General features: G+C 43.7%; 2 protein-coding genes and 6 non-coding genes across 15 annotated transcripts in view; all 8 read left to right on the plus strand.

Moving 5' to 3' along the window:
• The first annotated feature begins 6,865 nt into the window (after positions 1-6,865).
• LOC116876133 lies at positions 6,866-7,029 on the plus strand. The gene has a single exon (XR_004384351.1). It is a non-coding gene; the product is annotated as a U1 spliceosomal RNA (small nuclear RNA).
• A 7,507-nt stretch (positions 7,030-14,536) lies between these two features.
• Positions 14,537-14,700, plus strand: LOC116876134. Its single transcript, XR_004384352.1, has one exon. It is a non-coding gene; the product is annotated as a U1 spliceosomal RNA (small nuclear RNA).
• A 4,259-nt stretch (positions 14,701-18,959) lies between these two features.
• On the plus strand, positions 18,960-114,632 carry TEX14 (testis expressed 14, intercellular bridge forming factor). Of its 2 annotated transcripts, XM_032871933.1 has the most exons (33): positions 18,960-18,980; positions 22,165-22,301; positions 52,773-52,887; positions 56,020-56,185; positions 56,630-56,766; positions 60,329-60,410; positions 61,482-61,612; positions 62,760-62,873; positions 63,879-64,002; positions 67,329-67,507; positions 72,253-72,404; positions 73,735-73,925; positions 74,682-74,832; positions 76,242-77,158; positions 80,918-81,024; positions 83,344-83,469; positions 83,670-83,758; positions 84,841-85,122; positions 85,971-86,071; positions 87,869-87,988; positions 89,666-89,732; positions 92,189-92,270; positions 98,698-98,760; positions 99,259-99,386; positions 100,214-100,419; positions 102,102-102,198; positions 103,613-103,687; positions 105,966-106,043; positions 106,772-106,871; positions 110,646-110,738; positions 112,636-112,745; positions 113,932-113,983; positions 114,439-114,632. In XM_032871933.1, coding segments are annotated over exons 1-33 (4,611 nt in total). In that variant the 5' UTR covers positions 18,960-18,978; the 3' UTR covers positions 114,476-114,632. The 2 variants fall into 2 exon arrangements, with proteins under 2 accessions (XP_032727824.1, XP_032727825.1); XM_032871934.1 differs by lacking the exon at positions 98,698-98,760.
• LOC116876135 lies at positions 19,047-19,210 on the plus strand. Its single transcript, XR_004384353.1, has one exon. It is a non-coding gene; the product is annotated as a U1 spliceosomal RNA (small nuclear RNA).
• LOC116876116 lies at positions 26,645-26,863 on the plus strand. Its single transcript, XR_004384336.1, has one exon. It is a non-coding gene; the product is annotated as a small nucleolar RNA U3 (small nucleolar RNA).
• On the plus strand, positions 38,413-38,627 carry LOC116876117. Its single transcript, XR_004384337.1, has one exon. It is a non-coding gene; the product is annotated as a small nucleolar RNA U3 (small nucleolar RNA).
• Positions 52,197-52,411, plus strand: LOC116876115. The gene has a single exon (XR_004384335.1). It is a non-coding gene; the product is annotated as a small nucleolar RNA U3 (small nucleolar RNA).
• Positions 114,633-124,951: 10,319 nt separating the features above from the next.
• The window catches only part of SEPTIN4 (septin 4), a 23,485-nt gene continuing 5,858 nt past the window's right edge, over positions 124,952-142,578 (plus strand). Inside the window, exons 1-4 of one of the 7 annotated variants that reach the window (XM_032871943.1) lie at positions 124,952-126,618; positions 127,270-127,314; positions 128,894-128,901; positions 142,235-142,528. In XM_032871943.1, coding sequence (XP_032727834.1) covers positions 125,028-126,618; positions 127,270-127,314; positions 128,894-128,901; positions 142,235-142,528 — 1,938 coding nt within the window. In that variant the 5' untranslated portion in view covers positions 124,952-125,027. Of the gene's footprint in view, positions 126,619-127,269; positions 127,315-128,893; positions 128,902-137,186; positions 137,311-139,875; positions 140,092-140,815; positions 140,877-142,234 lie in introns of those variants that run through there. The other 6 variants (XM_032871949.1, XM_032871945.1, XM_032871944.1 and 3 more) reach the window with 6 other exon arrangements.

Below are 142,578 nucleotides of genomic sequence, written 5' to 3' on the forward strand. Positions count from 1 at the left end.
CAGGAGCCCCTCCAACTCAGCCTATCTTAAACCTAACTCAGGGTCACCTTGGTGGGTCAGTTGGTTAAGCATCTGCCTTCGGCTCCAGTCATGATCCCAGGGTCCTGGGGTGGGGCCTGCATCAGGCTCCCTGCTCAGTGGGGGGTCTGCTTCTCCCTCTGCCCTCCCTTTCTCTCTCTCTCTCTCTCTCTCTCAAATAAATAAAATCTTTAAAAATATTTTTTAAACCTAACTCATTATCTTCTTTAGCCCACTCCCCAAACCTTGTCCTCTTCCTGCATTCCCTACCTCCATAACCTGAATATCCATCTTTTCCATGTGCACAGACAAGAAACCTAGGAATCATTCTCAACACCTTCCCTTTTCACTCCCCATGTTTAATGCATACACAAATCCTATCAGTTTTCTCTTTAACATATCTTGATTCTGTTCATGCCTTCACCTCTAGGCCAAGCTCCCATCATTTTGTTTGTAGGTACTCAAGACCATTTTAGCTGGTCTCTCTGCATCTTGTCTTCTTCTCCCCTCTAGTCTGTTCTCCCATGCTGCAGCCAGAATGTTCTTTCTACAGTACAGTTCTATATTTCAGCTCATGTCACTTTTTATTTTACTCTTAGGATACAGACCAAATTTCTTAGTAAGACTCAAGTTTCCCTTTTAAGGCTCTCACGGCACCAAATGCCTCTGTGTGATCTTTTACTTAGCATATGTCTCCCTGACCAGATTGAAAACTTCAGTAGAGCAGGACCACGTGGATTTTATTCCAGGTGTTTTTCTGGACCCCTAGCCCAATGTATGGCTTTAGTGGGTACTCAGTAAATATTTATTAAAAGAATGGATGATTAGGGGCGCCTGATGGCTCAGTGGGTTAAAGCCTCTGCCTTCGGCTCAGGTCATGATCTCAGGGTCCTGGGATCCAGCCCCACATTGGGCTCTCTGCTCAGCAGGGAGCCTGCTTCCTCCTTTCTCTCTGCTTGCCTCTCTACCTGCTTATGATCTCTGTCAAATAAATAAATATTAAAAAAAAAGAATGTATGATTAGATGATTGACCTGCGCCTCTCTCCCTATATTTTTCTATTTTGTACTTTTAATCTGTATACTTTAAAAATATAAATTTATAGGAAATATATACTTGTAGAAAACAAATAGAGAAAATATAAAGAAGGAAACAAAACTGGTTCATAAATTTTCTATTTAGCTCAGATAATAATGTTAACATTTTGGTTTATTTTAATCCTTCTACAAGTTCATATAATGTATTTATCTTACATATTTGTGGTCAAATTGTGAAGAAATTTGTTTACCTTTTGTTTTTCACTTAATAATTTGTCAAAAGCTTTCTCCCATGTAATTACAAATTATTTGAAAATTAAAATTAATGGTTGCATACATTCTGTCCTGAAGCCCATCTTTCTAATCTGGCCTATAACTGTATAGTTGAATTATTTCCACTTTTGTTTTGCTTTTGCTGTGATGAAATAATTCTCTCTCTCTCTCGAAGTACATTTCTTCAAGTAAAATTCCTGGGTCAGAGAGTATACATTTTCATTTTGAATCATACTGCCAAATATTTATACCACTTATACTCCTACTAACAGCATATAAGGGCTAGTTTTCCCATCTCCATCCCAACACTGGCCTTCAGAGTCTTCAAATGTTTTTTTATTTTTCCGTTGTTATTGAGGTATAATTGACTTCAACTGGTAATTATGTTTTATTACTAAGAGAGGTTAAATTTTTTTTCATATGGTTTTCTTGGGCAAATGTATCTTATTGAAACTATCCCATTTAGATCCTTTGCCCACTTTTAATTTGTAAAAATGGTAAAATACACATAAAAAACCATCTCACCCATTTTTAAGCGTACAGTTCAGTAGTGTTAATCATCTTCACAATGTTGTGCAGCTGATCTCCAGAACTTTTTTATCTTGCAAACTTTGTCTTGAAACTGTGTGCCCATTAAATAGCAGCTCCTCATTTCCCCTTCCCTCAGCCGCTGGCAATCACCATTCTACTCTGTTTCTATGAGTCTGACTACTCTTGATACCTTACAGAAGTGGAATCATGTAGTATTTGTCTTTTTGTGACTGGTTTATTTCACTTAACATAATGTCCCGAAGGCGTATCCATGTTGTAGCATGTGTCAGTTTCCTCCCTTTTTAGATCTGAATAATATTCAATGGTGTGTATGTACCACATTTTGTTTATCCATACATCTGTGTATGGACACTTGGGTTACTTCCACCTCTTGGGTATTGTGAATAATGGTGCTATAAACATCTGTACATTCTTTCCCACTTTATACCTGAGGTACTTTAGGGGCGCCTGTGTGGCTCAGTTGGTTAAGCATCTGCCTTCGGCTCAGGTCTTGATCCCGGGGTCCTAGGATTGAGCTCTGTGTTAGGCTCCCTGCTCAGCTAAGCAGGGAGCCTGCTTCTCTCCACCCCACTGCCCCCACCCCTGGTCTTGTATGTGCTCTCTCGCTCTCTCTCTGTCTGAAATATATAAAATCATATATATATATATATATATATATATATATATACACATATATATATACACATATATATATATATATATATGTAACAGAGGTACTTTAATTTAAAAAAATATATTTGTAGGGGCACCTGGGTGGCTCATTCAGTTAAGCATCTTCCTTTGGCTCAGTCATGATTCCAGGGTCCTGGGATCGAGCCACACATCCAACTCCATGTTCAGCAGAAAGCCTGCTTCTCCCTCTCTCCCTCTGCTGCTCCCCCTGCTTGTGTTCTCTGTCAAATAAATAAATAAAATCTTAAAAAAATAAAATATATATTTTTAACAGGTCTATGGTTTTTTTTATTATCAGAAACAACAACTAATATTTAGTTGTGCTTAGTATAGGCCAAGTATTCTACTCAGCTTTGACATCAGAACCCATGCTTTTATTCCATATGCTGCCTATCCTCTCTGATACGCATATTGTATTATACGGGGTTATTTGTATACTGCCTAATCTATATATTGCAAATATCTTCCCATTCTGTCATTTGTATTTAAACTTTGAGGTTTTCTATTTTGTTAATGTTTGTTGTATGCAAATGTAGTCAAAGTTTGTACTTAATTCTGACTTTGGTAACAGGCTTAGAAAGTCTTTTCTTGGGCGCCTGGGTGGCTCAGTGGGTTAAGCCGCTTCCTTTGGCTCAGGTTATGATCTCAGGGTCCTCGGATCGAGTCCCGCATGGGGCTCTCTGCTCAGCAGAGAGCCTGCTTCCCTCTCTCTCTGCCTGCCTCTCTGTCTACTTGTGATCTCTCTCTGTCAAATAAATAAATAAAATCTTAAAAAAAAAAAAAAAAAGTCTTTGGAGGTGCCCAGCTGGCTCAGTTGAAAGAACATGTAACACTTGATCCCAAAGTCATGAGTTTGAGCCCCTTGGGTGTAGAGATTACTTAACTAAATAAAAAAAAAAGACTTTTCTTCAAAATTATAAACATAATAAACTGGATTTTTCTACATACGGTTTATCATTTAATTTGGATATTTTAACTTTTTTTTTTTAAGATAAAGTAGGAGAAAGAAAGTAATATTTTCCTTTTCAGTGGTAGCCAATTTTCTATGCACTCTATATGAGTTAATCAATCTTTGTCCCCACCTATGTGAAATGCCTACTTCTATCATACTTTTATGTACTTAAGTTCTATATTCCTGGCATAAAACCTATTTAGTTATTTTGTATGTTATTTTAATATCCTACTAGATTCAGTTCATAAAGTTGTTATTGTAGTTGACATTTTTGTTCATGGGATTAATCTGTGAGGCTATTACATCTACATTGTCTGGTTTTGGCAATAATTTTTCAGCCTTTGTAAGATAAACTAAAAAGCTTCTTCACTTTTTCTGTGTTAACTTATGTTATTATTTAACAAACATGTATTTCCTTATATTTTTCTAATCAAAGAAATGTGGCTTTCCTCAGAGGATACTAAGGTTTGCAAGGCTCCTGTGAGGATTATAGCACTAATGTCTTCCTTAACCAGTGTGGGCTATAAGAAAGTGAGGGAAAGTCACCTTTTTGCCCTAAGGCAGACTGTCTCAGATTAATGTTTTAATAAGTAGACCAGTAATAATTAAGTTCTTGTGAAATATTGGAACTAGCCTTGTGAAGAGTATGGGTGGTTTAAGACCTATGTGTTTCTTGTTTAAGAAAGTACTGCTGGGGGCCACCTGGGTGGCTCAGTCGTTAAGCATCTGTCTTTGGCTCAGGTCATGATTCCAGGGTTCTGGGATCAAGCTCGGCATGGGGCTCCCTGCTCAGGGGAAACCTGCGTCTCCCTCTCCCACTCCCCCTGCTGGTGTTCCCTCTCTTGCTGTATCTTTCTCTGTCAAATAAATAAATAAAATGTTGAAAGAAAGAACAAACAAACTAAGGAACTGCTGGGGGTGCCTGGGTGGCTCAGTTGGCTAACCTTCTTTGACTCAGGTCATGATCCTAGAATACTGGGATTGAGTTCCCCATCGCATTGGGCTCCTCGATCTGCAGGGAGCCTGCTTCTCCCTCTACCGCTCCCTGCTGCTTGTGTGTGCGCGCTCTCTCTCTCTCTCTCTCTCTTTCTCTCTCTCTCTCTCTCATGCTCTCTCTCTAATAAATAAATTTTAAAAAGAAATAAAGCACTGCTAGTCACAAATCTGAGAATGGTAGTTTGAATTTTAAGAGTTCTTTTGATGGTAACTGTAGTCTAGTTCATAGACATTTCACTTTTCCCTTATGTGAGTGGTTCCTGGCCGATTTCAAGGTATCTTTAATTTTACAGTATAAAATGTAGATATTTTGTGTATGGATTAGACCATATATACATATATATGTTTATGTATGTATATGGATATGTATGCATATATATTATATAGTAGTTCTTTGGGGAGAAAAATCTGTAAAAATCAAACTGGTTGCTGTCAGATGGTCAGATTTGAAGAATAGTTGCAACTCACATCACAAGAGTCCCCTCTCCCCTCTGCCCCAATATTTTTTTCTCTCCATCTCTCTTCATCTGTTCTCCAATAAGATTTTTAAAAACAGAGGCGCCTGGGTGGCTCAGTTGTTAAGTGTCTGCTTTTGGCTCAGGTCTTTTTTTTTTTCTTACTATACTTTTTTTTCCCCAGATTTTGTTTATTTGTCAGAGAGAGAGAGAGCACGCACACAAACGGGGGAGCAGCAGGCAAAGGGAGAGCAGGCTCCCTGCTGAGCAAAGAGCCTGATGTGGGACTCAGTCCCAGAAAAGTGGGACCGTTACCTGAGCCAAAGGCAGTTGCTTAACTGAATGAGCCCCCTGGGTGTCCCTTGGCTCGGGTCTTGATCCCGGGGTTCTGGAATCGAGCCCCACATCAGGCTCCCTGCTCAGCGGAGAACCTGCTTATGTTTACTCTCTCACTGTGTCTCTTTATGTCAAATAAAAAAATAAAATAAAAGAATTTTAAAAACAGCATTATCTTAAAGATATAAAACTCTGAAAAAAAATGATATGAAATTCTAATTTGTTTTGGTAGAGAACACCAGACAGGTCCTGTAAAATAAAAAGATTTGGGAAATAAGGTGATTCTGGTGTGATCTTGGAGAGACAATTGAAGAACTATTGGAACTTGGAAACTCCAATTTTAATTTACAGTGAAGGAAGGATAGGATTAAGACTAGTAATAACGTATGTGAATATGGAATACTGGATTATTGAGCATTGCCTGATACTGAATTTGCTCTTTTTGAAGAATCTAATATGAGGCAAGGAGGGCTTGGCACTTTCTTGTAGGAAGGAGTCTCCAGTAGTCTTGTTCTGGATTTCAGAGACAGCCATGAAAAAGAAATGGATGACAGCTTCAAGTGTAGAACATGGGGGAGTTGGCTTGGGGGGAGGGGCGGGGTTAAGGATACTTAGAAACACGATTTATTGATGCCTGGGAAGGGAGACATTCTGGTCAATCAGACAGTTTCCAGTTGTGAGGACCATCGTCACACTCCAGCTCTGCAAACCCGTGGGACTTTCCCCAAACGTCTATATAGGAAGGGGGCGCTTCATGAGCCTTCCCCTAGTTAGCTCGCCTCAAAATTAGAACTAGTGTTTATACAACAGCTTTTTTTTTTAAAGATTTTATTTATTTATTTGACAGAGATCACAGTAGACAGAGGCAGGCAGAGAGAGAGAGAGAGAGAGAAGCAGGCTCCCTGCTGAGCAGAGAGCCCATGCAGGACTCGATCCCAGAACCCTGAGATCATGACCTGAGCCGAAGGCAGCGGCTTAACCCACTGAGCCACCCAGGCGCCCCTATACAACAGCTTTTTCAAATAAGGGTGGTGATTTGCTGTATATTTGAAAGAGAACATATTTTGTACTTGTGCTTGAATGCTTGAACAACCTATTCTTAGCAATACATGCCCTGGATTTTCGTATGTAGTTTTGCCAAATTTAATCTTTTTAGACTTGATCTTTCAATTACGTGGCTTGCTGAACTGCACCAGACATCAGTGACATCATTAGCTCCCACACCTTGTTAGGAACTGATTTATGTCGTTTATCTTTAAATTGTAGCGTGTCTTTTCCTTTAAATTTCATTCAAACAGCACCAGTAGCTAGGGAATAGGAAGGGCTTAAATGAGATCAGCAAAAAGGGTGTGGAATATGTAAATAATCCCGGTGACTGCTGGTCGTGATTATACCGGGCATATATTTTATAGATTTTGGCAACATCCGGATGTACAAAATATTGCTAATTAGTAACTATGACTTGGAGACTCTCTATTTCAGAGGAACGGGGTCAATAGGATCCATGAGAAAAGTGATCCTATCTTTAAAGTAACTTGAATCTGAGGGTGAGGTGCCAGGCAACATTCCCAACTCATACTTACCTGGCAGGGGAGATACCATGATCACGAAGGTGGTTTTCCCAGGGCGAGGCTTATCCATTGCACTCCGGATGTGCTGACCCCTGCGATTTCCCCAAATGTGGGAAACTCGACTGCATAATTTGTGGTAGTGGGGGACTGCGTTCGCGCTTTCCCCTGGTGTATGTTGTATAAAGAAAAGAGTTTTTGTGGTACATTGAGTGAAAGCACTTTTACCTTTTTCTGGTGTTTTTTTATTTTTAAGTGATTAAGTACTTATGAGTGTCTTTTCCACAGTTGGCCGTCTTTTTTTGGTGTTAGCAGTAGCTACTTCTAATGAGATATTATTTTGCATATTTATGATATCAAGAAAGCTAGTCGGTTATACATTACCACTAAATGTTGTTTAGAGTATGTAAATGGGATCTTGGTGGACATTGTGCATACATTTGTCATTGCACTGTAGGTGTACCAACCACCGTGATTTCCTCCAATATGGAAAACTGGAGTGCATGATTTTTGGTAGAGGGGGACTGAGTTTGCACTCCACTGATAACCTTCTACTTTGAAAAGACGATTTGCTTTTAGTTCATCAGTATGGCTTTCTATAATCATTCTATTATCTATGATAGTATAACGATGTGTTATGACCATTATTCCTTGTGTGGCTGTTCACTTGGTACCAGTTGTTTAGCCAAATGTAGTGTACTCTTGTGCCCACCACTGGAGGGCTCACTTTGCGCCACCTTAAGCTATCTGCGTCTGTTTTTGCACTTGATTGTTCCCTAGGTATATACTGTAAAAGAATAGGAAGAAGAGATTTCAGGGAAAGTTTGAGCACCTAGAAATGCACATAGGGCAGAGTTTGATAGAGGTGGTAAATAATATAAGGGACTGTCTTCACTTTGTTGATTAAGAGTGTGAAAGACATTACTTTGAAGAGGGCTGGGTGTTTATTATTTACCTCTTATACTTAACTGAGTAGTTAACAATTTCAGAGGGGTTTCTTTTCAGGTATGTCTCGAGCTGTATCCTTAGATTTCCCCCAAATGAGGAACTGGGCTATAGTGTAATCTCTGCTAGTGAAAGTATTTCATGTTTTCTCCTTACCTTGGTTTTTATCCCCTAATAATTTTATTAAAGTAATGTTATGCATGTGAAAAGCATCATACAGAAAGATCCAACCTGCATAACACTCCCCTGATCCACCCTTTCTCATCCTGCTCATTCCTTTCCCCAGAGCACTACTTTTTTTTTTTTTTTAAGTAAGCTGTAGGGGGTGCCTGGGTGGCTCAATGGGTTAAGCCGCTGCCTTCAGCTCAGGTCTTGAACTCAGGGTCCTGGGATTGAGCCCCATCGGGCTCTCTGCTCATCAGGGAGCCTGCTTCCTCTTCTCTCTCTGCCTGCCTCTGTGCCTACTTGTGATCTTTGTCTGTCAAATAAATAAAATCTTAAAAAAAAAAATAAAATAAAAAGTAAGTTGTAGGCCCAACATGGGTATTGAACTCACAACCCCAGATCAGAAGACTGGCTTGCTCTACCTACTGAGCCAGCGAGGTGACCCCCTGAATACTACTTGTAAAACTTGTTTAGCTGTTTTGTTATGGAACCTAAACTGGATCACTGACAGAAGAACCAAACGGCACTCGGAAATCTCGGAGTATAGGAGATTTATTTGACACTGGCGGGTTCAGAGGAGAGTGATCTCCAGAAGTCTGAACCCTGAGCACGAAGCAGGTAATTTAGATCCTTCTACTTCTGCATATTTTACTCTTGGCGCACGTGGGAAGTGGGACAGGGGAGGACCCCAGATTGGTGCGCGGGAAGCAGGGCAGAGAGAAGAGCCCGGGGCAGGGGCTGGGAACCCTTTGCTGGCTTGGGGGGCCATCATAAGACACAGATTTTGGGGTGCCTGGGTGGCTCAGTGGGTTAAATAAAGCCTCTGCCTTCGGCTCAGGTCATGACCCCAGGACACTGGGATCCAGCCCTACATCCAGGCTCTCTGCTCAACGGGGAGCCTGCTTCCCCCTCTGTCTCTGCCTTTCTCTCTGCCTACTTGTGATCTCTGTCAAATAAGTAAATAAAATTAAATTAAAAAAGAAAAGAAAAAAATTTTTTAAAAAGACACAGATTTTCCTTATCAATTTCATCATACTTGCCTCAATAAATAATGTTTGTGCTCGGGTTTATACTGAGGATTTGGCTGATATTCTCTACCCCAGTACCTTCCTTTCTCTATCCTTTTATTACATTTATGGAACAATTTTCTGTTCTTCACTCAGTTCCCTTGGTTATTTTATTTGAAGATTTACTTATTTATTTATTTGAGAGAGAGAGCATTTGCATTTGCACACGTATGGGGGGAGGAGCAGAGGGAGAAAAACTCAGACTCCCTACTGAACACAGGGCTCCAACCCATGACCCTAAGCCAAGGTTATGACCTGAGACAAAACAGGATTGAACCACCCAGGTGCCCCCCCTTGATAATTTTAAATCACATTTCTTTATTACTTGTTAGCTCTTCAGTTGGAAGGATAAGGATATTAGCAAGGCTTTGGGGCTTTGAAAGAAAATGTTGGGATTTTGCTCCTTACATCTATTGTTGTAGACTGTAGAGTGATAGAAGAAAATACAGGAAGAAATGGGAGTGGTAGAAAATGTGAAGTATTTGCCACTTGTAAGTCGTATTTTATTCTCTTATTCATTCTTTTATTCTTTTATTTATTCAGGTATAATTGACGTACAATATTAGATAAGTTTCAGGTGTACAACAGTAATTGGACATTTGTATACATGTGAAAAAGTCACCACAATAAATCAAGTTACCATCTGTGACCTTACAAAGTTAATATAATACTAACATTCCCGTATAATATAGATTCCCCATACTGTACATTACATCCCCCTGTCTTATTTATTTTATACTGGAAGTTTGTGCTTCTTAATCTCCTTCATCCATTACATCCCTTGCCTACCTCCCCTCTGACAACCAACCATCAGTCTGTTCTATTGGTGAATCTAAGTTTTGTTTTGTTGCAGATTCTACATATAAGTGAAATCATGTGGAATTTGTCTTTCTTTGACCTAAAAATTTCATTTTCTAAGTGTTTGTTTGCTGGTACATAGAAATACAATTGAGCTTTGGGGCGCCTGGGTGGCTCAGTGGTTAAGCAGCTGCCTTTGGCTCCAGTCATGATCCCAGGGTCCTGGAATCAAGCCCCATATTGGTCTCCTTGCTCAACAGAGAGCCTGCTTCTCCCTCTCCCCGGCAAGTGCGCTTTCTCTCAAATAAATAAATAAATAAAATCTTTAATTAAAAAAAAAGAAATCTAGTTGATTTTTATGTATTAATCTTGTATCCTGTGACTTTGCTAAATTCCATTATGGGGTGTAGTAGGATTTGTGGGGGGTGGTAAATGCTTTAGGATTTTCTACATAAACTGTGTCATATGTGAATAAAAACGTTTTTCTTTCTTTCTCTCCAAACTAAGGCTTTTTATTTTCCTTGGCTTAAGCTCTAGCTAAGAACCTCCAGTACACTGTTGGATAAAAGTGGGTAAAGTAGTCATTCTTGATTTGTTCTTTATCTGGAAGGAAGATATTTTTACCATGAAGTATATTAGCTATAGGATTTTCATAGATGTTATTTATGAAACTGATGATAGTATTTCTTAAAAATCATAAATGGGTGCTGAATTTTGTTAACTACTTTTTCTACAACTACTTCTTTATCGGTGGCTATGATCAAGCCGTGCATCAGGCTCTCTGCTCAGCAGAATATTTATGTTTCTCTTATACAAACATTATGCACAAGAAAGCATTGTCATTGAATGTCATTCGTTTTCCTTTAATTTTGTTTTTTCTCGGGGTGCCTGGGTGGCTCGGCCAAAGGCCTCTGCTTTTGGCTTGGGTCGTGATCTCAGGGTCCTAGGATTGAGTGCCACATCAGGCTCTCTGCTCAACAGGGAGCCTGCTCCCCCCGTGCCCCTCTACCCCTGCCTGCTGCTCTGCCTGCTTGTGATCTTTCTTTCTGTCAAATAAATAAATAAAATCTTTAAACTTGTTTTTTGTTTTTTCTCCCTTTATTTTTTTTTTCCTCTCTGTTTAATTTTACCTTTTTTCACTTGGTTACTTTCTGCTCAGTTAGGAATTGCTAATTCTTCCCACACCTTCCAATATCCTATTGTTTTCTACAAAGAAAGTCATACCAGATATTCTTTCTGGTGATCTTTTTACTTTTATTTTTCTCCTATGTAAATCCATCACTTTTTTTTTAAGTTTATTTATTTAAGTAATCTCTACACCCAATATGAAGCTTGAACTCATAACCCCGAGATCAAGACTTGTATGCTGTACCAGTTGAGCCAGCCAGGTGCCTCTATACCCATCACTCTTCCAGCCTACTACTGCAGAGGTAGGATGTGTATGTCATAGTTTAAATGAGAATCAAATTCTGTGTTGGAGTTAAATTTTCCTTCATCATGTCAGATATCACTTTATTGGCTTCTACTCTCCAAAAGTTTTTGAGAAGGCTTTCTGATTCCTGATCTTTTTAATGTGACGTATGTGACTAATCTTTAATTGTCTTGGAAAAGCTGAAGAATCATCTTTGTTTCTTTTATTCTATAATTTCCTAATGACGTGTCTTAGTGTGTCTTATAGTCATTCATTTTATGGAGTGCTTGACAAGGGCTCTTTCTTTTTTTTTTTTTTTAATTTAAAAAAAATTTTAAATAAACATATAATGTATTATTAGCCCCAGGGATACAGGTCTGTGAATCGCCAGGTTTACACACTTTACAGCACTTACCATAGCACATACCCTCCCCAATGTCCAAAACCCCACCACCCTCTCCCTACCCCCTTCCCCCTGGCCCCCCTCAGTTTGTTTTGTGACATTAAAAGTCTCTTATGGTTTGTCTCCCTCCCAATCCCATCTTGTTTCATTTATTTTTTTTTAAGATTTTATTTATTTATTTGACAGACAGAAATCACAAGTAGACAGAGAGAGAGAGGAGGAAGCAGGCTTCCTGCTGAGCAGAGAGCCCGATGCGGGGCTCGATCCCAGGACCCTGAGATCATGACCTGAGCTGAAGGCAGAGGCTTTAACCCACTGAGCCACCCAGGCGCCCCTGTTTCATTTATTCTTTACCTACCTCCCAAACCCCCCACATTGCATCTCCACTTCCTCATATCAGGGAGATCATATGATAGCTGTCTTTTTCTGACTGACTGACTTCGCTAAGCATAATACCCTCTAGTTCCATCCACGTCGTTGCAAATGGCAAGATTTCATTTCTTTTGATGGCTGCATAGTATTCCATTGTATATATATACCACATCTTCTTTATCCACTCATCTGTTGATGAACATCTAGGTTCTTTCCATAGTTTGGCTATTCTGGACATTGCTTCTGTAAACATTCAGGTGCACGTGCCCGACAAGGGCTCTTTCAACCAGCAAACTTTCATGCTGAGAAATTCTCTTGTATTATTTCATTGGTGATTTCTCCTCCTTGGTTTTTAATTTTCTGAGACTTTCCGTATTTGTAAATTTAGAACCCCTACCATGGTCAATTTAAAAAAAATCTTTTGTTTTCCTTCTATTCATATTTTTTGCTCAATGCATATATTCAGTTTTTTAGTTTTAGAATCATATATTTTTTCTTATTTTCTTATTTCTTTTTTAATTTTTTTCTTATTTTTTATTTTTTAAGTTTTTTTCTTATTTTCCATTTGTGTAGCTTCTTATACTTATTTTTCAGATGCAAGGTCTTTTAGCTCTCGGAAGATTTTAATGATAGTGTTTATTTTTGTTTTTAGTTTTCTTCCTGTTATATAATCGTTTTCCTCCAAGTTGTCTTTTCGTTGGTTGGTTTAGCCACTAGCTTTCATTTTGGAGGTTTTTGTCGGACATCTGGTCATCCTTGGTAGTTCAGTGTTCCTTGATTATTTATAGGTATTCAATATGCCATCTCTGCCTATCACCCAGAATTTACTGTAGTGAGAAACTGAAGCAACCTATGTGTCCAGCAACAGGGCAATGATTATATAAATAATGGGCCGTTCATAAAGTGGACTGTCATGCAGAATTTTTAAATTATATTAACAAGTGGATTGGAAGCTCTGAGGGCCAAGGTGAGGTGTTCAACGTTTGTTTGCCTGCAGAATAATCTGCATAGTAGTCTTTCTGAAAGCCCGTGCCTGACATCTTTGGGACTTTGTTTTATGGTGATCATATTCTTCAGAGGAAACTTCTAGTATCCTAGAGTAAAGGCTTGGTTGCCACGGTCCTGGAAACCAAATGGAATATGAGAAGGAGGTCTCAGCATTCAGCCTATGTAATGTATATGTACATTTTCTTTTCAGTAAATGTTTTAAGTTTTCATCTGAACTTTTCCAGAGAGCTCCAGGGATGCAGAATTTAAAATTTAAAAAGTATTTTTAAAATACTTTTAAAAACGTTTCCTATGGCCAGAGACGCCTTTTTTTTTTTTTAAAGATTTTATTTATTTATTTATTTGACAGAGAGAGAGAAATCACAAGTAGGTAGAGAGGCAGGTGGGCGGGGGGCGGGGGAGAGCTGGCTCCCTGCTGAGCCAAGAGCCCAATGCGGGCCTCCATCCCAGGTCCCCTAGATCATGACCTGAGCCAAAGGCAGAGCCTCAACCAACTGAGCTACCCAGGTGCCCCTTCCTATATATTTTTAATGAGAGAATAAATTAGTTGGTAAAATAATATATGCGATAATTTTATGTTGTGTTGTTTTGACTATTTTCAAAGAAACAGGAAAAAACCCTGCTGTAGAGGCCCACAGTCTAGTGGGTGAGGTAACTAAATGCCAGGCAGAGAGAAAAGTAAGGCAGCAATATAGGCTGCAATGTAGACTGCTCTCAAGGAAAGCACTCCATCCTTGTGGGGTAGGTGTAATTAGCAGACCATGGGTAGGGAGGGGTAAGAGACAAAGTCTGGGTCCTGAGCTGGGTGGAGGTCTGTTTGAATAGTTCTTCCCCATTCTGTAGAAACTGAGGAAGAGATTCAGAGGCTAGAAGCTTATCTAGAGTCGAGCAGTGTGTTCACTGAATGGCAGTCAAGATCATGGATTCCAAAACCCTTGCTCTGCAATACACCGTGCTAACATGTAGCCAGGACAGTTTCTCCTGGACACCCTTTTTCCTCTATCTCCTGGAATAGGAGGGAATGGTGCCGAGCGGGTGTGGAGCATTAGTATCTCTGGAGAGACTGAAGCTAAGCTGGCCCGCGGTTAAAAGCTCACTTTGCTGAAGAGTACTTCACACAGGGAGATCTGAAGACCTTCGGCTGCCCCAAAAGTTGAGAGGGATGGATTTCTTTCAGGAAAATTAGGTTTGGGCAAGTGGGAGGAGGAACTAGTCTGCAAAGCCAGCCGCAAGGGGTCGCAGCTGCCAGCTCTGCCCTGCCGAACACGCGTGACGTTATGCCGGGAGGTGGAGTATGTAGATTCAAGACTCAGCGCCTTTTGAAACTGTGTTTTTCTGGAAAGCTGTGCATGATTATCTGCTGTTCCCAATACCAAGATACATAGCACGAAAATCTGGTGTTGAGTGTCCCTGTTTGTAGATAAAGGCCAGTTAGAGTTGTTTCAGGAGTGACCCCAACCTTTGAGTGGTGTGCACAGCACCGGGTATTGCTGTGGCCGCTATCAACTCATACTTACCTGGCAGGGGAGATACCATGATCACGAAGGTGGTTTTCCCAGGGCGAGGCTTATCCATTGCACTCCGGATGTGCTGACCCCTGCGATTTCCCCAAATGTGGGAAACTCGACTGCATAATTTGTGGTAGTGGGGGACTGCGTTCGCGCTCTCCCCTGTATGACTGTTTCTAAAAATAGGTTTTGCGTTTTGTATTTTGGAACGAAGTTCTATTTAACAAGGTCTGAGGAAGGGGCACATGGGTGGCTCTGTAGATTAAGCCTCTGCCTTCAGCTCGGGTCCTAGGATCAAGTCCCACAGAGGAACCTGCTTCCCCCTCTCTCTCTGCCTACTTTTCTGCCTACTTCTGATCTGTGTCAAATAAATAAAATACTTTATTTTAAAAAAAGAAAGGGGTCAGAGGAAGGAGTGCGTTTCCCGTGGAGTTGAACGCGAGGTGTGGGATTCCGTCTGATTCCGCCTTGAGGCTCCATCATTATGACCTGATCTGAAGGTAGTTGTTAAGCTAACTAAGCCACCTTGGTACCCACCAAGTAGCTTTTTCCTCTCTTGCGGAGGATTGATTACCTGATTACCTGTTTTTTAAGTGGGTTGATAAAAGTATAAATGGTCTTTCACTCTTTTTATTGGAAGTTGAGATAAGGAAACTTTATTATACTGTCTGCTATCATTTTTTTTTTTTCTTATCACTTTAAACGTTAGTACTCGGTTTATGTTTTGTCAGCCAGGAAGGCCTTGTTTTGTTAATTTCGGTAAATTCACCTGCTCCATCTTCTGGAATGACTGGTTTTTCTTCACTAGTCAGAGATTGCATTATTTCAACATTGAACTTTCTCTTGTGAAGCTACCTGGTGTCCAAGCAAACCACCACTGAATTCAAGATTGATTTAAACAATTAGGTACTGAAGACAAGGTGCCTAAAGAAAGCACTTTTTTTTTTTTTTTTAAAGATTTTATTTTATTTATTTGACAGAGAGAGATCACAGTAGACAGAGGCAGGCAGAGAGAGAGAGAGAGAGGGAAGCAGGCTCCCCACTGAGCAGAGAGCCCGATGCGGGACTCGATCTCAGGATCCTGAGATCATGACCTGAGCCGAAGGCAGCGGCTTAACCCACTGAGCCACCCAGGCGTCCCAAGAAAGCACTTTTAAAATCAAAGAAAAAAGGTGAATTTTTTGCCAGATGAAAATGTCATAGGGGCGCATGGGTGGCTCATTTGGTGAAGGGTCTGCTTTTGGCTCAGGTCATGATCCCAGGGTCCTGGGATGGAGCCCAGAGTCCAGGAAGTCTGCTTCTCCATGCTCGTCCTCTCTCTCACATGCACACGCGCTCTCTCAAAATCTTAAAATGTCATATAGGGTGCTTGGCTGGCTCAGCAGCAGGGTATGCAACTCTTGATCTCAGGTTCATGAGTTCAGAGCTCCATGTTGGAATTAGAGTTTACTTTTTTAAAGTCACATATAGAGGCGCCTGGTTGGCTCAGTGGGTTAAAGCCTCTGCCTTTGGCGTGGGTCAGGATCCTAGGGTCCTGGGATCGAGCCCCGCATAGGGCTCTCTGCTTGGCCGGGAGCCTGCTTCCTCATCTATCTCTGCCTGCCTCTCTGCCTACTTGTGATCTCTGTCTGTCAAATAAATAAATAAAATCTTAAAAAAAAAAAGTCATATATAGGAGTGCCTGGGTGGCTCAGTGGGTTAAGCCTCTGCCTTCTGCTCAGGTCATGATCCCAGGGTCAAGAGACGAGCCCCACATGGGGCTCTCTGCTCAGCGGAAAACCTGCTTTCCCCTCTATTTGCTTCTCTGCCTACTTGTGATCTCTCTGTGTCAAATAAATAAAGTCTTTAAAAATAAATAACTTAAAAATAGGTATCATGTCACCTCTACCCCCCCCACAATAATTTAAGGTACTTCTTAAGATGACTGTAAAATAACAGGGAAAAACTACTAAAAATTACCCCAAGAAGGATGCCTGGCAGGCTCAGTTGGTAGAGCATTCGACTCTTGATCTCGGGTTCATGAGTTTGAGCTGCATGCTGCCATAGAGTTTACTTAAAAACATTTTTTTTAAATTGAATAAATAAAAATAACCCCAAGAAATCATCAATTACTTACAAAGATATATTGACAAGGCTTTTCATATATATGAACAGTGGCAGTAAACTAGAAACAACAGAATATTGATTGTACAGTTATCTGTGACTCAATGTATATAGCAAAAGGAGTGGAAAACATAAAGCAGCATGTGAAGTATCATCCTATTAAAATTTTTATTCATATTGAAATTACCATATTTAATATGAAAGTGTTAATAGTGGTAATTTTATAGCAGGATTTGGGTTTAATGTTTTAAAAATACTTTTCTGTCTTTTCCGAATTATCTGTAAGGGACATTTATCACTATTGTAATAATTTAAAATACCCTCAAAATTTTTACTTTTTTTTTTCCCCCAAGATTGTATTTTTTGAGAGAGATAGGGAGAGAGAGAAAAAGCAGAGCAGAGGGGAAGAGGGAGAAGAAGAAGCAGACTCTCCGCTGAGCAGGGAGCCAAACAGGCAACTCAGTCCCGGGATCCTGGGATCACAACCAGAGCCCCGGGCAGACAGTTAACTGACTGAGCCTGCTTCTCCCTCTCCCAGTCCCCTTGCTTGCATTCCCTCTCTAGCTGTGTCTCTCTCTGTCAAATAAATTTTTAAAATCTTAAAAAAAAAAAAAAAATCACATGTTCTGGGTGCCTGGCTGGCTCAGTTGGTAGAGCATGAAACTGTGATGTCGGGGTTGTGAGTTCAAGCCCCATGTTGTGCTCAGAGATAACTTTTGAAAAATTGTATGTACTGGGGCACCTGGGTGGCTCAGTGGGTTAAAGCCTCTGCCTTCAGCTCAGGTCAGGATCCCAGCATCCCGGGATAGAGCCCCACATCCGGCTCTTTGCTCCTCACGGAGCCTGCTTCCTCCTCTCTCTCTGCCTGCCTATCTACCTACTTGTGATCTCTGTCTGTCAAATAAATAAAATCTTAAAAAAAAAATCATATGTACTAAAAGGGAAATATCACTGAAGGGTATCAGAATATGCCACCCCAAAACATGCCACTTTGGCATAAAGATTCCTTTGAGCCAAGAGCACTAGAAAAACAGCAGATATAAGGGTAGGTCCTAATCTACCCTTTCCTTCCTGAGATTAGGAGATAAAATTCCCATGTAAAAGATGCCCTCCCTATACCAAAGGAAAAGAAATGTTCCCAGAGAAGGGAAGTCAAACCCGAGAGAATTTTGTACACACCTTGATAAAAAGAATTCATGTTTATGTAACCCCCCCATGTTACTTTTCCACAATTGCCTCAAAATTTAAAAAAAAGCGGGGTGGTGGGGGAGAAAACACTATTGTCTCTCTTTGTTCAACCTAATATGAAAGCATTTAGTTTTGCCATCTCTTTGGGTTTTCATTTCTTTTTAAGAGCTTCTGCGTTAGGTAAATTTAAAACTGTAAATTTATGTTAAAATTTTTATGCTTTTACCTGTTAAACTGTCGATACCAGTTAAATTCCCATGCCCAGCCGGAGATGCTAACAGAGCAGAGGTAAAGTTTTGCCTCTACAGGATCAAAGCCTTTGATACACAGTTTCTGTAAACACCGTTCTTTTGCCTAGGGCACCTATCCAGAAAGGGCAGAAAAGGCGGGGGTGGGAGGTGGGAGACACAAAACAACAACAACAAAACTCTGTTTCTGTTGTCTAAAAGGAAGGGAGGGCCACTCGGTTTGTTACCAAATCCAGGTCCGATGCTGCTTCCCTTTGCGCGGAAAACTTCAAACTCAAATCTTGGGGAAGCCGGCTTTGACTTCCCAACTACACCAGGCACCTGTCATGGAGCATGGCTTGGTGGGGGTGAGGGACTTGAGGCTGCATTTCACCTGCTTTCTCTTATTCCATCCTCACAGAAACCTTGGGAGGTAGTCAGGCGGTATTACTGCTTTACAACTTAGGGAAATAGAGGCTGAGGGTATGACCCAGAGAGGAACAGTGATTCAGACCAGCGTAATTTATTTGGTGTTGCCCTCCGCGGACCGCAGGCCACCGCCTTCCAAACTGCCCTGCCCTGCAGCGCAGATTTCAGACCGGTAACAAATACGCGCCGGAACTTTTACGTACGCCCGAGAAGGTAGAGAATTTTAAAACCTCCCAGCCACAACTGTCGGTGACTGTCTCTTAAATTGTTGCAAAGCCTAATAACCAGAACGAATTTATCCGTTTCTCCAACAAGCAAAGTGACGTCAGAGTGACAAGGGACAAGAGGCGGGCATATGGAGATGAAGAGCGCGGTGACTGCGTGTTCGAGCTTATTCTTCACGGGGCAGAATTTCCACTACATATCCACTGGTGTACGTTGGTCATGTCCTGTGAATAACCTTGCAGTTTGGAACCGAAGGTCTAAAGAACTTGGAATGTAATTGACCATAACTGTTTGGTGTGTTGCAGACCAGGGTGGAGAGTCAGGCACCGCCTTCAATTCATACTTACCTGGCAGGGGAGATACCATGATCACGAAGGTGGTTTTCCCAGGGCGAGGCTCATTCATTGCACTCCGGATGTGCTGACCCCTGCGATTTCCCCAAATGTGGGAAACTCGACTGCATAATTTGTGGTAGTGGGGGACTGCGTTCGCGCTTTCCCCTGGTGAATGTTTCTTAAAAACAGTGTAGCTTTGTGTGTGACGACGTTGGGTTTGAGAGTTGGTGTAGGATATTTATGCTAGTTACATGTTTCGTTTTTGGTTTTTTTTGCCTGCGCTTTTGGCTTTTTTTTGTTTGTTTGTTTGTTTGTTTGTTTGTAGGCTTTAAAGCTAAGTTTCTCAGAAAAGAAAAAATTCTTTCTGCAAGTATTGATTGTGAATCTTGGTAACATTTTAAGGTCCACTATTCTTTAGAGACCGGTCTTTTAGGATAAGTTGGGGTATTTTTTGTTTGTTTTAAGGATTTTATTTACTTGATGGTAAGAGACAGCGGAAAGCTGCAACACGGAAGCAGGCTTCCTGCCAGGCTGGGACCCCCATGTTGGGCTTGATCCCAGGATCCTGGGATCATGAGCCGAGCGGAAGGCAGGTGGTCAACGACTGAGCCACCCTGGTGCCCCCACTTAGGATAAGTTCTGATAGCTACCAGGGGAAAAAAAGAAAGATTAGAAATACTAAGGGAGTGAGCGTTAGTGTGTAAATAATGAGCACAATTCACGCTTCAGTCCTCAAGGGATGTGTGTATTCTGGAGCTTTAGAAAAAAATAATCCTATGCCACTGAAGTGGGTCTCAAGGTTTTATCTGAACTTTTTTCCCCCCAAGATTTAATTTGAGAGAGAGCGTGCACAAGCGGGGCGGGGGACGGGGGGGATGAGGTAAAAGCAGACACCCCACTGAGCAGGGAGCCTACATGGGGCTTGATCCCAGGACCCTAAGATCAGGACCTGAGCTAAATAAAGGCAGACACTTAACCTGCTGAGCCACCCAGGTGCCCCATTATTTGAACTTTCCATACCAAGAATATTGTTATGTATTTGTGCAATGTAAATAAAAATAAAGAGATCAGGAACCATTAAGATAGCTATTATTAAGGGAAAAAACAGGGGCGCCTAAGTGGTACAGTGGGTTGAGGGTCCACTCTTGGTTTCACCTCGGGTCATGATCTCAAGTCATGGGATCTAACCTTGAGATTCTCTCTCCCTCTCCCTCTGCCCCTTCTGCCAGTTCTCTCTCTCTCACACAAATAAATAAATAAATCTCTTAAAAAAAAAAAAAGGAAAAGGAAAAGCAGGAAATAACAACTGTTGGTGAGGATCTGGAAAAACTGGAACCCTTGTACACTAGTGGTGAGAATGCAAACGGTTTAGCCAGTATAGAAAAGAGTATAGCAGTTCCTCAAAAAATTAAACATAGAATTACCAAGTGAGGGATGCATGGGTGGCTCAGTCGGTTAAGCATCCAAATCTTGGTTTCGGCTCAGATCATGATCTCAGGGTTGTGAGATCAAGCCCCACATTAGGCTCTGCACTGGGCTTGGGAGTGTGCAAGAAGAATTATCATGTGATCCACTAATCCTTTTTGGGTATATACCCAAAAGAATTGAAAACAGGGATTTGAAAAGATACTGTACCCTAAAATGTCCATAGCAGTGTTATTTATAATAGTCAGAGGTAGAATCAACCCAGGTGTCATTGATGGATAAACAGATAAGCAAAACGTGGTATATACATACAGTGGAATATTATTCATCCTTATAAAGGAGAGAAACTCTGACACGAGCTTCCTGGCTGTTGAAGACCCACCAAATGTGTTAGCCTTCTTGGCTTTTTCTTGCTCTTCACTTTTTTCAAACCCTCTGTGTCTCTCCATGTAATACTTAGTTATGACCGATATGCATGTTTGTTGATTCATGTGGATGGGACTTCCCTCTCTTATCCCCTGTCTGTGGAGCACCAACATAGTACCTCACGTCTGCCTGGCTATATACCAGCATTGTGATTGCAGGGATCCAATTTTAGGCGTCTTACATAGTACCTGTCGCGTTTGAGGACACATGGCGGGTATTCTACAAACACTTGATTGTATGATAGTCAGGTATGTATGCCACATGTGGAAAGTTAAAATTTCTCTGCATGGATTTTACTGTGCATACCAACAGCTAACAACTACACAGGGCTTGGTGCCAGGCACAGTTCTAAACACTTTACACATACTAGCTCATTGAAGTCTCTCAGCAGCCCTCTGGTTATTATTATCTCCAGTTTTATGTATGAAGAAATTGAGGCCTATCAAGGTTAAATAATTTCTCCAAGGTCACAGTTAAGGAGGTGACAGGGCCAAGACTAGAGTCTGAACTGTGAACCTAACCCACTACATTATCCTCTCTACAGCCCCACATAGTGACTGCATTTATGTACTAACCTTTCAAAGTTAATAGGCTCCTAGTTTTCTTAATGATAAACATATTTCTAATTTTACTTCCCAGTAGCCACCACTTTTTAGTCCTAGGAATTAGTGCTAAATATATTCAGTTTTTCAATTTACCAGTAATATTGAGAATAAACATTAATCTTGTAGAGTTTTGGGTGCCTGGGGGGCTCAGTTGGTAAAGTGTCTGCTTGGTTCGGGTCATGGTCTCAGGGTCCTGGGATCAAGTCCCTCATTGGGCTCCCTGCTCAGCAGGGAGTCTGTTTCTCCCTCTCCCTCTGCCTTTCTGCCCCAGTCATGCTCTCTCTCTCAAACAAATAAATAAAATCTTTTTTTAAAAGATTTTATTTATTTATTTGACAGAGATCACAAGTAGGCAGAGAGGCAGGCTCCCTGCCGAGCAGAGAGCCCAATGTGGGGCTCAATCCTAGGACCCTGGGATCATGACCTGAGCCAAAGGCAGAGGCTTTAACCCACTGAGCCACCGAGGTGCCCCAATAAATAAAATCTTTTTTAAAAATCTTGTAGTTTCAGTAACTGTTCCCCTAATCATGTTCATTATAAATGAAAGTAGACAAGAAGGGAAATGAATGTAAAAGAATCTAGGTTGCTTCATTGCATTTCTGTACTTGATCTTAGCCAGAAGGCCTGACTGAGTTAAAATAAGCATGTTGTTTTCTTTTGAAACAGGATGTCTCGGGCTGTTCATCTTCCAGTTCCCTGTCCCGTTCAGCTTGGTTCCTTAAGAAATGACTCCTTGGAAGCTCAACTTCATGAATATGTCAAACAAGGGAACTATATGAAAGTGAAGAAGATTCTTAAGAAAGGTAAGCACTGTGTTAAAATTGCAGATGCAACTTGATTCACATTTCTGAATAGTTTCGGAAGGAAAATCAGGTACTTGATAAAGCTATGAGTTCTTGGGGAAATTGAAAGTTAAATTTGAGATGAAATTTTCCCTATAAGGGCAGTTACATTGCTCAGTAGAGGTCTTAAATTGTTGTTTGGAGACTGTTTTGTTTTGTGCTAGGGAACCATAAGGTCTTCCAACTGTTAGACTCCAGATTTCTCCTCAGGCCCCAGACATCCACTTTTAATTCTGCCTAATTCCCTTTTCTCCTTTAATCAGTTTTCTGAAGCCTGTGGTAGAGTGACTAGAGCAGCTTTCATAGCTCTCCCCTTCTTTGCTCCTCCCAGGAACTTGGTGCTTTAGTTTCCAGGGTTTTTTTTATAGCAAATGTAGCTCAGGCAATCTCCAAAAGAACAAACACTAAACCATACATGGACAAAACCTCTGCTGGTGTTTGGCCCTTGATCTACAGATTCAGACCTGTTTTCGTTTTGTTGTTGTTGTTTGAGTGACCAGAAGTCCTGCTGAATTCCCTGTCTCCCTTCTTAGTATAAAGAGAGGTTTATGAAACTTCTCTCCGCTGTTTGTGAAACAGGGTGACCTAATTTCACTGAAGTGTTTCTCCATTTACTTCATAAGCACTCCTGAGGACTTCCAGAAAGGTAACTCCAATTTTTGCAGGATCCAACTATCCCACAAAATAATTCATTCAGAAAGTTCTCAAATGTTTCCATGTATCCCCCCTAGAGTCTATGAATGAAGTAGCTGATAGTGAGGTCAGTAATTTATTTGAAAGGTCCTGTTGGTTTTTTTCCCCTCAAAATTTTGCATTTTATTCCTTAACACATTCATGTGCATGTTAATATGAAAATAGATGTTCAGAGGGTGCCTGGGTGGCTCAATCAGTTAAGCATCTGCCTTTGGGCCCAGTCGTGATCCCAGGGTCCTGGGATTGAGCCCTACATTGGGTTCCCTGCTCAGCGGGGAGTCTGCTTCTCCCTCTTCCTCTCCCTCTGTGTATGTGTAAGCTTTCTCTCTTTCAGACAACAAATAAACAAACAAAAATAGATGTTCAGCTTAGGTATGCTGTGACTTCTATTGTCTTGTATCCACACTCTCCATTGTGAAAAGCAGAGTATTAGAATATTTATATCTTAGACATCTGAACATTCTGCATCTTCAAATTCTTGCCATTAAGCTACAGCAGGTGATGGGGTTGACATGTGTAACTGGATATGAAGCAGGATTTCAACTGTGTCTGGGAATTTCATCTAAAGCTTCCGAGTGGAGAGCAAGGGGTGACAAGGTGAAAAGTTCCCCGACAGTCTAAACCAGAGCTTCTTAGGAGATGGCCAAAATGGTCCTGGGACCTTTAACTCCATCATCCACCTCAGGCCTATCTAGGAGAAGGCAATGGGGTAGTGGTGGGAGTGTCAGTGGAAACGATTCTCTAAAAGACATTTCACAGGAATAGAAAGCTGTGGCTTTTCCCCTCCTTCCCAGCTTCAAACCAAATAAGAGGTCCTTCAGGTGAACGTCATGGAGAGAATTGTAGAACTTGCAAGCAGGATAGTTGGGAGTCTGTGTCTCAGCCTGCTGAACAGTAGGAATGTCAGCCCTTGCCAGCTGCCACCAAGGTGGTGTGAAGAGAACCTGGCATGTTACCTGGAATTTAAAGGTCAGGAGGACCGCCATCTGCCTCCTTCCTAATAGCAACTCTTGATGACTGGGTAAACATGAGAGACCAGCAGTTGGATTAGCTACACACTTCCACCACTTAGTGGGGTAAGTAGACTCTATAGAGGGTAGCTGAATCATCTAAAGGACTTCACACTATGAAGGCAGGAAGAATCCCAACAGAGGCTGGAGAAACAGCAAGAAGTCAGCAGGAAAGGGCACTGGCCACATTAGGGTACTGTGAAGTGGAGTGGAGTTACCTGAAGGGTCCACTAACCCCTCCCACGGAAGAGCAGGCACTAGGAAGAGGCCGAAAGCTACAAAGAGGATCAGCTATGTTTGAAGGCCTTGACCCTTGTCATCTTATTGGTCTTCCCCCTCCAGCTCTAGAGTTGCCAGAAACAGCCTCGAAATCAGAGGAGTGGAAGAGCAAGGAAGAGGTTTTGATTTCAACAGGACTGGACAATTTATTACCTGAAATGAGACTGTGCTTGAAGGCCTCAGAGTGACTTAAAGACTATGGAATCTGCCTGAGATACCTCTCCGGAGAGGGAAAAGGAGATCCAACCAAAAGAGCATACTTGACTTGAGGGCAGTAAAGGGGGGAAAAAATGTTTCCTGATTGTATCCTACTTAGTTCAGTTATATAGATTATATGAGTTCTAAAACCCAAAATATGAGTTCCTGAGTTCTAGAAACCTCAACCCAGATTTTATTCATTTTTAATTACATGTATATTAATTGACCCGTGAGGTTAGAACACCAAGCTCAGGGGCACATGGGTGGCTCAGTTGGTTAGGCATCTGCCTTTGGCTCAGATCATGATCCAGGGTCCTAGGATTGAGCCCTGTGTCATGCTCCCTGCCTAGCAGGAGGCCTGCTTCTCCCTCTAACTGCTCCTCCGCCTGCTTGTGCACGCGCTCTCTCTCAAATAAATAAATAAAATCTTAAAGAAAAAAAGAAAAAGAACAACACCAAGGACAGATGTGTGGCCTATGCCTTCCAGGAGTATAACCCAGTACAAGCAGCAGACAAAAGTAATTAAAGTACTGAGAAGTACAGGAGGCAAAGAAGTACCTACATCTCAGCCTCCTTGTCTGGGGAGTACTCAAGGGAAAAGTCTTACAGGAAGCTATATTTAGGCCAGGACCTTAACAAAGAAAAAGAGTTGAGTTGGGGGTGCCTGGCTGGCTCAGTCAGTGAAGCATGTGATTCTTGATTTCAGGTTGTGAGTTCAAACCTCACATTGGGTGTAGAGAGTACTTAAAAAATAAAATCTTTAAAAAAACTGAATGTGCTGGAGTGATCCACATGCAGTTGGAGAGTGTGCTCTTAAGAGGTCATCATATGGCATGGATGGTGAGGGGTTCCTAGAAACGCTGGAGGAATGGACAATGGAAAAGTGTTAGATATGGAAGGGTCCAGACCAGAGACAAGCTCTTGGATGAAAGTGATTGGAAGGCACTTTATAACTTCAATATATAAGAAAATGGGGATACGTCTCAGACCTGGGCAGATTGCCCAAACACTGTCCCTTTCTGACAGAATTTAAGTACAGAGCATCTGACTGTCTCTGAGGAGATTGTGTTAGAAGTGGTTAGATGAGATGAATCTCATGCTTTTTAGTCATGTACTATGAAGCCCTGAAAAATGTGGTTGGTTCAGAAAACCACATGTCTAGATGGCACTGTGCTTCCTGGCATCCTAGAAGATGTGGGGGAGAAGTATTTTTACAAGTTTAATGATAAAAATTACACACTTCATATATAAGGTACATGTGTTCTTTGAGGAGAAACTGGGATTAACTTTTGCCACAGATAAACAGGTAGACTGCTTCTGAGGTTTACAAGCCAGAAAGGTGAAACATTCAGGACTGAACTTTAAGTGATAATGTATTTAGTGCTTTATTAGAGAAATTAATTTGATTGGAGACTAGACCTCCTGAGGAAGACCACTTTGTCTTACGAGAAAGAATCCGGATTTGATTTGGTACCAGACATACCTAGGTTTGTCCAGCTGTATGACCTTATAGCCTGCATCTGTAAGAACGAGGAAGTAATGACACCCTTCTTCAGTTGTTTAGAGGATGAAATGAAACAACGGATCAAAATGTTATCAAGTAGGTATTCAATAAATCGTCGTGGTTATGATTATTATGTGGTATTAGAAGTGTACACCAGTTCTTACCTCTCTCTTTGCCTCCTCCTTCCGCCTCTCTCTCAAGGCAAAGGGAACTGGTCTTTTCAAGTCAGCGGACTTTTGTAGCAAGCGAGAGACAGTCCGATGCTGACCTGTGGCGTCAACATTTTTTTAGCCTACAGTGGGGCAGTGCCACCCGACCGAGACCCAGGTCGTGCCGGGCGTCGTGGGCGGGGCAATACTGATCCCTCCGGGTTGGAGTCAGAGGCATACAGCGTGTGATTGGCTGCTAGGAAGCCGCATGCTAATTAGATTTGTTACTGATTTAAGTGTTGCTGGAAGATTTACAGGCGAAAAAATGGTGTTTTAAACTTTGCTATTTGACCGAATTGTCATGAAATATAAAATAAGATGCGTGAGTTGGCAGATGAGTTGACAAAAATATCACCATGCGTATAAAGTGTGCGGATGCCTCTGACTTACCGAGGCCGTGTGTTTGAAAGTAAGACTATACTTTCAGGGATCATTTCTATAGTTTGTTACTAGAGGAGTTTCTCTGAATGTGTGGGGTACACATAAACCACGAGGAGGAGACATAGTACCCTTTTCTGAGCGTGAAGGTGACTTTGGGTGTTGTTTCGTTTGCAATTGCCCTTTGTTATTGATGATCGTTCTGCCTTTCTTTTTGGGAAGGTGAGAGGGAAAGGGTACCGTCTGAGTGGTTTGTTTCCATTTCTTTATGTATAAAGGTAGTGGTTTTGCATCTTTGTTGTTTTCAGCTGACTATTTTTTAGGTGTTTTTACACATATTTTTTTGGTGATTATCGGCTGGTAGTTCAGTTGTAGTTTTTTTTTTTTAAGTTTCATTTATTTATTTCACAGACGGATAAAGAGAGAAAGCGGTGGGTAGAGTGGCAGAGAGATAGGGAGACTTGCTGCTCATTGACCAGAGCGTCCATGCGGGGCACGGTCTCAGGACCCTATGGTCAAGATCTGAGCGGAAGGCAGCCGTCCAACTAACTGAGTCATCCAGGTACCTCTATTTTTTTTTTTTTTTGGAAGAGATTTTGTCAAAGAGAGAGGCAGGCTCCCTGCTGGACAAGGAGACCGATGCGTCGTCCCAGGACGCTCCTATCATGACAGGAGCTGAAGGCAGTAGCTTAACCCACTGAGCCTTGCAAGAGTCCCGGTTTAAGTTTTTTTCCTTTTTCTTTCTTTCTTTCTTTTTTTTCTTTTTTTTCTTTTTTTTTTTTTTTTTACAGACTTTATTTATTTGACAGAGCAAGATCACAAGCAGGCAGGGAGGCAGGCAGAGAGAGGAGGGGGGAAGCAGGCTCCCTGCTGAGCAGAGAGCCCATGTGGGGCTGGATCCCAGGACCCTGGGATCATGACCTGAGCCAATGCAGAGGCTTATTTAACCCACTGAGCCACCCAGGCATCCCCCGGTTTAAGTTTCTTTAAAGAATTTCCTTCTTTATAAAGGAAGTTAGCAGGTACTGAGTTCTCAAGCATTGTTTTTCTGAGTTTTAGCGGTATTTGTTTCTGGTCGTGTGTGGGAATGTTTTATGTGTGGAAATTTGTTTTTCAAGATGGGGTTTTTGTCCTTTTGAAGTTTGCTTTTAGAGAGAGTGAGAGCGCTAGAGGAAGGAGACAATCTTAGTTAATTATTTAGGCTCCAGGCCCAGAGTGATGGAGTTCTAGTAAGTCAACCCCAGCCGGAAACAAGAGCCCCACGATTATTCGCTGAGCCACCCAGGTGTTTCTATTAATTGTATTTTATATATAAATTGTTTCTCTCCGGCTTTGCTGCAGTCATGTCTTTCTAGAACTTTCTTTAGTTAGATATTGGACCTCCTAAATTAATCCTTGGAGTTCTCCCTTTTTTTTTTTTTTTTTTTAATTTCTCATCAGTTTGTATTATTGGTCGGGGCTATTTACTTTTTATTGTGAAATTTTCTATTGAATTTTAATTTTTGGTTGTGAATATATAAATTTTTAAGTTTTTTGTAAAAGTTTTGCTGTAATTGACATAAACATTATATTAGTTGTACAACATGATTCCATGTTTGTATGTATTGCAAAATGATAACCACAATGTCTAGTTAACATGTCACTGTACGTATAGAATTTTTTGTCTGTGTGATGATCCTAAAGCACGTTTAAGATATACTCTTAGTGACTTTCAAATATTCAAATAGTGCAGTATTATTAACTATACTGGTTTGTACAGGGACGCATGGTTTGGCTTAGTTGGTGAAGCGTTTGCCTTCCCCTCAGGTTCTGTCCGGGATCAAGTCCCACCTCAGGCTCCCCGCCCAGTGGGGAGTCTGCTTGAAACTAAGCAAGCCCCTTGCGGGAACAGGTGGGAGTCTTTTTATACCCTGCCTGAGGCTTCTCTTTTTGTTTTGTTTTTTCTTTTTTGTTTTTGTTTCCTGAAAAAACTCTAATGCTCTTACTGGGGAGTACATGCGTGGTCATTTAAGGGCCCGTTATCAGTATTTTCCAGTGCTTAGAGCCTATGAAGTTATGTGGTTCATAAATCATTCACTGGCACACCAGGCATTTCACCCTTTAGTTCTGGGCCTGCTTGTAGTGGGTAATCCCACTATTTACTTCATCTGTGTTTTGAACAAGATATCCCTGAAACCACAGTTTTGTTTTGTTTTTTAAGATTTTATTTATTCATTTGACAGTCAGATCACAAGTAGGCAGAGAAGCAGGCAGAGAGAGGAGTAAGCAGGCTCCCTGCTGAGCAGAGAGCCCGATGTGAGGCTCCATCCCAGGACCCTAGGATCACAACCTGAGCCGAAGGCAGAGGCTTTAACCCACTGAGCCACCCAGGCGCCCCGTGAAACCACAGGTTTAATAATATATATATTTTATACACACACACACACACACACACACACATATATATGTAATAAATGTATAGTTTTAACACATGGTTTTTTTTTAGTGAATGTTCAGCTAAAGTTCAGAGTTTACACTAGTTCAGTTTTTTTCATTATTAACCGAAGTTTATAGTGAGGTTTCACTCTTTGTGTGTTAAAGGATTCACTCTTTGTGCTATATAGTTCTGTGGATTTTGACAGATGTATGTTATTTCCACCATTAAGTATCATACAGAATAATTTCACTGCCCTAAAAGTCCTTTATCCTCCTCCTGTTTATCCCTTTATGTGAACCCTGACAGCCACTGATTTTTTTTTTACTGTCTCTATATTTTTGTCTTTTCCAAAATATCATTTAGTTGAAACCAAAGAATGTAGCCTTTCCAGAGTGGCTTCTTTCTTTTAGCAACATGCATTTAAAGTTCCTTTGTGTCATTTGTTGGCTTCATAGCTCATTCATTTTTATTGCTGAATAATATTTTTTTTCTGGATGTGCCACAGTTTATCATCTATTGAAGAACATCTTGGTTGCTTCCAAGTTCTGGCAATTATGAATAAAGTTGGTATAAATATCATGTGCAGTTTTTTTAAAGATTTTATTTATTTGACAGATCACAAGTAGGCAGACAGGCGGGCAGAGGGAGAGAGAGGGGAAAGCAGGCTCTCCGCTGAGCAGAGAGCCTGATGAGGGGCTTGATCCCAGGACCCTGAGATCATGACCTGAGCCGAAGGCTTAACCTTCGTTAAGGGCTTAACCCACTGAACCATCCAGGCGCCCCACCATGTGCACGTTTTTGTGTGGCATAAGTTTTCAACTCCTTTTGAGTAAATACCAAGGAGTGCAAGTGCTGGAATTTATGGTAAGAGTATTTTTAATTTTGTAAGAACTGCCAAACTGTATTCTGAAGTGGCTGTACCATTTTGCATCCCCACCAGCAATGAATGAGACTCCCTGTTATCCACATCTTTACCAGACTCGGTGTTTTGGATTTTTCTTAGTGGGGCATACACACAATACACCTAAGAAACAAATGATGAGGCTACATCTGTAGCTATTTGGAATAGCAAGTTTTCATTCCCCTACAGTTAAACCTGTTACGAACCTGTTAAACAGTGGTGAAGCAAAGCCCCAACGAAAGGTTCTGATCTTAACCCGGCTGCTCTCAACAGTGATTTTCTGAAGCTACAAGCAGAGGCACAGAATAGTTTGCCCAGAGCTTAGTTTGGGGAGGGAACCCATTTTTCTTTGACAGGGTTAAGGAATTTGCCCGAGATGTCACAGCCATTGAGGACTGAACTAGTTCCCCAGAACACAAACCTGACACTAACTTCCCTCCTACTCTGGGATCCAGAGCTCTTAAAGAGATGACATCTAATGTCACTCCCTGGAAATCAGTCGTTACGTGAAGGGGCTTGCTTGCAAAGTTTGTTTGCTGCTTTTTCTGAGGGAGTAGCCACATTAAACCATTACCCCAATAAGCAAAGTGTGTGTGGGTTTCCTTTCCTCAATAGAGGCCTGATCAGGAATTACCTTTTATTTTTTAAAGTGTCCTTTAAATTTTTTTTTTTTTTTTTTTTTTAATTTTCTGACCTGATGGAAATGCTAAGAACTGGTTAGTGTACTGACGCCTTTCAGAGCCTGGCACACAATTTGGGTGTTTGGGGTTATTCCTCTGTTCTTTAAAGTTTTTTGTTTGTTCATTCGTTTGTTTGTTTTTTTTTTTAGTAGGCTCCTTGTCCAGTGTGGAGCCCAGCACAGGGCTTGATCTCAAGACTGTGAGATTAAGACCTGAGCTGAGATCAAGAGTCAGACATCTGAGCCAACCAGGTGCCCCTCTTTAACAGTATTCTAAGCTAAAGTTTCTTCTTCAATATATTTAAAATTCTTCTCTTCCTCTCCTGAAACACAAGTCTTTATTATTCTTCTACTTTTAGTAGTCAATTACTTCCTTGTGACCTCATACAGGTTTGTGTTTACTGAGCACATTCCTAGCCATGTGCAATGCTAAAGGCTGGAGACTCAATGGTTACTGAGTAAGAGTCCCTCCTCTCACCATCTAGAGGTAGAACATAGCGTAGCAAAATCACCCGAAGAAAAAGAAAATCATAACTGCTGCAAGGGTACTAGCTGTGTGGGAATCAGAAAGGAAGACTCCCCAAGATCTAAAGATTTAAAAATTAGTGATGAAAGGGAAAGCTCTTTTTTTTTTTTTTTTTTTTTTTTTAAGATTTTATCTATTTATTTGCTAGAGAGAGACACAGAGAGAGAGAGAGGGAACACAAGCAGGGGGAGTGGGAGAGGGAGAAGCAGGCTTCCCTGCTCAGCGGGGCTGGGCTCAATCCCAGGATCCTGGGATCGTGAGCCGAGCCGAAGGCAGATGCTTAATGACTGAGCCACCCAGGCACCCAAAAAGGGAAAACTCTTATTTTTTTCTTTACTCTCACCATACTTCTGACATCAAATGTGGGTTTTTTCCCCCACACTGAGCAATTCTCCAACACCAGGTGAGTGTCTTACAATTTGATTAAATTCTGATGTTGTCTACCTGGAGATAGTATCAGATCCCACAGTGTAAGTACTTGGGTTTCCCAAGACTGACTCTGCCCAACACCATGGACACCAGACCTAAGTAGTGGGTCTTCAGGTTACACAAAACTTTGTCTGACTTGATTACAAGTCAGAGGTTTCCACAACTCATTCCTTGGGCTTGATAATTAGCTAGAACAGTTCATAGAATTCAGGAAAAGAGTTTACTTATTAGATCACCAGTTTACTGTAAAAGGATACAACTCAGGAACAGCCAGAGGAAGAGAAGCACAGGACAAGGTATGGGGAGGGGGTGTGAAGCTTACATTCCCAGTCCAAGTGTGCCACTCTCCCCAGCACCTTCATGTGTTCACCAACCCAGAAGCTCTCCAAACTAATACTTTAGGAATTTTTCTGGAGGCTTCATCACTTACACATGACAGATCATTACCCCCACATCTAGCTCCTTCCTCCTCCCCAGAGAATGGGGTAGGGCTCAAAGTTTCAAGCTGTTTTTTTTTTTTTTCTTTTCTTTCTTTTTTTTTTTTTAAAGGCAGAGGGGCACAGAGAGAGGGAGAGAGAAAATCTTTTTTTTTTTTTTAAGATTTTATTTATTTATTTGACAGAGATCACAAGTAGGCAGAGAGGCAGGCAGAGAGAGAGAGAGAGAGGAGGAGGAAGCAGGTTCCCTGCTGAGCAGAGAGCCCGATGCGGGGCTCCATCCCAGGACCCTGGGATCATGACCTGAGCTGAAGGCAAAGGCTTTAACCCACTGAGCCACCTTGGTGCCCTGGAAAGAGAGAATCTTAAATAGGCTCCATACCCAGTGCAGAGTCTGGTTTGGGGCTCTATCGCATAACCCTGAGATCATACCCTGAGCTGAAATTATGAGTTGGACATTTAACTTGACTGAGCCACCCAGGCACCCCTCAAATTTCCAAGCTTGGATTTTTCTTTCTGGTAACCAGCTTCCATCGTGAATCCCACCAAGAGTAGTCTAATTAGAACAAAAGATGCTTCTATCACCCAGGAAATATGTCAGGAACCAGGATCAAAGACAAATAATAAAACAGAAGATGCTCCTAACACTGTTATTATTTAGGAAATTACAAAAGTTTTAGTAGCTCTGGTCAGGAGTCAGGTTGAAGACCAAAATACATATTTCCTTTCTTTTTCTTTTTTTTTTTTTAATGTATTTGACAGAGAGAGAGAGTGAGCATGCACAGCAGGGGGAGTGGCAGGCAAAGGGAGAGGGAGAAGCGGGCTCCCCACTGAGCAGGGAGCCCCATGTGGGGTTTGATCCCAGGACCCTGGGACCATGACCTGAACCAAAGGCAGTTGTGCTTAACTGACTGAGTCACCCAGGTGCCCCCAAAATACATATTTCTTATTATATCACAGTATCATAGGTTAACTGGGGAAAGAGGGCAAGGAAGTGTATTTCTAGCAAAGGTAACAACAGGTGGGAAGATCTTTTTTGGTAGAAGCATAACAAATAAGAGACTCCAAGAAAGTGGGTGAGTGTGGGACAGTGAGAACTGGAAATGTGAGCTGAAGCATGAGATTGGAGAGACAAGAGGAGAGCCGAGACATATAGGGCTTTAGAAACCATTGTGAGGTGTTTCACCTTCCCTCTGAGAGCAGTGAGATGCCAGTGAACTATTTTCAGCAGGGTAGAGGAAAGTGTGTGAGGTAACCGTCAAGATCTGAGGTTCTATTATATTTGCAAGCTATCACGTTAGCCTGTCACAGTTTTGTGGATGGTGTCACAGGATACTAGATTCCTGGGTCAGAGATAAAGGACAACTTATTATTCCCAGCAATAGCAGTATTGCTCAGTACAATTTTTGTACTGGAGCCCCAGTTCCCAGAGAGTGATGCAAAGAAGGCCAAGTATGCCTGTATACAACATAGGCTGCATGACAGAAGACAGGCTTTGGAAAGCCAAGAGCATGAAACTGTCTTTTATAATGGGCATACAACCTGCCTGACATTGTCCCCAGAGGGAGAAATATTCTTTATTGTTTTGGCTAGGAAACAAACATGCTCTTTGCTCTGGAGGTAGACACTGTCTCTAGCTCCCAAGTCTGTTCATGATATAGACATCCTGGAGTAGATGCTCCAGAAGAAAAGCTGATGTACAAAAATCTGAGAGACATGGAGAATTGCTTCTCAGAGTTGACATAATTCGATTTAAAGTTTGAAAAGGAGGGCACCTGGTTGGCTCAGTCAGAAGAGCACATGATTTGATCTCAGGGCCATGAGTTTGAGTTTGAGTTCAAGCCCTGCTTTGGGTGTGGAAATTACTTAAAAAAAAAAAAAAAAGTAAAGAAAAAGAAAGACCCCTTCCTTGGGCACCTGGCTAGGTCATTTGGAGGAGCAGGCAAATCTTGATCTAAGGGTCATGAGTTTGAGCCCCATGTAAGGTGTAGAGACTACTTAAATAAATAAAACATTAAAAAAAAAAAAGGATTTGAAAGGGAACCAGGCCACTGCTTGGGAAATGGATTGGAGAAGAGCAATGATGAGTGTAGGTTAAGCTCTGTCCAGCTGAAAGATGATCACTCGGCCAGCCAAAGAGATAGTAGAGGAGAAGATCGGCGGAGGGGTTTGAAAGATATGTGGGAGATAACTTATCAGCCTTATGACAGGTTGGCGTGAAGGAAGGTGTCAGAGCTAACCCTTGTTTTGTGCTCCTGGACCGGTTTGTGGGCAGTGGTACCATCACCAAGGTAGGAAACTGGAAGAGGCCTAGTTTTAGGGAGCAGGCAAGACTAGCTTGGACATGTTGAATTCAAGGTGCTTCTGAGACATTCAATTCAAGATGTCAGTCAACTAGATGTCAGGTAGGCAGATGTGTAGCTCGGATCTGGCCTCCTCATAGAAGTGTTAAGAAAAAATGAATAAGGCAATCTGAGAATATCAGAGTTAGGGGACACCTGGGTGGCTCAGTCAGTTAAGCACCAGCCTTTGGCTCAGGTCAAGATCCCAGGGTCCTGGGATCGAGCCCCACATGGGGCTCCCTGCTTGGCAGGGATTCTGCTTCTCCCTCTCCCTCTGCCTGCTGCTCTTCATACTTGTGCTATCAAATAAATAAATAAAATCTTAAAAAAAGAATATCAGAGCTAGAAGGGACTTTGAAAGCAGGTTAGTTAGTCCAGTTCCTTATTTCAACATTTTATAGTTAAGGATCACGTTCTCCTCCCCTCCCCCAACCTTTACCCCGCTCTCTTTTTGGTGCTCAGAAGTAGGGTGTTTCTGTATGTGTGTATATATCACATGGGTGTAAGTTATGCAGGGTAAGATCTCGGATTCCTTTAGGGAAGCCTTGCTTGTCACTGAGTACCAAGTTGATGACTTGCTCTGTTAGTAATCTTGAGGAAAGGAGTTTTGGTCTCATTTTCTTTTTGATCTGTCACAGAGTTGCTGAGTGCTATTCAGTGGGCAGAATACATGGTGGAAATGGCCAAAAGATCTTCCAGTCAGGACACAGGCTGTATTCATAGCCTTTTCCTCTTCATAGCACCTCTGATTGCTAAGTTGACTCCCATCAATAAGAAGTTCATGCTGGGGAACGCCTGGGTGGCTCAGTCATTGAGGGTCTGCCTTCAGCTCAGGTCATGATCCTGCGGTCCTGGGACTGAGCCCCACATCAGGCTCCCTGCTCTTTGGGAAGCCTGCTTCTTCCTCTCCCACTCCCCCTGCTTGTGTTCCCTCTCTGTCAGATAAATGGATAAAATCTAAATAAGAAAAAGAAAAAAAAAGTTCATCCCCAGTCAACCTTTCTTAAAATTTGTAAGAAGTGCCTAAATTATTTCTCACTGCTCCTCAGACAGTGCACCCCAATTCCCCCTTTTCTTCCTTGGCGACTTCTGCAACCCACCCCCCCCACCCTGTACTTCTATTGCCTACTTCTTTACTTATGGGTTTACTTTAGTCAGGTCAGTTTATTAAGTTTTACCTAGTTCTAGACTTGGGCAAAACACAAAGAACCTCTTTTGTGGGTTACATGGGAGAAGATAAGAACTTACAAGATACAGAAAGGTGGAATGTCAGTGCTTAAGGCAGCAGGAGATAGCCTTGTGGCATGGGTGAGCCACTTAACATTCTAAGTTTCCATTTCCTCAGACTCTTAGAGTTAGTTCTAAGATTAAACGGGGTGATCTATGTAAAGGGTTTAGTATAAAGCCTGGAACATATTAACGTACTAGAGAAATGATAAGGGTTTTTTGGTTTTGTTTCTTTTTTTTTTTATTTGTCTCTTTTTTAATGAACGAGAGAAATCACATTTAAGTCCATTTTTTGGTGGGGGATGGGTGGGTAAAGGTGTGCAACCTGTCAGACTCACCTGGCAAGTTATTTAAACAAATAATAATAAGACTTATTTAGATTGAATTTTATTTATTTTGATACTGAGCAGCACCAAGAAGAAAACTGAAAAAGTTGTGGTCTCTGTTTAGATAGGCCTGATAATATTTAAAATAAAGGTGATACAATTTAAGATTCAAAAATTATAAATAATATGAATATGTACATAATTACCAATTAAAGCAGAACCCCCAACACCCCAAATCCCCAAAGTAAGCACACTACACTTGTTATTTTTTTCCTAATTAAAAAATAAAGGGGGATGCCTGGGTAGCTCAGTCAGTTAAGCATCTGCCTTTGGCTCAGGTCTGATCTCAGGGTCCTGGGATTCAGCCCCTTGTCGGGCTTCCTGCTCAACGAGGAGTCTGCTTTTCTCTCTCCCTCTGCCCCTCCCCACCATTTGTGCTCACTCTCTCTCTCAAATAAATAAATAAAATCTTTAAAAAAATGAAGGGGAAAATTGCTTTTCAAAATAAATTTCCAGTCGATTCCTCGTTAGTATAGTGGTGAGTATCCCCGCCTGTCAAAATAAATTTCCAGATTCCCCCATTTAAGACTGGCTTGGTTTCATGAGCACCCTATGAAGGCACACACACGAGTTGTTTCTTTCCACAATGTCAGCTTTATTCAAGCATAAAGCAAAGTTAAATCACAATTATAAAGCTGTTCAGGATTCCAAACTCAAAGACAGTTCACCATGGGATTAAACTTGGCTGCTTTTTTTTTTTTTTTTTTTTTTTATTTTTTTATTTTATTTTTTTTTTTGACAGAGATCACAAGTAGGAAGAGGGGCAGGCAGGGGGGGGGGGGGGGGAAGCAGGCTTCCTGCTTGAGCATAGAGTCAGATGCAGGCTGGATCCCAGGACCCTGAGATCATGACCTGAGCTAAAGGCAGAGGCTTAACCCACTGAGCCACTCAGGCGCCCCTAAGCTTGGCTTCTTATACAGCACACAGACAGGACAGAATACAAGCCCCACAACACACAAGATACACAGAAGGGTGCAGAAAGTTAACCAACCAAATGCAAAGTCAGTCCATGGGTGTGCAGTAGAGATAAGGCCTCCATCTGGTCCGAGTCAGCGCTGGGCACTTACTGCTTCTGATGTTCAAACAGTGCAAGATCTCTGTTGTGTTTGGAGATCAACCCGGCAGACCTTTGGGGGGCAGTTGCCTTTTTCAAGTGGTCAGACATAGGGGGGTCAGGTCTGAAGAGTCTGACTGTCTCCTGCCAAAATTCTTCCTTGTTAAAGGGATTTAATCAGTTTTGGGTCTCTGCAGACCTCCTCTGGTTCTAGCTGTTATCAGTTCTGGGGTGTCAGCTGAGATTGGTGAAGCAATATTTTCTAGCTGCAGTACCTTAACTGCTTGTGTCATTGCTTGACACAGGCTCCTGCTTGATATGAGCGACTCCATTTTGCTCTCTACACCTGGATACACTGTTTTGAAAACCCAAATCTTGAAAGAAAGAAAAAAGAAAAAGAAAAAAGAAAAAAAATAAGGGGCACCTGGGTGGCTCAGTTGGTTAAGTATCTGCTTTCTGCTTGGGTGGTGATCCCGGGGTTCTGGGATCAAGCTCTGCATCAGGCTCCCAGCTCAGCAGGGAGCCTGCTTCTCCCTCTCCTACTCCCCCTGCTTGTGTTCCCTCTGGCTATGTCTCTATCAAATAAATAAAATCTTGGGGAAAAAAAAGGGGGAGGAGGGAGGGTGGAATGAAGGAGAGAGTGAGAGAAAGGAAGGAAGGAAGGAAAGAAGGAAGGAAAGGAGAAAGAAAAAAAAAGAAAAAAACCTATCCAGGTGAATTATGTGCCTCTCAAGTCCACAGACAAGTTAGTAACCAGGAGCTGGTCTCTAAGTAAAAATGTCAATTTAGGGGCGCCTGGGTGGCTCGGTGGGTTGAGCCTCTGCCTTCAGCTCAGGTCATGATCTCAGGGTCCTGGGATCAAGCCGTTCATTGGGCGCTCTGCTCAGCAGTGAGATTGCTTCCCTTCCTCTTTCTCTGCCTACTTGTGATCTCTCTCTCTCTCTCTCTCTCTCTGTCAAATAAAATCTTCTAAAAAATGTCAAATTAATTTACTATTAGCTTTCCAAATTTATGGTCTTAGAGGTTCCAAAAAAAATCAAAAAAGAAAGAAAAGAAAGAATTCTCACCCGAAGACGGGGAGTGTAATCCGAGATGTAGGACTAATTGGCGCCCCCTAGCGCACCCTTATCTTAAAGTAGTCCGGAAGTGTTTGCGGCAGAAAGACAAGCTTCTGATTGGCTGTCGGTCCGTAATAGGCTAATTAGAAAGTAGAAGACTTAGTTTTCTTTAAGAAAAAAGACTCTTAAGAGTATTCAGAGTGTTTTAAAAGGTGGTGTATAAAAAAATACTTTGAAAATATGTTTATGTGATATTTCTAAAATGGAAGAATGTGGGGGGAAATGTCGCCATCAAAGAGAAGTGTGCGGCTGCCATAGACCTAGCCGAGGCCAAAGGCAGGAAGTTAAGACTATACTTTCAGGGATCATTTCTATAGTTCGTTACTAGAGAAGTTTCTCTGAAATTGTATAGTACCCAGAACCACGAGGAGGAGGTGTAGTATTTCTTCCTGAGCGTGAAGCTGACTGTGGGTGTTGTGGTGTGCAACAGCTCTTAGTCATTGATGATCGTTCTTTCTCTCTCTTGCAGAGGTTAGAAGGAAGGAATGCCGTCTGAGTGGTTCTGGTAGGTTTTCTTGCTGGTAAATAAAAACAGAAACAAAGTCTGGGTTGTTGCCTGGACAAGTAGTTACTTGGAGATAGCTTTGTGCGGTTTTTTTGTTTTTAATTTTTTTTCTTGTAAGGTTATTTTTTGCTTATGTGGCTTTTTGTTTTTGTTTCTGAGAGTAAGGGAAGAATTTACTTTTAGTATTTGGGTGTGGAAAAAGTGGGGGTAGTTTTGTTTACCTATAGTTTTGTTTAGGAGTGGTGGATTGTCTATTGAAAGGAGGGTGGAGGCACTTGGGTGGTTCAGTAGGTCTAGTGTCTTTAACTCAAGTCTTACCCTGTGGGGCTCTTTGCTTAGCTGGGAGTCTACTTGCCGCTCCTCCTGCTTGTTGGGGGTATGCTCTGTCAAGTACATAAGTAAAAACTTAAGAAAAAGAACGGGGGGGGGGGGGATGGCTTTGATCTGCTTTGTGGTTTAAGGTTAGTTACTAACAGCTCTGTGGCAGTTAGATTGGGGCAGGGTTGAGGTGGCAAGTGTAAGGCCTGGTTTGGGCACCTACTGCATTCATCTAGACAGTAGGGAAGGTCGTGATGGTGATGAAGCAAGAGAAGCTGACTAGATTTGAAAGAAATTTAATATTGGCAGCATTTGCGGGATTGATTCAGTTTGAGTGAGGGATAATTGTCAGTTTTCATGGCTTGAGCAAATGGTTCCTTATGTTAAAATGGGGAGAATGGAGGAGTTAAGATGGGGAGAATGGAGGAGTAACTGAATTAGGTAGGGCAATGTGGTGGGAAGTGATGGTAGAATTAAGTTTAGGGCACATTTAGGAGAAATTTCTGACCTTTAACAGACAGAAATCCCAAAGCAGACTGAGAAGGGGGAGCCAAACAGGTACGATGGAAACCAGATGAATATGCTTGAGCAAAGCCAAGGAAAGAAAGTGGGATAGAGAAATGTGTAGAAAGCATATGAGAGATTAAGATACAGCTAGAAAGGTATCCATGGCATTTAGTGGTAACCTTATTGGTCTTGTGGTAGTTAGAGAAACTGGTTTGGGATGGGGTGATCAATGAAGGGTTGTGAAGGCTTGCCACTGGGTGGAAAGAGCTCCCAGAAGATCAAGCTGTGATGGAAAGTATAGAGATGGGTATGCATTGGAGGGGGGAGGAGATGTAGGATGTGGGTTGTAGATAGGGACATGGGAGAATTAAAGATGGGGAACATGGGGCACTTGGGTGGCTCAGTCCATTGAGCATCTGCCTTAGGCTCAGGTCGTGATCCTAGAGTCCTGGGATAGAGCCCTTCGTTGGACTCCCTGCTTAGTGGGGAGTCTGATTCTCCCTCCCCACCCCCCATGCACTCTCTCTCCTCTCTCAAATAAATAAATATTAAAAAAAGAAAATAAAGGTGGGAGAACAAGTCTGAGAGCAGATGGAAGGACTGGATAGAGCAGGAGAAACAGATTTAGGAGAGAGTTGTTTCCAGGGTCAGGACTTTTGAGTTGGCCAGAGTTGATGTGGAGTACAAAGGTAGGCAGTTCGTCTGTGTAATGAGACCATAGTGAGGGTTTTTCAAATGATAGCTTCTAGTTCTGTGCCCAGTGTGAGGCAAAATCTTTGCTGAGGGAGGCTGGTGAGGAAGGGTAGGAGAGATGAGAAGAAAGAAGGAATGAGGGGTGCTGGGCTGACTGGGTCAATAGAGCATGCAACCTTCGATCTCAGGGTTGTGAATTCGAGCCCACGTTGGGTGTAGAGATTACTTAAACCTAAAAGAAATAGAAAGAAAAGAATGAAAAGAAAGAAGGAAAGAAAGGGGGAAAAAAAGGAAAAGAAAAAGAAAAAACGTCGTATCTCCTGAGAGTGCTGAGAGTGTGCCTCCTTTCCTTCCCTGCTGTTAAAACTTTGAGATTGCTTCCTGGTCTCAGAAGTACCTTCCCAGATCACAGTTAATTTCTCTTTCTTCCACTCTAGCTATGTACCATGTATTTCCTACTTGATTTTCTCCTTTGGGATCTACAGTGGCCAAGCTTTCACTTTAGTTCTTGGTCATCTTTAAAGGTTGAGGGCTGTGAGGTAAGTGTATGCTCTAGAGTTGACACCTTGGTCTGCTATTTACTAGCTGTGAGTTCTGGTGAAATTTCTTTTTTTTTTTTTTTCCTTTTTTCAAGATTTTATTTATTTTTTTTGACACAGAGATCACAAGTAGGCAGAGAGTCAGGCAGAGAGATGGGGGAAGCAGGCTCCCTGCTGAGCAGAGAGCTGGATGCAGGGCTTGATCCCAGGATCCTGAGATCATGACCTGAGCCTAAGGCAGATGCTTAACCCACTGAGCCACCCAGGCGCCCCCTGGAGAAATTTCTTAAGTCTGTTCCTCTAACGCAGGTAGCATGTAGTAATAATAGCATCAACACATGGGATTGTTGTAAGTGTCCAATTAAATAAAGCAAGTATAGTGGTTGACTGCTTCCTTCCCTCATTCTGAAAAAGTCCTTCCCTTGAATGAGAAATCCCTGTCTCTTCCACAGTCTTGCCTATTAGCAACTCGATCCACCAGGTTTTTTTTTTCCAGGCACAAACCAACTTTGAAACCTCTTTCCCTCACCCGCCCTCACCAAGTCCATCAGTCTATCCTATTGACTTGTCTTCCAGAATGGCCCAAGTTTCTCCTTTCTTGCTAAGAAGGCCACTTGCTTTGCAGTGGCCTCAAAACTGGTCTTCACAGCTATAAACCTGTTGGTGGCTTCCCTTCACACTTAAAATCCAGACTCCCCTGACCTCAACCTTGCCTAGAAAACCCTCAGATATCTGGCCCCTGCCTGCACCTCACCTCTCCCTCATACCCTGATACTCATACCCTGAACAGCTCTCTAGCTGTTTTCAAGTTGCTGGAATATACCACTTTGTTCCCTTCTTTGAATCTTTGCATTAATTGTTTTCTCTGTGTAAATGTAACCTCCAAAGAGGGCCTTCTTTGACCACCCAAATCTAAAGTAGACACCAATCTCTCTCAGTTTCAGCATTTAAAATCCTTGGCATGCCTCATTATCTAACATTGTCTTGGGTGTTTGTTGCTGTCGTCTCTCTCCCTCACTAGAATGTAAACTCAGAGTGAGAGTAGGAACCTTTACTCACCTCCATACCTCTGTATGCTCAGTACCTGAAATAGTATTTTAGTACATAACAAAGCGGGATAAAGGTGAAGGTGACTTACCAGCTCTGCTATTTAACAGCTGTGTGACTTTTGGCAATTTACGTAATCTGTGTCTTAGTTTCTCCATCCATAAAACTAGGACGACTAACAACTGTGTTTATCTAATATGTAAGGCACTTAGAATGATGCCTGGTACCTGGAAAGCCCTCACTACGTAGTAGTTAGTAGTGTTAAGAGTTGGCACTCAAGTTGTAGCAGGCACATAAGGGGTGCAGGAATACCTGGCTCTGGGGTTCCCAAAGGCAGAGAAACAAGTGGTGGTAGAATAAGAAAGGAATTTATTTCAGTGAAGTCACCATTGGGAAGACAGCAAACTAGTGTCTAAGACTAGTGTCTATGATCTCCAAAATGCCCAAAATACTTCCAGGTTTATATAAAGAAAATGGAAGGCAAAGGTGGGTGGTGGGTACATCCAGATGGCCAGTGAAGGTTAAAAGGATCACTGTCCTGGCGTCAATCCCGGGTGGGTCTTGTTGGCTCAGGGCAATCATGGTTGCTTGAGGGAGTAGTTTTGGTTCCCAACACGTTATGTTTTTTTTCTGCAGGGTCTTTTGCCTGAGTTAAGAGATAAATTGGAACAAAAACCTTATTTGGAAAGTTTGAGGTCATGGGCACCTGGGCTGGCTCAGTCAGTAGAGCTGATGATTCTTCATCTCTGGGTTGTAAGTTTGAGCCCTACATTGGATGGGGAGATTACTTAAAAGTAAAATCTTAAAAAAAAAAAAAAAGTTTGAGGTAAAATGGAGGCAGGCAAAGTCCTCTTTCAAAGTAATAATGTCAGCTCCACCAAACTAATTTTATTTTAGAAACTCAAAAGGTGAGGTAACTGGCTGGTTCAGTCAGTAGAGCAACTCTTAATCTCAGGGTTGCCAGTTTCAAGCCCCATGTTGGGCACTGAACTTACTCAAAAAATGCATACTTACATACATACTCAAAAAGTGTGAACAGGTAGTGTAGAAAACTGCACTACCCCAAAACCCCAAAGGCTTTGTTTTTCAGCATTGGTTCTCAGCCACCAGGTTCCCCTTCCTGCCACAGTCATGGTGCCCTGTCTGTAATTGACCAGCGTTAGAAAGTCAAGCTCTTAGGACTGCGATTTCATGCAACTGCAATTGTTCACTGATCTCTTGAATCACCTTGCTTCTTCTTCTTCTTCTTTTTAATCTTTTTTAATTTTTTTATAAACATATAATGTATTTTTATCCCCAGGGGTACAGGTCTGTGAATCGCCAGAATCACCTTGCTTCCTACTAGTAAAGGCCTGTCATTTCCTTTTGCTTTCAGGGGTGAGGCTGCTTTACTAGATCTGTGGAGGGAATGCCTCCCGGGCTTTAAAGAGGCGCTGTTGGGGCACCTGGGTGGCTCATTGGGTTAAAGCCTCTGCCTTTGGCTCAGGTCATGATCTCAGGGTCCTGGGATTGAGCACCATGCGGGGTCTCCACTTGCAGGAAACCTGCTTCCTCCTCTCTCTGCCTGCCTCTCTGCCTACTTGTGATCTCTGTCTGTCAAATAAATAAAATCTTTTTTAAAATAAATAAATAAATAAAGAGGCGGGCTGTGGCTGGCTGTCATTCAGTATTATGTTAATTAAGCATGGCCCTTAATTTTTAAAAGATTTTATTTATTTATCACTCTCTCTATCTGAGAGAGAGAGAGCGTGCACACACACTAGAGAGAGCACTAGTGTGTGAGTAGGGGAGAGGGACAGAGGGAGAAGCAGACTCCCCGCTGCGCTGGGAGCTGCCATGCTGGACTCAATCCTGGGACTACCAGGATACCCCTGCTTGTACTCTCTATCTCTGTCAAATATTTTTTTTTTTTTTAAAGATGAGAGAGCAAGCACGGGAGAACACAAGCAGGCAGAGCGGCAGGCAGAGGCAGAGAGAGAAGCAGGCGGGACTCAATCCCAGGACTCTGGGATCATGACCTGAGCCGAAGGCAGCGGCTTAACCAACTGAGCCACGCAGGCGTCCTGGAAGTCTTCTTTTTTTAAAAAGAGTTGTTTGCGTAATCACTTGAGCCCCAGGCACCACAGAGTCATTATTATTATTTTTTTTTTTTACTGTTGAGTGAATGAAGAAGACAGGGAGGGATAAGAATTAAAGATGTATTCCTACTGACAGTATTTCCATTCCTTTTCCATCTTTATTTTTACATACTCCAACAAATGCCCAGATGAATCTGAGTATAATCACATACCCAGTTAAATAATTTGGTCATTTCCAGGTAAAACCATTTACACCCAAACTCGGCACCATTGTCCACAGCTCCAGGGTTCTCTTGCTGACAGGTCCTATGGTACAGAGCTGAATGCTTTGGTGTAGCACCTCCACTGTTAACATCTGTGAAAGAGGGACCCAGGAGTTTCTGCAGTTTTGAGAGATGAGAAGGGTAATCACAGTTCTGGAAGCTGAAAGTCTCGGGCTCAAAGGCTGAAAAATCTTTCCTTTAAAAAGCAGACATCTGGGGTGCCTGGGTGGCTCAGTAAGTTAAGCGTCTGCCTTCAGCTCGGGTCATGATTCCCAGGGTCCTGGGATCGAGTCCACTCTCTGCTCAGTTGGAAGCCTCCTTCTCCCTTTCCCACTCTTCCTGCTTGTGTTCTCTCTCTCCCTGTGTCTCTCTGTCAAGTAAATAAAATCATAAATAAATAAACAAGAGACATTTGACAGGGGCTGCAAAAAGTTGGCAAATCTAATTCTACATGTGAGTGAAATCATATGGTATTTGTCTTTTTCTGACTAACTTATTTAGCTTAACATTATGCTCTCTAGTACCATCCATGTTGTTGCAAATGGCAATATTTCGTTTTTTAAAAAGATTTTATTTATTTTATTTATTTGACAGAGATAACAAGTAGGCAGTGAGGTAGGCGGGGGGGCCGGGAAGCAGGCTCCCCACTGAGCAGAGATCCTGATGCTGGGCTCGATCCCAGGACCCTGAGATCATGACCTGAGCTGAAGGCAGAGGCTTTACCCACTGAGCCACCCAGGATCCCCTATTTCATTCCTTTTTATAGGTGAATAATATTCCTTTATATATGTATACTACCTCTTCTTTATCCATTCATGAATCAGTGGGTGCTTGGAATGCTTCCATGTCTTGGCTAATGTAGATAAGGCTGCTATAAACATTGGAGTACATATATCCCTTTGAATCAGTGTTTTTGTATTCTTTGGGTAGATAACCAGGAGTGCGATTGCTGGATTGTAGGGTAGTTCCATTTTTAACTTTTTTTCTTTTAAGATTTTATTTATTTTTTGGCAGAGAGAGAGAGAGAGAGAGCGAGAGAGGGAATACAGCAGGGCAAGTGGGAGGGGGAGAAGCGGGCTTCCTGCAGAGCAGGGATCCCAATGCAGGGCTCTATCCCAGGACCCAGGGATCATAACCTGAGCCAAAGGTATATGCTTAATGGACTGAGCCACCCAGGTGTCCCCATTTTTAACTTTTTTTTTTTTTTAAGATTTTACGTATTTGTTCATGAGAGGCAGAGGAAGAAACAGGCTCCCTACTGAGCAGGGAGCCTGACACAGAACTGAATCCCAGGTCCCCAGAATCATGACCTAAGCTGAAGGCAGATGCTTAATCATCTGAGACACCCAGGCATCCTTTTTTTTTTTTTTTTTAACTTTTTGAAGAACCTCCATACTGTTTTCTTAAGTGTCTGTGCCAGTTTGCATTAACACCAACAGTGCAGGAGGGTCCTTTTTCTTCAAATCTTCACCAATGCCTGTTGTTTCTTTCATTGTTGATTTTAGCATTCTGAGGTAGGAGGTGAAATCTCATTGTAGTTTTGATTTGCATTTCCCTGATGGTGAGTGATGATGGTGAACATTTTTTCGTGTGCCTGTTGGCCACCTGGATGTCTGGAGAAATGTGTATTCATGTCTACTGCCGATTTCTTTTCTTTTTCTTTTTTTTATAAAGATTTTACTTATTTATTTGACAGACAGAGATCACAAGTGGGCAGAGAGGCAGGCAGAGAGAGAGGGGGAAGCAGGCTCCCCGCCAAGCAGAGAGCCCGACATGGGGCTCCATCCCAGGACTCTGAGATCATGACCTGAGCCGAAGGCAGAGGCTTTAACCCACTGAGCCACCCAGGCGCCCCTACTGCAGATTTCTTAATTGGATTATTTGTTCTTTGGATGTTGAGCTGTTTACGTTCTTGATATCTTTTGGATACTGACCCTTTATCAGATATGTCATTTGCAAATATCTTCTCCCATTCTATAGGTTGCCTTTTAGTTTTATTGATTGTTCCCTTCACCATGCAAAAGTTTTATTACTTTAATGAAATTAGTTTATTTTTGCTTTTGTTTCCCTTGCCTCAGGAGACATATCTAGAAAAAAGTTGCTATAGCTGATGTCAAAGAGTTTGCTGCCTGTGATCTCTTCTAGGGTTTTTATTGTTTCAGGTCTCACTTTTAGATTGGTAATCCATTTTGAATATATTTTTGTTATGGTTTAAGAAAGTAATACTTGGGTGCCTGGGTGGCTCAGTCAGTTAAGTGTCTGACTGTTGGTTTTGGCTCAGGTCATGATCTCGGGGTCATGAGATCGAGCCCTGTGTTGGGTTCTATGCTCGGTGTAGAGTCTGCTTAAGATTCTCGGGGCGCCTGGGTGGCTCAGTGGGTTAAAGCCTCTGCCTTCGGCTCAGGTCATGATCCTGGGGTCCTGGGATCGAGCCCCGCATCAGGCTCTCTGCTTGGTGGGAAGCCTGCTTCCTCCTCTCCCTCTCTCTGCCTGCCTCTCTGCCTGCTTGTGATCTCTGTCAAGTAAATAAATAAAAATCTTTAAAAAAAAAAAAAAGATTCTCTCTCTCCCTCTTCCTCTGTCTGTCCCCCTGCCACATTGTTCTAGCTTGTGCACCCTCTCTCTCTCAAAAAAAAAAAAAAAAAAGTGGTCTAGTTTTTTTTCTTTTGCATGTTGCTATCTGGTTTCCCCAATACCATTTGTTGAAGAGACTGTCCTTTTCTCATTGGATATCCTTTCCCGCTTTGATGAAGGTTAATGTACTGTATAGTTATGGGTTTATTTCTGGGTTTTCAATTCTGTTCTATTGATCTATGTGACTATTTTTGTGCCAGTACCATACTGTTTTGACTAGCTAGTAAACAATAAATGGGTCAGCTAGGACATAAAAGAAGAAATAAAAAAGTATATGGAAACAAATGAAAATGAAACCACAGAAGTCCAAAACATTTGGGATGCTGCAAAAGTGGTTCTAAGAGTGAAGCTGATAACAATACAGGCCTATCTCAAGAAGCAAGAAAAATCTCAAATGAATAACGTAACCTTACACCTAAAGGAGCTAGAAAAAGAAGGAACAAAACCTAAAACCAGCAGACGGAAGGAAATAATATAGAGTAGAAATAAGTGATAAAGAAACTAAAAAAATAATGAAAGAGCAATGAAACCAGGAACTTATTTATTTATTTGTCAGAGAGAGAGAGCTAGTGAGCACAAGCAGAGGGAGTAGCAAGCAGAGGGAGAAGCAGGCTCCCTGCTGAGCAAGGAGCCTGATGTGGGACATGATCCTGGGATCGTGACCTGAGCCAAAGGCAGTTGCCCAACTGACTGAGCCACCCAAGTGTCCCCAGGAGCTGGTTTTTCGAGGAAAAACAAATTGATAAAATGGATAAACCTCTTGCCCAACTTTATAAGAAAGAAAGAGAACTCAAATAACGTCACAAATGAGAGAAGAGATAACAACACCACAGAAATACAGACAACTATAAGAGAACATAATTACGAAAAACTATATGCCAACAAATTGGACAACCTCTAAGAAAGGATAAATTCCTAGAAACATATAAACTACTAAAACTGAAACAGGAAGAAATAGAAAATTTGAACAGACTGATAACCAGCAAAGAAATTGAATCAGTAATCAAAAAAACTCCCAATACCAGGTGCCTGGGTAGATTGGCTCAGTCGTTAAGTGGCTGCCTTCAGCTTAGGTCATGATCCCAGTGTCATGGGATCAGAGCTCCTTGCTCAGTGGGAAGCCTGCTTCTCCCTCTTCCACTTCCCCGCTTGTGTTCCCTCTCTTGCTGTGTGTCTCTCTATCAAATAAATAAATGAAATCTTTAAAAAACAAACAGACAAACAACTCCAAACAGTGGTGGTTGGCTGGCTGGCTCAGTCAGTAGAGTGTGAGACTCCTGATTTTGGAGTTGTGAGTTTAAACCCCATGTTGGGTGTAGAGATTACTTAAAAGTAAAATCTTTATTTTTAAGAAAAGATTTTATTTATTTGTGAGAGAGAGAGCACGCATGCATAAGCTGGGGGAGAAGCAGGCTCCCCTCCCCACTGAGCAGGGAGCCCGATGTGGAGCTGAATCCCAGGACTCTGGGATCATGACCTGAGACGAAGGCAGACGCTTAACCGACTGAGCCACGCAGGTGCCACTACATAATGGGTTTTTAATATTCAAAGTGGGATTTCTGGCTCCAGCTTTTCATAGGTATTGCCCCATTGCTTTCCAAAAGCATTGTAACACTTGACATTCCTAATAGCATTTAGGAAAGTGTCTTTTCCCACCTCTTCTCAAATTCTGAATGTTTTCTCATTTTTTATTTTCTTCAAGCTTCGAATTTATCTTTTTTATCCCATTATTCAACTCAAGGCACCATTTTATGTTGGTTTATTGACTACTGCAGAGTAAGGTGAAATATCCATCCTTCCTATACACACATTATTTATTCTCTTATTCCCTTTACACCCCATCATTCCGCTTTCTCCCAAAGCTATCTAGGTTTCCTGCTCTCATAAATTAATACTTTATCTCCCCTTTTTGTTTAATGCTGTGAAAGCATTGTTTAGTGAGGAAAGCTTGCAATTTTGAGCAACAAGGGTGAGGAATTAAGATGAGAGGGAGATGTATGCTGTAGTGTAGAGACTTTGGAGCCAGATTGTTGTGTGATCTCTGGCAAATTGCCCACCCACTCTACATGTCGGGTTTTTTTGTCCATAAGACTGTGATAATAGTACCTTCCTCCTTTCGTACGGTACTATTGTGAGGATTGCATTAGGATGGTGCCTGGCACACATCCTTGTTAATATCAGGTCTTGCTTCCTGGGAGGACCAGAGATTAGGTGACTGACCCATCTGGAGGCTCCAGACTAAAAAGGGTTGTCATTAGGACTTCAACACTCAAACCTAAGTGTTTTGACCTTTTTAGTCCAGTCTTTGTAACATGTCAAAGTTGCCTTTGGTCACTTCTTGGGGGACTTATTTTGGTCACCTTTATATCAGTCACAACGTGACTACAGTGGGCTGGCCTGAAATAAATATTTGTTGAATGAGTGAATTAGTGAATAAATGTTTTCTACTAGGAAATTACCAAAAGGCTGTTATGTAAATTGTGGGGACAGTGGTTTTCTACCTATTTTTCTCTACAGCCATTTGTATCTTCTCAAGAATTGTTGGTCTGCCTCTCTAAGTGCCTCCCTAAGCCTTTGGAGGCCATGGTTGATTTAATTTCTTACTTCATGAGCTCCAGGAATTAACCAGTCTGCTTCCCTAAACTGTAGTTTCTTCCTATCAAGTAGTATGAATAATCTATGATTTTATAAATTATGCAGCTTCAGGTATATGGAAGCAGGCAGAAGACAGGAGACTCTTGGGTCACAGAATTGAGTGATAGTTTTGGTTTTTTTTTTTTTAAGGTTTTATTTATTTGACAGACAGATCATAAGTAGGCAGAGGAAGGCAGAGAGAGAGAGGGAAGCAGGCTCCCTGCTGAGCAGAGAGCCTGATGCGGGGCTCCATCCCAGGACCCCATGATCACCACCTGAGCCGAAGGCAGAGGTTTAACCCATTGAGCCACCCAGCCGCCCCCAGAATTGAGTGATAGTTTATTACTCATAACAACAACAGTAGTTAGACTTTTAGTTTTTTTGGTGCTGGTTGCTCAAGCCCTAATTCCCACAGAGCCGTGCAAAGAGCTATATAACATTGCACATGTGGTGGGTTGCTGTATGCAGAAGCACCCTGGGCTTATTTTCCATTATGGACAGTGTACCCTTTGCTCCAAAAGAAACTGTTATCTTTATTATACTGGACAGTGAGCATGCCTGCCTTTGGTCTAAAAGAAGATACTGTATTTTCCAAAGTCTGGTATATAAACATCTTCAAAAAATAGTGTAGAACACAGAGCAGTTAGTGCCTTGCTTTCCTGATTTGGAGACATAGGAGCCATCTGTGGAGAATTGTCTTCCCACATTGTTCTTTGCTGCTCTCCTCTATCTACTCTTAGGCTAGCTAGGTCAAGTCAGTTTACCTGGTACTGAAGAGAGAGAAATTTGGCAGTTCTGCCCTGAAGGTTAGGGGACACAGCCTGGGAGGGAAGAAGACATGCCACACATACTTGTAACATAGTGAGACCTGAGCAGTAAGAAATGTGAACCCCACTAGCACTGCTCTCAGCAGGAACACTGATCCTTTTTTTTTTTTTAAGATTTTATTTATTTATTTCACATACACACACACACACATACACATCACAGGTAGGCAGAGACCAGGCAGAGAGAGAGGGGGAAGCAGGTTCTCCACCGAGAGCTGGATGTGGGGCCCAATCCCAGGAATTCATGACCTGAGCTGAAGGCAGAGGCCCAACCCACTGAGCCAGGTGCCCCAAGAACACTGACCCTTCATACTAGATTTCTCCAGTCTGATGCTGTTGACTGATCCTCCTTTTTGAAACTCTTATCTCCCTTGTCACTGTGACCCACTTGTTCAGGTTTTTCTCTTACCTCTTTTGGTTTCCTTTTCTCCCTACTTTTTGGCTTTGTCCTTTCAACTTGCCCCTTAAAATATTAGTGGACTCCAGGACTCCATCCTCAACTGTCTATTTAGGTAAAATGTTTTGTGACTTTAAAATGACAGATTACAATGTTAAGGACCCTAGTCTTGCCCAGTTCTCTACACTGGACACCTTTGCTTAGATTCATTCTTTTAGTACCAGGTGTTTGGAATATTTTGAGTATACAAGGTCATTTCATAGTCTCTGCCCTTCCCAGACATAGTCTCACGCAAAGAGCAGGCATTAATCAAATAATCTCACAGAAAGAGCTGGGGCACCTGGGTGGCTCAGTGGGTTAAAGGCTCTGCCTTCGGCTTGGGTCACGGTCCCAGGGTCCTGGGATGGAGCCCCACATTGGACTCTCTGCTCAGGGAGTCTGCTTCCTCCTCTCTCTGCCTGCCTCTCTGCCTACTTGTGATCTCTGTCTGTCAAATAAATAAATAAAATCTTAAAAAAAAAAATCTCGCAGAGAAGATGTTGGATCTGATTAAGGAGGTCAGGGAACTGTTCCCTGAGACAATGACACTTGGACAGATGTCTTAATGATGAACTGCAGTTAAGCTGGGGAAGGGATTGGGAGAGAACTCCTGTCTGAGGGAAGAGTTTTTTGCAAAGACTCTGTGGCAGAAGGGAATATGGTAAGCAAAAAGGCTGAAGTTCAGTATGACTGAAGTGAAAGGGAATCTGGTGCAAAATAAGGCTGGAGACCTGGTGTGTGGTCCAGACCACTGATGGCCTGGTAAGCTATGTGGAGCTTTGTCTTTAGACCAAGAGCTGGGAGCTCCTGAATCTTTTTTTTTTTTTTTTTTAAGATTTTATTTATTTATTTGAGAGAGAGAGAGTATGAGAGGGGGGAGAGTCAGGGGGAGAAGCAGATTCTCCATCAAGCAGGAAGCCTGATGCGGGACTAGATACTGGGACTCCAGGATCGTGACCTAAGCCAAAGGCAATTGCTTAACCAACTGAGCCACCCAGGTTCCCGAGAGCTCCTGAATCTTTAAGCATAATTATGTATTGTTTTGTTTAATCACGTCTTTTATGTAAGTAAAAATTAGTTTATTTGTTTAAAAAAAAATCCCAAAGACCGCGTATATGGCTGGTAATTAGATGGGATTAAGTTTAAAAACCGGGAGTGCTCTGCAAAACTCTCTTTAGCTCGGGTCATGGGTTTCATTATCCACTTAGGTTTCCCTCGCAGGGCGGAGGGACCCACCCACAGTGGGTCTAAACTGAGGCCCGTCCTGGAGTTCCGGCGCGCTTTGCATTCGTCAGCAGTCTACGTAAAACTGACGAGTCGGAACTGCCGGGCAATGGGTGAAAGGGGTGAGTGGGAAAAATACCGTGCGATTGGCTGTTTATGAGCTGCATGTTAATTAGTGATAACTTGAAATGTCTTTTGAAACGTATTGTTCAAAAACGCTTTGTCGAACTTTGATAATGGAACAGTTCTTTGGAAAACACATGCTAATCTACATTTTGAAACGTAGTGACTTTATTTTAAAAAGTCACCATAAGTAAAATGTACATGGTTTTCTTTCACCCCGGAAAGTAGGTAGAACTGATGTTAAGACTATACTTTCAGGGATCATTTCTATAGTTTGTTACTAGAGAAGTTTCTCTGAATGTGTAGAGTACCCAAAACCACGAGGAGGAGGCGTGGCGTTCTCTCCTGAGCGTGAAGCGGGCATTTGGTGTTGCGCTTTGTAACTGCCGTTTGCCATTGATGATCGTTCTTCTTCCCCTTTGGGGGAGTAAGAGGGAGAGAATGCAGTCTGAGTGGTTTTATCTATCAGTAAAGGAAAGTATTTTTGAGAAGGTTTTTGAGAGTGGGGATTTTTTTTTTTTTTTTTCTCGGGGTGTTGAGTGATTTAGGTCTTAAGGTTATTTTCCTTATTTTACCACTTGGTATGCGTGTTTTGGTGTACGCGTGTTTTTGGGAGTACGAGGTTTGTGTTTTTTTTTTTTTAATCTTAGTTGTTTAGGATCGCAGTTAATGTGTGGAGTTAGATGTGGGGATTTTTTAGTTTTGTTCATTTATAATATGTGAAAGGGTTGAGTAGGAGATTTTCTGATAAGAACTTGTCCAGTTTTTATTTCAAAAGTTCTCTGATGTTTGTATTGTTTTTTCAACTTACTTTGCAGGGATTTATGTTGATGCAGTTAATTCTCTGGGCCAGACTGCACTTTTTGTTGCAGCGTTATTAGGCCTTACGAAATTAGTTGATATTCTGGTGGATTATGGATCAGATCCAAATCAGTAAGTACAATAATATCACTATCTAGAAAATAGTATGCTTTTAAGAGGAGTTGGGACATTAGGAAAACAGTTTGAGAAGATACTAAAAGAGCCTTTGCTAATTTATGTCAATGAAATACAGTCGCATAGCTATGTTGGAACATATTTTTAAAAGCTGTTTTACTAGGTCCAGTAAAATAACGGGAACTTAATTGTTATTTATTAAGTAGTACCGTTTGCATATTTCCACTCAGCTTATAATTCGTATGATTCTTAATCAGTTTAACATACCCACCAACCAAATTTATATTTGGGATCACTTAATCAGAATCGCTTGCCTTGCTCTTGTAATTGTGGTCCAGAAGAACCTGTTTCACAGTTGGCTCAACTTTTAATGTGGAACAGTGTAGCACTTTTGCTTTTCAGAGGGCTTTCTGAGGCACCAGCTCACTTGATCTTCACAACCACATCTTCCAAGAGGGAGGGGACAGCAGGTACTTTTACGGTTCCTATTGAACAGAACCAGAAACATGATCCTAGCTGATTTCTACAGGAATTCCAGAATATACTCATAAACGTCATAAAGTAACATTTCCATCTTCTTGCACAAGGAAGCCATGTTTAATATATTTTAAAAAGGTAAAGTATTGATGTTGGAAGATTTTGGGGGTTTTTGTTTTTTATAAGGTTGCTTGCTTAGTAGGAGAAAACTTGGAAGCTTACAAAAGAATAAAGAAAAAACACCAGTTGGTATTAGAATTCTATAACCCAGATATAAATTAATACAGTGAACATTTTACTGTTTCCTTCTAAGACTCATATACACTCTTCTGTCCTGTGTTAATGTTTAATTTCAAAGCTGAGAAAGAAAGGGCTGTCTTTGCAGGTAACAGTGTTATAGGTGGCCACACTGGGAATTCCTGGAGTTCTCAGCAAAAATGCAGCATTTTCCAGTTATCTGCAGTTATGTCTGTTTTGTGGAGGCTTAGAGCTGGATCCCTTAAAGATCAAATCATTCAAAGATTTAATATTCCAGGTTAAGAGTTAAGGCCCAGAAAATTTAAGTGACTGGCCTATAATGGTATGTTAATGGTTAGAGCTGACTGAGACCAGGAGCCCAGGCCTTAAGAACTCAGTTTTGACTTTCCTTTTTCAAAAGTCCCCGTGATGGCAGGGAGAGGTAGGGAAGGATATTGTCAAAGAGGGGAAGCCAATTCCCCTCTTTGTATTTTGTGATAGGACTATTTTCATGTGACTTAAAAAATATCTTTTGATCAAAGTGAAGGGAAATTTTTGGGGGGAGGTTATATTATTAAGTGCTCAAAAGAAATGCTGTGATGACAAGGACCTATTGAACTCATAAAATCAGAATCCTGCGGGTCCAAGTGGAGTAAGTGAGCACAGGCTCTCTCTAAGAAGGGTTAGGCGTTTGTTGCTCCTGGGTAGGAAAGGGAGCCAGGAAGGCCAGATCTTCTAAATTTCCAAAAGGCTTATAATCCCAAAATTTTTTTTAATTAAAGATTTTATATATTTGTGGGGCACCTGAGTGGCTCAGTGGGTTAAGTCTCTGCCTTTGCTCAGGTCATGGTCTCAGGGTCCTGGGATTGAGCCCCGTATCAGGCTCTCTGCTCAGCGGGAAGCCTGCTTCTCCTTCTCTCTCTGCCTGCCTCTCTGCCTACTTGTGATCTATGTCTGTCAAATAATAAATAAAATCTAAAAAAAAAAAGATTTTATATATTTGTTTGAGAGAGTGAGCTGGCGGGGAGAGGCAGACGGAGAGGGAGAAGGAGGCTGCCCACCGAGCAGGGAGGCCAACATGGGGCTTGATCCCAGGACCCTGAGATCATGACCTGAGCTAAAGGCAGATGCTTAACTGACTGAGCCAATGTGACCCTGAAAATCCCAATTTTTAGTGATAAATCTCCCAAATGTTAAATATTATCTATTAATTAATTAAAAAAATTTTTTTTGACACAGAGTGAGAGATCACAAGTAGGCAGAGAGGCAGGCAGAGAGAGAGAGAGGGAGAAACAGGCTCCCCGCTGAGCAGAGAGTTCAATGCAGGGCTCGATCCCATGAGCCCACGATCCCTGAGATCATGCATGACCTGAGCTGAATGCATAGGCTTAACCCACTGAGCCATTCAGGTGCCCCCAATTTTTTTTTAAGTAGGCTCTACACCCAGCACAGCACTTGAACTTAAAACCCCAAGATCAAGGGTCATGTGCTCTACTGACTGAGTCAATCAGGCACCTCTGAGTTGTAGATTCTTCTTTTTTTTTTTTTTTTAAATAAGATTTTATTTATTTATTTGAGAGAGAGCACAAGCAGGGGGAGTGGCAGAGGGAGAGGGAGACTCCGACTCCCCCACTGAACCGGGAGTTCCATGCAGGGCTCCATCCCAGGACCCTGGGATCATAAACTGAGCTGAAGGCAGACGCTTAACCAACTGAGCCACTCAGGCATCCCTGAGTTGTAGATTTTTTTTTTTTTTTAAAGATTTTATTGATTTATTTGACAGACAGAGATCACAAGTAGGCAGAGAGAGAGGAGGAAGCAGGCTCCCCGCCGAGCAGAGAGCCCGATTAGGGGCTCGATTCCAGGACCCTGGGATCACGACCTGAGCCAAAGGCAGAGGCTTTAACCCACTGAGCCACCCAGGCGCCCAAGTTGTAGATTCTTAATCAGATTGCTGGCATCAGGGTTTTGCAGGCCTCTACCATAGGATTGGGAGATAGAGACATTTTCACTTGAGAGGGATGATCTCTGGTTAGGCTGTGCTTCACCACCCTGACTCCAGGACACTACAGACATGAAGAAATTGTTTCAGAGCAGTTAATACCAAGGGACAATGGGAAAAGGAACACCAGATTTAGAACGAGACCCATACCTGGGTATGTATCTCAGTTTTGCCCTTTTGTTTTCTTATCTGTTAATTGGAACATGATACCACCTCGAAGGGTAGAAAGGTAAGGGTGGGAAAAGGGGGTGTGTATAAAGCTCCTATTGGCATAGCCAATACAAATGGTATTATAATCCTCCTCCCAAGGTTGCCTTTGTAGAAAGGGAGCCTGTGTCAGCCGTCGAATCCCCCACCCCGTTCTGTGGAAGGGAGGAGTTTACAGACACTGATACGAGCACCTCCCCTTCCAGCCGCTGCTTTGATGGAAGTACTCCTGTTCACGCAGCAGCATTTTCAGGCAATCAGTGGATCCTCAGCAAACTGCTGGATGCAGGGGGTGATCTTAGACTCCATGATGAAAAGGGTCGAAACCCGCAGACTTGGGCTCTGACATCCGGGAAGGAGCGCAGCACCGAGGTGAGGCCCACTCGGTAACCACAGCCAGGGCAGAGCACTGAGTAGGAATCGGGAGCCCAGGGAGCGGGGAGGAGCTGATCCTGGGGACAGCACAGGGCTTACAGTGGCCTTACCTAATGGCACTGGATACACAGGCCTGGATTGAAGCAAGTTAACCAGCTATAAACTCTCAGGTAAATCTAGTGAATCTTTTTGATCATCCATTCAGTGAGGAGGGAGAACTTTTTGAGGAACCAGAGAGTTGGAGGAAATTATTGCCAAATCACCTCCCTGGAAACATTCCATTCCTGTAAAAAATCACCTGGGCCCTACCCTTTGCAGAGATTTCCCTGTCAGGGAATCCTGGCTCCTCAGATCATTCAGGTCAGACTGTCCCAGGTCCCCTGAAGGCCAGGGTAGCTCTTGGTTCGCTCCAGCATTGAATATCTTCACGGCGTGTTGCAGATGGTAGAGTTCATGCAGCGCTGTGCGTCGCACATGCAGGCCATCATACAGGGTTTCTCCTGTGACCTCCTGAAGAAGATCGACTCCCCGCAGCGGCTCATCTGCGGCCCGCCCCGGTTTGGTGGTCTCATACAGGGGTGAGTGCTGCCTTGAACAGTGTGGGATATTTGGTGTCACCCCAGCCTTCTTTGTAGGAGACCTGCAATGTGGACCACCAAGTTTCCCTCCATATGGGGTCTTGTCTGGCATCTGGCCCACTCTAAGTGGTGAGCCCTGACAGAGAGGCCTTGGCCCCTGCAGAAGCAGCCGGAGGAGCACCTTCTGCTGCCCTGCCCCCATGGAGGAATGTGGGGTGGGGGGAGAGTGGTCTGGGCTCTAGTGGGAGCCACCCTGTGGTTAGTGGTTAGCCAAAAAGGAAATTTGCAGGTCTGAGGAGCCCAGCAGAAAATTCCTTCTCAGCAGAGCAGCCAACTGGCTTTTGTGTCATCTCCCAAACCATGGAAATAATGCTCCTTTATTCCTAAGATTGCAAAAGAACACAAATGCTTAACTTACCTTCCTCAAGCTATTTAAGCTAGTGTGAGAGATCTGATGCTAGCGGGGTGGGCAGCCTCCATGCCCCTGTCACAGCTGCAGGAGGAGGGCCTCAGGCTTCTTTCCATGCTCAACTACCTAGCTCTTTTAAAATTCTTAGGGCTTTGTTGACTTAGGGTTTGTACTCATGGAATCCTTTCCATTTTGATTTTCTCTGATGACATTACTTTCTGTAATCAGGGTTGCTAGACTTGTCACACCTTCACGGGCTCTCTCTTCCTGTCCTTCCCTGAGCAAGTCTGTTTTTCTTCCTATGAGCTGGATATTGCTTCTCAGGAAAGATAAGTTAATTCCCTTGAGGAGCAGTTACTCCTAACTGCTCCTCCTGGGGCCACTCTTGTGGGTCAGTTTCTAGAACAACCTTTTAAAAATGGAAATGGAGTTGTGCCACTCTCTGCTAAAAACACTTTAAGGCATTCTCTGTACCTATCAGGATAAACTCCCAAATCCCTTATCTGATCCTGGAGGCCCTACTGGGTCCAACTCCTGCCACCTCTTTGCCAGCCCTTGCTACTCCCCTTTGTGTGGAGCTCCCTCATTCAGAGTTTGGAGAGACTTGTCTCAGTTTGTAATGATTTTATTTATATATGTTCTTGCCCATTTCTAATAAGACTGAACACTGCCAACTAAGAAAAGGAGGTGAAACTGAACAAGAGACAAAGGCCTTTTATTTAGGGGTGTCAGAATTGCAATTCAGGAAGCACAGATTCTGGTAGCAAGCAGAAAAATGGGGGAAAGTGAGCCTTATTTATGAGAAAGAAGAAGGAGGTGGTAATTATATAACAGATAAAGAAGAGGGAAAAAACCCTGTTAACTAGTGCTAACTGCTTGACTGTTTCTGATTACTCTGTTTTATTGATGTTGTCAAATGAAACTGCCCTTGATAGGCATTTGTTAACTATTCTGTGTTAAAGTTCATACCAACAGTTTTTTTTTTTTTTTTAAGATTTTATTTATTTATTTGACAGAGAGAGAGATCACAAGTAGGCAGAGAGGCAGGCAGAGAGAGGAGGAAGCAGGCTCCCCGCCGAGCGGAGAGCCCGATGCGGGGCTCGATCCCAAGACCCTGGGATCATGACCTGAGCCGAAGGCAGAGGCTTTAACCCACTGAGCCACCCAGGCACCCCTAAAGTTCATACCAACAGTTTTATGGTGTGAATGCCATTTGTTCTGTTGAGTCTTATGGGCAACTGCTTGTAAAACCATTGTTGCTCCTGGAGTTCATCGTTAGAAAGGAAGATGGAGCTTCAAAACAGAGTCTCTCATGACCAGAAATTTTATACAGTTCTACAACACCAAGAGGGCAAGACCCATGTCTGTGTTACTCACTACCAGCCCTTCACTGCTTGTTGGAATGTGGGCCAACCTCAAGGAAAACCAAAATAAAGTATTGAGAAACAACTTCAGTTACTAATCTAGATGTAGCATCTACTTTATAGTTAGATGAAATATTCTTTTTATGGGGTTGGACCGCAGAGTGCCTAATGGGAGTGGAAGTACACACATTCCCCCTTTTTTAATGTAAAGAAACCACCTGAGTCAGTGAGATAAGAAATGGCCTCTCAGATCTGAGTGGGGCCATGTCAGGTAAGATTCCTCACAGGTATGTGTTTACACAGAGCCTGGTTGGGGCAAAGAAAAACACGAATTGAGAAGGACAGATGGTTGTATGGTTATGGATAACCGGAGTCTTTTTTCTCCCCCCACCCAGCTGAGTTCGTTTACATAGACATGGCCTGGGGAATTTAGGTAAAAGAGCAAGAAATGGGGTTGGTCTGAGTGCAGTTGTTGCCTGGGTCCCCACTGAGGAACAGCCAGCTCCTCTACTTCAACAGAGCTCATACCCTCTGAAGAGCCACTCACACAGCCAGGGGGCCCCAGCTGGGCAGGGGGGAGCCATGTCAGTGGGGTGTCCTGCCCTTCTGCCACCTCAAAATCCTTGCCACTGCGCAGGAGGCAGTTGGCTGTCCCCTGGATCTTCACTTAAACTTCATAGCAGCTTAAAGCGCAGAAGGGATAGCTCATGAAAAGTGGGCACATGGAGCCTCACAGAGCTCGCGTGGGGTGAGGATGAGTACACGCTGTCACCCGCAGCTCCTTTGTCATTTGCTCCAGCAGTAGCAGAATGTTTTGTCCTTCAGTCTGAGCCCAAACTGCCGCATCAGAAAGCATTAACTGAGCATGTGCTGCATGCATGGCACTGTGTCAGCCTCTGGGAGTGAAAGAAATATAAGCCACTCCTCTTAAGACACCTTTAGTTCATGGGGGTCCCAGTGTGCAGGTGGTGGTTTGGGTGTGATATGTGGGAAGAGCAGTGGCTGGAGTGAGCAGCATCAGGGTCTCATCCCTCCTGCTTCTCTGTGACCCCAGACCAGGAGGTTCCCCCTTCTCTGGACTTCATTGTCCCATCTATAAAAATAAAAGTTGTTTAAGATATCTTTTGATTTTTTCCAGCTTTGACTATCTGAATTCATTATCTACTGTTGCATAATGAATCCACCCCAGCCTCCCCAAACTTAGCAGTTTCAAATAGCAATAAACGTTTGTATCTCATGCAATTTCTGTGGGTCAGGACTCAGGGAATGCCTTAGCTGTATGGATCTGGCTCAGGGTTCCTTACAAAGTTGTATTCAAGATGTCAGGTGGGGCTTTATCATCTGAAGGTTTGACTGGGTCTGGAGGATCCAGTTCCAAGATGGCATAGTCACACGGCTGACAGATTGGGCCAGAATGTTGGGCCTCTCCATAGGCTACTGGAATGTCCTCACAACATGGCAGCTGGTCTCCTTTAGAGCAAGTAATCAGAGCATCATTAGAACAGAAGCCTGGATGGATTTCATCTTGGAATTCAACCAGTCTGTCATTTCTTCAGTGTCTAGTTCTTCAGATAGGTCTGCCCTATCTGACCAGAAAGGCAGGATTACCAGGAGGTAGAAATCACAGGGCCCGCTCACAGACTGGCTATTATATCATCTGTAGTTCCAGGATAAAAAGTCAAGTAGTCAAGACAAAATGAACTACACATTCTCATAGCTTGGTTCAGCTTTTTCCTCTGGATATAGGTGGTTAACTCTTAAATTTTCTTCCATTTAAAACTATTTCTAGAAACCCTAATGGCTCTCCTAATCGACTGCTTAAAGCTGGAGTCATTTCTGCACAGAATATCTACAGCTTTGGCTTTGGGAAGGTAAGAGGTTGCTGTGGACACCCAGCACTTTTGGGGCCAACTGGAGAGCCACCTGGCCCTGGCTCTGGCCCCCTTTCCCCCCTTTATGCAGCTCTTCCATATCCTCTCTGGAGAAGTCGTTCTCTTCTGCAGGACAGAGACCCTCAGTGTTCCTGTCTGACTGAAAAATGGAGAAAGCCCTGAAAATTTCCCTTGAATGACCTTGGGCTACATTTGGAGAGTTTAGAAAATGTTCCTTTAATTCCCAGTGAGGGCTCCAGACTTGTCTCCTTGAAGAGGAGCAGAGAGCTCTACTGACCCCTGGGGTCTTGTGTGTGTGTGTGTGTGTGTGTGTGTGTGTGTGTGTGTGTGCTTTGAAGTTTATTTATGTATTTAAGTTATCTCTACACCCAGTGTGGGGCTTGAACTCGGGAGCCCAAGAGCAAGAGATCAAGATTCCAAGAGATAAGGAGTCAGGGCTCTTCCGACTGAGCCAGCTAGGCGCTCCCCTCAACACCCCTCCACACCGCCCCCCGCCCCCAGTCTTCTTTGTGATCGACCCTCCATAGACTGGACCTCCATAAGTTTTTGTTGGAATGCCCTTAAGGAATTGAGATTTTTAAACTGAGAATATCTTGAGGGAAAATAGTATCTTTTGGGTTCTTGGTTCTGCTCAACAAAGAGAGACATTTGGGCATGTGGTGCTGCTTGCTGACAGTTTAGTCTCTAGCCCTGCGTCTGTTGGTTGTGCTAAGGAAGCCTTGGTGGGGAGGGGGAGGAGGAGTGTCAGCTTTAGTTGTGTTTTGGCCTGGGTTCTGTGGGGGCCTGAACCTCAACCTAGAACTTCAGGTGGGTGTCTGACCTTTTTTCATGAGCCTTGGTTTTCTCACTAATGAAGGACAAAGAATATTACAACCTTGCAGGGGTTCTAGGCAGATTAAAGAGAGCACAAATTAAAGAATAGTGTCCAGGGCATGGGGGAGTTCAGCAGGTTGGTCAGTAGCAGCTATTTTTGGCTGGCTGATAAGATTCTTGGGGCATTTTACTTTTCCTCTTCTCTCCCCTTGATTTGAACCTGTGCTCTGCTTTCAGTTTTATCTCACAGGGGGAGCACGGCTGGCCTACCTAGGATCTCTCCCAGTAATCGGAGAAAAGGAAGTGATTCAAGCCGATGATGAGCCTACCTTCTCTTTCTTCAGTGGCCCCTACATGGTCATGACCAAGTGAGCAGCAGCTAGCCTGTGGGAGGTCTGACGTAGTCCCACAGGAAGGGTGGGCTTCACGTGACTCCTTTATGTGTGGAGGCTTTCTTCTCCAACACAAGGAAACATGAAGAACAGATATCTAAATCAGGGTTTCTCAACCTGGACACTACTGATGTTTTTAGCTGGTGTCCTTTGTCATTGGGGCTGCCCTGTGCCTTGTAGGAGGTTTGAGAGCATCCCTGGTTTCTACTCACTAGATGCCAGCAGCAACCTCCAGTGAACCCCTTCCCTCGAAGTTAGGACTGTGACAACCAGAGTGTCTAGAGACATTGCTAGATACCACCCCCTCCCCATTGAGAACAGCTCCTCTAAAGGATTACTCATGATGCTGTTCTTAACTTTCTGTTTTCTAAAGAGTTTCAGGCAGCTTAGTGGTGACTATCTGGCCTCTGATATAGGCCAGAGGGTATTGATTGAGGCTTCCGTGGAATCCGGAACAGGCATCAGCTGTAGCTCTCAGCAGCCAGCTGCTGCAGGGGCAGCAGTAATGGGATTTGGCTATGACAGAAGTCCCTGGGGTGTTTTCAGCCCCCAGAGACCTGGTCCCTGCAGGGTCCTAAGAGTTGTCATGCCCCAGGTCTGTTGCCTTCCTTGAACCTGGATGGTTCCTCCGTGCCCCAAAGAAACACCCTTCTGAAAAGGCCTCTGCCAGCCTCCTGAGGCCCTCTGTCCCCTACACCCTTTGTTTCCTGCCTTTGCCACAGATCTGTAGCCAGGTCCCTTCCTGTCTGTCCTACTGCTGTGGTCTTTGTCCAAGTCATCAGCACCCTTCACCCAGACTGGCCTCCTAGCCAGTCCCTGCATTTCCTGACACCCCTTCCTACCATTCCCCACACTGCTGGTGCTGTTGTCTTTCTCAGATGCAGACCTGATCGAGTCACTCCTGCCCTTGAATCCTTCAGTGACGTCTTGCCACCTATACTAAGTTCCCCAGGGTGCTTTAGGATGTGGGGGTTGGAGTATGAGAGGAGGGGGAGGGAGGACTCAAGGGCGTGGGGGTGGGGGTGGGGGCTGCTTTATAGATTCTGTGTAACACCACTTCTCTGGTCTTTGGCTGGGAGAGCGGCTCACTCCCTGCTGCTCACGCTTTCCCTTGTCCTTGCAGCCTGGTGTGGAATGGGAGCAGGGTCACAGTGAAGGAGCTGAATCTCCCCACCCACCCTCACTGCAGCGGGCTTAGGCTGGCTGACTTGTTAATTGTGGAGCAGGAGCATAGCAGGTGAGAAGGAAGTCCAGGGGCCTGGTGCATTACAGTCCAGGTCTCTCTTTACAGACCCAAGTTCAGAGCTATACAGTACTGTCCCTGGGGTGTGGAGACCAGCCCCCCTCAGCCTCAGTATTTCCTGACTGTTGGAATGGGTTATTTGATCGCAAAGGCTACCAAGAGAGAGAAGGTGGAATTAATGGGTAGCCTGAGTGGTGGGGATAGTGGTAGTGAGTGGCTTAATTCTGTTAACTGATTCACTTCCATAACCTGTGTCTCTGATGGTCCAGCCTCCCATCCAGCAGCCCCCCAAGACCCTTCCTCTTTATGGCCTTGTGCTCATCAGGATAGCATGCACAGTCCTGTCTTCATAGACCATGGCTGTGCATGAGATCCACACAACGGAGGAACTGAGTCTCTGCCATTGAGAACATGCTCGTGGGTGTACCCTAGTGCCCTGTGCTTCCTGTGGCCCCAGGGTTAGCCCTTCAGCTCTTGCTGAGGCAGGATCTTGGTTCATGGTTTCACTCCAGGACTGCTGAGTGAATGAATCTGGTTCCTTGAGTAGGCCACTCAACCCCTGCGAGTGGTGTGTCAGAGGCCAACCTCTTCCTTTTGGGGAAGTCACTATAAGGAAGCTGGAAAAACACAAGTACACTGTGTGGACTTTGCCATGAGACTGGGGGGGTCTGTGACCTAGGGGAAGTCCCTGACAGCTCTCTGACCTAGGTTTCTTTATCTCAAAAATGAGTATAATGATCTGTTTCTTACAGGTGGTTGCTAGGATGTGGATGATGTACATGGGATGCCTTGGTCAGTAGCTCTTGGTGACCTTGGCATTGTTGTTACCGATGAGAGGCCATAGATCCCCCTACTCCCATCCCCCCACCCATCCTGTTTTCTTGGAAAGACATAATGTACAAATGCTGTGTGTTTAGAATGTGTTCAAGGGGCCTAGAAGGAAGGAAAACCCTCATTTTTCCTTTTTCAGCCACATCTGAAGCTGCTTTTGTTTTGTAGCAAGCTCCGACACCCCCACCTGCTGCAGCTGATGGCCGTGTGCCTGTCCCAGGACCTGGAGAAGACCCGCCTTGTGTATGAGCGTGTCACGGTCGGCACACTGTTCAGCGTCCTCCACGAACGGGTAAGTGGCTGCTTCTGAGCATTTCCTCCCCTTGCTGCCCTCCCCACTTCTCCCCACTGCCCTCTTCCCCTGCCCCAGCAGTGAAGTTTCCATTTTGTTTTCCATTGTTTGAAGATAAATGTCCTAATCCTTTACTTTCTAGGGCTATATATCCACCATTTACGGCGGATAAGCACCTGATTGGAACTAGTGTGATTTTATTGTTGTCTGTCCTGTTTTTTCATCGGACCTCTAAGAGCTCAGTGGACCCAGAAAACAAACAGATGCATTTCTAGCTAACTGTAATCAAGTGGCCTGTGGCTGGCTGGCTGGCTTTCTTTCTTTCAGATTTTATTTATTTATTTGCCAGAAAGAGAGTACTTGTGCACAAGCAGAGGGAGCAGCAGGCAGAGGGAGAAGAAGTAGGCTTACCGCATTGACCTGAGCAGAAGGCAGCAGCTTAACCAACTGAGCCACCAAAGATGCGCCAACCCCTGGTTTAATTCCCTGTATTTTCACTTGTGCCTTTCATGACCTTTACTGTAGAAAGGGGTTTGTTTATATACACATCTGAGTCACTCCCTTTTCACTTTTCAAATCTTCTTGTGGGAACATCGTTCAGGGCCCGCAGACTCCCTAGGAAGTGTGCTTTGGGCATAGATGGGCTTCAGAGAGGTCCTGAAGCATTTGCTTTTCTTTCTCCATCACTTTGATCTACAGACGCTGGGCAGGAATGAGAAGAGACCCTCCAGGAAAGGCCTTACTCCAAAATGGCTAGCCATTCCTCCTGCCTGAGCACTTCCTATTAGTGTTATCTTTCCTTCCCTCCCGTCCCTTTTTGTCTCTTGTCATTTGATGAAGGCATTACCTGAAAATGCCATTTCTCTAGGGAACAGTATAGAGAGCCCAGAAATAAACCCATGCTTATCTGGTCAGTTAATGTGCAACAAAGGAGGCAAGAACATACAATGGGGAAAAGACAGTCTCTTTATCAAATGTTGTTGGGAAAATTGGACAGCCATATGCAGAAGAATGGAACTGGACCACTTTGTTATACCATACACAAAAATAAACTCAAAATGGATTACAGACCTGAATGTGAGCCTTGAAACCATCAAATTCCTAAAAGAAATGATGGGTAGTAATCTCTTGGGTATGGGCCTTTAAGGATATGTCTCCTTGGGGCGCCTCGGTGGCTCAGTGGGTTAAAGCCTCTGCCTTCAGCTCAGGTCATGATCCCAGGGTCCTGGGATCAAGCCCCGTATCGGGCTCTCTGCTCATTGGGGAGTCTGCTTACCTCCCCCCCTCTGCCTACTTGTGATCTCTGTCAAATAAATAAGTAAAAATCTTAAAAAAAAAAAAGGATATGTCTCCTCAGGCAAGGAAAACCAAAGCAAAAATAAACTATTGGAACTACACCAAAATAAAAAGGTTTTGTACAGCCATGGAAACCATCAGCAAAACAAAAAGGCATCTGACTAAATGGAAGAAGATATTTGCAAAGGAAATATCTGATAAGGAGTTAATATCCAAAATACATAAAGAACTTAACACAACTGACTAGAAAAAGAGCTAAATAATCCCATTAAAATGGACAGAGGACCTCAATAGATATTTTTCCGAAGAAGACATACAGATGGCAGACAGACACATGAGAGGGTGTTCAACATCACTTATCATTAGGGAAATGCAAATTAAAACCACAGTGAGATACCACCTCACACCAGTCAGAATGGCTAGAATCGGAAAGACAAGAAATAAGTGTTGGCGAGGATATGGAGAAAAAGGAACCCTTCTGCACTGTTGGTGGGCATGTGAATGGTGGAACCACTGGAAAATAGAATGGAGGTTTCTGAGGAAATTAAAAATAGGACTGCTATATGATCTAGCAATTCCATTACTAGGTATTTATGCAAAGAAAACGAAAATGCCAGGGTATCTGGGCGGCACGGTTGGGCATCTTCCTTTGCCTCAGGTCATGATCGCAGGGTCCTGCGATTGAGTTCCATGTCAGGCTCCTTGCTCAGCGGAGAGTCTGCTTCTCCCTCTGCCTGCCCGTTCCCCTGCTCGGGCTCTCTCTCTCTCTCAAATAAATAAATAAAATCTTTAACAAAAAAAGAAAATGAAAATACCAATTCAGGGGCGCGTCGGTGGCTCAGTGGGTTAGGCCTCTGCCTTTGGCCCAGGTCATGATCTCAGGGTACTGGGATCAAGCCCCACATCGGACTCTCTGCTCAGCAGGAAGCCTGCTTCCCCCTCTCTGCCTGCTGCTCTGCCTACTTGTGATCTCTGTCAAATAAATAAAATCTAAAAAAAAAAAAAAACCAAAACAGACTCATAAATACAGAAACCAAACTCATGGTTGCCAGAAGGGCAGAAGGTAGGGAATGGGCAAAATAGGTGAAGGGGATTAAGAGGTACAAGCTTAACAGTTATAAAATAAGTCAAAAAGTTTAGCGTAAGGAGGCGCCTGGGTGGGTTGGTGGATTGGGCTGCTGCCTTCGGCTCGGGTCATGATCCCAGGGTCATGGGATCGAGCCCCGCATCGGGCTCTCTGCTCTGCGGGGAGCCTGCTTCCTCCTTTCTCTCTGCCTGCCTCTTGCCGACTTGTGATCTCTGTCTGTCAAATAAATAAATAAAATAAATCTTTAAAAAAAAAAAAGTATAGCGTAGGGAATATAGTCAATAATATTGTAATAGTGTGTGGTGACGGGTGGTGACTATAGTTATTGCAGTGAACATTATGTAACATATGGAATTGTTGAATTACTGTGTTGTACACCTGAAACTAATACAACATTGTATGCCAATTATACTTCAATAATAAGTTTTGTTTTTTTTTCCCCCGAAAGAATGTCATTTCTCTGGGGAGAGACCAACATGACTTTAATCAGCCAGATATGTTGGTGTGAGTGAATTTCTTTCTTCTTAGTATCAGTCATCTCACTGGGGTAGGGGCTGGACTGGTCCTTTAAGCTTCCAGGTTCTCCCAGCAGCACAGGCTTGAGCGGGGTGAGGTGCAGGACAGGTTCATTGGTGGTGGTGTGGTGGTGGTGAGCCCACCCTGAATACACATACCAGGCTTTGAGAACTTTCTTCTCATTTTTTGTGGTGTGAAGCAGCTCAATTCAGGGAAAGGGTCCAGCTTTGGAGTCGGAGGGGCCCTGGGTCAGTGGGACTTTAGGTCAGTCATTTAACCTCCCTGAGCTTCAGGTTCCCCATGTGTAAAATGGGGACTCTAGGTAGCTGTGAAGACCAATTGAAAAGGCTTTGGAAACCGCAAAGCATTCTGCAGCATCCGGGGCCCAGTCCCTGTTGTTCCTGGCTGTTTTCTCCCTTGATTCCAGCGCTCCCAGTTCCCCGTGCTGCACATGGAGGTGATCGTGCACCTGCTGCTCCAGATTTCTGACGCCCTGAGATACTTGCATTCCCGGGGGTTTATCCACCGCTCCCTCAGCTCCTACGCCATCCACATCGTCTCCACAGGGGAAGCAAGGCTAACCAACTTGGAGTATATGATGGAAAGGTGGGTGCTGTAGAGAAAGAATCTGATCTGGGTGGGCCTCTTCCTCATTGGTGAGCTGAATTGTTCATCATTGGAGAAAGAGGTTTCCCAAATGCCTTGCCCTGTCTGCCAAGGTTAGGACTTTGGGGAAGTTACTTCTGCTCAAGACATTCTCATTTTAATAAACATTTAACAAGCAAGGGCCCCTATTCACCAATTGTGTAAATGCTCTATCTACTTCAAAATTTTCAGTGGCTTAATTCAACCGAGGTATGTTTCTTACTCCCATTGCTGTGTAATGTGTATGTTGGAGGGGGACACTCACTGTATTCCAAGTTCCCCCATCCATAGTTCTGCTGTCCCTAAGCTTCAGCCCCCCACTGTGTTCTGTGGTTGCTGGTCGGTGAGGAGGGAGCATGCAGGGCCACGTGGTATTTAGGGGCCAGCCTGAAGTGGCTATATCGTTGCTTCCTGCTTTGTAGTCCCCTCTTCACTGCAGGGAGGCTGGGAAATGTGTCATAGCCGTGCATCCTGGAAGGAGAGAGAAGGTGTTAGGTGCTGGAGAGCCTTACAGTTGGTCACGGCTCCTACTCTTGGGCCAGGTACTTGGCTGGGTGGGCTCTAAGGGCATTCCTGGCCCTTGAGGCTATCAGGGCAGTGAGGGGGCAGAGAGAAAAACAACCCTTTCATTCAAGGGTTGGTGGGTGGGCTTCATTTCCCATTCGGCAGGTGTCAGAGTCCTCCTAAGAGTTGGGGGTACCTGCTGTCTCCATCCGTAGGCTCTAGAAGGTAGAGGTTCTCTCCTGTGCTTCCTTGCTGCCTTCCACAGCTCTGAGCCCTCAGCCCATTGTTGGTTCTGCTCTGCTGTGAAGCTTCTTGCTCAGCCCTGCCTACCTCAGCTTGCCTTTGCCCCCACCTACCCCCCTCTCCAGATACTGAGGCTTTGTTTCAGTCTCTTGGTCGCTGGTTGTTGCTCTTTACATAGTCTGTAATGTATTTTTTCTCACGATGTGAAAAGCTCTGTGAGGGCAGGGATTTCTGTTTACCCACTGCTATATCTCAAATGCCTAAAACAAACCTTTACACAGTAAGCACTCAGCATATGTTTTTTGATTGAACGAAACAGAAAGGCTTACTTCCCAGACTGCACATGCCCCTAGTCCTTCTGCCTGCAGAGGAGAGTCAGAGGACTTTGTTATATTTGGACCCTGTGGGCCTTGGCGAAGAATTTGAATTTTTTATCCCAAGAATACTGGGGTGATACAAAGGGCTTTTTTTTTTTTTTTTTTTTTGAGCAATGTGGTGTCATGGATGATTGACAGGCTAAGAAGGTCCCTCTGGCTCCTGGATGTGAAGAAGGGGCTGATAAGGGGACAAGAGAGAGGCAGGGAAGCGGTTAGGGTGTGACTGCAGCGGTTCTCCACGTGAGTACTGTCTCCATTTGAGCTGCTCAGCCTCAGATCTGGGCCATTCTCAGTTCCAGTTTAAACCTTCCAGTGTATCCCTATTGCCTACAACATTAAGTCCAGGCACTTTGCGGGGTGTGGAAGCCTTCCAAGATGGGGCTCCGCCCACAGTGCCAGCCTTGTCACTTCCCTGGCATCTGAAGCCACTTTCAGTCTAGGCCATGTCTGGGTATTGCTGCCTCCATCTGGAATAGTTGGCACTCACCTAGGTATCCTTTTAAACTCACCTCAGGCACAATCTCCCACCACACCCATGAAGCCTGTACTGAAGCCCTGATCCCCACAGCACTTTGGATAATTCCATTCTTCTGTAGCCAAGTGCGTCTGCCCCACCAGAGGGGGACCTCTGAGAGGGCAGGGACTGTGCTTGTTCCTTGTCAGCCAGGGGCCTGCTACATTGTAAGTGCTCAGTCAAACATCAGTTAAGTGAACAGAAGAGTCTGGATGATGGCAAAACTTTAAATGGTTCAGAATGGGATTGACCACTTTAGCTGTGTATGCAGGAGCTGTAGAAGCTAAGGGGTTTGGACATTTTTGCCTTTGATAACAGCAGGGTTTTTTTAGGAAGGCTGCTGCAGAGTCCAAGCTATTTGCTGGTGATGGAGTGACATCTGTTGTTGACATGGAGGCATGACCATTTCTTCTGCCTGAGCTCTCCTATAGAAATGTGAAGCCTAAAGTGAAATAGATCTTTGGAGATGGCTCAGCCTCACCTTGTCTTTCACAGATGAGGAAACTGAGGCTCAGAAAGGGAAAGAGATGATCTCAAGTTATCCAGCTGTGGCTAGAACGTGGTAAAGATGTTTCTTGGCTATTGGGGCAGAATGGATTGGAGGTTAAGGGTAGGAAGCCCAGCTAGGAGGCCATATTTCCCGGTCTGCTGGTGATTAAGGAAACAGAATAGAAGCAAAAAATGAGATGTACTGAGGAGCTGGGATCCACAGATTGGTCAAGTAAGGAGCTGGGAGGTAACTGAGTAAGAAGGTGTAAGTTTTCTTTTGGATTTGTTGACCTCAGAATGGAACTTCAGGCTGAAACGTCAGTCAGCAAGCAGTTTCAGCCACAACAGCATACCCTTCTTTGACAACTGATAATATGAGCTGAGATCCAAGAATCCAGAATAACTTTCAATTTCACATTTATTTTTGGTAACATTCTATTTGGGCTGGTTGGTTTGTTGAATGTCATTGTCAAGGGTAACACTCCATCTCGTGGTATAAAAATGATACAGCAGTTTTTCTTACTCTTCAAATCCTTCTTAATGGAATCTTTAGAACTAGCATTGACCTTGCAAGTGGTATCACATAGCTATAGCCAAATATAATTTTAATGATGTCAGAGCTGAAGCCTAGAAAACTAACTGCCCTAGAATGACATCCAGAAAAGAAGCTCCCCCACTCCCCAACTAGATTTAACCGAGAAAGAAGGGGGTTTATAAGAGAAGAAGGTGAGTAGAAATAAAACAGAAAAAATATAAACGCTGGTTTGTGAGTGACTTGTCTCTCGCAAAGCCTTAGACAAGTCTGAGAGACCTGAGAAGGTAGGTGAGTGTTTCCCTTGAAGAATCACCCCACAAGGTAAAGAGCCAAGCATTTTACACCCTCAGAATGTATCTGTGATAGTAAAACACTCCATTGCTTTACCTGTGATATAAATATGATATTGGCATGTCTCTAGGCTGTTCATACTATACCGGGCCATACCTAACTATTCAGTAATACAACCAAAAAGTCAATACCAACTTTTCTAACTTGATGGCTTCCTGAACTCACTACCATCTACCAAAAGGTCAAAGAAATATTATTTCTGGAAGAAATATTATTTAGGGAACTTTGCTTAAAGTCTGAGATGTCCATCCTGTCCTCAAATCTACCTTTTGCCAGACCAGCAAAGAACTTCCGGCCACTTGCTTTTTTTAAAAATTTAATTACTGGGGACCAGGATGGCTCAATCAGTTAAAGGTCTGACTCTTGATTTTGGCTCAGGTCATGATGTCAGGATTATGAGATGGAGCCCCACATCAGACTCCACACTTAGCAGGAAGTCTGCTCAAGATCTGCCTCCCCCCATCCCCCACCCCCCACCCCCCGAAGCACACACTCTCTCTCTAAAATAAATAAATCTTTAAAAAATTGATCAACTAGCATTCACAGTTTTTACCAAATGCCTACCATAACATTCATATTAATAACTTACTTGTATAGTGCTTTATGGCTCAAACTCTTGCCGCACACAAGATCTCATCAGATGCTCATGAAAGCCGCAGACAGAAGTCAGTGCTGACCTCACCCTGAGGACTCTTGTTGGCCCAGGAGACATTTAGGATGCTCTGACTTAGTTCTCAAGGAATCTTGTTTGGAAGTTGAGTTTTTCAAGCCAATCAGTGAACCTTTGAGTGCTGAACTGAGAAGGCTTGTTCCCAAGAGGGCAGAGTGCAGAAAACTCTGGAATTGGAGGAGTCCCACAAGACTTTGATAAAGCAGGGGCGCCTGGGTGGCTCAGTGGTTTAAAGCCTCTGCCTTCAGCTCGGGTCATGATCTCAGGGTCCTGGGATCGAGTCCCGCATCGGGCTCTCTGCTTGGCGGTGAGCCTGCTTCCTCCTCTCTCCCTCTCTGCCTACTTGTGATCTCTGTCTGTCAAATAAATAAATAAAAATCTTTAAAAAAAAAAGACTTTGATAAAGCAGATAGGGCTTGAGGGGGTTCTTGAAAGAGTCTTATACTCATTTATTCAAAAGTAGGCATTGAGGCCCTTGTGTAAGTTTAGATATACATGATATAAAAGACATTACATGCCTCTTCTCATGGAGTTGACTCTAGTAGAGGGGAGAAGAAAATAAGCAAGAGATAAATGAACAAACCTTTAGAAAATAAGTACTCTGGAGCCAATAAAAGAGGACTATAGGTGGTCAGGGAGATCTCTGAGGTAATTTTTGAGCTAATACCTTTGTTACAAGAAGCAGCCAGTCACCCTGGGATCTCTGGGTAGCCCATGCCATGCAGAAGCAGCCACTTTGCAGTGCGAACACCTGAAGTGATGACATCTTGGGGAAACTCAAAGTGGTCCCCCATGACTTGAGTGAATGAGCAAGAGAGAATGGTCAGATGCAGTGGAGGGTGGTCAGGGCCCACTCTGGTAGATTTGAACAGCCGGCGGTGAGGATTAGCTCAGGGCCTTGCTGGGTTTCTAGAAGCTCAAGGAGATTGTCAGTCTTCAGAGGCAGATGTTTCACAAATGTCCTATACGATGGTCGTGATGATCCTTTAAGACATGAACCTGACTTTGTTTTTCCTTCTGTAGCCAAGATGGACGTATACACAAGGACCTGACTCGAGTGCCCCTCCCGACCCAGCTGTACAACTGGGCTGCCCCAGAGGTGATCTTACAGAAGGCAGCCACAGTGAAATCGGATGTGTACAGCTTTTCTATGATCATACAGGAGATTTTAACAGGTAGATCCAAGAGCACATTGACTGTGACCAGAGTCTCTACTCTTAGATTTTTTTCCTCAAGAGTTACTTAGTTTTATGAAAATGCAGGACATAGAAAATCTCTTTAAGGAAACTTCTTTGTGCTTATGGAAGATATGAGATGATCTCCCAGAAGTCTTTCTCTTTTAACCTGTTCTTTGAGACTTAACAAGGTCCACCTATCATCCTGTCAACGGCAATACATTTAACCCGAGAAAAGTTTTTAAACTGAGTGTTGCTGTCAATGCTTAGGGGTCTCTGTGAGATGCCCCTTAAGAACCTGTAAATAAGGATCACCTGGATGGCTCAATCGGTTCAGCTTAGGTCATGATCGTGAGTCTTGGGATCAAGTCCCACATTGGCAGGTTCCCTGCTCAATGGGGAGTCTACTTCTCCCTCTCCCTCTTCCCCTGCTTCTGCTCTGTCTCTCGCTCTCAATCTCTGTCTCTCAAATAAATAAAATCTTTAAAAAAAAAAAAAAAAGAACTTGTAAATGCGGAGGAAAGACTGGCCTTGGAGAAGTAAAGTATGAAATCAAACACACCGAGGGTTCAGTGTGTATATAAGCAGTGTCACTTGAAAGACACAAAAGCGTTTCCAAATCTGCAAGACCCTAATGTGAAGGAAGTGGTCACATATCAGAAGACACGGAATTTTTCAGGAGAGGGGAACACACGTACACACACACAGTAAAACCACATTCACTGAGGGAGTGAGAGTCCCTTCCTATGTAGCAGTGTTTACAGTCTGAGAGGCAAAATCATACCTTCCATGAGAGAAATGCATTGGCCTTTGGATCCTGAAGCCATGAAATATTCCTTGTGGTGCCCAGGTCTGCCAGCAGGGAGCCCATGCACACGTGATTCCAGCACCGTCTCTGCAGCAGGGATTGCCCTCATAAATGGGTAAAGTGGCTTCTTGTTTATATGAATGGACTTCCAGGTAGCTTTTTCTATAAAGAGAAATTACTATTTAACAGGGTTGAGTGACTTGACTAAGGTTACCCAATTTTACCTGATTTCTTTTTTTTTTAAAAACTTTTTTTTTAAAGCATTCTTTTAAAAAATTATTTATTTATCTTACAGAGAGAGAGAGTGAGAGCAAGAGCAAGCACAAGCAGAGGGAGCAGCAGGCAGAGGGAGAGGGAGAAGGAGACTCCCCATTGATCAGAGAACCCAATGTGGGGGTTGGTCCCAGGACCCTGAGATCATGACCCGAGCCAAAGGCAGATGCTCAACCGACTGAGCCACCCAGGTGCCCCTTAAACTTGAGTTCTTAATGCTACTCTTTCCTATGATTTCTTCCTTAACAGATAACATACCCTGGAATGATTTAGATGGCTCAGTTATCAAAGAAGCCATAGTCTTGGGAAATTATTTAGAAGCTGACGTCAGGCTTCCAAAACCTTACTACGATATTGTTAAGTCAGGCATCCAGGTCAAGCAGAAAAACCGAACTATGAACCTTCAAGATATCCGGTACCTTCTGAAGAATGACTTAAAGGTAAGCTCTGAAGCCGTTAGTTTATTTCAGCTTACTCATCACAGTGGTTTAGGGAGCTTAGAGACCAGGAAGAGGCTAGAGATCAAGTTGTAAGAAGATTTGGAAATCCTCATTTCATCACACACTTTCTGGGTTCCCAAGAAAAGGACCTCCTAGCTCCTTCACTTGGTGAGGGAAGCCGGGAATTGGTGAAGGAGGCTGGGGAAGATCAGCACATAGAGGGGCATAGGCACAGAATGTGATTCAGTGACTGAGAGCTATTGTTATTATTTAATTTAATTTAATTTAAATTTTTAAGAATTTTATTTGAGAGAAAGAGAACACAAGCAAGGAGAGGCAGAGGGAGACAAGCAGATTTCCCTGCTGAGCAGGGAACCCAACATAGGGCTTGTTCCTAGAACTCCAGGATCATGACCTGAGCCGAATGAAGGTGGATGCTTAACTGACTGAGCCATTCAGACTCCCCCTATTATTATTATTTTTAAAATATTGGTAATAATAATGAATTAACTAATTTGAGTTATAGTCAGTCTGCCCAATAGGAAGAAGAGGGAATTTATTTGATACCTAGATCTGTTTCAAAAACATCAAAAAACTGGCTGGCTCAGCTGGAAGAACATGAGATTCTTAATCTCAGAGTTGTAAATTTGAGACCCATATTGTGTATAGAGATCACTTACATAAATAAACTTTTTTAAAAAAGTGATATTCAGATGATTATAAATTATATCCTTAATGATATTTTGCTTGTTAAAGGATTTTCTTGGAACCCAGAGAACTCCGCCAACTGAGAGCCCCACGGTGCAGAGATACGAACTCCATCCTGATGTCAATGTCTATCTAGGTCTGACCTCAGATCATCTGAAAGAGACCCCTAACTTGGAAATAAAAGAGCTGAAAGAAACAGGTATGGCCTTAACCCACAGGTTAAGCATTATTTGACATGAATGTCTTATGAGAGTTGTAAGCTACAACTAATCAATTCCACAAACTGTACACGTCACTTACACTTGGAAATGGTGGATGCCTTTGGGAAAAATCAAGATTCTTGAAATTACTAAGTAAAATTTTTTTGGCTCCATATATACCTTGGTTCAATCCAGAACTAAGCAGTAACGACTAGTTTATTTCTAGCATGATTGTTCTTAGGACTTGATTTAATTGCTTTACAAATGAAAATGGTGATTTTTTTTTTTAAGATTTTATTTATTTATTTGACAGAGATCACAAGTAGGCAGAGAGGCAGAGAGAGAGAGAGGAGGAAGCAGGCTCCCTGCTGAGCAGAGAGCCCGATGCGGGGCTCGATCCCAGAACCCTGAGATAATGACCCGAGCCGAAGGCAGAGGCTTAACCCACTGAGCCACCCAGGCGCCCCCAAAATGGTGATTTTTAAATTCAAAGCTATTATCTGTTCATTATAGAAAACTTGAAATCATACAAGGAAGAAAATTACTTACCATTTTAATTCTGCCACTTAGAAACAACTTGTTAATGTTTTGGTGTTTCCCTCCAACCTTTAGTACCTTTAGAAATCTTAGAATTCAGAGCTAAAAAGGACCTTGTAATCAACCAGCATAATATCCTCATATTCCAGATGAGAAAGCTAAGGGCCAGAGAACTTGTGGCTTGCTTAGGACTCCAGAGCTTATTATAGAGCTGGGATCCAGGCCAAGTGACTATCCTCTCTATCTCTTTGGATAGGGCTAGAAGCCTCTAGAATGGTGTCGTTCCCCCACCCCCTCCTAGCCAAGCGCTCATTACTTTCGCTCCTCCATCCTGTTCTCGGCAAGTTATACACCATCAGCCATGGGTGATGGGTGGTCTGTTCTGGGGTTATTTTTTGAATCATGATTCTTCCCATAATGCATTGCATTCTTGTATACTGTTTTGGCTACTTCTATCAGATACTCACCAAGAGCATGACTTTAACTGACATGAGTATTCAAACTCCTGTGTATGTTAAAAAAATAAAAGCTATGAATTTAGTCATTAAGATTTAGGGGTCTGTAATTTCCATGTCCTGACAGTTATGTGTGTTTTGAACGCACTATAACTTAAGCTTACAACATTTTCCCCAGGGTTTGATCTCTCCCCAGTTTTCTACCTCAACTCATGTCAAAATGGAAATTTTCATCTGTTAGAAATACTCTTGCACCCTCTATGAGTGTATCTGGTAGTCTTCCGCACCTGTGAAGGGACTGGGAAAATAAAAAGCTGCTTTCTCTATTCTCACACCACTTGAGCAACATTCCAGGACTGCTTAGCTGCTGCATGTGATCCCTTTAATCAGTTGCATGTTGCCATTCTTTCCAACAGGTAGTCGGCTTCATTCACCCATGGGTCCCCCTTCTCCCCCGGAGAAAGCAACACCAGATCCTCAGGTCCTAGATCCAAGTATGATGACCAAGGGGATTCAGAATCATGACACTGCTTCTCCTGCTGGCCCTGTGGCAGAAGAGGCTAGGAGCCCCAGCCCAGGTCTGGCAAGCCTCTGTAGCTTTGAAATCAGTGAAATCTACTCAGGCTGCCCGGACAGGGGAGATGGCAAAGAGAAGGAGCCCCCAGAAGCGGGTTCATCCTTCGAGGGGGCTGGACCAAGCCAGGCAGATGAACTAAAGTCCATGGAAGAAGAGCTGGAAAATATGGAGAGAGAGGCATGCTGTTTTTGTGATGAGGACGAGAGCTCTCCAGAAGCTAGCACAGAGCTCTCCTTTGAGGACTGGGATTGGCAAAATGGTTCTCTTAGTTCACCCAGCCTGCCTGAGCCAGCCAGAGGACCCAAGGGCCATGTGAGCAATAGGTGTGTGACCGAGGAGTACATCAGTAAGTGTGTGCTGAATCTGAAGATTTCACAGACATTAATGCACCAGAATGCTGATTTGCTCAGGAATATCCAACAGAAAATCGATAAACTTGAGATGATACAGAAGGAGCAGGAGGAGTACAGGTCTTTGTGGGCTTCTTCAAGAGAGTTTGCGAACATCTATGACTCCCCTTCAGCCTTGGGCCCCCCAGCTTCCAGCTATATACCACCTGTCATACAGCTGCCAGGGGGCCAGCAGCTGGACACCAGTGGCAATTGCCTAACCCTGACAAGGTCTTCCATAGTGAGAGACTTCCAAGGGGAACATTTTGGCAAAAGGTCCAGGAAAAGAAGTGGAAAATGTGACTGGAAAGCTGTCACCCAAGTCTCTGAAGAAAGCACTGGAGATCAGTCAGAGAAGAGCCATCAGGTACAGCTAAGAAGTGGGAGGCAGGGCTGTGTGAGCAGGTTCTGGAACATGGTTCAACATTGCCTCTAACCCCTGTACAAGGACTAACATAAATAAAACCAGCTCATAGTGGGGTCCTCTTGGCTTCAGGAAATAAGGCCTCTAGGATGGGACTCCAAGGTAGATACTCCTCGTCTCTCATTCCAAACCCAACATACAGCCTGTGTTCTTTATAAATCCTGTGCATCAGGTTGGACCACATGAAACTGCTGTTTTATAGGTCAGAATATTCAAGTATTAACAATTTAGCATGATTCACTTACTAAATATGGTCTTTTGGGCAGGTATTAATTTCCATCCTCAATTGCTTATTCATTTACTCACTCGTTCAATAAACATTTCTAGAGCCAGAGGCTATACAGTTAAACCCTGGGATACGATGATGATTGAGTCACAAGCTTTACTTATGAGTAGCTCCAGTGTGGTACAGAGGGCCCTGGTCATCAAAGAAGACACCTCAAAGGAGGCGAGAAGACACAATGGGAACTGGTCTAGGAGGTGTAGCTTGAAGCTTAGTGAGGTTTCAGAGTGGCTCCTGCATCAGCTCCTTAAGGGCAGGGCCTGGGTCTTACACATTCTGTGCCTTAGCAAGGGTACCTGGCACAGAGAAGGTACTTGATAAATGGTCATTGAGGGAATGAATAAATGAACAAGTTCACATATAGAGAGCTGGCTGTCTCTTGAATCAGAATTTTAGAGATGGATCAGCGCCATCATTTTACATCATTTACCCCATACTCCTCATCATTGAGTATGAAGCTCAAGCTCAGTGACTTGAACTTCCTAAAGTCCAGGTGTTACCGAGATGATGTTGGGATAGGAGAGGTGAGCCCCACTGGAAGAAGGATTTTATTACTGAAGTTACTTAGAGTTGCTGGCCTATGGTGGTAAAAAGCTAGTCAGCTTTTAGTGGTAAGTTTTAAAATTCTCCACCTCAAGCGCATCCCTTTATGGCCTGCATGGGGTGGACAACTCCCACCGCCCGTGCTCCTTACTATGCCACTGACAAGGGCCACAGCCGATTATGGGCAGGTTTCTTCACTCCTCGTCTGGTGTTCTTTCGCGGTCCCCTGCTGAGTTTCAGTGAGACTGCAGTCCTCACTTAAAACGTTTGGAAAGCGTTCGCATTTGTTTCTGTTATAAAGAGAAGGCAAAAAGAATGTACTTAGACTCTAATATATCTTTTTCTTTTGAAAATTCAGATTTGCTAGAAAACTATTAGAAATAACTTTTCTTATATATTATGTTTTGGTTATCTATTGCTGTGGAGTAACAACAACAACAAAACCCCAAACTTAGTGGCTTAAAATAGCAGTGATTTATTATTTTTCACAACTCTATGGGTCAGGAATAGTTAGGGCTAACCAATATGATAATTTTCACTCCATGTGGCATAGGCTGGGATCACTCCCTTGACTGTATTCAGCGGGAGGCTGGGCTGGGCAAGAAGGTCCAAGGCCTCATTTATATGCCTGGTGCCCTAGATTAGTCCTTTAATTTCTCAGTTCCTAAATTTTTAATTGCACCAAAGGAAACATTACAAACTTCCCATTATTCTAAATACCTATTTTGAATATATTTCTTAGTATATTCTAAGCCCTTCTTGGTGACCATGACATTTTCAGAACATGTGTTATTTGATGCTCCAAATAAAGTTGTTCCCTCAGGCCCTGCTAAGGAATCTTTGCCCCCATGCAAAGGCCTCTGTAGCTCATACTTTAGGGAGCTTATGACCATTTTGCTTTATAGCATTTTAAAATTATTTATTATTTTTCTTAACATATAATGTATCATTTGCTCCAGGGGTACAGGTCTGCGAATCATCACGCTTACACATTTCACAGCACTCACCATATCACATACCCTCCCCAATGTCCATAACCCAGCCACCCTCTCCATACCCCTCCCCACCCAGCAACCCTCAGTTTGTTTTGTGAGATTAAGAGTCTCTTAGGGTTTGTCTCCCTCCTGATCCCATCTTGTTTCATTTTTTTCCTTCCTTAACCCCCAAAACCCCCACCCTACCCCTCAAATTCCTCATATCAGGGAGATCATATGATAATTTATCTTTCTCTGATGGACTTATTTCGCTCAGCATAATACTCTCTAGTTCCATCCATGTCATTTCAAATGGCAAGATTTCATTTCTTTCGATGGCTGCATAGTATTCCATGGTATATATATGCCACATCTTCTTTATCCATTCATCTGTGGATGGACTACTAGGTTCTTTCCATAGTTTGGCTATTGTGGGCATTGCTGCTATGAACATTTGGGTGCACGTGCCCTTTCGGATCACTACATTTGTATCTTTAGGGTAAATACCCAGTAATGTGATTGCTGGCTCAGAGGGTAGCTCTATTTTCAACTTTTTGAGGAACCTCCATGCTGTTTTCTAGAGTGGCTGCACCAGCTTGCATTCTCACCAACAGTGTAGGAGGGTTCCCCTTCCTCCGCATCTTCACCAACATCTGTCATTTCCTGATTTGTTAATTTTAGCGGTTCTGACTCGTGTGAAGTGGTATCTCATTGTGGTTTTGATCTGTATTTCCCTGATGCCGAGTGACATGGAGCACTTTTTCATGTGTCCGTTGGCCATCTGGAGGCCTTCTTTGTAGAAATGTCTGTTCATGCCTTCTGCCCATTTCTTGATTGGATTATTTGTTCTTTGGGTGTTGAGTTTGATAAGGTCTTTATAAATTTTGAATACTAGGCCTTTATCTGATATGTCATTTGCAAACATCTCCTCCCATTCTGTCCGTTGTCTTTTGTTTTTGTTGACCATTTCCTTTGCTGTGCAAAGCTCTTGATCTTGATGAAGTTCCAGGAGTTCATTTTTGCCCTTGCTGCCCTTGCCTTTGGCGATGTTTCTAGGAGCTTATGACCATTTTTATGCATCCTCTTACCTTTGCACATCTTACTACCATCCCAGTGCAACACATTTGTTGCCTTATCTTGCTGCAGGCTAGGAAATATAATGAAGTTTGTTAAAATTAGAATAAGCAGATCCAGGATTTTCTCTTTGGAATAAAATACACAGGCTTTAATTTAATTTACTTCTATTTCCAAAGTATTGTAGCTTTTATTTTATTGTGTCTTATTTTCATAGCATCCCCACTGATGGATTCAGGGAGATACTATTTTCCCTGTTTTACGGATGAAGAAGCTGAAGCAGAAGGCTCTCTTAGGTTATTCTGAGTAAGGATTAGACTAGAAGCCAGGGTCCAAGGCTCCTGCCACAAAGCTTGCTACCCTAATAATAATACAGGGGAAAGTTATCGCACTTTTTAAAAAAGATTTTATTTATTTGACAGAGCATAAGCAGGGAGAGTAGGAGAGGGAGAAGCAGGCTCCCCACTGAGCAGGGAGCCTGACACAGGGCTTGATCCCAGGACTACAGGGTCATGACCTGAGCCAAAGGCAGACGCTTAAACACTGAGCCACCCTAAAAGTTACTGGATTTTTGAAGTCTGTTTTTTCTGCTCGTCCTTTACTTGCTCCCAGTCTAGACTGCATTTCTGGGGGCCGACATTGTTGTGTAATGTTGTAAAGACCTCCAGCCGAGAGATGAGTTACTAGATATGAAATACGCACTGGGAAATCATCTTAGAAGGTTTGGTTATTTCTACACATTTAGTAAGAATGGCTTGAAAAATAGAATGTGAAAGTGAAAAGGAATTCCTTCATCAAAGCACTGAAACATGTTTACTGCTTTTTAAGCTGCCAACTTTTTGTGGACCTGGGAAACAGAGCACAAGTGAACAATCACAGCCCACTCAAGGAGCCAAGCACAGTCTGGAAAGAAACAGGAGCCCAAATACCAGCAGGTGGGTTAACATTTTGTTCTCTGTGTCACCATGCCTTTAGACTCCCACGTGACCCCAGAGGCACTTAATGATCTTCATGTGTCTTGTGACAAAGAGACTGTGGGTGATGAAGAACACTAACACAGAAACAGATCTTGGCAGGTTTTCTCCTTCAGGTGAGCGGAAAGAGTCATGTAACAGAAACCTGTAGGAAAAAACATCGAAGGTAAAGGAGCTGGCAGGTTAATCAGGCAGAACTCAACGATTGTCAAAAGCAAAGCACCTTGCTCTTCCAAAGCTGCCCAGATTGTTTTTCTTAAAAAAGGAATGCCAGGTATTCCATCTGTCAGTGCTCCAGAAACCAAACTATTTGGAAACAAGGGTTCCTCAAAATGAGCATCCCTGACTGCAGAGCAGGGGCTGAGCGGTTTAACTGTTACCATGCAGCCTCTGATTTCCAGCCAAATCTATGAAATGAATTGGCTTCAGCACCGATCATGGGAAGGAGAGCATATATGTACACTGAGTTTTTAAGAATTTAGGTAAAACAAATTTTATTTTGCATAGGGGTAATTATTCAAGGCTCATAAATGTGTTTCAAGATAGACTAGTCTGTCAATTCCAGTTTTCCTTTCCTGTGGTTAAATGGTAGCTTTAATCCATGCCTTTGGAGTCAGTTCTTCTGGAAAAAAGTAACTTTTTGTTTCTCTCCCAGTGGTGACTGAGACTAATGACAAGAGTTGGCTTTTCCTTTCACGTTGGTAAATGTGTTCATTAGGGAGAATCAAGGAAAATAGCCCAGACATTTTAGTTCAGTGTATTTTACCTTTACAAAGGGAATTATTAGAGAACCAACTAACTGGCATCAAAGGGGTTAGAGCTCACATCATTGAGAGAAGCAGATAGGGTGACAGTATGGCCATTAGTTAACAAAGCAAAGCCGTAGTTGTGGAATCCGGTACACCCATTCACCATGTTCCCCCAAGAGAACAAAAAACGGACTAAAGAAAAGCTTAACATTTTGCTACCAATCCACCAAGTCTTTTTGTATGTTTTCCAAAGACGCTTAACCAACTGAGTCACCTAGGCACCCCCATATAGGTATTTTTATATCCTGACTTTTCATCTTACATTAGAACAAGAGCATTATCCCACTTTATTAAAAAATATCCAGGTTGTGCGCCCGACTGACTCCATCAGAAGAGTATGCCACTCTTGGTCTCAGGGTTGTGAGTTTGAGCCCCAGTTGGGTATAAAGATTACTTAAATAAATATTAAAAAAAGAAAACATCCTGCAAATTTGAACTTGTTGGATTTCCCCCATTGTTGCATTTTAGGTAGTTTCATGCTTTGATCCATTTTGAATAGGGCTGCAGTGACTTGTCTTTGCAAATTTTTCTGCACTTTGGATTATGTCCTTGGTGGATTGCCAGAAGCGGAGTTACTAGGTCAAAGGGTTTAAACATTTTAAAGATACTTGATAGCTGCTGCCAAATTGCTCTTTAAAGAAGCCAATCAGATCTGACCTTTCCAGGTCAACAGTCTCTGTGTTCTGGTCCAGTGGGGAAGCAGGGCATTCAAGATAATGAGGAATTCATACATATGCCAACTATGTGTTTTTGAGGAGTTATTTTAATAGACGATGAGATGTATATGATCAAGGATATGTAGAGGAAGAAAGACTCCCTTGTTTTTCAGATGAGGAAACTTGATCCACAAAGACTGAAGTATGCCACAGGCAGGCAGCTGGTTAGTGGAAGGTAGGGTCTAGAACTCAGTGAGACTAGGCTGAAGAGCTCTGAATGTTCTTCAGGCTCCCTGGTGTCTTTTTTTTTTTTTCTTTTTTTTTTTTAAGATTTTATTTACTTGACAGACAGAGATCACAAGTAGACAGAGAAGCAGGAAGAGAGAGGAGGAAGCAGGCTCCCCGCTGAGCAGAAAGCCCGGTGTGGGGCTCGATCCCAGGACTCTGGGATCATGACGGGAGCCGAAGGCAGAGGCTTTAACCCACTGAGCCACCCAGGCGCCCCTCCCTGGTGTCTTAAGGCCGTGTTTGAGAATGTTAGTTATTGTGCTTTTACTGACTCACTGGTTTGTCTGTTACTGGAGAATTCTGGTTGAAGGGTAGGAACAGTTACCAAACCATCACCTGTGTTCTGTGGCATTGTTGGGGTGGGGGGCTCTGCTAGACCTCAGAAGTCTGTCTAGTGAAACTCGATTTCAATTGTGGGTTTCTTCTTCCTGTGAGAATTTCTCGAGTACTTTTAGAATCATGAAATCTGAAATTGGAAACTGAAAATAACCTTAGAGGTCTTCTAACCCAGTCCCTTCATTTCTTAGCCAGGGAAGACCTAAAGAGTCCAGTGCCCAAACCAAGCTGACTCAGCTTAGTAGTGCCCTTGTCACTGTGTCAAGGCACCCTAAGGGCCCTGCTGTGTCATCCAGCCCTAGCCAGGGCTCTACGAGGTAAGGAGTCTGTGGTCTGAACATTGTGGAGTCTTGCGCTCTCTGGTGGTGGGCAGGAGTCAGTGCAGCCCCAGGAATGACTGAGAGTAGGGGCTGGTCCTCTGTGTGGGCTGGTGGGCTCAGGCTTGTGTCAGAAACTTGAGCAAACCGGTGTATTTGTGTCCACCCTGCTCCCCTTCCCCCAAACCTACATAATTTAGGATCAGTATGGAGTCTGTATCTTCTGAAATCTGTAATGCAAAGTCAAGAAATAATGAAGATGATGGAGAGGTACACTTAAAGTGGAAAAGTGAGTAAAGAGCCATAGGTTCTGTTGAGCCAAATGAAACTTAAAGTATATTTCTAACCTGCTTGTTATCTCTAAGTACACAGTCTGTATTGCACCAGCCTCCCATGTTCTTTTCTTCTGCTAGATCATTCCAGTTTAAAAATTACGGCCTTTCTGATTACAAATTTCAGAAAGGAAATGTCTTTCTTTCTTTCTTTCTTTTTCTTTCTTTTCCCCCTCATCCTCCTCCTTCTTTTGTTTACCACATACTCAGGAAAGATAAGCTTTTATTAAGATGGGTCTTTTAACATTGTTTAAATGAACATGTTTTGTGTTACTAGTCCAAAGAAAAGAGACCATCAAGCCTGCCACTGTGTATACTGTTCTGTTCAGTGATTTATCTTTTAGGAAAAAACTTTTTTTCATTTCTAGACTTTATAGGAAATATTTCCATTGTACATATATTGATGCATATTATATAACAAGTGTAGCAAAACAATATGCAGTAGAAATTTAATGTGTAACATTCATTATGAAAGTAGAGAGCATGTAGTGTCACTTTTGCATATCCTGTGGGCGTTTCCTTTTGTATCAGTTTTATAAGCTTGAAAGGATACAGTGTCTACGTTTTTTTAATACTAATGTTAAATGACATTAGCAAAATTATAGAACATTTGGAATGAAGATATGCTCATGCGGATACACATATAAAACAAATAAACAAACACAGACACACACATTCTCACACAATATGATCTCTGCCTAGCCTAAAGGAGCTGGACAAACTCTAGAATCCTTTCCATTAGTCTGTAGAGATTGTGATTTTCTTATAAAATCTTCACAACAAGTTCTATCTACAAGTTTTTTGCTACCTTCCATTCTAAAATTCAGGATGTACTGAAATTCTGTCCTTCCTTCTGTTATCAATTCTTTTCTCTCTTCCCCTTCAAGCCCAACAGGGCAAGCTAGGGATGGTGCAGTTCTAAAAAGACAATTATTATGACAGTATGAGTTATGAAAGTATTATATAGCTCTTTAAGAAGGAAAAGCTTTTGTCCAGTGTTCACAGTTCTGTTTTAAATGCTGCTTTCCCTTCTCTCCAGGGGAGGTGAAAGAAATGGCAGAGAGAGCGGCTACTGGGCAGCTGGCGGTACCACCTTGGCATCCTCAGAGTAGTGTGACTTTAGAGGATGAGGCTAAAAATGAGCCTGATCTCCTGCTGCAGCCCCTGCTGAGGGACCCTGAGAAAGTGGGCTGGCAGTGCACTGTAGAGTATCCCAGGAAAAATGAGGAGTCCGGAGGAAATGGCAAGTGTGACAAAATGGACAACAGTGACTGTGACAGTAACCAGCACGGCAGACAGCATGGGCCTCAAAGCTTCACCAGTAAGTTCAGTTGGAGGAATTGGGATAGATGAGCTCTATCAAGTTACTCACTCAAAGATACGTAAGCCTCCTGGCATATTTCCTTTGCTTGGTCTTCTCTTCATTCGCATCTCTCTGGGAACCCTGAACTGCAGGGGAAAACAATACCCTATTGATTCCTCTGTCCTTCCTGAACGTAAAGAAATCCAAAGATTCGTGAGTTTTCCTGTTACTGGAGCAGACCCATTTGCTCAAAGAAAGTTAAATAATCTCTATACAGTGAGCCTGTTCCTGGCTGTAACCTGGCAGGGAAATGAACCTTTCTTACCTGAATACAGTGGTAGAGGGCTGTTCCCTACTGCCCATTTCCTTGCATTGCATTTTAAGCCAGAAAAACTCCACTGGCTCCCAGAGATTTTGTGCCAGAAGAACCCAGAGACAAATGGCATTGACTGTCATCACTTTATAGATTTATAGGTTAAAACTGAAGGCCATGTAGTTCCACTTGGTGATTTGCTTGCAATCAGGGAATGGAATGTTATTTCTTCATTGTTTATAAGTCAAAGAAAGATGCATCTAAAATTATCACTTAGGTAGAAAATCTACCTGTCTTGGGCTCTTAGTATTTAGAATCTGTTCCTTTTCAAGCATTGCTCTTGAATGGGTGGGCAAAAGGATTGATGATATAGGACCATGTGTTGGGGTCAGGCCAAACTAACAGTATCCACTCTCTGGACTGACCCTGACAAATGAGACATGGCCACCCTTGGCAGAATAGTCACACATCTTTTCTCTCACACCATTCTTATCCCCTTCCATGCCATCTAAATATCACTGAATGACTTTGGCCCTGGTTCTGTCATCATTAGATATCAGGCATCTGTCTCCCAGAAAAAATGAGACGCCAGAGCATAGTGAAGTCTTTCAAGCAAGTTCTGATGCATCTGTGGTCATTGAGAAATCTTACAGCGTAAGTAATATGGCCTACAGAGCCAGGTGGAACCCAAGGACCTAATAAAGTCGAATTGAGTTGTTATGTATTATGCCAGTTAAATAATAACTGTAGTCGTTCTTTTTTGTTGGAGTACATTCATGTCTGTGACATGAATGAGGAAGTCTTTCTTCCCTGCCTAAATACATTTTGAGTCATTTCAACTCAAAGCACTGTGTATCTTAGAGTTTGTGCAGAACACAGAAAGTGTCAGAGTCAGGAAGCCCTTGAGCTTCCTGTCTAGTTAGATAGATAATACCAACTCTGGAAGCACAGTGTGAGGTCAGGTATCAAAGCTCATGTCCCAGCAGGTGACTGAGGTCTGATTGGAGTAGCAAGAGCAAGGCCAGGGTTGTGATGAGAGTTCCTTCACCTAGAATGTCCTCTAAGACCCATAGACAGCTCTCAGTGGAAGGCATGTGTTCATGCCTGAAAACTGCACCTCCACAGGATCAACGCATTGAGGCTCCAGCCCTGCAGGGGTTTAACGCACCCTTGAAGCATGTGGTTGGGCCACAGTCCAGCCAGGCTAAGGAGCCAGAATTTTTTATCATTATGATATGATGACACAATCACTTAAAGAATATAAACAGCAACTGAAAATGAAATAATATAAAAATACAGTTGTGATAACATTTAAGATCTTTCAACGAACATACTATTGTATTTAATCATAGCACACAAACCATTCACAAGGACAATTTAAGACAATTTATTCTTTTTCTCACATGGGCGCGGGAAGGATAGGCCATGTTAAGCACACTGGCTTGGCTGGAGAAACAGGTCTGTCAGGGAGTTGAGGAGGGTATGTGAGGCCAGGCTTATCTGAGAAGTTTCAATTTGATATGAGAAGTAAAGGGAGCAGCTGCCAAGCATGCGGCAAGAAGAAGTGTGTGGCAAAAGCAGCATCCAAGGAAATAAATCATAAAACCTCTGCAGAGAGATGACTGAAGGTATGGAGAGGAGCTAGTTACCTGCCCATGTGGGGATCAGGGGCTGAACAGGGAGAAGAGCAGAAAAGGAGGGGTGGAACAGAGATGCTGAAGAAATAACTGGGACTTTTGAATTTTCAAGTTTTATTTTTATTATTGAGATTGCATCGCTGTTTTTTTCAAACGATTTATTTATTTGAGAGAAAGCTCACATGCACAAGCTGGCATGAGCAGGGGGAGGGGCAGAGGGAGAGAGAGAATCCTCAAGCAGACTGACCCTGAGCTCGGAGCCCAAAGAAGTGGGCTTGATCCCAGGACCCCGAGATTGTGACCTGAGTGAAAATCAAGAGTCAGAGGCTTATCTAACTGAGTCACCCATGTGTCCCTGCATTGCTACTTTTAATATTATGTTCCTTCATTTGCTTTGAAACTGTAGCACCCACAGGACTCCTCAGTTCTGAGCGGCCTCAAGCTTCTTCGTCTAGAGAACAAAGCATCTGTGGCTGGCTGTTCAAGCTCAGGCCCAGCCTGGGTTGTCTAGGACCTTTCTTCTTAGAATTTCAGAGCAGAAATGTCGCCCAACTCCCTTCCCCTCCGTTGTGCAGATGAGGACTGTGAGTCTCAGGGCTGTCACTGGCCTCACTTGCTGCAGAGGTTTCACAGCTTATAGTGGGGAAGGAGGGCAGAGGCAGGTGTGCAAGGAGGCAGGGAGGGCTGGCTCAGGGAGTGTCACCCTGACTGCTGGGTAATTTTGGAGAACCCCATTATTAACACTGCCTCCAACTCTAAAGGATTTGTTTATAATGAACAACAACCTAAAAGTGATTTCCTACATTATTAATAGGATCAGTCTGTGCGATCAACTTGTTCACCAGAATCTTCTGAGGACATAACAGATGAATTTTTGACTCCAGACCATGAATATTTTTATTCCTCGACTGCTCAAGAAAACTTAGCTCTAGAGGTAAAAAAACCACAGTTTAGGGAAAAGTACTTTTCAGCTTTCTCTATTTGCCTTAATTCTTTTAAGTTGTCTTTATTGAGAAAAATAGCTTACACATAAAAGTGTATAATGTTGACTTAGCAGTCTTTTCAAATTTTGAGAAAACATCTGAAAAATAAGATGTTTGAGGTCATATACAGTTTCTCCCAAAACCGTGGTTCCTGCATTTGTATAGTGCTTCGTACTTTTTTTCAAAACGCTTTTCTTCATGTTACCTGATTCACATATTCTTCCTGTGGAGAAGAGAAGAAGGCCTGCTGTTATTCCTCTGTGTGAAGAAGTGGTGATCCGCATATGTGGGGAATTAAGCTTGGCCTGCCGAGCATCGAGCATGAGCATCGGTGGTGGGAGAGCCAGGATCAGAGGCCAGGACTCAGCATGAGTATGACGCTGGGCAGTGCATGGGGCTTTCTCAGGAACTTGCCCGGGATTGGCAAGCACCTGTTTGTACAGAATGTTTTCATTTGTAAAATGAAGCTGTTTGGATTTTCTTATTCGTTTGTGTAATTTCTGCCTCACTTTCCTACTAACCTACCACCTTTTTTGGGCATTTTACCAATATGGAAGGTGGGGTGGAAGAAAGGGAGAATTGATTGTATGTTTCAAACACAACATTTGACTGACAAGAATTCAGTGATGCAAAAAAACACCATTTCCACTATTCTGTACTTCTGATAACTCAGAGTAATTTTTCACTGTTATTCCATCAACTATTCTTGATTTGGATGAGCAGATTGGGATGTTAAGAAAATCTTTAACAAAAACATACAAAGTATATATATACACACATTAATGTACATGTGTATACATACATATATACATATATACGTATAAGTGTGTGTACACATACATAAAGTGTAACATGGAGAAAAGTACACAGCTCTTACGTGTGCAGCTCATGGACTTGCACAGACTGAACACATTCATGTAACCAGTACCCAGATCAGGAAGCAGTCCTCCAGCAGATCCCTCCCCCCGCACGCCCTGGCCTCCTCCAGTCGCTGAACCCTTTCAAAGGAACCAGTATTCTGACTTCTCACCCCAGAAAGTAACTTTGCAGTCTGCGCTATTTTTCCAAACTTTTTTCCTTATTTTATTTATTTATTTATTTATAGGTTTTATTCATTTATTTGAGAGAGAGGGAGAGAGAGAGCACGAGCGGGGCGGGGGGCAGGTGACGGGGAGAGGGAGAAGCAGACTTCCAGCTGAGCAGGCTCCCATTGCAGGGATTGAGATGGGGTGCCATCCCAGGACCTTGGGATCATGACCTAAGCCGAAGGCAGACACTAACAGACTGGGCCGCCTAGGCACACCCCAGCCTTTTTTGGGTTTTCTGATGAAGGTCCTAAGAATCAAAACATCTTTGTTGGAATGCTGGGGAGAGAAGGAGATAATGACATAAGGAAAAGTCACACAGTTCCTCCTCACAGTGGGAGGCAGGGGAGAGCTTGTTGAGGAACACAGAGTACAAATGATCCTTAATGTCTTTGAAATGGGTTTGTTCTTTTTCTATTAAAGATGCAGGAAACTTATAAAGATTTTCAAGGTTTAAGAACATCAATAAATTCTCCTACCTTTTGATTAATATCCTTCATTCTCCAGTGACCCTTCTTCCTTTACCCTTTTATTCTTTTGTAGACCTCAAGTCCCATAGAAGAGGACTTTGAAGGAGTACAAGATGCATTTGCCCAACCTCCAAGCTCTGGTAATAAACTCTTAAGGCAGATTCCTTCTCACTTGCCTTTACTTTCTATTAGATGACAGAACTTTAGAGCTGGAACAGTCCTTAGAGATAACTTCCTCCAGGCCTTTGATTTTACAGATGAAGGAACCTAGGGTAAGGGATTTCCCTTCCTTAGAATGAATCTCTGGCCCCTCACCAGCCTCCTGACAGCCACAGATCATGTTATCTGTACTTCCCCTTGCATGTGTTTAGTGGTTCCTGTTCCTCCTCCTCACCCTCCCTTTCTGCCCCCTCCCCCTCCCGTCTTTCATTAGATTCCTCACCCCTTCGGGGCATACACGGGTGCTTGGTTGTCTTCACTGAGCTGACTTGAGGGGTTTGCCCAGGCCATATGTGTCAATAACATGTTGTGTTATTGACACAACAAAAACTAGAACTTGCTTTTCATGCCCTTTTCCACCCCAAAAAGCATTTTCCTTTGCTTGCTTAGCATCTTGGCAAAGAGTTAATAACAGCCAGTCGTGCACAGTCAACACAACATCCTTCCCTTGGGAGGCCTTGAGTTCTGTATAACTCAGCAACTGCTTTCCCTTCCATGGGAAGTTAACCTTGGATCAGCTGCCCGGGTGAGATAAGATATAAGTGAACCCCTTGTTCTGATATAGACATTTTAAAAATTGTGCACTTTTACTCTTTTAGGGTGTATAGCTATCAGTTTTAAAGCCAGTTACCCACCCCCTGAGCCATGTAGATGTCTCTGGTCATGTCTCAACATTCTGAACCCAGGCATGGTGGGCTTGGGTTCTGAACTTACTCACTCCCTTCCTCCTGCTGCACACTGTCTTCTTCTTTTTTTTTTTTTTAAGATTTTTTTTTTATTTTTATTGATTTGACAGAGAGATATCACAAGTAGATAGGCAGGCAGAGAGAGAGAGGGAAGCAGGCTCCCTGCTGAGCAGAGAGCCCGATGCGGGACTTGATCCCAGGACCCTGAGATCATGACCTGAGCCGAAGGCAGCAGCTTAACCCACTGAGCCACCCAGGCGCCCCTGCACACTGTCTTCTGTCTCTAACCTGATTCATGCCCCTGTCACAGCCGAGAGCATTTTAAGAAGCAATAAGCTGTGAGATGAACAGTTAAATCCTCAGGACGACATGTGTTAAAAGTCCCCAGATCTGGGTCTTGGGTCATCCACTCTTTTCTGTGGAGCCTCTGTCCATGATCATATTCTGTGTGAGCCTTGCCTGCACGTAGTGATTTCACTTCTGTTTGGAAGAGGGTTGAGTGGGATAGAGAAGTTACGGGGCAGATAGGTCAGAAACCCAGGGCTAGTTTGATATAGACATCTGAAGTACATGAAGAAGCCTCTGATTTCTACTCATTTCCTGCTTTTGGCCTTTCTCTCCCTCCTTTTCCACTAGGGCTCTGACATGTATCCCTTCCATACCAGGCAATGCCATGGGTAACAACTGGGCATACGCTGGGTCCCAAGCCCAGTTCTGCCACTTTTTTTTTCTTCCCACTGCATGACTTTGGGCAAGTCATTTCACCCCAGGACCCCACTCTCCTTTTGTATAAAGGAGAGAGACTCTAAAATCTCTAAGTGTTCCTCCAGCTCTAATTGTGTTTATTAGGCATTCCATTAGGCTTTCTAGTTTTATGCTTTCTAGGTATTTGAACAAGTGTCATGAGAAGAAGAACCCCAGAGCTTCCCTACTGGTGGGGTAGAGACCTCCTTGGTACCTGCTAAAGGTGACACTGCTTTGGTGGGCTTCCCCATTGCCCACTACACCACATGTTCCTAAGGAATGGCAAGGGGATCATGAACATTTGCTAAGAGGGAAGGCTCTATAAACCAGAGCAGTATGGTGCTGGGAAGGAATATGGATAGTGGCCCTGTTTGCCCTGAGATCAGCAAAGTATCTTACTGAGAATTGGTGGGAAGTAACTTTGGACACTCAATGTCAGGGAGAACAGATGAGAGTTGAATTAGTGTTGTCTCACCACCCTGCGCTCTAAGTGGAGCCTGATGGCTGGCCAAGAGGCACAGTTAGCCCTCTGGGAATGCCCAGCTAATGGTCTTTTCTGTTTGGAATCTTGAGTGAACAAACAGTTCTTGGTTTCAACGCCCCCTGGTGTCTGTTGACAGGAACCAGGTCAGTTTGCCTTCCTGAAAAGACAAAACAACATTTGTCTCCAGAAATAACTGAGTGGTTATAACTGAAAGGCAAGTAAATGGCTTGATTGTATTCTGAGTGTCAGAATGTAGTTACCCCCTCGGAGCAAGGAAAATAAACTTTCAGAGCAAAAACCTCTCCTACAGCACTCAATCCAAACCCAACTAGGAAGCACTTTGTTTATTCAGATTATTTCTCATTCTGGACCAGACCAAGGGGAATTCTAGGGAATGAAGATAACACTCTGAGTTGGCAAAAATTCAATAAAAAAAAAAAATGCATTTACTTTATTCTTTCAGGTGAAGAAAAGTTCCAAATGAGAAAAAGACCTGGAAGGAATGCTGAGATTTTAGCCAGGTCTCAATTCCAACCCATACGAAGGTATGTGCTAGTATTTTATTCACAGTTTCAGACTCACAGAAGTAATGTTAAGTGATGATAATACCCATATTTATATATTGCTCGTCCTCAAATGTTCTAGCTACCATGTCAGAAAAATTAGCTTTGGGCACCTTAAGTTTCTTAGGATTTGTTGAGCAGGATTGTGAAGGATCGTGAAGAGGAGTCATTACCTGTATTCAATGATAATTCAGTCATTATCTGTATTATCTGTATTCAGAAATCTGAATACTGATTTCTCATTACAGAGAAATGAAGACTTAATGTTCATATAACAACATAGTCATAGGGGCGCCTGGGTGGTACAGTAGGTTGAGCATCTGACTCTTGGTTTTCCCTCAGGGCATGATCTCAGGGTCATGAGCATGGAGTCTGCCTGGGATCCTCTTTCTCCCTCTTCCTTTTCCCCTCCTGCTCATGCTCTCTCTCAAATAAATAAATAAATCTTAAAAAAAAAAGGAAACACATACCTGAATGTTTATAGCAACTTTATTTATTTATTTACTTATTTTTGTGACTTTATTTGTAATAACCAAAAACTGGAAACCCAAATGTTGTCCACAAGTAAAGGATTTTACAGACTGGTACATCCAATACTGTGGAATACACCTCAGCAACAAAAAAGAATGAACTATTGATACATGCAACAATCTGGATAGATGTCCGGAGGGTTGTGCTGGGTGGAAAGCGCAATCCCCCAAAGTTATTTACTATATGACTCCACTTATATAACATTCTCGAAATTATAAAATTATTTGAGTAGTTTCCAGGAATAAGGTAGAGGCAGGCAGTAGGAGGGAAGTAGACATGCTTATAAAACGGCAGCATGAGGGGCGTCTGGGTGGCTCAGTCGGTTAAGCATCTGCCTTGGGCTTGGATCATAGAGGGCTCCTTGCTCAGCGGGGAGTCTGCTTCTCCCTCTGCCCCTTCCCCTGCTTATCTTTTCTCTCTCTCTCTCTCATAAATAAGTAAAATCTTAAAGGGCACCATTAGGGATCCCTGTGGTGGTGGAAATGTTCTGTATCTTGACTATATAATATTGGTATCTTGGTTTGACACTATGGATTTGCAAGATGTTACCATTCAGTGTAACACGGGTAGAGTATGTTTCTTTAAACTTCATGTGAATACACCGTGACCTCAAGTGAAAAAGTCTAATTATAAAAACTAATAATAGATGCAAAATGTCTGATACAATAACACTCAATTTATTTTCCCTATCTCTAGGCCTCAACTTTTTTTAAAAAAATTAACATAAAATGTACCATTTTTTTCAGGGGTACAGGTCTATGATTAAATCAGTCTTACATGATATACAGTGCTTACCACAACACATACCCTCCCCAATGTCCATTATGCAGCCACCTCATCCTTCCCAACTCCCTCTACTCCAGCAACCCTCAGTTTATTTCCTAAGATTAGGAGGCTTTATGGTTTGTCTCTCTTTCTGGTTTCATCTTGTTTCATTTTTCCCTCCCTTCCCCTATGATCTTCTGCCTTGTTTCTCAAATTCCACATTTCAGTGAGATCATATGATAATTATCTTTCTCTGATTGACTAATTTCACTTAGCATAATACCCTCTAGTTCCATCCATGTCATTGCAAATGGCAAGATTTCATTTTTTTTAAAGATTTTATTTATTTATTTGTCAGAGAGAGAGAGGGAGAGAGAGCGAGCACAGGCAGACAGAATGGCAAGCAGAGGCAGAGGAAGAAGCAGGCTCCCTGCCGAGCAAGGAGCCCGATGTGGGACTTGATCCCAGGACGCTGGGATCATGACCTGAGCCGAAGGCAGCTGCTTAACCAACTGAGCCACCCAGGAGCCCCAAGATTTCATTTTCTGATGGTTGCATAATAGTCCCACATATATATGTATATATACATATATATATGTATATGTACACACATATATGTATATATACATATATATATGTATATATACACACCACATCTTCTTTATCTAGTCATCTGTCAATGGACATCTGGGCTCTTTCCATCATTTGGCTATTGTGGACATTGCTGCTGTAAACATTGGGGTGCAGATGCCCTTCGGATCCCTACATTTGTATCTTTGGGGTAAATACCCAGTAGTGCAATTACTGGGTCATAGGGTAGTTCTATTTTCAACTTTTTGAGAAACCTCCATACTGTTTTCCAGAGTGGCTGCACTAGCTTGCATTCTCACCAACAGTGTAGGAGGGTTCCCCTTCCTCCACATCCTTGCCATCATTTGTCATTTCCGGACTTGTTTATTTTAGCCATTCTGACTGGTATGAGGTGGTATCTCATTGTAGTTTTTGATTTGTATTTCCCTGATGCCAAGTGATGTTGAGCCTTTTTTCATGTGTCTGGATGTCTTCTTTGCAGAAATGTCTGTTCATATCTTCTGCCCATTTCTTGATTGGATTATTTGTTCCTTGGGTGTTAAGTTTGATAAGTTCTTTGTAGATTTTGGATACTAGCCCTTTATCTGATATGTCATTCGCAAACATCTCCTCCCGTTCTGTCAGTTGTCTTTTGGTTTTGTTGACTGTTGCCTTTGCTGTGCAAAAGCTTTTGATCTTGAGGAAGTCCCAGTAGTTCATTTTTGCCCTTGCTTTCCTTGCCTTTGGCAATGTGTCTAGGAAGGAGTTGCTGTGGCTGAGGTCGAAGAGGCTGCTGCCTGTGTTCTCCTCAAGGATTTTATGATTTCTTGTCTCATATTGAGGTCTTTCATCCATTTTGAGTCTATTTTTGTGCATAGTGCAAGGAAATGGTCCAGTTTCGTTTTTCTGCATGTGGCTGTCCAATTTTCCCAACACCATTTGTTGAAGAAACTTTCTTCCAATGAACATTCTTTCCTGCTTTGTTGAAGATGAGTTGACCATAAGATTGAGGGTCCATTTCTGGGCTCTCTACTCTGTTCTATTGATCTATGTGACTGTTGTTGTACTGTCTTGATGATTACAGCTTTGTAATAGAGCTTGAAGTCTGGAATTCTCTCTTCTGCCTCATTTATCCTAGCAGTTAGACCCTCCATTTTTTACTGTACCTCATGAATAGCCTTTTTGATTTTGACTTGGTTAGATTTTATTTCTCCAGAAAAGGATTCTCCAGGGTCTTCTATGCTTTTTTCAAGCCCAGCTGGTATCTTTATAATCTTTATTCTGAACTGTAGTTTTGACATCTTGCTAATGTCCCTATTGATTAGGTCCCTAGCAGTCAGTACTGCCTCTTGTTCTATTTTTGAGGTGAGTTTTTCCATTTTGTCATTTTGTGGAGAGAAGAATAGATGAACAAGAACACAAAATGCCAAAAGAGTAACAATAACCCCAGAGAAATATACACTAAACAAATCAGAAGAGACCTGAAACCAGGTGGAAAAGGAAAAAAGGGGAGATAAAAAATGAAGAATGTGATCAGGCTGGTGAAAAGCACAGAGCCACCGCTAGATTTTGGGTATATTTTGTCTGTTAGAAGAAACTGCCTCCCAAAATTTTAAAAAAAGAGAAACTTACATATATGCAAAAATAGGTTAAATACAATGAAGGTATGGAATATGAGTGTAAAAATGAAAATTTAAAAAAAAGATTTTAAAAAAGGAATTGGTAAGTTGGTTGAAGAAAGAAGAAAAAAAAGAGAGAAAGAGAGAATGTGATCAGGCAGATGAATAGAACAGAGCCGTACACTAGATTTTGGGTGTAGTTTGGTCTGTTAGGAGAGCTGTATCCCAAAATTTTAAAGAAAGAAAAAAATACATATATATAAAATAAGGTTAAGTACAATGAAGGGATAAAATATGACTGTAAGAATAAAAATTTAAAAAGATTTTAAAAAAAGAACTGATAAGAAGTTGGTTGAAAAAGGAAAGAAGAATAATTCAAAGAAAAGAAAAGAAAAAAATAAAGAAAATTTTAAAAGTTTAAGTTGAGGGACGCCTGGGTGGCTCAGTTGGTTAAGCAGCTGCCTTCGGCTCAGGTCATGATCCCAGAGTCCTGGGATCGAGTCCCGCATCGGGCTCCTTGCTCAGCGGGGAGCCTGCTTCTCCCTCTGACTCTGCCTGCCACTCTGTCTGCCTGTGCTCGCTCTCACTCTCGCGCTCTCTCTCTCTGACAAATAAATAAATAAAATCTTTAAAAAAATAAAAATTTTAAGTTGAAAGACTGAAGAATCATGGGGGAAAAAGCCATGAATTCTATGTGCTGTATTCCCCTAGCGCTGAAGTTGCGCAGTTCTCATTGACTAGTGACCTTGGTGTTGGCTGGACGTTCTTGTTGATCTTCTGGAGCAGGGGCCTATTGCAGTGATTCTCAGGTGTCTTTGCCTGAGGCAGAATTGCATTACCCTTGCCAGGATTCAGGCTGAGTAATCTGCTCAGGTTTGCTCTCAGCAGCTCTTGTTCCCTGAAAGCTTTCCGTCCAGCTTTGGAGGCTGAGAATGAAAATGGTGGCCTTCCAATCTTTGGCCCCAGAGAAGCCGAGAGTTGGGGCCCCACTCCTCAGTGTGCCCTCAGAGAAAAGCAGTCAATCCCTCCTGTCTCCCTGGTCTTTGGCCATACACCGTGCTCACCCAGCCTGTGACCGAGCATTTCTGTCTCTGGCGCATGGTCCCATTTAGAGTCTCCAAACCTATCAGATTCCTACAGTGCGCTCCTGTGCCATTCCTCCCAGTGGAGGAAGTGGGGGGTCTCCCCGATCTGCCACTTGTGGCATCCCTGCTCGAAGGGCAGTGGCCTGTGCTGCGGATCACAGTTTATGGCAACCCCAAGCTAAGAGACCCCTCCTCGGCTCCGTCTTTGCAGCCAGTTTCCCCACTTGGATACTTGGGAGTTCTGCCATACTCAGGTACCCCCCAATCTTTCTGCGACCCTGAGGGTCCTGAGACCACACTGTCCTAGTGAGGGTTCCACCCCCTACTTAGCCACCAGAGAAACATCCCTCGTGGCTCAGATTTCTAAAAGTTCCAATTTTGTGCTCTGCTGCTCTATCACTTGCCAGTGGCCAGCTGACAAAGACCCTCCACCCCAGTCTATCTTCCCATATATCACCTCAGATTCACTTCTCTGCACATCCCACCTTGCAGAAAATGATTGCTTTTCTGTTCATAGAGTTGCTGCTATTTTCTTTGTTCTCCAATTGAATTCGTAGGTGTTGAGAATAGTTTGTTAGCAATCTAGCTGAATTCCTAGGACTTAGCAAAATTTAAGTCTCCTACTCCTCTGTTATCTTGGACTCCCTTTCAAATTTTTATTTATAATAATTATAGTTAGTGTTTCCTAAGCAGCTACCATATACCAGTACTTGGTTTTCTCAAATTTAATTTATGTAACAGCCCTCCGAGGTGTATACTGTTCTCTCCATTTTGCAAATAAGGAAAGCAAAGTTAATTTTTTCTAAAGGCTAAACTTTTCTAAGTTAGTAAGTGGATGTATTGATCAGGATAGGCTAGATTATGCTATATAACAAACAACCCCAGATTTGAGTGCCTCAAAACAGCAAAAATTTATTTTTTGCTCATGCTCCATGTCCATCATGGATTGACTAGAAGTGTTCTGTGCTACATTACCTTCTATCCAAAAGCCAGGCTGAGGAAGACTCCATCTTTGTATTTTCTTGATTGCTCAGGTAGGAAAAAAGGGAACATGACCTTAAGGTTTCTGTCCAAAAGTGATTCCAGTCACTTTCACTTATATTTCACTGTTTACAACAAGTCATGTGGCCTTTTATAAAAGGAGGGCAAGAAGTGCTGTCCACCTGTATGCTTAGAAGAGAAACAAATACTCCAGTGAATAGAATTAATAAAGTCACAACTCAGTCCAAAATCTGTGCTCTTTCCTTTGTACCATTGGTTTCATAGGATTATTGCAAAGATTAAAAATATGAAAACATACAGAACAATTTAGCAATACACAGTTGTAGTTTGTACTCAACAGATAGTGAAATGGAATCTTAGACGTGGTTAAAGTAGAAACAAGTTTGTCTTCAGTATTCTTTTCTGGTCATTTTTTGGCATAAGTCTCTCTTGGCCTTGCCTGATGATCCATGCAGGAGGCTGTCTCACAGTTGGTAAGGCCCCACAGCTGTGCCCTTTGCTCCAGCCTCCATGCCCAGCAGATTTCCTGTGCTCTCTAGATTTCCTCAGGAACTTACTGTCATATAGCATCATTGGCTGGTTTCAGATGGGCTGATGCTTAGAGGGTATTTATTCAATCTCTGGGGAGGAAACTGAGGCCCAGAGCAAGGCCCAGACATGCCTGAGAACGTATGGCTACTCAGTAGCAGACCCAGGACTAGAACCTACTTTTTATTTCTGAGTTTAGTGCCCTTCCTGCTGCTTCTCACAGGGCTGATAAACTGGTCCCCTTGTACCAGGTTGGAGCATTCTGCTGACAGGGAATTCATATAAATTTTCTCACTTTCTCTCTTACAGTTCTGAAGGTGAACAAGAGGAGACATTAAAGGAATCACCAGAGGAGCTGAAAGAGAAAGACATGTAGGGCCACCAAAGGGTTGCCTAAGGATGCTGTGTAAAGTCTTGGTTTTAGGGGAATAGTATTTCCTTATTTGTAAGAGAATACTTTCTTCCCATTTTTACATATACATTTAATGTGAGCGTGTTTCTTTCTCAAAAAGCTGTTATGAGGATGTGATCTAAATCAATAGCATCTTATAATCAAGGAAATACATGATAATGATGATGTTAATAAGTTTACATTTGAGGTAGATGAAATCTGTTTTCCACATAAATAAATTTTCATCTGTGGAAATAGTTTCCTTTTAGGGGCTGAGATATCTTTAAAGTTATTATCTCTTTTTAGGATATTCCCTAATATTCTCTTTCAGATACATAAGATATTCTAAGATAGTCTAATTCTGGCCTACTGCCAAATAAAGATTATTGTCAAGAGCATCCTTAAAAAGTACCCCTTGGGAATATATTGTTTGATTTTTCTAAACATCTCCTAATTACTTTGTGCTTTTAATTTCTTAGATCCCTGACAGACATTCAAGACCTCTCCAGTATCTCCTACGAACAAGGTGGTTCTTTTAAGGAAGTCTCATGTAGAACACCCAGAATAAACCACGCACCTACAAGTGTCAGCACTCCGCTCAGCCCAGGTAACCAATGCAGGGAGGAGAAGTGTTTGGGAGAAGAACGGTTCCTGCCCCACTGGCTTTGGGAAGCCAGGCTATGAGAACAGACTGGCAGCTGTTTCCCCACAGTGCAGAGGTGTCTTTAGTTCTAGAGCTGGTGGGGATAATCCCATGGGGGCCCACGTAGGTGTTGGTGGTGATGGTTATTGAGCAGCTATAGGGAGTTTTTTTTTTTACTTAGGCGGTAGAGACACGCAAATGCAAACTGTACTTTGTATTCTAGCACTACTAAATTTAGTGCAAATACATTGGCTTCTCTCGTGTTTGTAACTCAAAACCTATTGTACTTAAATGTACATAGTTTTTTTTTTTTAAGATTTTATTTATTTATTTGACAGAGAGAGATCACAAGTAGACAAAGAGGCAGGCGGAGAGGGAGAGAGGGAAGCAGGCTCCCTGCTGAGCAAAGAGCCCGATGCGGGACTCGATCCCAGGACCCTGAGATCATGACCTGAGCCGAAGGCAGCGGCTTAACCCACTGAGCCACCCAGGCGCCCTAAATGTACATAGTTTTGAGTCCTGCAATCTCAACAGCCAGCATCAAATAGCCTTTCTGTGGTGTCCTTAGTCCCAGTATATTTGTGGTTCAAATAATCTCCCTTTATTTTGATGGCCAAGTTTAGAAACTGTCTTTTTTTTTTTTTTTTACTTTGAGGAGTTATGTCTCATATCAGCAGTTATTTTAGTTATTAACAATTCAGAGAATCCCTGGAATAGATATAGAGTTTTATGTTTTTGTTTTTAAATAATGTAAAGGACCTGGACAATAATTGCCCTCTTTTCTACAACAGGGTCAAGTTCTTCAGCTGCCAGCCGGTATAAAGACTGCCTTGAAAGTATCACATTTCAGATTAAAACAGGGTCTACCTCGTGCTGGAACAGTCAGGAATCTATTCAAACTTCATCTGATACATTTTCAACAGTTCGAGAGAAAGCAAAGAGCCTAGATTCCTTTCTTACTTCCTCTGAAACTGTCCCTTCAAGATTGACTGATCTTGTAAGTATACTGACTCCACTTTCCATACTCATGGAGTCAGCCCAATGGCTTTAGGGATCCAAAGTACTAAGATTTCTCCAAATCCATTTTACAAAGAAAGCAAGAAATAAGCTGGATCTTCTCTAGACCTCCTTGGGGTGTCTCTCTGAGTCTGTATTATAGGATATATCTTGGGTTTTTATGTACCCCCCCGTCCCCGCACCAGAAATAATGTTTGGCAATTTCTTTCTTTCTTCCTTCCTTCCTTTTTTTTTTTTTTGAAGATTTTATTTACTTATTTTAGAGAGAGTGAGAGAGCAAGCACATAAGCAGGGAGAGTAGCAGGCAGAGGGAGATGTAGTCTCCCTGCTGAGCAGGGAGCCTGACGCAGGGCTCAGTCCCAGGACCCTGGGTTCACAATATGAGTTGAAGACAGATGCTTAACTGACTGAGCCACCCAGGTGCCCTGGCAATTTCTTTAAAGAGCCAAACTGCCACAGTTTATGATGCTACTACCTTCACCTGCAGTGTACTTTCTGTCTACACATTTCCTACTCACTTGAGGCTTGAGTTCTCCCTTTGATGCCTCCTCTGCTTGGTTCCCTGAGAGTTTTGACTGATCACCTTCTCTGAGCTCCTGGACCAATAGTCTGCAATAAAAACACATATTTGTGTGCTACCTTCTCTCCTCCTCCTCCTCCTCCCCTGCTATCCTTTTCTTTTTCCCTTCTCTCTCCCTCATATTTCATATGTATAATCTCTTCAAGAAGACTACAAATTCCTTACTTGGTACTGTTCATTAAAAATCTGTTGACCATTCTATAGGCAGATCGATGTCTTGCTTTGGCCCTCAATTAAAAATCATCTGTTGGGCGCCTGGGTGGCTCAGTGGGTTAAGCCTCTGCCTTCGGCTCAGGGCAAGAGCTCAGGGTCCTGTAATCGAGTCCTTTTTCGGCCTCTTTGCTCAGCAGGGAGCCTGCTTCCCCCCAACCCCGCTCCCCTGCCTGCCTCTCTGCCTATTTGTGATTTCTCTCTGCCAAATAAATAAATAAAATCTTTTTTAAAAATAAAAAATAAATAAAAATCAACTGTCATCTTTTTTTTAAATTTTTTAATTTTTTTATTTGACAGAGAGATCACAAGTAGGCAGAGAGGCAGGTGGGGGGGGGAGCGGGCTCCCTGCTGAATAGAGAGCCCGATGTGGGGCTCGATCCCAGGACTCTGAGATCATGACCTGAGCAGTGGCTTAACCCACTGAGCCACCTAGGTGCCCCAACTGTCATCTTCTTTGGGCATTTGACTCACAAAAGGTCCACTCTGAAGTAGGGTGATAAAGAACTTTATGCTTCATTCAGCCATCTGTTAATTGGGCAGGTTCTAAGTGCCGGATAGCTTGCCAGGTCCTCTTCTAGGCATCCGAATATAAATAAGATAGACATAGTCTCTGCTCTGGAGGAGCTCCACATCTAGTGAGAAAGGCTGGTGTGATCCAACACAAAGGCAGGTACTGGGCACTGGGGAGGCAAAGAGGGGTGAGAAGGGATTGCAGAGGAGGGGCCTTTAGAATGAATTTGACTCAATCAACAAAACAAATGACTTCTTCCATCAGTGAAACACAGGCTTAATCTTGGAAGTGATTGAACTTCATGGTTCTTTTGAGCTCAATACATGTGTCAATTACCATGTTTATGTCTTACTTATAGAAGAGATTGTCTGCATTTACTGGGGCAGGTTCCTCCAATATTGCTAAGTCATCTGACATATCGTCCCATGCCACCCAGAGAAGGAGCCTGCCGAAAGGTAACCTGTGTTTATAATATCAAAATAGGACCCCCCAAAAAAAAAAATCCAATTTAAGGGAACCTTAGTCTCATCTTTGATGCTATATTAGATTCAAATAGAAATGCTATTTTCCCTCTGATTATAAAACATATTCATTAAACTTAGAGAATTAAAAAGAGCTATAAAAAAACCTACTATTCTACCACCAGTTTTTTAACTTCTTGTATTATTTTGGTATGTATCTTTTTTTTTTTTTTTGATATGTATCTTTTTCATCTTTTTTTTTTTTTTAATAAACTCTCTGCCCAACGTGGGGCTCAAACTCAAGACCCCAAATGAAGGGTTGCATGCTGTACTGACTGAGCCAGCCAGGCATCCCTCTAATTTCATATTTCTAGAAATATACAAAAATGTATATATTTTTAGCATAGTTGAGATCATAATTGTGTGTCAGCTCTGGGCTTTTTTTTTTCTTTGATGCTGTGTTTTGAGGATTTCCCCTTAATCAGTGGAAGTTCCAATAGTCCGTTCTATATATGTTGCTTAGACAAGCCCTTATGTTGAAGATTTATATTGTTTTCTTTTTTTTTTTTTTAAAGATTTTATTTATTTATTTGACAGAAATCACAAGTAGGCAGAGAGACAGGCAGACAGGGGGCGGGGGGAGCACACTCCCTGCTGAGCTGAGAGCCAGATCGGGGCTCAATCCCAGGATTCTGGAATCATGACCTGAGCCGAAGGCAGAGGCTTAACCCACTGAGCCACCCAGGCACCCCTATATTGTTTTCTAATTTTTGCTTTTTGTACAAAAATCTTTGTCTGTACCTCTGATACCTTTCTCAGGATAGATTCCTAGGAGATAGTTTTCAAATCAAAAGATATGAGAATATTAACAGCCCTTGAGGTGTGTTGCCTTTGCTATACTAATTTTAATGTCTTATGTTTTGGCACAGTTCTTGGATTTTGTGAATTATGCTGAGGGTTTTTGGTTAGTGTTACAACTGAGCAGTTAGGGAAAGGCCCAAAGAATGGTTGCTTTGTATCCCTTGGCCTGATAATCTATAAAGACCTCCCACTTTATGTTTTGTTCATTTTGAGTGGTCCAGAGCGCCTCTATCCCTCTGGGAGCCCCCAGCCACTTAGTAAGGATTTGTACCTCATGTACCCCAATATCCTTGGGGAGGAAAGGACACGGATCAGGCAGTACTGGGGTGGGTATGGGGCAAAGTAGGAAAGGGTTTGAAGTAAAAGGGGGAGTAAACCCATTCACATGTTAGGAGGTCTCAGGTAGGACTGCTAATGTGAAAGAAAGGCTGTGTCCCTGCCTTGGTTTGTTTTACTGTTGAGAGGTCCTAAGTCCATGTGGAAGCTGTGAAAATCCAGTTCAGGGCCAGGAAGGTATTAAGTCATTTTCCCCTTTATCTTTTTTAAGCACTAGTAGAAGCCATTTCACAGCGTCCCATTGATGAGCTACCACCACCATCTCAGGAGCTGCTTGACGAAATTGGTAAGGGATGTTCAATACTGAATGTGCTCCGTGGCCTTGTTTGTTATGGTCCCTGACCACAGTGTGGTTCTTTGTCTCATGTGTAAGCACTGGTACAAAAGCCTCTCAGAAGGTCTCATAGAATGTACAATTCAGGAAGGAGCGGTTTTCCAATGAAATGGGCCTTGCACTACTACTGAAACCTGTCCAGGATAATTAGCCTGTGTCTATTGTCATTTTGTTACTTAAAGGACCTATGGTAATGATTCTAAGAGAAATAACAATATTTGAGTGTTTATTATGATGAAATTCTTTTATTAAAGGAATTTTTCACTTCCTTTTTGAACCAAACCAATGATAATTTGGAGGCGTGATGTCTGGCTACTGAGGCCAAGACATCCTGTACTTTTCAGTTTTGCCATCAGCGGGAGGTACTAAAGGTATCAGGATCATGGATGAGTTACCTTCCTAGTGGCACAAGAACTAGGGTGGAACCAGTCAGAGCTGCCAGAACCTTCCTTAGTTTCTTTTTCTGTACTCACGGGCCCTTCTTACCTCATCGCACCTCTCCTCCAATTCCACAGGATCACAGGGTTGTTGGGTTAAGCTCTGAGGGCGCCCACCCCTACACCCTTTCCTTCTATAGAGATCACAGGAGTCACTGCAAAATCCTTCTCTCTAGTTGCTTTTCTTAGTATAGCAATAGAACTGCTGCTTGTAAGAGTAGAGGTCACCTACACATGTCCAGCTTAGGTAAATTCTCAGTGTCATTTGTTCTTGGTCATGACTTAACGTCAGGATTTGTAGGATCCTTTGCGGTTTGACCTTAGTGATACTTTCCCTCTGGATCCTGCTGTCTTCTCTCTTAGTCACCATATGGACTCCCCCATTTCAGCAGCTGTTAACAGGCTTCCTCCTGGGCTATAGCCTCATGGCACAGCTGTACCACAGTATACGCTGCAGAAACCCTCCCTCATTTTACATATGGGAATTATCTGGACCTGGTTTCTAGGTGATGTCTGTACTTTGACATGAGTCAGCAATTTCCCAGAAAGACAAAAGCGCAAGGGCACCTGAGTAGTGTCTCCTAATAATGGACACTCCCATGCAATTACTGTATATTATTCTGTTGTTCTACCTCAAGAGAGCTTTGGGGAGTGCCCTGGTGCTGACACCTGTTCTTTTGGAGGACCCACATCCAAAGCTCTAGTCTTCTGACAAGGGCCTAAAGGGGAGGATCCTCTTGAACCCTAGGGTAAAGATGATCCTTTAAGATCAACAAGGGACTACTTTTAACAAGGATAAAAATGGATTTCTAAATTTCAGATTATTTGAAATAATCAAATGGGGCCCCTTGATGCCCAGGAGCGGCAGGAAGGGCCTACTTCCTGACCTGCAGTAAGAGAGAGCCCTGTGCCTGCACACAATAGGGCTGCATCAGGGAACTATGGTCCCTGTGTGTGCTGCCTCCAATCTATCTTCCTGCTTTGCTCTGGGAGCACTTGAAGCAAACTGTAAAGCTAGCAAATGCAAAGCAGTATGTGGGGTCTAGCAGACACTTGTCTTGGTCTTGCGGTCAATTCTTTAGGAACTAGAAATTATGGATATTCTTTGCCTTCTGTCTCTTCATAAACTTAGTAAAAATATGAAATATAGGGTACAGAGGTGGGGAAAATTGGAAGTTGCTTTGATGTTGTTCCACACTATTTGAGAGAGAATAAAACACAGATTAGGAGCATAGATCTTAGAGCTGGACCATCAAGGTTTAAATCCCAGCTCTCCATCTTACTCTCTATGTGATACCAGGCAAGGTCCTCAACCTTTCTTTACTTTCATTTCCTCATCTGCTAAACAGAATTGGCAATCACATGATCAGTCTTGTAGGGTTGTTGTGAAGATTGCAAACATTAATCTTGAATGAATGTGTGTAAATTAAAAACAGTACCTGCTACGTAGGGCTCTGCAAATGTGACCTATCATCGTTAACATTTTTGTTTTTATTTTTACTCTTGGAATTGAACAGCATAGACCAGTGGTTCTCAAATTTTACCAGCTGTCAGAGTAACCTGGAGGGCTTGTAAAATATGATTGCTTGGCCCCACCCCCAGAGTTTCTGACTCGGTAGGTCTGGAATGAGGCCCGAGAATTTGCACATCTAAGTCAGAGTATGCTGAGTATAACTGAGTGAGCATACTGAGGCTGATCCGAGGGCTGCTCTTTGAGAACCACTGCCCTAGAGAATGGTGTGATATATAAAGGAAGAAGTAAGTTGCCTTCTGCTTTTGTATAATTGTGACAGAGCACTTGAAGAAGCAGCAGGCCTCATCCACAGTGTTGGGGGAGAACACAGCAAGTCATCTAGGCATCACTGCAAAAGGTAAGCCAACTACCCAGGTCCTTTTCATCAGGGCCTTGCTGCGACACTGTCTTTGGCAGCACATTGGTACATCTGGGGTCCTGGGGACCTTGAAGTCAGGGACACTTCCACCTCAGTTGCCACTTTTGTACTGCAGATGATTTCATGCCTCAGTCATCCTCATCTGTAAAATGTGGATGATAATTCTTACATCCTGAGGTATGCACAGTGCCTGCTACATTGTAAGATAGTGAACAAACCTTCCCTTCATAGGACTGCTGGCAGGATGAAATGAGATAACATTATGAAATGCTTGGCATAGATTAAAGGGTACTACACTTCCCCACCCAAATTCCTTCCTTGGGGCTTCAACCTAGAAACATCTAACAAGTAAGATCAGGGTAGTCCCCCAATGTAAATCTGGGCAATTTGTTTCCAGGGTCTCCTGCCTCTTTTTCTATGTGCCCTTTCTTTCTTCTGCTTCCTCTGTCTCTCTTGAGTCTTGGCACAGGTGAGGTTTCCTGTTGCTTCACCTGGCACCAGAGAGCTCCCAAGACCCCAGAAGCAGCTGCTGTGAATGCAGGCACCCTGTGGACTGCCACCTGGTCTCTGGCTCTCCTGGGAAGAAGTCATGCAATGCATATTTCAGGGAACACTGATTATCCTTAATTTTTTGCACTCCATTTTAAGGCAAACTTTCTCAATTGTTTTTTGATGTTGTTCTAATAAAGTCTTTCAACTGTTTTTAGATCAAAGGCACTTAGAAGAACAAGAAACTAACTGTGAAAAAGAAGATAGCAGTATGCTTTGGACCAAAGAAACTCAGGATCTAGAAGAGGACACAGAGAGGTAACAGAAAAAGCTGGATTTCTGAAAGGATTTAGTATATCATATCAGTTTGCATTAATTTGTCTTCTGATACTGACAAATAAGACGGGAAGAAAAGGTCTTTCTTCATATTGTCCTAATAGCCCCTATTCCTGAAAGTTTTTTGTTTTTAATTACCACTGTGATAAGATAAACGTTAACAGTTCAGTAGTGTTAAGTTTATTCACATTGTTGTGCAAATAGTCTCTTGAACTTATTCTTCTTACAAAACTGAAACTCTGTACTCATTAAAAACCAACTGCCCATTCCCCCTTTCCCCAATTCCTAGCAACCGCCGTTCTATTTTCTGCTTCTATGAGTTTGACTCCTCTTGATACCTCATAAAGTGAAGTCATTCATTATTTATCTTTCGTAACTGGTTTATTTCACCTAGCATAATATCCTCAGGGTTCATCCATGCAACATGGTCAGAATTTCCTCTTTCTTCTTCTTCTTCTTCTTCTTCTTCTTCTTCTTCTTCTTCTTCTTTTAACTATTTTATTTATTTGAGAGAGAGAGAGCGCGCCACACAAGCAAGGGGAAGCAGCAGCAGCAGAGGGAGGGGGAGATCAGGTTCCCTGCTGAGCAGGGAGCCTGATGTGGGGCCCAATCCCAGGGCCCAGGATCATGACCTGAGCTGAAGGCAGACACTTAACCAACTGAACCACCCAGGTGCCCCAGAATTTCCTTCTTTTTTAAGGCTGAATTCCTCTGTGTGTGTGTGTGTGTGTGTGTGTGTGCGTGTGTATGTTACATTTTGTTAATCCATTCATTTATTCGTAGATACTGGGTTACTTCTACCTTTTGCCTACTGTGAATAATGCTTCTATGAACATGGGTGTACAAATATCTCTTCTGGATATCCTGCTTTCAATTATTTTGGATATGTACCCTGAAGTGGTATTGCTGGATCACATGGTAAATCTATTTTTAATTTTTTGAGGAAATACCATACTGTTTTCCACAGCAGCTGCACCATTTTACATTCTTACCAACAGTGCACAAGAGCTCCAGTTTCTTCACATCCTTGCCAATACTTGTTATTTTCTTTTTTTTTTTTTGATAGTAGCCTCTCTAATGGAATGAGTATGAGGTGATATCTCGTTGTGGTTTTGATTTGTATTTCCCCAGTGATGAGTGATGTCGAGCAACTTTTCATATGGTCCATGGCCATTTGTAGATTTTCTCTGGAGAAATAACTATTCAAGTCCTTTGCCCATTTTTTAATAGGATTTTTTTCTTGTCAAGTTGCTTTTTTTCTGTTTTTGTTTGTTTTTACTTCATTTTGTGAGGTGAACATAGGTTTCAGCTTTTTTCAAAAATGTTTCAATTAAAGGCCTCGGAAGAGAATTTTTAGATCTTTGTAGCCAAATAAGAGAAAAATGGGGGCAATCATCCAGATAGTTGGGTCTAAAAACACAAGGTTGCCTCAAAAAACCCCATTCCATTCCTGATTCAGGGCTCTCCTTTGACCCATGCTATAAGGTAAACCACTTCAGTTCACCTCTCATGCCTTCTGACTTCTCTTGCCTTGTTCCGTGATTCAGGAATAGGACTGGTGTGAGGTGAGTGAGACACACTCCTTGGGCACAAAGTTGAAGGAGAAGACACCAAAAAATGCAGGGGTTGGGGGCACCTCAGTGGCTTACTTGGTTAAGTGTCTGCCTTCAGCTCAGGTCATGATCCCAAGGGTCCTGGGAACGAGCCCCACATCAGGCTCCCAGCTCAGCGAGAGCCTGCTTCTCCCTCTCCCTCTACCTGCTGTTCTTCCTTCTTGTGCTCTCTATCTCTCTGTCAAATAAATAAATAAAGTCTTTATTTTAAAAAACACAGGAGTCAAGATAAATTATTTTAATGCGGTATTTTTAAAAATGAAAATTGATGCCAAAAAATCCACGATGAGCAGAATGTCTAAAATTTGAAGAAAAAGAGGATCTGTTTTTTTTTTTTGCTTGTTTGTTTGTTTGTTTGTTTTTAAAGATTTTATTTATTTATTTGACAGACAGAGATCCCAAGTAGGCAGAGAGGCAGGCAGAGAGAGAGAGGAGGAAGCAGGCTCTCCGCTGAGCAGGGAGCCCGATGCGGGTCTCCATCCCAGGACCCTGAGATCATGACCTGAGCCGAAGGCAGAGGCTTAACCCACTGAGCCACCCAGGTGCCCCGAAAAAGAGGATCTGAATCTATCCTTGTACCATTCCCCTTATCCTAATCCTGGTCCTGGGAATCCTTAGGGTAGCCTGCAGAATTCTTTCAGCTGCAGATGATAGAAAACCCCACCATTGTGCTTTGATGGGTTTGTCTCACACAAGAGGCAGTCCCACTGGTTGGCAGGGCATGCCTGATGTAGCAGCTTGGTGATGCGACCAGAGACTTAGGCTCTTTGATATTCTTGCTTTGCCACCATAGCATGTTGACCTTTATTTTCAGACTTGTCACCTCCTCGTTGCAAGATGGCTGCTGTCCACACACCAGGCAGAGATAAAAGGGTGGGGCAAAGGCATATTGTGACTCTGCCCCTTTTTATCTGGAGAGCAGAAACTTTCCCAGAAGCCCTCCCCAGCAGTGCCCACATATATCTCAGCGGCCAAATGTGATGCATGACCACCCTCAGTTGCAAAGGAGACTATAAATTGGGTTTTTAGCTTTTTAGCTGCTATAGAAGAGGAAGGCAAGGGAGAAGAGTGCTATGAATATCTTTTAGATAGTGAATCCAGTTTCCGTCACACTCTGCAAGGGCTAAATTATTCTGTGTGAGGAAGGAAAAGAAAGAGACTTGTAAGGGAAGTCTGGGATGTAGAGGAGGAGACTGGAGTCCTGGGACCTGCAAGGAAGGTCCTTCCTGGGGAGACAGAAAAAAAAAACAAAGAGGCAAAGGTGGGGGAAGATACATACTTCTTTAAAGTTTTAGTAATCTTTTTTATAGGGACGCCTGGGTGGCTCAGTCAATTAAGCATCTGCCTTAGTCTCTGGCCATGATCCCAGGGCCCTGGGATTAAGTCCTGCTGTTGGGCTCATTACTGAGTGGGAATCCTGCTTCTTCTGTCTGCTGCTCCCTTGCTTGTGCGCCCTCTTGCTCTCTCGCTCTCTCACTGATAAGTAAATAAAATCTTTAAAAAAATAATAATTTCAAAAAAGAAATCTTCTTTCTATAACATATGATATAAATCCCGTCCTTCCATCTCCCTAGAACACCTTCAGTAAAAATGTACATCATTATTCAAGCACGAGAAGACGATTAGCTCAAAAAGTCCAAATTAAATTTGGTTGTATAAAGTGCTTTGCTCGTGATCCAAAGTTAGCTGCTATTACTGTTTTCCGAAAGGGCTGGCTGTACTGGACACAGATAGAGGCCCACAGAGCAACTTTTCAGGCCTTCCGAAAACACTCTCTGCATCCTGTAGCCTCAGAGGTAGTTCTTCCTCCAAAGTAGTTGTAGGAGTGAGTGTACAGTTCTAACCTCAGGTGGAAATTGACTTAATGACCTAGAATTGAGACTGAGTCTAACATTGGACTTTGGGAGATAACTATTCTTAGGGGTGCTGAGGCTTTTGGTCAAGGGCCTAAAGAAGAGTTTGATCTGCATTTAAATCAGATCTAACTGAGCTCTGCTGCTCTAGATACAATCTCACCGAGCTCTCATTATCTCATGTGTACAGTGAAAGCACTGGTTTGAAGGGCCTTTCCCACTCTAAAACACTTTGCCTCCTTGTCATGGGACAAGAATTGTCTCAAATCTCTTCACTTGCCCTTGGACAGAGCTCACTCTTCTCTCGATGAGGACCTAGAAAGATGGCTACAGCCCCCCGAGGACAGCACGGAGCTACAAGATCTCCCTGAAGGCTCCACAAGGTTGTTGTTCTCCTATCAGAGGATCATTTTCTTCTTTTTCAGGAAGGAGGTCTAGATTTTAGGTTTTTAAAAAAAATACCTTGACTCCTTAAAGAATGAGTGTCTGGTGATGTCATTACATTGCTGCTGTTAAGCCAGCCTTGACTCCTGTCTGCCCCTCTTCCTCCAGCCACCTACAGTGCTCAAGATACTGATTCCCAGACTGATATCAGTATACAGAGAGGCCTCTAAGATGGCTGTACCTTGGCCCTGTCACCTTCAACATTTCATCAGTCATTTGAATTAAATCGGAAAAGGCATGCTTATCAAATTTTTAGATAACACAAATCTAAGAATGAATGCTAATGTGATAGGTGGTAGACTGTGGATTCAAAATAGTCTTGACAGGTGGAAATGTTAGATTTCTTTAAAGATGAAGGTTAGCATTGAACTGAGTAGAATGTGAGGGATCTGGCCAAATGGAGAATTTTTGACTGGAAGTTCCTCCTCACTGTAATTTCATTGGAGGGAGGAAGTTGTGACTTATTTTTATATGCTAAGCATTTAGCATGGGTTTCGAGATATGGTAAGAATTCAAGAAATTTTTCTTGAAGAGCCCATAAGTAGCGACTCCATGAGGTCTCAGTTTGATGCTAAAAAGGTCAGTGTAGCATTAATGCTGGACAGACAATTGTATTGTCCAGGCAAGGCGATGTCTCACACTAGAGAGAGAACTCCTGGGACACAGTGTGGGGTGTCTTTCTGGGTGCCATATTTTAAAAGAGATGTTGGCAAACAGGAGAGGGTGTCCCTAGAACAGTCAGACGTCTGGAAACCATGTCCTGTGAGAAGAGCTGAAGTCGCTGGAGAGGCTTAGCCTGAGAAGCACAGATGGGATAGAAGAATTGATAGCTGCCCTCAAACACCAGAGATACTATAAAGGGAAGAGAGTGTGCTTACTCTCTTCTGCCCCAAAGGACAGAGCTAGTGACTAGAAACTGCAGAGTTAGGTATTTTTTATTTAGCAAAGCATATGCTTTCTAAGAGCCATAGCTTTCTGATAGAGAAAACTACTGCCTCTACACTCTCTTGACTGGGAGCTCCTCCCACTCAAGCACAGGCTAGACAACACTGGGTCCAGACATTTGGCTGGAGGTAGAAGAGAGCCTGAAGGCTTCCTCCAATTCTAGAGCCTATGATTCTGTTAGTGATGAGAGATTAGGAGGGAAAAATCCTTTTTGCTCTAGCTGGCTTTATTTTCTCTCTCATTTTATATATTTTGTTTGGAATATTTAGCTAATGAGAACAGAAGAAAAATCCCTAAACAGTGTCAAGTTGGTTGAGCCAGCATCTTTTGAGCACGGACAGTGAGCCAGGTGCTGTGCTGAAGCAGAGGGATGGATGTCTCTGCCCTTCAGGAGCTTACTGTTGTGTGGGACAGATGCTTCTGCTTACTAGTTTGGCAAACATGGTCCTTAAAATCATCAGCTACTTTAATCGGATACTTCAGAGAGAGTTTCAGGAAATAAAGTGAGATAATAAAATAAATGGTGGTTATAAAAAGGACACCAATTAGAACATAAGTGAAATGCTTTGTGGGGGTTGGGTGGAGGTGAATAATATAGCCTAGAAGTTGAGAGCAGAGTCTGGGACGGACTGCTTGGGTTGGATCCCAGTTCCAGGACTTAGTGAGGCCTGTAACTTACTTCTCTGTGCCTCAGTTTCCCCATCACTTAATGGGAATGGGAATGGTGACTCCCTCATATAGAAGTAATAAGAATTAAATGTGTTAATGTACATTACCGCACACAAGCCAATGCCTGGCCACTAGTGCTATCTATTGTGATTTCTTTGGAACAGTCCTGTTCTCCTGGCCATTGTGCATATGGTTTGATGCTCGAAATCATTGTCATTGAAGGGAGGAAAATATTAAGGATCAAGAAGCTGGTGAAAAGAAGAGAAAAGGAGAAGAAAGGATCAAATCAGAGAGAAGGAAATCGGACAGCTTTTTAGGAACTTCTGAAGAAGGTATGAATGAATGATTGTTTAGCTTGGAGTCTTTGGACTGTGATGAACATCTTAGTTATTTAGAAATATTTCCCAGATGCTATACCTAATCCTTCTGTGTTTTTCTCCTGTAGTTCAGCCTACGTTTTCTGTTAATTGCCAGTCATATCTTCATCACAAAACCGTAACAACATCCAATTCTATTTCTAAGCAAGCCTTTGGCTAGTCTCCTCATCTTATCTTGCACACTCTCTGGAAAGATGTTTTGCTTCTAATTGTCTAGTGTCTTCAAAGGAGTTCTATATTTAGCTCACACAGAGGCTGTAGAATCTTATAAGAAATCATAAACTGTGGAAATTAAGTGGAGTCTACAAGTAATACGAGAGGTATAAATTAATCTTATTTCAAAACTATTTCGACAGAGCTTTAGGCATCATTCACAAATGACACCCCTCTATATTTAAGTTCCTCCTATTTAGAAAGTTAGAAATATTAACTCTTTCAGAATATCTGGTATCCCTTGCATCCCTTCCCTGGTTCATTCTCATTCTCCTCCTTTTTCTGTCCTGTTTTTGCTTTGTGGACTGTATCTCCTGGGCTTCCTGGCCAGCAGGCTTCCCATTGGTCAGTGCACCTTGTCTCTGCATAGAAGTGGTATCCCTCCAGAAGCACAGCTTCTGTAAGGCAGCCTGTCCTTCTCAGCTGCAGCTATCACTGGGTTCCAGTAACTGTTCTTTCCCACCTCCATCACAGTCCCTTTAGACTTAGGAGTGATAATGGCTTGCGTCTGCTGCTAGTCACCGGATGTCTTGCCATCCCTTGTTTGCTCCCTTAACTCTGACTATACCTGTGTAAGTAGTCACCTCATTAAAGGGCTTGGGGTGTACTGGATTTCCTCTGAGACCCTGACTGCCACAAGACCCAGTGCGTATGAGCATTTAGCTAGTGTTGAATTCACTGAGAACATAATGCAGGGGCTTTGCGAATTAGCATCATTAGTGTCCATGGCTGTGAAGGGGAGCTGTGGAATGTTAGGAGGGAAGACCCATTAACCGTGTTTTTAGAAAGATTCTCTCTCTGTAGAAGAAAACGACTGTTGTCCACGCTAAACTAGAGAGAGAACATTGTAATGTGACTTCTAAATACTGGCACACTTTGACCCAGACAGTAATCTGGTTGTGTTTTCTTCTTTCTATATTTCATCAAGAGGAACTAAAACCCTGTTTTTGGAAACGACTGGGTTGGTCTGAACCATCCAGGTAATGAGTTGGCATATGCTTATAAAGTTCACTGTCTGTAGAAATAGGAGCAGGCTTTAAACATTCACCAGCATCTGAATAAACATGAATGATCAGGTTACTGATAATTTTTAAAGATGATAATGAATTCAAAGTTGCTGGATTTTTTTATCTGTTAATGTTTATAGTTAATTAAAATATAAGGGGAAATTCATGCCAACTTTGGTAGAATAGTAGAGTCAGCACAAGAGCAGTTTTAGACAAAGAGGACAGAATGGTGCTATCAGTTGCTTTGCAGTCATTGTGCATTCCCATGATATGCTAGTTGATTATCTCCTTTGAATTTATAAAGATCCAAATCCCTTTCCCGTGTGTTCAGTTGAATAGAAAGAAACTGCTGTTTGTGTCTTTAAAAAACATGTATACCAACTCGAAACTCCTTTTTTTTTTGTTGTTGTTTTAAAAAAAATACACAGGATAATCGTGCTGGATCAGAGTGACTTGTCAGACTAATGGGATTTGGATCACAGGTGGACTCCTGGCCAGAGTTTGAGCATCCTGCTGGTGAGCTCCAGCCTCTCCTCATCTGCTTCAGTCACCATCAGGGCAGTGACCCCCTAGCTCACACTTTGTTCAGCCGCCGCAGTAGACGGAACCACTGGCCCTTAACTGTTTGTTTGCACATTTAACAATTTATTTTTAGTTCACATTTCTGAAAAGTGAAAGGCAGCTTTTATTGTAAAATTTTCTCATTGTTTCCAGAATGGCTTTTGGTTTCGTTGTTTAAGATTTTTGAAACTTTAACTCCTGTTATATAATAAAATGTTTACTGTTAATACCATTTAGGTTTTAGCTGTGTAAGAGAAATTTCTTTGTTTTAGTTATTGGGAGAGGAACTGCCACCCAAACAGTCTTCAATATCTGTTTTTGTTTTTTTTAGATTTATTTATTTATTTGACAGAGAGAAAAATCTCAAGTAGGCAGAGAGGTAGGCAGAGAGAGAGGGGGAAGCAGGCTCCCCGCTGAGCAGAGAGCCTGATGCGGGGCTCGATCCCAGGACCCTGAGATCGTGCCTTGAGCCGAAGGCAGAGGCTTAACCCACTCAGCCACCCAGGCGCCCCCAATATCTGTTATAAAGTTGGATGTATAAGCAGCTACTGCTACCACCTCTCATATAAACTGGCACCAGTCATCCGTATTTTAGACTAGAAATACTACCCTCCTCTTGGCTAGGATTGCCATATTCCCATTCCAGCTAGAATTGACTTACATGATGAAAGTACAGGTCAGAATAAAAGTCCAAGATATTTTGAACTCTTTAAGGTGAACAAACATCATTTCTGTATATTTCAGATTGTATACCTCACCTCATTAGTGCCTTAGAGGATGAAATTGTGGTAAGGTGAAGAGCACAACCTTTTTTCTAATTTAGCAGCGAGTGACTACTGGCCAGATGCATACACATGTGTAGCCTGGTTTTTAGAGGATCGATATACCTTCATCTACCTCAAGTTTAGAGCCTTTACATATGAATAAAAACCTTTTCTTAGAAGCTGTGTACTGTTGTACAGTACTAGCCAGCTAACATTTTATTCTTAGCAAATAAATAATAGGTCTTTTGTGTGTGAAAACGGAATTATTCCTGTTGAGGATGGTCATATTCATACAATTCTTACTAGCACCACAGAATTTTACCCTGCACAAATAAAATAAGAAGGTACAAATCTGTTTGACCACTTTGAATCAAGAGACAGATGCTTGTCATTATAACCAGAAGAAAATCAAAGCAAACTACTTTACAAATAATGCTATGTGTAAGAAACTTGGAGGATACAGGGACTTGTAATATATAATCCTTCCTCTCATAAACCTTTAATTGGTGAGACAAAACCAACATACATAAAAATATAAGGGCTGATAGCATGATAAATAGTGAGTTGTGATATTATAGCATTCTCTGTTAGTAGTCATTAAGGCTATGAATATTCTGTTAGTATTCATTAGGCTCACAGAGTCCCACGTAAACTCCCACTGATAGGATTTGTAATCTGTCTACAATGTCCGTAGACTCTTCTAGCTGGCCAGTGACTATGTTATACTGGCCAACATTAACAATAATAATGCTGGTAGATAATGTTTATTGGTTATGGAGCAACTGTTAGGTGCAGGATTCCATGACCTGTCTGAGATCATACTGGAGCAAATGTATTTGTATACTTATACATAGCAGCTTTCCCTGAGACTGTAGTTCAAGAGTGCCCTAAGCAAAGTGTAAGGATTGTGGAAGTGAACCAAGAGCTAACTTTAGATTAAGACTGATGGTGATATGTTCTTTATGAACCTAGTCCCCATCCTCACATCTGCTCTGTGGGTTTGGTGCTGAAATTTTGGAGTATACGGAGTCCTTCATTTTTCCTCACTACAAGGAAGCAGAGAATAAATATGTAAACAGTTCCAGACACATAAGAGATTGTTAAACTGTTGGCTCACTTTTTAAAAAAGATTTTATTTATTTATTTGAAAGAAAGAGTGAGTGAGAGAGAGAGAACACAAGCCAGGGGGAGAGGCAGAGGGAGAAGCAGACTCCCCCTAAGCAGGGAGCCCAATGCAGGGCTCAATCCCAGGACTCTGGGATCATGACCTGAGCCAAAGGCAGACATTTAACTGACTGAGCCACCTAGGTGCCCTGAGTTTTTGAATGTTATTGAAATTAAGCTGGCATAAATTCAAATTAGAGTGTTACAAATTCAGGATGCAAAATGTAATCCTCATAGTTACCAAAAAGAAAATAGCTATTAAATACACACAAAAGGAAATGAGAAAGGAATTTAAACATTTCATTAGAGAATATCAACTAAACACAAAAGGAGACAGTAATGCAGGAAATGTGGGACAAAAAAATTATAAAGGCATATAAAAAACAAATAGCATAATGACAGAAGTAAGGCCTTCTTCTCAGTAATTAGTTTAAGCATAAATGAATCAAACTCTACAAAAGACAAGATTGGTAGAATGGATAAAAATACATAATCTAAGTCAGTGCTGTCTATAAGAGATTCAGTTGAGATCCAAAGACACAAACAGATTGAAAGTGAAAGGATGGACGAAGATATTTCATACAACTACTAACCAAAAGAACAGGGGTGGCTATATTAATATTAGACAAAGTAGACTTTAAATCGAAAAAGGTTAAAAGAAACAAGGACATTATATATTAATAAAAGGTTCAATAGGGAAAGTATAACAATGTATGTACCTAATGAAAGCCACCAAAATATAGGAAGCAAAAATGGACAGAATTGAAGGGAGAAATAGACAATTCTGTAATAACAATTGGAGACTTCAAAAACCCACTCACAATAATGGATAGACCAACCAGACAGAAGATGGATAAGGAAATAGAGGAGTTAACATAACAAACCAACTAGATCTTATATTTACAGAACACACTACTTAGCAACAACAGAATATGTATTTTTCACAAGTACACCTGGATACTTTTTAGGGAAAACCTAAAAAATAGCCCACTTATGTCTCTTTAGATTTTAAAAGATAGATATCATACAGAGTAACTCCTCTGACCAGAATAGGATGAAGTTGGAAATTAATAACAAAAGGAAAACTGGAGAATTCATAAAATCATGGAAGTTAAATAACACACTTTTTTTAAAAAAAGATTTTTATTTATTTGAGAGAGAGTGAGTGAAGGGGAGGAGGAGTAGAGGGAGAGGGAAGCTGTCTCCATGCTGAGTACAGAACTCTTGAAATGGGGCTTGATTGCGCGACTCCAAGATCATGACCTGAGTGGAAATCAAGAGTCAGACACTTAACCAACTGAGCCACCTGGGCGCCCCCACACTTTTTTTTTTTTTTTTTAAAGAAAGATGATGTTGTGCTCCAGGGAGCTTAATTTTTAAAAAAGATTATTTATTTTAGAGGGAGAATGTGAGTGAGGGGAGGGGGAAAGAATCTTCAAGCAGAATCGCCGCTGAGTGTGTAGCCAGACACAGGGCTCAATCCCACGACCCTTGAGGTCATGACCTGAGCTGAAACCAAGAGTCAGATGCTTAACCAACTGAGCCACCCAGGTGCTCCTAAATAACACACTTTTAAAACATCCAAGTGATTAAAAAAATCATGAGGAAGTTAGAAAGTACTTAGAGATGAAGTCAAAAACACAACATACTAAAACTTAAGGATACAGCAAAAGCATGGAAATTTATAAATAAAAACATGAAAAAAGTAAGAAAGATTTCAAATCAACGACCTAACATTATACCTTAGCGAACTAGAAATAGAACACACTAAACCCAAAGCTAGCAGAAGAAAGGAAATAATAAAGATGAGAGCAGAGATAAATGAAATAGAGAAAAAAAATCAATGAAACCAAAAGTTGATTCTTCAGAAAGACCAACAAAATTGAAAATACTATAGCTAGATGGACTAGAAAAGAAGGGAAGACTCTAAATTACTAATTTAGTAAATATTAATTACTAAAATCAGAAAATGAAGTGGGGTGGAACAGTTGATTACGTGCCAAATTCTTGAGATTTTTTTCAGCTCAGGTCATGATCTCAGGGTCGTGAGATTGAGCCCCACTCTGAGCTCCACTTAGTGCAGAGTCTGCTTGAGATTCTCCCTCTCCCACTGGCCCTCCCTACTGTAAGCTCTCTCTCTCAAATCTTTAAAAAAAAATTTCAAGTGGGGACATTACTACTGATTCTACAGAAATAAAAAGGATTATAAGGGAGTACTATAAACAATTTTATGCCAGGAAATTGGATAACTTGGATGAAATGAACAAATTCTTAGAAACACAATATCTGTAAGACTTAATCATGAAGAAAGAGAAAAGCCAAATAGACCTATAACTAATAAAGAGATTGAATCAATAATCAAAAATCTCCCAAGAAAGAAGAGCCCCAGACCTGATGGTTCCACTGGTGAATTCTACCAAACATCTCAAGAGGAACCAATACAAATCCTTCTGAAAATTTTCCAAAAAATTGAAGAAACACTTTCTAATTCATTCTGAGGTCAGCATTACTCTTGATGCCAAAGCCAGATAAAGGCACAAAACTACAGATTATCTCATAGGAACACTGGTGAAAAAGTCCTCAACAAAAGACTAGCAAACAGTTCAGCAGCATATTGAAAAGATTATACACCATAACCAAGTGGGATTTATTCCTGGAACTCGAGGATGGCTGAAAGCATGAAAATCATATGTACAGTTACAATATGCCACAATTTAATATGTGATATACCACCTCAATAGAATGAAGAGGAAAGAAAGCATCATTTTAATTTGATGAGAAAAAGCATCTGACAAAATCAATACCCTTTTGTGACAAAAACACTCAACAAACTAAGAATAAAAGGAAACAACCTCAATATGATTAAAGCCACATATGAAAAATCCATGGTGAATATCATACTCAATGGTATTGAAAGACTGAAAGCTTTTCTTCCAAGATCAGAGACTAGAGAGGATGCTTGCTTTCACCACTTCTTTTTGAATAGTATTGGAAGTTCTAGCCAGAGTATTTGGCAAGAAAAATAAATTAAAGTTATCTTAATTAGAAAGGAAAAAATAAAGACCGTATCTGTTTGCAGATGATATGAACTTATGTAGAAAACCCTAAAGATTTCACCAAAAAATTGTTAGAACTAGTAAATGAATTCAGCAAAGTGGCAGGATACAAAGGCAATACAGAAGATTCCATTGCATTTCCATACATGAATAAGGGAAAATCTGAAAGGGAAATTACAAAAACAATTCCATTTACAGAGGCATCAAAAACAATAACATAGGGGCACCTGGGTGGCTCAGTGGGTTAGGCCTCTGCCTTGAGCTGGGGTCATGATCTCAGGGTCCTGGGATCGAGTTCCGCGTCAGGCTCTCTGCTCAGCAGGGAGCCTGCTACCCTCTCTCTCTGCCTGCCTCTCTGCCTACTTGTGATCTCTATCTGTTAAATAAATAAATAAATATTTAAAAAATAATAATAAAATACTTAGGAATTAACCAAGGAGGTGAAACACTTGTGCCATGAAAACCACAAAACATTGCTGAGAGAAATTAAGACATAAATGGAAACACATCACATGTTCATGTAACAGAAGATGTTACATTGTTAACATGTTAATAATATAAGCCTAAAGCAATCTATAGATCCAATGCAATCTCTTATCAAAACCCCAATGACTTTTTAAAATTAAGACTTTATTTATTTATTAAGAGAGAGCATAAGCAGGGGAAGCAGCAGGCAGAGCAAGAAGCAGCCTCCCTGCTGAGCAAGGAGCCCAAAGCAGGACTCAATTCCAGGACCCTGGGATTGTTACAGGATTTTTTTCTCTGTAGGTGCCTACGGTTCTTGGTCACACCACTTTGAAGAATGAAGAGGAAGACCAGATAGAGTGGTGGGTAGCAAAGCAAGGTTTATCAAGCAATAGCAAAGTGATAGTGCTTTGCTGTTGAGGAGGAGGTGACCCAAGTTGGTTTTTGTGGGGTTTTTTTTGTTTTTTTGCAGAACAGTGTGAATGTATTTAATACCACTGAACTATACACATCAGAATGGTTAAGATGGTAAATGTTATGTTTTTTACCCCAATAATTTTTTTGAATTAGGGAACAACCATAAGCAGGCTAATTAGAAATTGTGTCATATAGATTTATTGACAGAGAAGGGTGCCCATGACATGTTACTGACTAATGCAAGTAGTAGTATGCTAGTAGGTACATTATGACCCCATGAAAATGTATGAATATCTACATGTGACAAATGCATCGATATCTAGAAAGATGCTTATCAAAGTAGTAAAATGGTCATTTCAGATGATTTCAACTTTTTATAATTCTCTTTAAGCTATTTTCAGTTTGGGAGCACCTGGGTGGCTCAGTGGGTTAAAGCCTCTGCCTTTGGTTCAGGTTGTGATCCCGGGGTCCTGGGATCGAGCCCTGCATTGGGCTCTCTGCTCAGCAGGGAGCCTGCTTCCTCCTCTCTCTCTGCCTGCCTCTCTGCCTACTTGTGATCTCTGTCTCTGTCAAATAAATAAATAAAATCTTTAAAAATAAATAAATACAAGATTTTTTTTAAAAAGCTATTTTCAGTTTGGAGAATAGAAAGGGTTTAGGAATACTTAAATAGTTGGAGGCAGGACTATAATGTCATAATTTTCTATAAATGTAGTCAATTTTGTTAGGATTCACTTGAAGAAAAACTGCCTAAAAGAGAGGAATGGTTAGTGTAAAGCATAGGAAAATGAAGTTTTAGGAGCCAGACATTGGGGATGGATGCTTAGCTAAAGCATTGTGGGTGGGCATATGAGGGGTCCACTATGCATATCTAGTGCTGTGTGACAGGTGTTGCCCTCTCGTGGACCATCATACTAACTTCTTGATCCAATTCTGTGTTCACCAAGCAACTTCTTCCTCTTGAAGTTGGTCTGTCTACAGGGAGAAAATGACCTGGCTTTCCATTCCACTCAACAATTGTGTGTCTCAAAGTGTGTTAGTAAGTTGTTATTTCGGTTTACATATTGGGCTCTGTGCTTGGTTAATGAGAGTCAACACTAGAGAAATTGATTCTACATAACCTATTGCTACATTAGAAGTCACCCCAAAACTTAATGACTTAAGATAGCAATAACCATTTTATTTATTTGAGAGAGAAAGATAGAGGGAGAACCCAAGTGTGAGTAGGGGGAAAGGCAGAGGGGAAAGCAGATTCCCTGCTGAGCAGAGACCCTAACTCAGGGCTTATTCCCAGAAATAACCATTTATTTTCTCTAATAGTTTTTTTTTTTTTAAAGATTTTATTTATTTATTTATTTGTCAGAGAGAGAGAGAGAGAGAGAGAGCGAGCACAGGCAGACAGAATGGCAGGCAGAGGCAGAGGGAGAAGCAGGCTCCCCGCCAAGCAAGGAGCCCGATGTGGGACTCGATCCCAGGACGCTGGGATCATGACCTGAGCCGAAGGCAGCTGCTTAACCAACTGAGCCACCCAGGCGTCCCTCTCTAATAGTTTTTATATGTCAGGAATTTAGAAGTAGCTCCACTGGGCAGTTGTGGCTCAGGGTGTCTCCTGAGGCTACAGTTTGATGCATTTCCAATTTGGCTTACATAACTGGCAAATTGGCCTTGGCTGTTGACTAGGGACCTCAGTTCCTTTCTACCTGGGTCTCCCATTGACTGTCTTCACCACATGGTAGCTAGTTTTCCTGAGTGAGCAATCCAAGAGACCAAGGCAAGAGGTGCTATGTCATTATGATCTAGCTTCAGAAGTTACATACCATTGGTGCACCGGGTGGCATAGTCAGTTAAGTGTCTGACTCAGTTTCAGTTCAGGTCATGATCTTGGAGTCTTGAGATTGAGCCCTGTGTTGTACTCTGCACTCAGCGTAGAGTCTGCTTAGGATTCTCTCTCCCTCTCCCTCTGCCCCTCGGGCTTGTGCTCTCTCTCTCTCTCTCAAATAAAGATTTATTTATGAGAGAGAGAGAGGAGTGTGAGCTGGTGGGGCGGGGGAGGGTGTGCAAAATGGAGATGGGAGATGGGGAGAGAGAAGCCTCAAGCAGAATTCCTGCTGAGTGAGGAGCCATTGTGGGGCTCCATTCCAGGACCATGAGATCATGACCTGAACCAAAACCAAGAGTTGGTTGCTCAGCTGACAAAGCCACTCAGGTACCCCTAAATAAATAAATCTTAAAAAAAAAAAAAAAGAAGTCAAAGACTATCATTTTTGCTATATTCTATTGGTCACAGAGGGTAAACCCTGAATCAGAGTGAGAGCGGGACTACACAAAGGCATGACTACTAGGAGGTGAGTCATAGGGGGCCATCTGAAGACAGGCTACCACAGAGCCCATCAACTAAGTAGCCATCCCTGGCAATCCTGCCCCTCACTATATGCCTTCCATTAAAAAAAATAAAATAGTTTAATATTGCTTTTACACTTGTCATCACATTTTGTCTTCACCATACTCCTGCCAGGAAGAAAAGGGAGGATCAGCCTCAAAGAACCCACCTGTGACTCAGGTACAGACTGATTCAAGTTAGACTATTTACGATGAGGAAAATAATCAAGATTCTGTGTGTGTTTTGCAACATTTCTGCAAAAATCACCCTTTTGTGTTTACTTATACTGAAACTGAACACTGACAGGAAAATGTATATATTTCCCCAATATTAAGAGAATATAAACAATCAAACAACTGAGCTGATTTTAATAAGATCAAAAAAAGTGAGAGCAGACTTAATGTTCCATGATGATAGGGAAATTCAAAATCACTCTCTCAATAAATTTATAAAGAGAAATATAATCTCCCCAGACAAATAAGTACTATAGTCTCATGCTTAAAGGTTATATAACAATAAGTCATTGTAAAAAAAAAAATAAGTCATTGTATTGAAAGTAGAATTTCAGGGATGCCTGGGTGGCTCAGTGGGTTAAGTATCTTGACTCTTGATTTTGGATCTGGTCAGGATCTCAGGGTTGTGAGATTGAGCCCCACCAATGGCCACACTGGGAATGGAGCCTGCTTACAGTTCTAATCTATCTCTCCCTCTGCTCCTCCCTGCCCCTCCCTCTCTAAAAAAAAAAAAAAAGGAAGAAAGTAGAATCTCATAGGAAAGCTTTGTTCAAGTCAGCCAGTATCAATTTTATAACAATAAGATATCAAATAAGTATAAATAGGAAACATCTTCACTTCAACCTGGCTTACCCTTAGTATTTTCAGATATCTAACTTGTAAATATTATTCTACTTTTATCCTTTTCTGTAAAACAAGATATAATGGTTAGCCAAGTGTTTTATATTCTAAAGACTTGTGTCAGTAGCTCAAGGTTTCTCAGTCTATTGAGATTCCTGTTACCTAGAAACATGTTTGGTTTTGGTTTCAACTTTGTCTTTAATCAAGGTGAATTTAAAGATCCAGAAACAATGAATCTGACCATCCATCATATAACCATGATGATCCTTCAAAGTGGGATGTGGATATGGTGGAGAGGAGACTGTGAAAGGGAAAGAAAGATGATCGTGTCTCTGATCCAAAATGATCATCCAAGATGCAAAGGCACTCTTCAAATCAGGAAAGAACCAGAGTCCATCTAATCAGGATAGCTGAGGGGAGAGGATTGTGAGAAAGGACACTAACGTTTGTTATATGACATCTACCCAGACATTGATTTCCAGATGAAGAAACCAAAGCTCAGGAAGGTCAAGTAACTTGTCTAAGGTGCACAATGAATCTTTAATGATTGAAACCAATGACTAACTTCGAATCCTTCCTACAGTCCTATGCTCACTCCTGGGCCAAGAATATGAGAATTTATGATATGTGCAATCTGAATTTTTACCTCAGGGTCAACCAAACCACCTCTGAAACCTAAAAGAGGCTGGAGCTCTTTTTTTTTTTTTTTTTTTTTTTACTTCTATACAGTGCAGTTCTAAACTAAATTGGGACAACTCTAATTGTGTCTTACTAAAACTGGGACTAACACAGAGTGATTGAGTTAAGTAGCCTTGCCTTAGTAGAATAATCAGGTTGACTTCTTCTCTGGATGAGTCTTGGAATTCCTAGAAGGGAGAATCTGGAGCCTTCTATGTGTACTACGAAAATCTGGTTTTGCTAAGAACTTGGCCAAAGTCTTGGTGGTGTCAACTCCAAAGATAAGTCCTCAGTTTCCTTGCAGTTACTGCTTGAGATTCTCTGAAGAATTGTTTCTGAAGGGGCATCTGGTTGGCTCAGTTGGTAGACCATGCAACTCTTGATCTCAAGGTCGTGATTTCTAACCCACACTGGGCATGGACTCTTGATCTCAAGGTCGTGATTTCTAACCCACACTGGGCATGGAGTCTACTTAAAAAAAATTGTGGCTGTATGCCAGGATGTTTAGTAGGAAGCTCCTTCCTTTATGACATCACCAGGCAGGTAGCTAAGGGGACTATTTGAGACACTCTTAGAATAACAGCCACTTTTGTGGGAGTGCAAGAACAGCAGCGTTTAAAACTGAGGGGAAATTTCCAGACTCCACTAAGACCCTCAGTATAAGCCAGCCAGTAAAATATGGGATCTGCCCAGAGGAGCTCCATGTATCGGATGGTCAAGACCAATAAAGCTGGGTCCAAGGTAGCAGTTTCAGCACCAAAAGGGTCTGAGGATACCAACACAACTCCTCAGCGGGAACAAGGGTACATTCTTGCCTCGAGCTCACGACATGCTTCGGTCCAAATGAGCCCTTCACCACATCGAAGATCAGAAGCTGGGCATCTCACCACTCTCCATTCAACATCAGACTATCCTCCATCCAGCTCCCCTCAATCAGGGACTGGCCTTGCTGGAACACCCATCCCTCGAGGAAGTGAGACTCGATCAAAATCAGAAACATACCGCCATCCCTCTCCTCATCGAAAGGGCCATCATAATCAGATAACTTCCCATGGTGTCCAGATGCAGCGCAATGTTAGTCCATCCAGAGAGGAATCAACACGAAGAGGGATTGAGAGCAAGCCAGGGCGTGACATGAGTAATCGCTACTCATTAATCCCAGATGCCAAATCCTCTCGCCGGTTGAGTTTTGTGGACCAGAAGGATAACTTACAAATCTTACAAGAAGACGACCCACCCTCCAAGGTCCAGTACCCACAAGGGGTCAGAATTCGCCGTAGGACTTTAGTTTGCCCAAAGGATGAAGCAGTACAAACTGAGCCCATCCGAAAGGGTTTAACGGCTACGGAGATCAGATCTCCAAGGAGACCCTCTAGCCCAGAACATAGCAGTGGCCGTGTCAATGCAGACTCTCGGACAGCCCTGAGAAGGATCCTTGGCCAGGAGTGTGAAATGAATCGTTTCAGCTCAATCTGTACAGAACCCAAGGCTTTGCATAAGAATATGAATGTGGAATCATCCCTCAGACTCTCTGTCCTTAAGGATTTGGATGGTGGACACCGAGTTTCTGTACGTCCAGATCCTGAATCTGTCCCCAAGCATTCTGTCTATGCTGACATCAAGCCCTCCCCGAAGATCTTAATATCAACAGAAGTAGAGTCCAACCTGAGGCCCTCAACCCGAGGAGACAGCGAGGTTGGTCGCAGGGTAACCATCTCCCCAGGGGGACAGTTACTACCCCCAGCACCCCGGGTGGCATCTCGAGCAATGTCTGAGAGCCCCCCCAAACCTACGTTTGTCACTCCAGAGCGCAGCTATAAGCAGCACACCCAAAGGCCTTCAGAAAGTGTCTACATGTCCCCAGGACCGTCCCAAAAGCCCTCTGTCCATGCAGAACTGGAACTGACCCCTCGGCCCTTACCTCCTCGGTCCTTACCTAGGTATGGGCCTGATTCCTCATGGTGGACCTTACTCAATCCTGAAGTTGAAACACCCCAAAGCCGGCCAACAACACCTGATTTTGATTCTGAGTCCCTTCCTCCCCCAGACCATTTATTGTCCTTTTTTGAAATGGACTCAAATCCTTTCTGTGAGGAAATGATGTTCCAGAGAGAGAAGGCAAGTCCATCACCACCACCAGCACCAGCAACACCGCCACCACTCTCATTACCAAAGGAGTCTCTAAATCAGGCACTGTTGAGCGAAGTGCCACTGGCCTTCAAGCGTACCTGCAAACAACCCATTGAAAGGTTTAGTGCTTTCTTCGTGGGTATGTGAAGAAGCAGTCTGCCCAGGTGCAGTCCCAAAGTAGTGAGGTGGGACATTGGGGTGGGCAGGAAAAGCCCCTTCTTCATTCTGGGCCTCAGAGCTGCCCTCCTGGCAGTGCTAAAGCTAGTCCCACCTGTGAGTCCATTGCTCCATTCCTTCCCCTCCAGCTTCTCTGAGCTCCAAGCTAATGACATCGGTGACGATGCTTGGGCTGGCATCAGGCATTGACTCTTCCAGGCAACGCTGCTTAACCTTTCAATGGAAGGTAGTAGAGAATTGTTTGCAGGGTGGGAAGTGCATCCCAAGAATGGAGGAATGAAGAACTGAGCTGGGGTGAGGGCTGGTAAGGACTAGTAAAGAAAATAAGTTTCTCAGGTAAATATTTTGACAACAAAATGGAGAAGGTGGGGGCATAGATACATTAGGACCCTGACTTCCAAGAGGGAAAAGGCATTAATAGCGGCACAAAGAGGGTGGAGAAAAGGGAGTGGGGACATTAGTCTTAGTCTTCAGGGGCTCCATGGAGAGGATCAAGGGCTGAGGGCATCTTTGGGAAGAGAAATGTGGAACTAGAAAGGGAGATGTTAAGTAGTGGAGGGAGGGATGTACATCCCACAGTGTGAAAAAAAGCAACAATCTCTGTTACTTTCAGATGTCTCTGAGGAAATGTACACTCGTGTCATCTGTTGGCTAAAAGGTCTGTGCTTTTCCGTCCTATGGATCCATTGTGGGGTCTGGGAGGCAGGAGGACAGGTGGGAGGGTGATCTCTGTGTATCTATAGAGCTAAGTCTGTCAGGACCAGGGTTTGACTTGAAGGAGCAGAGGAAATCCTTATCTGGTCTATAATTCCACTGTTAGAGTCATTCCTTTGGGACTCGGAAACTTTTTGTTTTCAGGAGCCTCTTTTCAGTGGGAAGTAGTCACTTTTGGAATGGAAAACAGTTTAAGCCCATTGCCTTACAGTTGAGCTGGACTTGCCTCTCATGTGATTTTTTTAAAAAACCAAAAAACAAGTCACCAAGACAAACTACCATATTTCTAATTCAGGTTGATGGATCTCCTCTTGTCTCTCTCTGGTTCTTCAGAACTCTCCTCAAGCCCCCATAGCTGGACCTGGGGAGCATTGACTGCTACCCAGCAGGGTCTTCAGGGATGTCAGGCTTCTGCCTTGAGGCCATCAGTAGGTCCTGTAACAAACTCTAGAATCCTTTTTTTTTTTTAAAGATTTTATTATTAAGTAATCTCTACACCCAAAATAGAACTCAAACTTACCACCCTGAGACCAAGAGTCACATCCTCTACCAACTTAGCTAGCCAGCTGCCCCCGACTCTAGAATCTTTTTTTTTTTTAAGATTATTTATTTATTTATTTGACAGAGAGAGATCACAAGTAGATGGAGAGGCAGGCAGAGAGAGAGAGAGAGAGGGAAGCAGGCTCCCTGCTGAGCAGAGAGCCCGATGCGGGACTCGATCCCAGGACCCTGAGATCATGACCTGAGCCGAAGGCAGTGGCTTAACCCACTGAGCCACCCAGGTGCCCCTCTAGAATCTTTTTAAGAGAAGTGTCCCCAGACACCCTCCTCCCACTTTGTTCCCTTGACCTCTCTGGTGGGAGGGAAGGTAGGGACCAACCCTCCTTTAGTGAATCTTAGTAGCAAGGAGTTCCTACTTTGAATGTTCTAGCTCAAAATATGCTTTAGTCTGTGAGCATGAGGGAGGCCAGGGCTCTGGATGAGGAAGTTCCTGGGGGCTTGGGGGAAGAGCCCTGGGAAGGCAATCCAGTCCCAACCAGCACAAATCCTCTGAGTGATGGGCGGCAGAGCAGAGAAGGGCATCCCTGCCCCTCAGAGGGAGCAAAGCTCTATAAAATTGAGGTTAGTAGAGAATGGACTCTGAAGTTATAGTATTGGGTTTGAGCCCTGTCTTTGTTTCTCACGGTGACCTTGGGTAAGTTATTTTCTCTCTCCACTCGTTAGCTTCCTTGTTAATGAGAATGGTAGCAACCTCTTAGGATCCTTATAAGGGCTGACCAAGCTACTACATGTACAGCATGGTGCTACAGTACTCAGTGTGGTGCCTGGCAACAGTGAGCCCTCAGTAAATGCTAGCTGTTGCTCTTTGGGCCACTTGCACTTGGAAGGATACTGGGCCAGGTTATGCCCAAGTCTACTAAATATCTTTAGTAAAATTCTCTTTTTCCCCTCCTGTTGGTACTCTCTGAATTCCATTTGCTGCCCCCCGGGAACGCCCGACTTCTACTTCTCCATTATGACAGATGAGGAGGTAAGAACACCCCTGGGAAGTTACTTCCATTCTTCCTGTGCTCCCCCTTATCCAAGTCCCTCTCTTAACCTCTCATGGAAGTAAGAATGGAGGGAGACAGAAGTGCTCCTTATGGTTGGGCAAGTTGTTCACTGCACAAGGGCACCTAACAGGGCAAGTGGGGGCTAGAATCCAGCCTGCGTTCCCCTTACTGCACTGTGCACCTGTAGAGCTGCATCTCCCCAGAGGGCACTATTTGAGGTAGTTGCAGCACTGGAGAGATGATAAATCCTGCCAAGTGCTCCGTGTGAAGGCTGTCTGGAAAGCCATACATTGGATCAGTCTCCACTTGGCTCTCCTTGCTACAGCCTACGGCACTCCGGAAAGGGAACACTTTTCTGGGTTACACACTATTTGAGTTCTCAACTTTGAAAGTCACAAGGTAAACTCTGCTCTCGGCAGCCCTGTGTCCTGAATTTGGCAAAGAGTGTCATGATTTCACAGTGCATTGTTCCTCTAAGTACTTTAGTTCTTCTTGGCCCATGTTTGATGAGATAGTTTGAGCTTTTCCTGCCTCCATTCTTTCTCTCACCCTATCCCTACCTTACCCAAAGCCTAGCATGGGCTTCTAATGGGTCCCACCCATGGGCTAGCCCAGGATGGACAGTTAATGACAGACAGAAACAGAAAACAAACAAGGGAGGTGGGGCAGGATAGCCTGAGCTCAGATAATGAAAGAGCTGAAGGGGAGGTGCCAGAAATGAGGTTGCCACCCCTCTTCCACTGCTTCCTATCCAGCCCTACGCCCTGAGCTCCACTGTGGGTGGGAACAGCTACTTCTAGAGATTACCTCCATGCAAGACGGTAAATCCTTTTCTCCGTCTTCCCTTCTTCTCTTCCTTCCTTCCTCCCTCTATCCCTTCCTTCCATAAACAACTTTATTCAGATGCCTAGCACTCCGCTAGGCACTGCTTGGCGGTGGGGTTGTGGTGCGGGTGAAGCATTGAAACCTCAGAGTACACACATTCTTTGGCCATGAGAAACTTACCGTCTGGTTGGGGAGATAAGACACAGACAGGAAACATTTTAAACAACAATATGAAATAGTTTGTGCTCAAATGTCCAAATAAATGCAGCAGACTGAATATGGGTTCTTGCAGGGTCTTAGGAAAGAGGGAGTCGTCATCAAGGGGATGTGTGTGTGGCTGGGGGTCAAGTTATACCCTCCTCTCAAAGCCAGGGCTATCTTAATAGCTAGCCTCTCGCTCACTCCTTTGATGCACTTACATACCTTTAGGAACGGGTTAGTGTTTTCCCTCATTCAGGATATGATGGTTTGGGCTGAGCAAGTTCCTCCCTGTTCCCCCCACCTTCACTCTCTTTCTTGGTGCTTCTTGTTTTAGTTTCAGAAGTCAAAAGCCTTGGCAGCAAGACGGCTCCTTCCCAAAATAGCTCTTATCCTGTCTCGATAATTGCAGCTCTCTAGCCCTGTTCAGCAGCAGGACTGCTCCCCAGAAGCTGGGAAGAGAAGCTGGGGAGAGACTGGGCCTGCTGGTCTTTTCTGGCTCTTTGGAAGTGGAGTGGCATGGAGAAGGCCAGGGACTTCTCAAAAAGCATGAGAGTGCTAGGCCTTCCCCATTCTGTTCTCCAGGCTGCATGGCCCACTGGCCATCCCACAAGAGAGAATCTGTGGCGTGGATGTCCAAGGCCTCTGGTTCTTCTGATCTGGGAATGGTTGACTGTAGAGTCTGTTCCAGATTCCATTCTTGGCAGGCATTCTCTGGTGGCCAGCCACAGCTCCTGGCTTGGGGGCGGCCGCGTGTTTGTTGTTGAGCTTCACAAGCCCTTCTGGGTCCACAGCTGGGGCCAGAGCCCAATTCAACCATTTCTCTCTTAAGTGTCATTCTCTTCCCAAGTGGCTCCTCAAGGCCCTTTTGTCCAAGGAGCAGAGCTTACAGATGCTTCTCATCCTTGGATTGGTACATTAGGGGCTGGAATCTCCCCAGAGAAGGTTATGCTGAACTGAGGGAAGCATTCCTAATGGTTTTGTTTTTGGTATCAGAACGAGCAAAAGCTCAACAGGAAGGTCCCCTATTGGGTCAGCTGGGGCTGTCTTCTCACACAGCCCTGGGGAATTCCTCGGAATAAAGCAGCTCTTGATGGGAAGGGCTGCAACGCCCCTGATGGATGGGGCTGCCTTGGCCCCAAGGTCCTTGTCCTCAAGGCACCTAACTTACTTGCCCTTGAAAACGATGTCTCAGGCTGTCAGCAGACAAGGTGGTTTACTCCCTTCTATGTCTATCAATTATGCAAGAAACCAACTCTGGAAAAGAGGCCAGGAACCAGGGGAGGCCATCTCAGTGAAACCTAAGGCAGACTTTGGTGTCTTTAAAGTGACATGTCATTTGGCCTCTGGGATGGTATGACCAGCCTCTCTTTGGCTCTTGAGTCTTGGGGAAGTTTTGCTCAGGTAGACTTCCTCGACAGAAAAAAACCCAGAGTCTAGGAGAAATGCTGGGCTGCTCCGCATTCCTGGGAATGTTAACAGAGTCCCAGGAGGGGGGCTGCCTGAAAGGAACCCTTGAACCATCTTTCCCACTGCCCTCATTTTCTCTTGCTTTGTACAGAGGCCTGTAGTTGAGAAGAGAGGGAATTGAAAGAATGGAGCAGAGCTGCTGAAAGTGGGGCAGGGCACATTGGGGGGCTTTTCATAACAGCCTGACCCCTGCCACCCAGCTGCTCTTTCTGTCAGGTGATGCCTTGTTCGTTTCCAGCTACCATGGGCAGCGAAGTCCAGAGCTGAATGGGAGGCTGATAACCTCTGACCCACACTTGCTATTTTGGGGACAGTCTAGGTTGACCAACTCATCAGGGTTTGCCTGGGATATTCCTGGTTTAGCAACCTGTATCCTGGGACTGGATCTCCCAGTCCTGGGCAAACTAGGGCAAATGGTGACCCCTAGGACAGGCTAAGGTGCAGTGTACATCAGCAGGAGCCACTGGAAGCACAGGGTAGGGGTATGATGTCCTGCCTGCCCTGTGAGACCTGAGCAGATTGTCCCTCTGCCTATGAAATGGGGGCAGGAAAATCCTATGCCCCTCCCTTGGGCTTGATGGCAGAATTGAGGCCAGAATCCCTTGGGTTTTATTGTTGTTGTTGTTGTTGATGTTCTCAGAATGATTCTACATAGGAAAGAATCTGCCAGTTTTGTTTTGGACTCTCTGGTGTATTTCCAGAAGCTGCTCCTTGGTTCCCTGCCTGGAACCCATCTCCAACATTGTATCTTACTGTCAGAAGAGCTTAGTGGTATTTGAGATGGTGAGTTTTTCAAGTAAGAGGAGAAATAGCAGGTCTGGGTAGATGAGGGAGCTTGGCTTCAGAGGGCAGAGAGCATCCTTGGGTGAGGAAGAAAATCTGTGACACAGAAGTCACCCTGACAGCTGCTCAGTCACAGGAAGGTTATCCTGAGTGACGGAAACGACCATGTCCCTTTCGCCTCCTCTGCTCAGCTGCCTTTGGCCCAGCTGCCAGGAGGGGAGAGGCAAGAGACAGCTGCACCTTGGGGGCTGAAGGAACGCCTGGAGGAGGGGAACAGAATGTGAGGCAGTTCCTGAGAGGCACTGAAGGTGGGAGGATAGGGCTGACCAGAGTCACTTCCTAGGCACGCCCACCACAGGCAAAGTCATTTAGCTCCGGGAGTCTCCACAATGGCTGTTTTTGGGGATTCCGTCAGTAAGTCTGAAATCGAGAGACACGCTTTCTAGAGATTGGAGTGCTGTTTAGCTGGGGAGGCTGACTCTACAGTTGGCAGCATGGGCATTCCAATGTCACTTTAGTCTCAGGCTCTTCTCTCATCCCTCTACACCCATTACACATGCACATTCCTCATTTTTTTGGAGGGAAAGCATTTGACATTATGACAGCTGATGGTTGCTGATTTGGTGTTGATAGTTTTCTCATTAGCTGAGATAATAGCTACCACTCATTTTAGTGTCTACACCTTTCTTTTTTTTTTTTTTTTAAGATTTTATTTATTTATCTGACAGACAGAGATCACAAGTAGGCAGAGAGGCGGGCAGAGAGGAGGAAGCAGGCTCCCTGCTGAGCCGAAAGCCCGATGCAGGGCTCAATCCCAGAACCCTGAGATCATGACCTGAGCCGAAGGCAGAGGCTTTAACCCACTGAGCCACCCAGGCACCCCTGTGTACACCTTTCTAAGCATGTTACTTTAGTGAATCTTTATAGTAATCTCATGAGGTGGATTTTTTTCTCCTGATTTCACGGGTAGAGAAACTGAGGCTCAGAGCTGACACCTCAAAATCAAGAGCACTTTAGGGAGCATCCTGCCCTAGGGATTTATACATGGTATAGAAACCCTTCTTCCATAGACACATCTTCCTGCAAAGTCACTTCTCAATATTTCAACAGTACCTTCAGACATCACAGATTACGAAGGGAGAGGCTTTAGTGAGGGTAACATTTGTGTCTCTGCATGTGAACTATGAGGCTGCGAGGTGAGTATGAGCTGGTGAACAGCCAGAATGAAGGGCATATTCTGGGCCAGTAAAGCCCAAGAGCCTCAAGGCTTGTCTGTGCTCCAAAAATCAGAGTGGAAAGCCAATCAATGAAACCTTTCAGTCAATTCATATTGATCAGATACCTCCTGGGGGCAGAGGCCTGGTCATCCAGGAAGATAGGACATCACATGTTCACTGAATTGAAATGAGTAGAGGTTAAAATCGAAGATATACTCCCTGTCCTTGAGGGGCTTGTGGTTAGTTTGGGAGAGGAAAATATACAGATGGGTCATTTGAAAGGGCATGGACATCAAAGAACCAAAGTCCAGTGAAATGAGTTAGCAAGGCTTCTAGCCCAGAGGCGCTTGGAGGGTCGTCCAGGTAGACACAAATTTTGACTCTGTATGATGAAGACCTTTGGTAAATTACTGCCCAAAGATTGAAGGGCAGTAGAGTCAGTGCGTTTTTAGCCATGGGAGGTATTCAAGAGCAAGTTGGGAGGTAAGGTGGAGGCCCTTGAAGGGGGGTCGCATTCCAGTGCATATGTAAGTCCCATCTCTCAGCTCCTGTGCCTTGCCCTATTGCAGAGAAGGTGCTGGAAGGGCCCTCTGCGTGCCTCTTGCCCTCTGCTGGCTCCAGAACTGCCCCTCCCCATAGCCATACAGCAGGTGCCAGGAAACATTGTGCTCTGGCCTTGCCACCCATATTTCAGGTCTGCCCCAGGATCCTGGGACACTGGGGAACAATAGGGACAGGGGAGGGGCTTGGGATATTTTGATTTCTTGCCACAGACCTTTCTGGACAGATAAGGTAAGATTTCCTTGAAAGACACAACCCAGCGCTAGCCCTTTTGGTCCCACTAGAGCCCTCTGACTATATCATCAGTGACTCATCACCTCTGGGGGAAGGGAGGTACAATCAGTTCCTGTACCACTTAAGAGAAACTCTGCTACCCAAAGGCAAGAGTGGCCTTTGCTAGTCATACAGATTGGAGATCCTGATTTCCTGTGGTAATCACTATTTATTCTTAGCTTTTGAACCTGGGCCTTGGCTTGGTCCACGTGCAACATCCTTGTTTAGTTTGGTGCCCCACGACCTTCACCCGTGGGTAGGCAGGAAAGGTCCAATGGCAGGGGCCAGGAGTTTTTTTTAACACAGACCACATTGGCCTGACCTAAGCAGAGGGAGCCCTGTCTAGCAGGCTGGAGGTGTGTGCTGACCTGAGTTTCTCAGGAGATTCAGGCTTTGTGCCAAACAAAGTGTCCACTCCACAGAGCCCTGGCCTGCATACCCCGACTCCAGTGGTGCCTGGGAAATTGTACTCTAGTCAAGGATGTCAATTCCTGGTGGGATGTTGAATCGCCACGAAGAGCCAGAGCTCCAGGAGCTGAGGGGCACTGAGGCAATGTCGGGCGGCCGCGTGCTAACTGGAGGTGGGGAGGAGCACTCAGTGGTCAGTGACCCATACAAGGGCTGCTGCATCTCGGCTTCACTTCCGCCTGGGTGTCAGACTTTACCATACCAACCCCAGAACACGAGCGCTAGAGTTGTGGGGAGTCCGGTCCTTGCTTTCAGTGGGGGAAACGGAGGCCTAGGGAGGGGAAGGGGGCATTTAGGCAGTAAGATAATCACTTAAGCTGGCATGGGGTCCTAAGCCTAGGCCAGGTTCTCTCAGAAACCCGAGTGCAGCAGGGTTAGCACTCAAGGTTTATGGAATGGCTCAAAGTCTGCCTTTAGCTTTTAGCATGCTTTTAGCATGGTTCCTGTCGGGCATCGGATACAGCGATTACAAAGGCACTGTGAGCACCAAGCTCCTTAGAGTCTTGGCGTAAAGATGAGTCCCACAGTCCCAGGCCTCTCCCAGGGGCTCACTTCCCTTAAACAAGCTTGGGCACCAACGTGCCTCAGGACACACAGAGCTCGCTGGTGCCTGGGCAGCAGGTGCCAGCGCGGAGCTGGGATTCCAGCCGCAGCTGAGGATGAGCTAGCCGAGCTGCTTTCTGAGATGTGTCTGTGTCTACACTTGGACCACAGCCAGGGACTGGGGCGGTGGGAGGAGGGAACTTACAATTGTGGAAAACAAGGCTTTGTGATGGAGCCTGTCTTCCTTGACATGGGCTTCCCCCACCCCCCACTCTGGCCCAGCACCCCTAGCCCAGGCCGTGCAGAATGCCAGTGGAAGTCTTATGAGAGCATACATGAGTACTAGTGGCCTACAGCTAGTTCCCAACAGTGGGGCTTTGTGTAGCTGGAGTTTGATGTTCGGGTCTGACGGCAGCAGCTGCTGCTACTTCTGCAGGATTCCGATAGCCATTGGTTTTTCTCTATAAAGAAACTCTTTCATGTCTTTGTTTTCCTTCAGATCTCTTGATCTAGCACAGGCCTTTTCCAGGAACCTCTCTATACCTTCAGAGGTTCCCTCTTATCTGAGCCAAGCTGCTGGCCCTTATCCTAATTTAATTCTCTCATTTTCTGGTGTGGAAAATGAGGTCCAGAGAGGTAAAGTGAGTTGCCCAAGGTCACCCAGCTAGGAAGGTTTCTCCTCAGCTTGCTAGCTTATGAATACCCCTGATTTCTTTAAGCAATGGCACCCCCCACCCATCCTTCAGTCCACCAATGCCAAATATCCAATAATATCTCCAATAGTCATGCCTCATTTTCTGAGCTGGTTCTCATCTGCATACCTAGGCCCTTTCCCTCTCTTTGCTAAGTTCTAACTTGATCCCAACCGTGACCACTGGTGACAGATCAGACAGAAATAGGGTAGGCAGGCTCTGGCACTTCCAGAGAGAGAGAGAGAGAGAGCGCCATGTTGTACGTGGGCCTCAGTTTTGTCTAAAGCGTATTCGGGCCAGTCAGCCTGCTTTGGGGAAGGCTCTTGGAAATCAGGGAGAGGAATACTTCTGGAATCTTCCACAGAAGCTGACCAGCTCAGACCTGTATTAGCTCAGGAAATCCCTACCAACTCCCCACCCTCTAAGCATCTACTTCTCCCTTGCTGCTATGACCCTTCTGAGCCTCTAATGCCTCTAAAGCTGCTGGGGCATCTGTCTCCACAACATCTCACCTGCTTGCCCAGCGTAGAACTGGCTCAGGCCTGGGCTGGCCTCTCCTGAGGCCCTCCCACTTTCGTCAGCCTCAGACAAGGCTTTACTGCCCCATAAAGGCCACTAGGCCTCTTCCCTTCCACCCTTCCAGCAGATGATCCCTCGATAATTTATGCAGCAAATCCTCTTTAATCTTTAATCTAGGGTCCTGCAGGAAGGGAACCTCTTGTCTCGTCTTCATAGTTTGGGTAGAGGTAGAGAACGTCCAACATTCTATCTTAGGAGGTGTGGAGTGTGTAGGGACAATCAATAACTTGGACGTCAGTGGGGTTCATTTCCTGCAAACCTTTGGTAACTAATGGTTTCTCTCCCAACTCGTGGGGCAAAACCCCTCTCCTTCCAAAAACCTCTCCTCCTGGGGATGCCAGGTGGGCCCTTCCTTTTTCTTTGGGCATTTGCTCAAGCCCCCACTGTGATGTGCTGCCTGAAGAGGCCACTCTTAGGGGCTGAGTAAGGAAGAGCCAGGTGACCAGTGCAGCGCTGTCCTAAGCTCCTCGGCGCACCCTTCGCTTCCCGGGGTCTCGGGCTGCAAGGCCCACCGCAGGCACAGCCCGCCGCCCGCCGCCCGCCGCCCGCCGCCCGCCGCCCGCCGCCCGGCACCCCGGCAGGCGCCGGGGATCTCTGAGGGCAGGCCCCGCCCCAGGGCCGGCTGGCTCCGCCCTCGCCACAGGCCCCGCCCCCGGCCGGTCCGCACTCTGGGAGGCGGGCGGGGGCCGGCGGTCCCGCGAGGTCCGCTCGCAGCTTCGGCCGCGGGTCCCTCGGACGCTGTCCAGGAGGAGCTGGCCCGGCCCGGGCTGCAGCCATGGTAAGGCGCGCGGGCGCGGGGCAGGGCCGAGGCGCGCAGGGCCCTCTGCTCCCGGCGGCTCCGCGGGGACCCGCGGCGCAGCAGCCCCGGTTGTGCGGGGCGGGAGGCGCTGTCTCCGGCTGCTGGCACAGGCGGGCAATGCTGGTGGACGGCGCTGCGTCGCAGCTTCCAAGTTTCTCCCTCTGATTCGAGCGGCGACGGAGCGGACCCCGAGTCCTGGGGTGCTGCCGGTGTTCTTGGACCGAGGGGTGGGTCAGTGCTGAGCGGAGGTGGGGGTGGGGCCCGCCAGCAGAGACGCGCATGTTGGGCTGGGGAAGGCGCGTCAGCGACAGGCTGAGCTGAGGGTCCCCCACCCTTGCCTGAGTCAGCTGTTACCTGGGTGATCCCTCCTCGCCCACCTGCCCTGGGTTCAGGGGCCAGTACCAACTTCCTTTGGGAAACACACAGAGGAGGCCTACAAACAGTGCCTGCCTCCCCAGGAGGGATGGTGAGACGCTAGGGCCCTCCTTCCTGCAGCCTGGCACGGAGTAGCTCCTAGGCTCTTCCCACTGCGTCCTCTGCCCGGGGGACCCCTGAGAGAGCGAAGCCTTGCCCACCATCCTACCCATGGGATCAGCTCTGTCCCTCTGCCTCTGAGACAGGAACCATAGGAGGCTTCCTCCTGCTGCCTTGTACACTCCCCCCACTCCCAAACCAGGTCCCTCTGCAGCAGTGGGGGTTGGGCGAGCTCATTCCTGCCACCTGTCTGGAGGAGAAATAGTCACACCCCCCTGCCTCCTGGGACCCCCAGCTGGGAAGCTTTGATGTCTGACTATAAGGGGGTCAGCTTTTCTGCTGCCATCAGAGCCTGCCACAGATGCATTATGAGGGGGGTCAGGGTCTCTGGCCCTCATGCCAGCCTCTCCTCCCAGTTTGGAAGCCCCCCAGCCTTTGCCCTCGCCTTGGGAGGCACAGGCTGTTTACAGAAGGAGGAGATCCATGATCAGCCTGTGGGGCAGGATGTTGGCTGTGGGCAGCCTCCAGAAAGGAACTCCCTGGGCCCACTGGAATCAGAGGCTTCCAGGTCTGGAAAGGCCAACATTTTGAGCTTTTGTCTTTCAAGCTGTGTCTAGGCTGAGGCCCAAGGCTTGGCTAGGAAGTCTTGGTGACCTTGTGACCTTCCCCAGAAGGGGGTTCCTGGGAGAGGCCAAGTGGTGCTTGTCTTTATCCCTGCCCCACTTCTCCCCACATGGGTACTGACAGAGTGATTGTTCCAGTGATGGAAGCCTGGGGAAGCATGGACTGTCCCCAATGCCAAGCCCAGCAGGGACCAAGAGGGGCTTTTTCTGCCACACACTGAGTTCAGTTCAGCTGAGGTCTTGGTGCTTTCAGCTTGGATGAAGCCACCCTGTTCTTCTCTAATTAAAAGACACCCCACCACGACCAGAGTCATCAGCTGTAGGCCCTTTAGGCCCAGTTCTTAGGCTGACGTGTTCATGTCAAGCCAGACTCCTCTGTAAGGGGTCTCTCTCTGAAAGGAGATCAGTGTCCCAGCTACTTTGGAGGTCAGTGGGTACAGTGGGGGAGTGCTCTCCAGCCCAGGAACCCAACGGGGTTTCAGTTTGCATGGGAAAAGAATGACAGGCCAACATTAAAAATTATCCTGTGACTTGAAATGCACCTTCTCTCCTCAGGTTCAAAAGCTTGAGGTATCTCTCCCCGGACTTCCTGAGAAGCAAGACAGGGCCATTCACAACTGGACATTAAGGCCCTGAAATTAAGATAATATTCAAAATCATAGAGGGTGTTTCTGGCCAAACCAGAAACGCTGGTCTTCCAACTCCATGTGCACACTCCCAGCCAGGCCCCTCGGTCTGTCTCCCACCTAATTGGCCGTTCTGAAGCTTCTGGGATGCCAGCTTCCCTTGGGCCAGAACTCATGCCCCTCTGAGACCAAGTGCTAGCAGCTCCTCCACTGACTCTCTGGGAACAGTGGGGTGATGGAAGTGATATAGGTCCCCGTGAGTCGTGGTCAGATATCCTTGGGTGGGAGGAGTCCCCTGTGGCTGGGACTCCACAGGGAAATCTAGGGGCAGATTTCCCAAGACAGTGGGGTTCCCTGCTAGGAAAACACAAAGGGACATTTGGGTAGAAAAGCAAGGCTGTTCCCATGAGAACATATTTCAAGGGGATTATAAGACCTCCCACCCTACTTCAGCACGGCTTAAAGTTAAGGTGAAAGAGATTGGAGTCCTTTAGGAGTGGAGTCTCCTGGGTCGCTGTCCCCATGTACCGATGGGCCAAATCACCTTGGGGACAGCTCACGACCCTCTGACAGGCCTCGGGGTCCTTGGGGGTTAATAGGAGAGGCCAGGTTGATCAAGAGCCTGTGCTGCAGACAGACTTGGGAGACTGGTGCTGTGCCCACCAGGGTAGGCAGCGGGCAGGCGTCATGGGACAGCCAATCAGAGGAGGAGGGGACTGCAGAGAAACAGAGTGATCCTGCTGCAGCTGAGCTGTCCTTGGAGGGTGGGAGCCAAAGGAAAGGGAGGAAGAGGGGGTGGGGAATGACATTCCACAGGCTTTTTTGGCCCCTGACAGAGACAGGGGGGGTCAAAGAGAAAGGGAAAGGAGCAAGCCAGGAAGCTGGATTACAAGAGCATCAGGATCAGGCTGTTTCCGTGTGTGAGGAACTTTGCCTGGGAGATAAAATTAGACCTAGAGCTTGCCGAAGCCTGGGACATGGACCATTCACTGGGATGGCAAAGCAGTTCTGTCCCTGAGGACAGGACTGAAGCTGGGGTAAGGTGCTTCTCTGGGAGATGGGGGGGACTTGACCTCTCTCCCTCCTGCCTTGATGGGGATTGGGGCTTTAAGTCAAAAAGTGATCTGGTCACTGTGAGAGCTGGGGTTGGGGGAGGGCAGATAGGAGGTGAACACCCTAGTGTCCTAACTCCTTGTCTACAGCCCCTGTGGGGCCCTCCCTGATGAGCAGCCAAGACTGGCAGGGAACCCAGGAATGGTGGGTTCCTGGTGACTGTTGGAAGACTGGGGATCTTAGGGGTCCCCATCAGTGTCTTCCTCTCTCCCTTAACTGCTGCCCCTCTGCTCAGTGTCCTTACGGAAACCCAGTGGAGCGTAGTCGTCTTTCATCGGGGCCAAGTGCTGGGTCACTATGGGGTTATGCAGAGAGGGAGGATTTTCTGGAATTCCCCAGACTCTAGCTGCCAGAAAACAAGACCTGCTGCACCCCATCCCCCCCACCCCCCGCAGCCCCATCCCTTCTCTGTTGTGATATAATGAATTCTCCAACCTGGGACACTTTGTGTGAAAAGGGGCACAATTAATCACTATGCCAGGACAGCAAACAAACTAGGATGGACAGTTACTCCACTGGGATCCCACAAATATTATGGGTGAGAAAAGCCTGTTAGGCTTGCTTCAGGACAGCCTCTTTTGTTCACTAAGCCCCCACATGCTGGTTCCAGTTTCAGGCTAAAGGGCCTCTTTCCTTCCCGCTGTCCAGGGGGGCCCTGGAGACTATAGCTACAGGCAGGTGTGGGGACGTGAGAGGCAACAGCCTGAAGGTAATTCTTAGGGGACTTTTCCCTGCATCCTCTCTATCTCAGTCCCTTCCCTCTGGCATAAACCTGGCAATGTGTATGTCTGCCTCCCTCAATTCTTGCTCTGTAAACTGGGGACCTGCAGAAGATTGTGGCCATCTTGTCTCCCCGCACTCTGGCCGGGACTCCATAGTGGTCTGGGATAGCCCCCACTGGCTTGGCCAAAACGCAGAGAGTGAGTCAGCCGCTGACGCCGGCCCTTGTCCATTGTCTGGAGGTGGCATGTGGGTATTGTGAGGCAGAGCTGAGCCCAGCACTGCCAGGCACTCCACAAAGGGGGCTGGCTCCCAAATGAGAGAGGAAGCTTTTGGGTCTGGAGGGGATGGCAGGAGTGGGGGGAAGTGACCTCTCTGCCAAGCTGGAGATGGGGGTGGACAGGTTTCTACAGAGGAGTTGGCCACTCTTTGCCTACCCACCCCTGTGGTTCACGGCTCAGGCCAGATCCCCTCCTACACTGCAGGCTGAAGCTTACCCCAGGTAGAGGGGGCAAGAGACAACCAACGGGTGTTTCCTCCTGCATGTCCCTCCCAGGTAGGGGCTGTCAGCAGCCTAGCGTACTCCTATCTTCCCTCACTGGATCTCTCCCAGCTCACTTCCATCCCACGCTCAGCATCCACTGGCAGGTTTACCCTTCTGTCCTCTGGCCTCGGCACAGGTTCCAATGTGGCACGATGTCTGGATGGGGGGGTCAGATCAGCTGTGCTGAGCTCTTTGCAGTGAGCCCTGGGAAGTGGGCACCCCCAGTAGAGTCTGCGCCTCGGTGCTAGAGCTCCCTGACCTGCAGTGACGGCTGGAACAGAGCCCCTGCTGGCCCTTGATTTACCTGGGCCGGCAGCTCCCTTCACCCCACCCTACTCCCCGTCCCCCATTCTGACTGACCATCTGCACTCTCCTTGAATCCTGAACCACGTCTTCCTCTCAGCTCTAATGCCTCCATTGCTCCCCGTTCTTCAGTCTAGCTTCCTGGCCTTTAGGGCAGTCCCTGGACCATGTCTTGGTTAGACCCCCAGGAAGGGCAGGGTGGTAAGCACCCTGTTGAGAGAGAGCATCAGGACTGGAGCTACTCAGACCCCTACAGCAGTTGAAAGGACTTTGGGGGCTGTCCAGGGCTGCTCCTGGATCCTGGGGTCTCTCCTGATGTCTCCACTGGGAGTCCCAGGAGCAGGTGAGGGAGGGATGGGGAGTATTCCTCTGGCTTGGCTGCTAGTGCAGTTTCTTTCCCTTCTAACTGCAAGCGCTTTCCTCTCTCTCCCTCTTACCTTCTCCTGTCTTCCTCCTTCGTTCTCCCCTTCGTGCCACCTACCCACTCCCCACCCCCCCAGATCAAGTGCTTCCTGGAGGACACCGATGACACAGAACTGAACAAGTTCGTGAAGGATTTCCCAGGAAGCGAGAGCTGCCACCAACCAGAGGCCAAGACCTGGGGGTCCAAGCCCCAAGTCCTGGAGCCAAGGCCCCAGGCCCCGGACCTCTACCAGGATGACCTGGAGTTCAGACCCCCCTCGTGGTCCCAGGCCTCTGACAGCCAGCAGTGCTTCTCTGCCTCCGCCCCTCTCAGCCCCTCAGCCCGGCCCCGCAGCCCCTGGGGCAAGCTTGATCCCTATGACTCCTCTGAGGTAGAACCTCCAGCCCTTGGCCTTCGGTGGGCTGGTGCAGGAAGACCCAG

Source organism: Lontra canadensis, unplaced genomic scaffold (genome assembly GCF_010015895.1).
Source record: "Lontra canadensis isolate GAN:19392208 unplaced genomic scaffold, GSC_riverotter_1.0 scaffold43, whole genome shotgun sequence".
Taxonomy (NCBI): Eukaryota; Metazoa; Chordata; class Mammalia; order Carnivora; family Mustelidae; genus Lontra; species Lontra canadensis.

Excerpts from the sequence above, each read along its gene's own strand:
- TEX14 (XM_032871933.1), top strand. Across the intron at positions 83,470-83,669 it reads CCTAGCCAGGGCTCTACGAG|GATCAGTATGGAGTCTGTAT; the intron begins GTAAGGAGTCTG and ends TACATAATTTAG. Across the intron at positions 99,387-100,213 it reads CAGCACTCCGCTCAGCCCAG|GGTCAAGTTCTTCAGCTGCC; the intron begins GTAACCAATGCA and ends TTTCTACAACAG.